This window comes from Oreochromis niloticus, linkage group LG1 (genome assembly GCF_001858045.2).
Source record: "Oreochromis niloticus isolate F11D_XX linkage group LG1, O_niloticus_UMD_NMBU, whole genome shotgun sequence".
NCBI lineage: Eukaryota > Metazoa > Chordata > Actinopteri > Cichliformes > Cichlidae > Oreochromis > Oreochromis niloticus.
In genome coordinates this window covers 24,962,502-25,089,621 of record NC_031965.2, presented here as the reverse complement: position 1 = coordinate 25,089,621, position 127,120 = coordinate 24,962,502, and the positions used below count along the sequence as shown (strand labels likewise).

At 38.8% G+C, this 127,120-nt stretch overlaps 8 protein-coding genes and 1 long non-coding RNA gene across 14 annotated transcripts in view; 7 read left to right on the top strand and 2 right to left on the bottom strand.

The window, feature by feature from the left end:
• kifbp (kinesin family binding protein) overlaps positions 1-73 on the top strand; it is an 8,540-nt gene extending 8,467 nt beyond the window's left edge. Inside the window, exon 13 of the mRNA XM_003442223.5 lies at positions 1-73. This exon is cut by the window's left edge and continues 1,331 nt beyond it. The gene's annotated coding sequence lies outside the window, so the exon portion shown is untranslated.
• A 5,518-nt stretch (positions 74-5,591) lies between these two features.
• Positions 5,592-11,849, top strand: srgn (serglycin). 2 transcript variants are annotated; one of them, XM_003442225.5, is made up of 4 exons: positions 5,592-5,750; positions 7,337-7,478; positions 10,782-10,978; positions 11,129-11,849. In XM_003442225.5, exons 1-4 carry the CDS (start codon positions 5,696-5,698, stop codon positions 11,221-11,223), a joined length of 489 nt encoding a protein of 162 aa, XP_003442273.1. In that variant the 5' UTR covers positions 5,592-5,695; the 3' UTR covers positions 11,224-11,849. The 2 variants fall into 2 exon arrangements, with proteins under 2 accessions (XP_003442273.1, XP_013125228.1); XM_013269774.3 differs by having other exon boundaries at positions 10,782-11,017.
• A 1,675-nt stretch (positions 11,850-13,524) lies between these two features.
• Positions 13,525-22,866, top strand: vps26a (VPS26, retromer complex component A). Its single transcript, XM_013269773.3, has 9 exons — positions 13,525-13,665; positions 14,725-14,874; positions 15,555-15,630; positions 15,901-16,057; positions 16,683-16,847; positions 16,955-17,061; positions 17,289-17,390; positions 17,582-17,691; positions 20,500-22,866. The coding sequence occupies exons 1-9, from the start codon at positions 13,582-13,584 to the stop codon at positions 20,614-20,616; spliced, it is 1,068 nt and encodes a 355-aa protein (XP_013125227.1). The 5' UTR covers positions 13,525-13,581; the 3' UTR covers positions 20,617-22,866.
• Positions 22,867-23,898: 1,032 nt separating this feature from the next.
• On the top strand, positions 23,899-26,887 carry LOC106098011 (transposable element Tc1 transposase). Of its 4 annotated transcripts, none has more exons than XR_002062238.2 (3): positions 23,899-24,123; positions 25,126-25,218; positions 25,442-26,887. It is a non-coding gene; the product is annotated as a transposable element Tc1 transposase (long non-coding RNA). The 4 variants fall into 4 exon arrangements; XR_001224092.3 differs by having other exon boundaries at positions 23,899-24,190; XR_002062237.2 differs by having other exon boundaries at positions 23,899-24,201.
• A 4,144-nt stretch (positions 26,888-31,031) lies between these two features.
• Positions 31,032-38,308, top strand: LOC102081219 (ATP-dependent RNA helicase SUPV3L1, mitochondrial). Its single transcript, XM_019359339.2, has 16 exons — positions 31,032-31,480; positions 31,702-31,779; positions 32,314-32,421; positions 32,514-32,628; positions 32,722-32,890; positions 33,041-33,152; positions 33,513-33,590; positions 33,682-33,773; positions 33,887-34,067; positions 34,823-34,916; positions 35,069-35,188; positions 35,287-35,386; positions 35,478-35,558; positions 36,352-36,528; positions 37,011-37,159; positions 37,319-38,308. The coding sequence occupies exons 1-16, from the start codon at positions 31,201-31,203 to the stop codon at positions 37,737-37,739; spliced, it is 2,355 nt and encodes a 784-aa protein (XP_019214884.1). The 5' UTR covers positions 31,032-31,200; the 3' UTR covers positions 37,740-38,308.
• A 199-nt stretch (positions 38,309-38,507) lies between these two features.
• Positions 38,508-44,903, top strand: LOC109202912 (putative hexokinase HKDC1). Its single transcript, XM_025906847.1, has 8 exons — positions 38,508-39,040; positions 40,294-40,456; positions 40,584-40,741; positions 40,840-40,962; positions 41,098-41,193; positions 41,371-41,470; positions 42,155-42,338; positions 44,711-44,903. Exons 1-8 carry the CDS (start codon positions 38,978-38,980, stop codon positions 44,868-44,870), a joined length of 1,047 nt encoding a protein of 348 aa, XP_025762632.1. The 5' UTR covers positions 38,508-38,977; the 3' UTR covers positions 44,871-44,903.
• A 7,493-nt stretch (positions 44,904-52,396) lies between these two features.
• mpc1 (mitochondrial pyruvate carrier 1) lies at positions 52,397-55,851 on the bottom strand. The gene is given in 5 exon segments (XM_019359337.2): positions 52,397-53,293; positions 53,649-53,781; positions 54,110-54,197; positions 54,199-54,207; positions 55,632-55,851. Coding segments are annotated over 5 exon segments (330 nt in total). The 5' UTR covers positions 55,707-55,851; the 3' UTR covers positions 52,397-53,268.
• Positions 55,852-63,798: 7,947 nt separating this feature from the next.
• On the top strand, positions 63,799-74,253 carry ddx21 (DEAD (Asp-Glu-Ala-Asp) box helicase 21). The gene is made up of 16 exons (XM_005467170.4): positions 63,799-64,023; positions 65,378-65,617; positions 65,766-65,894; positions 65,991-66,066; positions 66,418-66,596; positions 66,693-66,810; positions 67,317-67,502; positions 67,838-67,983; positions 68,334-68,483; positions 68,597-68,758; positions 70,679-70,798; positions 71,188-71,261; positions 71,524-71,683; positions 71,958-72,092; positions 72,618-72,662; positions 72,804-74,253. The coding sequence occupies exons 1-16, from the start codon at positions 63,814-63,816 to the stop codon at positions 73,071-73,073; spliced, it is 2,400 nt and encodes a 799-aa protein (XP_005467227.2). The 5' UTR covers positions 63,799-63,813; the 3' UTR covers positions 73,074-74,253.
• A 1,200-nt stretch (positions 74,254-75,453) lies between these two features.
• Positions 75,454-109,612, bottom strand: chs1 (chitin synthase 1). Of its 2 annotated transcripts, none has more exons than XM_025906831.1 (35): positions 109,489-109,612; positions 98,534-98,614; positions 93,139-93,274; positions 92,264-92,449; positions 91,581-91,782; positions 90,545-90,705; positions 90,342-90,417; positions 89,427-89,539; positions 88,711-88,891; positions 88,299-88,392; positions 87,953-88,049; positions 87,615-87,736; positions 87,030-87,125; positions 86,181-86,345; positions 85,938-86,085; positions 85,163-85,228; positions 84,898-85,073; positions 84,636-84,694; positions 84,120-84,320; positions 83,818-83,986; positions 83,499-83,614; positions 82,149-82,328; positions 81,950-82,054; positions 81,729-81,846; positions 81,126-81,207; positions 80,811-81,046; positions 80,408-80,514; positions 80,172-80,253; positions 79,852-80,005; positions 79,587-79,691; positions 79,156-79,266; positions 78,875-79,012; positions 78,658-78,737; positions 78,296-78,362; positions 75,454-76,674 (listed from the first exon to the last, which is right to left on the bottom strand). In XM_025906831.1, the coding sequence occupies exons 2-35, from the start codon at positions 98,578-98,580 to the stop codon at positions 76,597-76,599; spliced, it is 4,254 nt and encodes a 1,417-aa protein (XP_025762616.1). In that variant the 5' UTR covers positions 98,581-98,614; positions 109,489-109,612; the 3' UTR covers positions 75,454-76,596. The 2 variants fall into 2 exon arrangements, with proteins under 2 accessions (XP_025762616.1, XP_019214875.1); XM_019359330.1 differs by lacking the exon at positions 109,489-109,612 and adding an exon at positions 98,773-99,063.
• Positions 109,613-127,120: the final 17,508 nt, after the last annotated feature.

The following is a 127,120-nucleotide window of genomic DNA, read 5'->3' as shown; positions in this document are numbered from 1 at the left end:
GCTGTGTCTGTTAAAATGTCTTGACTTCACTGTGACTATGTGCTCGCCTATAAAAAAGAAAAGTGCATGTGCTCTTTGTGAAGTTTATATTTCTTCTTTCTTTGTTCTTCCGCCTGTCATTTGCACTCCAGTCAATTTATACCTCAATATTACCAATTTACCTCAAGAGGTTTTACAATCTATACATGTTACAGGGCTACATATTTGCCACTATGTGCAGCTAAACTAAAGTGTGTTAGGCGACACAGCTTCAGTCCTCGAAGCTATTTACAGTAAACATGATGGATTTGGGGTTAACTGAAGTTAGCTGAATGTGTTGCAACAGAGGTCAGATGTGTGGGCCGTCAAACCACTGATTGCCAACTAGATATGCAGTTATTTATCTTCCCTAGCAGTGAAGCGACATGGCAGTCACAGAACTGATGACTAACTATTTTGTTTAAACTATTAATCTGAGTTTAACTAAGTCATCAAATATCTTGTCATTACTCTACATAGTTTCAGACAAATGGAAAGAAACACAAAGAATAAGTTACCTCACAAAGTGATGTATCACAAATCCATGTCGTAATGTTTCCAAAGAACCAACATCTATTTACCACATTTATTTTAGAAAATAACAAACATCGTTACATCCTTTACCCTCTGCGTCAGCTCCTTATACACACCCACGTACACAAGCATGCAAATAAAAATACTTTGCCATAAGAGAGTATTTGTGTTTTTATCACATTATGTAAAAGCATACCACGGCCCGATTTCTGCTTTAATTCATGCTCGCCATTTAATACTTGTCAAAACATGTGCTGGCAAACCTGCTCGGCATCACACAATTACCACTAATAGACTGTGAGCAAGAACCTGTTCAAGAGCGCTTAGCGGAAAATGCTGCACACTTACGGAGAAATATTCAGGCTCATAGAAATTCCATGATCTTGTTTACATTCATGTGAAAAGAACGTTTTCACAAGGTTGTTTTCAGAGGAATCAAGAGGGTCAGGAGTAGCAAGGTGCTGCTAATCAAATGTAGACAAGAGTGACCACCTCTAAAAAGCAGAGATTTTATAATTCTAGACAGTAAAATGACAAAAAACATGGAGCAGGTATTATCATCCAGGTAAGTAAATAATCTGAGTCTAAGTCATCCACTCAGCCAAGTGTTTTCTTCAGTCTCAGCTGACTGCAGGTTTCCCCAACCTTAAAAACAGTACATTTGCACAATAACTGAAACTAGCCAACTGAATGAACAATGGACTGTGAGGTGATCAGTGATCATGATCAAGAAGCTGACCTCACAGTCCATTGTTCATTCAGTTGGCTAGTATCAGTTATTGTGCAAATGTACTGTTTTTAAGGTTGGGGAAACCTGCAGTCAGCTGAGACTGAAGAAGTGACTGGGATGAGTGACGAAACATTTTCCCCACTGAAAACGCTACATCCAGATGAACAGAATCAACCTTTTGGGAGCAGGAAGCCTCTTCTCTCTAAGCAGAATATGACTTTGGTGTGCAATGTTGACTCTAAACAAAGCAAAGGACTTCTGGAAAAATGTCCTTTAGACAGGTGAGCCCAAAGTGCGGATTTTTGTTTAGCTATAATGCCCAGTTAATGCTACATTTGGTGAGAACCAAACGGCACACATAGCAAAGGTCAAACACGATGCAGGGCAGATGATTTGAGCTTGTTTTGCAGCCGCGGGACCCGGTCGATTATGAACTCCTCTGTGTACCAAAGTATTCAGATGAAGCTTGGCTGAAACTGGAACAGCACGAAGATCACAGCAGCAAATCTAAAACAGAGTAGCTGGAAAAACAAAAGAATCAAAATGTTGCAAAGTCCAGACCTCAGACTGATTGAAATGCTGTGGTGGGACCTTAAGAGTGCTGTACATAAACAAATGCCCACAAACCTCAGTGACCTGAAGCAACAATGCGGGCTAAAACTTCTCCACAGCAATGTGAGAGGCTGATTAAGTCACATAGAAAACAGTTACTTGAAATTATTTGTGCTGCAGGTGGTTTTATAAGCTACTGAATCATGGGGTGTATTTAGTTTCCACAGGACTGCAAAGAGTGCTGTGGAAACATTTTTTTCACATGACTATATATTTATAGGATTGCCAAGCATTCGAATATAAATCAAGACACCTAAAGAGGTCTGAAAGATTTTTTTTCACTTTTTATGAAGTGGAAAGAATTCCTGTGTAAATAATTGTAGTTAATGTTAAACATTCATACAATTTAAAAAAATGTGATGCACAAAAATTAAGTAAGTTTAATGTATTTATAATTCAAATGTATCATCCCAGTGAGTGCCTTAAACCTCTATTTTTTTAACATTTGATTCATTCTGATGTTTTTCTCTGGTTCTATTGGTGCGATTGAAGCTTGAGCTTAAGACTGGCGAGACTGCAAAAAAAGCAAATAAAAGTCAATGAGTGTGTTTTAATATGTGTGTGAACTTGCAAAATCGATGAGGACTGTTTTTGTTTTCTTTCTTTTAAACTGTTAAGTTTCAGTTTGCATTCACAGACCTGACGTGTGCTCCTAGGATCAGACAAAGCAGGAGGAGACGAAGGCAATATGGCGCTGCAGTCTTGTCTTTGACTATCTACGACACAGAGATGGTTCATGAATCCACAAGCAGAAGCATTTCTATAAAGAAAATGGATTAATTGGTTCTTATGGTTATCAGTAACTGGTAAAATGATCCTGGTCGATTTGCGCATATGTTAATGGCTGTGTTTGCATTTGCTTTCTGTCTGTGTTTGAGAGTGTAAAAATAAGACAGTCTGTGTTAAACTCATAAACTCTTGTCACCCAGACAATAGACTCAAATCCCACACAGTGCAATAGTGGTGGGGATAGAAACCAAGCTGACTGTAAAATATGACTGTTTATAGATATAGTTCATACTGACTAGTGCAGGGGAACGCACTGCAACAAATGTTAGTGAATGTATAGACAATGCTTTGTTTCAAATAACTCGAATATTTAGTATTGCAGAGAAGGGCAAGATTGCGTATAAGCGGATATATGAGCCTCATAAATAAGTTCATGTCTGCCTGTGCGTATGTGTGTGTTTGAGGCAAGGCTGGGCAGGCTAGTGTGTCATTTCCTGAAGAAAATGATAGCAACTGATGTTACCACTTCCTACTGATGTGTCAGCTGAAACAGACAGAAAAAGAAGAGAGAGAAGAAGGAAAGAGTAAACTGCTGTAAAGCTGATGACTGTATACACTAAACTGAACTAAATTAAAATGATTGATCCCTTGTTTTTTGACAGGACAAAGTCAAAGAAAGCAATGCAGTCTTCGTCCCACTGAGTCACCTCTGCCTTTGTCTAGGAACTTAACAAATATTTGAGTGAGACTGCTGTCAGTAACATGAACGGATGCACCCACACATAGATGCGCATTGGGTCACTAGGTTAGGCTGTTCCACAAAACTCCCATCCAGACGTCACAAATTCAACCCAGTGTGAAGTTCCATATAACCCACACAAGGAAATCAAATCTTTAAGTCAGCATAGTCAAGGAAGATGAAGAAATACCCCCCCTTTTTTGTTAATGGCGGAAATCCAGTCTCTTCATTGTTTTCTTTTCTCAGATGGGGACGGTTTTTACTTTATGAGAAAACATGTATAGGATTAGAACACCATCTGATTCAGTAAGGCGGGGTAACATGCTGATGATGTGACACTAATGATACCACAATCATGTTATCAGTTTATTTAATCAAGAACAATTTGAAGCTACAATAAACTGCCATGAAACCATCAATAATTTCCCCAGAATCCAAGCACAGCATGAAAAAAAAGAAAGAATTTGCTTTCACATTTAGGTTAAGTACTCAAAACATGCAGTACATGTAGAGTATAGTATGACTTAAATAAAGCTTACATTTCTTCTTCGTGTTATGGTCAACCTTTGGAATGTGTTTGAATATTGCCCTCTAACTAAAACTGATATTTAATGATTTGTTACCAGTTTAAAGTGATTAAATAACTTTAAATGTTAACAATCCCTGGTTCATTTCACATTTAGAGTAGCCAGAACTAAACTCTCACTTCTTTTATTTTCTGACAAAGGTAAAGCTCATCCAACAAACGTGTATGGTCTGAGAGCTTTAATTCAGTTACTATTCCTGATTTTAATAACTGGATTTCCCTAAAATACCTGCATTAGAGCTACCGGACTTGCACATTTCTCACTAATGTTCTAATATTTTTTACTAATCTTGTGTTAACTAATCTGTGTTTCATTGTTCTGGTAACAGTGACAATAAAGATCTATCTTATCTTAACTTATCTTAGCTGCTCATCAGTCCTGAAATATGACATGATGTCCTGATCCAAAATTTGTTCAGTGATGTCAGCTTGTTCAAAAGGAACGATTCTTACTTAAAATCACGTGTGTTCTCCTCACAAGCTTGTGACACAAGTTGCATACTTTTTTATATATGTATTACCTGCAGCTCTGATCAGCTTCTGAGTCATCCTCTTATATGCTTGAGGCTAAGAAACGCACCAGGTGTCAACCAGTTTTGAGCAACCAAAACTGTCTCAACCTGTACAGTCTTCCGTAGTAAAGAGAAACACATAGAGTGGATCCTTAAAGTTCAAAAAGTAGCTCCATTCAGTGTTATAATGATAATCCACATGGCTACATCATTTAAAAATATATATTTTATTTGAATAAAACATGTATCCTCTGACATATAAAGGAGAAAATTCTCCTCCTCTGGAAAATAGTGCATCAAATTGCAGAAGAAAAAAAAAACAGGGAATGTATTCAGTTGCATTACTGACAAACATGAGCATCTGCCGGACATGTGGAGGCTCAGAAAAGGCACAGAATCAAAAGAATGGTTATCGCAGGCCACATTAACTCACACTGAAGGAGCCAAGCTAAACATATGAAGAGCAGACAGGTCAATACTGTTGGTATCTCGGGAGATGAGGCTGTTGCTGTGGCATTTGGAGTGTAAATAATTTAACACAGCAAAGGTTCTGTTAATGGTTTAAAGCTGCTGAATGATGCCTCTGTCTCCCTTTCCATTTCTCTGCTTCTGCGAAATTAGGTGAAGCTAAGTAAGGTGGGTGAAATAAAAAGTGAGAAAGTAAAGGGGTGATGCACTAACATCTCTCGCACACTTACACAAACACACACGCGCACATAGGCGCGCGAAGGTAGCGTAAAATTGCTTTTTTGGAGGTGAACTGAACTGAGAGAAGTAAAAAGAACAGAGTCAACTCGAGTGAAGTGAGTTCATCTGAAAGAAGAAGATCCCTGTGATGCTATCGTGTCCTTATCTCTACATGAAGTGAATCGGCCGTCAATTAGGGCAAATTGTCGCTTCCTTTCATATTATAAGAAATCGTACAGATCAGAATGTTTGCTGCTATCATTTGGCATTTCCTTCGTCCAAATTTTGCAGTTGCGCAAACTCAGACCTGATATCTGATGCTAATGCAAAAGTTTCCACGCAGGAAGATGTTTCAGCCACTTATTTTCTACACAAGAAGACTCAGGAAACCATGACGCACACGGAGGGCTGAGCCTCTTCAGGGGGAGTTTGGCTGTCTGAGGCAGTTTACAGTTATACTTCACAACGCAAAGAAGCTTGAGCTCAGAAAGCGACTGCCTTCAGGAGGACATTTTCCTGTTTTACTAAAGAGAGACAAATTGAACAAGATGAAACTGATTCTGGTCCTCCTCATCTCCTGCTTCGCCTTACATAGCACAAAGGGTAAGTCGACAATTAAATCTACTTTGTGGCTCCTTTTTTTTTTTTTTTTTCCTTTTCTATTTTTACCGGGATTGATGTCGCAGTATACTTTATCTGGTCAGGTTGTTTTGAAAACAACAAGTGGACATGTTTACCATCCTGACAGCTTAAGTGCGTTCCGGTAACATCCTCACATAGAAAGTCACTGGGAATCCCAGGGCCCTCGGGGGTTTCTGATTGACAAGCAAAAAAAATAGGAACTGTTCCACTTCACTGGTATACAACTCTGCGTCAGCATACTGTGATTACCGTAAGTCTCAATGACTCATTTAATCAATCCAGGGTTCTCAGAGTCAATCAGCATCCCCTCAAGTTGAACATTAGACTTCAACCCCCCCCCCCCCAAAAAATCGAATATATGTATATATAAAAGAAAATACATATACATAGATGCTGCGTGCTTTACAGTAACAGGCCATGATGTAATGGTAGGACTCCAGGTATCGGAAAAAACAAAGGCGTTTCATTTTCCGAGTTAAGTTTCGACGATACTTCTTGAACACTTTTTAAATATAAATGTAGAGACAGAGAGAGAAAGTAGTGAAACGGAATGGACAAACCCTTTTGCGTAAAATATATCTGATACTAAATAGCGACATTTTAACCCCCCCGAGGCCCCAATTAATCAGACACTATTAGATATTTTCCTGTGTACACGTGATTGTATTGTATTTATGATAGCAATAAGACTTTTCATGTTTTTATCCCCTGAGGGAAATACTTTAACAGTTTGATAAGCAATTTTAGAGTCATAGCAGGTTTTCACGTGTTGATCGTCTAAGAATTTGATTTCTTTCTTTCTTTCGTTCTTTCTTTCTTTTGGCTGCATGGTTATAAAAAAAACACTAGACTTTATTTTATTGTGGGTGTTCAATAGTAACACACCCAAAAGCACTATGGGCACATGACACCATCACTTATACTCATCAGATCATCATCAGTGGCTACTGAGTGTTCACATGTATATTTACTGTGACAGCCTTATGACAGGAAGCCTGTGGTGCAAAGAACCCAGCTGTCTAACTTCCACATCTTAATTGCCTGAATAACAGATAGTGATAGATAATCTTTGCCAGTAGTATAGATGTAATAAATACTTATCAGTACAGCTTCAGCAGCACAGGTACTTTTCTAATAAAAATGTACAAAAAGAGTTAGAGAGGGCAAACAAATTGTCAGACCAACCAAATACTTGTTACAGTTTCTCAAATACTTAATATTTGCTGGAATGACACAACTCTTAATGGTTTTAGCATCACGCAACCTCCATGATCAACATGCTGCAATGTGTGGAGAAAAAGTTGCAATACTCGTACTTCCTCATTTAACTAATTTCTTAAGAAAATAAACAGCTCTGAAGGCCTTTGAGAAAACCGTTACTTTACTCTGTCACAGACTAATGTTGTAATCTTAAAACCGTCCAAACGTGGAGATCACAAACCCTAAATATATCCAGAAATGTTCCCCAAGAGCTGTGTGAATAAAGGTAAAATGTACTGTTAACTGGGCAAAATAATAAAATGTTATCTACACTTGTCTGTCTCCAGGAGCACCAAGGACTGCTGTGTATAACTTTGTGAGATGTAACCCTGATGGTGACCAGGCCAACTGTGTGACTCAACAAAGCCCAGAGATGGAGTGGAGTCCAGATCTGCCAACAAAACTGCCTGCTTCTGCTGCAGAGTATCTGTAAGTATTCACGTGTCGTGGTCTGTTCACATCTGGTATGTGAAGATTTTTTTTTTTTTTATTTGTGAGCTGCTCAGAGGACGGAGGTGGCGGCGAGTTCACGTCAATGTTCAATTGGGTCTGAAAAAAACAAGAGAGTGCTGTTTTTAGACAAAAGCTGACTTTAAATATGAAAAATGCTGATGCTGCACTGGCTTTGTCACCTTGGTGAGCAGTGCAGACTCTCTTTGCATGCTTGCCTGTGTGTTTTCTTGTCTTGTGCGTTTGAGAGTATATAAGTGTGAGGTAGGTGGCCAAGAAAAGCCAAAATAGAAGACAACGTGGAGGGATAAAGAAAGAGAGTAACCAGAGAAAGGGCAGGGAGGTTACAGCTGGAGTAAAGAAATAAAACCCAGAATAGTTGATGATCTTTTTCTTCACAAGACACAGAAATATTTAGAACTTAAATCAGCTGATCAGTTTTGCTCCACCTTTACATCGTCGGAAATGAATGCAAGGAATGTTGGTTCCTTCTCTGCACAGGAAATAATTTAGATTATTTTAACTTTACCCAAAGTATACATATCTTGAAAATGTGCATACCCTGGAGAAGTCAGAGTTGCCAAGTGCACAAAACATTAACACACTTCCAAATATATTGTATTTTATGGTATAAAGAGATACATTTTAATAAAAATGCATTCTTCATTATATCAACATAGTAACTCACATATATTTGATCATAAAAGAGACTCCAAACATGAGGTAGACTTGAGCTCTGCTTACTGCAGACTTCAGCACAGAGGAAGTGCAGTCATCACTTGTTGCAACAGGGTATTAAGACAGATACAGACACTGTGGGTAGGTTTGGGAGAAAAATGGCTCATTTCATCATTTTTATGATGAATTTCATATTTCAGCAGGTTTTCAGCCCGCACTTTATAAAGTCTTTTTTATTAAAAATGAAAATCGCTAATGTCCTCGGTGACTTGTTCCTCTGACTGGTGGCATCAATGGTTTTACATGTGTTGTAGGATGATAGACTTAAAAATGTAAAATGGAAGAAAAGCATCAAAAATTGAAATTTAAGGTTGTCTGTGATTTACTTCTGTGTGGATTAGCTTCCCGTTCACTTGGTGTGTGATAGGATAGGTTTACTACTTTTTTTTTTTACCTTTAAAAAGTAAATAAATAAGTTTCAATATTTACAGTTACAGATATAATCGTATCAAATATTATTTGTTATGCTTTAAAAAAAAATACAAACATAAAAAGTCTCAGCTGTGCTCCTCTCACAAGGTTCACAATGGATTGTTACGTTAATGCACGAAGATTTTGTTTTACGATCGTCACAATTTTATATTGAGCTAAATAGTTTAGTATCAAATTAATTTTTAAACATTTTAACAGTTCAGTTGCTACATTGTTGCACTTTCTGTATAAATTATCTGGCAGGTACTATAATCTTTGCTGCTGCTTTATTAAAACTATTCATTTTTACTGTGTAATATGTGTGTATAGAGTGTATCCTAGGAGGACATATGCTTATGTACAAAGATTCTAAAACATACATTAAAAACCTACTTAGTGAAATTTTACTAAATTTAGAAATTAATTAATGAGCCGGTAAAAAAGCAGCATGTGTATGAATTTCTGCTTAGCATAAAACGTGTCTGTGAAAGAACTGATCTTTTAATATGCGTGACCTCTAAAAAAAAGTAAGAGTATCACAATCTTGGTCTTCGCCCTCAGTTTCCTCTTTTAAAGTTCCTCTTAATGTCCTTTCAGTTAACAAAATTATATTCAATCAAAAATAAAGGAAATCTTTCAAAAGTGAACAAACCAGATTACATTTTTTTCAGTAAGAGTCCTTCTACTGTGTTACTGAAACGTGTGTGACAACACAAACCTTCAGATAACTTAAAAAACAATGGGATGAATTTCACGTTCCGCGATTTCACCGGTGTGTATAGAAAACATAATATAAACTCATTACAGACACACAAAAACAAGAGTTAGAGGGTAGCAGGTAAAAAGGTTCAGCTGCTAACATTGTGATAAAATGTGAAAAACCTCTAAATATGAACAGCGTCTGGCTTGTTTGAGTCTTTTCGCTGAAGCTTGCTTATAATCACCGGAGCTTCCGCAGCAGCCGTCCTTTTTACAGCACGCCTTGAACAGGAAGTCAGGAGGAAGTGTACAGAGGAAGTGGGCTGTTGCTTCTGGTCTATTGTTTTGTATTTTTGTATGTGCCAAGCTCTTTGGATAATCCTATCTGAGAAGCACAGGATTATATATGTATTACTTATATCATTAGTTAATATGAAGTTATTTATTTCAACAACCCGGAAAAGAAATCCCACTGACGAAGCAGTTCAAGTCAGATTCTCAAACTGAATTATAGACTTTTTCTAGAAAAAATACACTTGTACTTTTTACTACTGTGAAGTCATCGTTAGTGTTTCATCCTAAAAATGGACACACAAAGGAGTTTTTACCTATTCTTGCTAGCATGGTGAAAAATGTGAGGTCTGTAAATTTCATTTGATAAAGATATACGCAAAGCAAATACACAAGCAAGCTCAAGCTCTACAAGACTGTAGATACTTTCTTAATGATGCAATCAGAATGAAATTCAAGTTGTTGGTAGGTGTGTAAAAGCAGAAGAGGACAGGAAATAACACGAGTGAAGTGGTGGAGATATAGTTAGCAAGTTAACAACAGCAGCTCAAAGTTGTAAAGTCGATAGTTTTGTTATCAGTCTTAGAGATCTCAAATGCTTTTCACACTCTCTGCTGCCAAACAGCTTCTCATGTTCTGTGCTGCTTGTAAGAAAAAAAATAAAGAATGGAGTAAAATCCCAAACTTTCAGCCAGGAAAAAAAAATCTGTATGTTTTTAGTACAGTTCAATCCCTATTCATGGAGTTGTTATCATGCACACAAATATTAAACAAATATTAAAGTCTCATATCAGAGCAAATTTTGGAGATGGAAAGACAGCCGCAAGAGCAAAAGAGAAGGCTTACCAAAAAGTAGAGAGACCTACTATTATATATGTTTTGGAGATGCTGGCACTAACAAAAAAAACAGGAGGAGGAGCTCAAGAGGTGAAGGTTTTCATTGGGCAGGATTAGAAAGGAGTACATCAGAGGGAAAGCTCAGGGAGAACAGTTGGGAGACAAAGTAAATGCAGGAAGGCTGAGATGGTTTAGACGTGTGGAGGCAGATGATCTGTTGCGGCGACCCGTAAAAGGAGCAGCAGAAAGAGAAAGATGAGACACTTATCAGCTAATCTCTCTATCTCACTTCTTATGTGTTTTCAGGGAAGCAGAGCCTGTGGAGGATGAGAATTCACCAATGGAGGAGAACGATGAGGACGAGCAGGAAGACGAGGAGGAGGTAGAGGAGGAGGAATCGAAACTGAGCGAGTCACCTGGGATATTCCTGGGCGAGGAAGGTTCTGGTGGTTACGAAGGCTCTGCAGCTGAAGGTCCATACATGGCGGACAAGAGCAACCTCGGTGAGACTGGTTCTGGCATGCTCTGGAAAGAAAGTGAAGGTATTTTTTGTAGGACAGGATTTGCATGGATTCAGTAGAAGCCATGTGTTTTCTGTTTTGTTTGCTCCATGTAATTTGATCTCTCTCTTTGTTTATCTTTCTCCTCTGAAGATATGAGTGACCTGAGGAGGCTGTTCGCCAGCAGGCGTATCAGCGATGAGGTAAAACCCGATGATTACAAAGAAGACCACCTTCTGCAGCTGTAGACTGGACCACCACCCACTCCGAAGCACATAAACAAGGCTGGCATCTAATTTAATTCCCTGTCTGGGCTGATAGTAAACTCCACCTGCTGGGAAAAAACAAATGCCATTTTTTTGTACTCTCTGTGTTATTGTTATTAATTATTTTCAGCAAGGCCAAAACAACGACTGTAAACAATGTGAAAATAATTGTGCCAGTATTGTGCTTTCCTATGGAAAAAAGCTTTCAAATGCTTTTTTAAATATAAATAAATATATTCTTTTAAATCATTGTAATACCAGTGCAATAAAAGCATGCCTTTGTCCATGCATTGCATTACTCCAGCCATTTTTTTTTTTGAGCTTTAAGGAACGTGTTCCTTAGAAACACTTATTTAAATTATTTGATCCCTTTATTCACAAATCCTGCAACATTTTATGCTTAACCTGAGAATATTGAAAAATATTCCGGCTCAAGATTTGAATGAGATCATCTTTAAGACGCAAACCCCTCAGAAATGGGTTCAGGAAGTCCTAACCAGAGTTGGAACATATTCGAAATATGTACTATAAACACAAACGCATTTTAACAGACTCTGTAATTTCGATTTGAAACAATTTCTATCAATAAAGTGTTTATTTTATCCCTACTACTGTGTTATCTGTTCTCATAACTCCTTTCATATGTGTCAAGTTCCTCAGTAATTTAAACTGAGGTACCTTCTATTATTCAAGCGTTTGATTTTTTTATATGGTACTTGCAAGTAACATCAGGAGCTATTTCCACTAAAAAAGTACATATTTGCCATCCATAATTAAAAATTAAGTTTACTATCTCAAAATTGCAGACTTGAGAGAAAATAATCAAAATGGAGAAATATCTTGAAACTCTAACTTTATTCCTTTTGAGAAAATAGCCTGAAATTTCTATTCACTTCTATTCTTTTCTTTCAGTGGCAGAAAGTAGCTACTGTTATTGGTTGTCTTCAGATTTTCCACTGATAAATTTGTGGCCAATATTAGAACACTGTCGAAATTATTTATTCCCCCACCAAGTGGCACTGAACTTAATTTACAGCTGTAAAATGTCTTGCTCATATTTTCCTATGTTTCATATGAATTCATATGTTTTTAGTCTCAATGCGGAAATCCATTTCCTTGCCATGCAGGCTACCTTTACTAATAATTGTGAAAGAATGGGTCGTTCTAAAAAGCTCACTGAATTCTAGCTTTGTACTGTACTAAAATGCCACCTTTGCACTAAGCCGTTTGTTTCTTCCCTTCTGGATATTCCACGATAAATTCTAAGTGGTATTATTGGAAAGTACAAGCATTTCTTCAGCCATGAAGTGGCAGACCATGCCAAGTTATGAATGCTGAGGTTTGTAGTGGACAAAAGTCACCAAAACTTTGCTGACTTCATTACTGCAAAGCTCCAAACCTCCTCTGGCGTTAACATCAGCATAAAAACCATGCACCAAGAGCTTCACACTATGGGTTTCCATGGCTTAACAGCTTGTATCGGGATCGAGACATAGATTTCATCATCAGACAAAGACGGCTAAGATACGTGTGGACAGGTGGGTACCACGACATCTCTGTTTTTTTGAGATGTCATGGAGTTGTCTGACAAGAAATTGCATTCCAACTAAACATGATGAGTATAAGTATAACAGGAATGGGTTGGTCATCCAGTCTCCAGTTCTCTGTGTCAGTGTCCACAACAGAGCTAACGAGCCAATGCTTTTGTCCATGTAGCACATTTAAATGTTGCCTTCCTGTAGACGTGCTACTGGCTGTGTCAGTGCTTCTGCCATGTCCACGCCACGTGGCCTGCTTGGTTTCTAAGGTTGCATTATCTTTTGGTTTGGTTTTGCCCTTACAAAACATGCCTCATATTTGCCAACAAATCCACGCCTCGCTTTACACCACTGATATTGACTTACACACTTCAGAGTTTTTTCCAATTAAGCATAGCTGAACTAGACGTTTTGCAAACACCTTGTACGACAAGAAGCTATAGTAAGTCAGGATAATCTTTAATTAATCAGGCGAACCTTTAAGAATAGTTTTTTATTTACAATGGGGGTTGGGCAATAAAGCTAAATGTATAAAGGAAACTGAGGTAACAAAAAAAATAAAAAAAAAATACTAGAATTATGCTGCCCCCTGGTGGTGAATGTTTTAGTTAAAATGTGCAGAAAGTAACTACAAAAACTACCTTTAAAGTCTGCACCAACAGCAAATACATGAACTCAACCAGCAGCCTTACCTATACAGGTAATGGCTAATTTTTTTCTAATTGTTAGGTGTTACCAAGAGTGCCTTCAACCCCCAATCCTCCATACCCGTGGCCGCCCACATACACATGATTCGGGTCACATGACGTTTAGCCCTAGTTCAGTGACAGACTGGGTACACGAAGCGAGGCTAGCTGTTAGCAAAACTGTCCAGACGGCCGAGATGGTAAGTGTAAAAACAAGCATTGACTGGTCAGGCTACAGTAAAAGGAGAGGCGGTGTTTGGTGTTTGTTATTCATAAAAACATAACATTAATACGAGTTTCCGTTTTTCTGCGGAAGCATTTATTTTAATACTCAACCCTGTAAAGAAAGCTAGCTGGGCTGGTCGAATTAGCATCGCTAGGAGGCCGTCTTTCTCAATGATCGTGATGTTTTGGTTAGCTAATGGCCCAGCAGCATGATGCCAGCAGTTAAACGTGTTGATTGATAAGGCAAGTATTTGAGATCGGTCAAAAAGTCGGGTAGATGAGTGGTTCAAACAAATGTCACTGTTAGCAGACGTTGCTGATCGTTAGCTCAGTGAAGTTGTGCCGTCACATGCATGTTGAAGTACTGCAATAACCGTAGAAATTAAGCTAATTAATTTTCTGATTAAGGGCAAAGGGTTGTTCGCTTATTGATTCGAGGGTCGGCTTTCAACTAGTGATTGGGTAGCTGATAATTTGTTTTATTTGGGGGTAGGGGGGTTTCTATGAAGAGTTTACTTCAATGTTGGTTCTCATCTTATATAAATACTTGATGACTGAGCTTATTCTTGGTGATTTGCTGCTTCTGCATGTTGAAACATTTGTTTGTGACTTTGTGCCAGCTCAGAGGAAAATAATGCGACTGTGCAGATACTGACTGGTGAATGGGTTGTTATGGCAATAACAGATGCCGTCTTCCTCGTGTAAATGAGTAGGAGGTGAGAGTGGTTTTTAACATGTGATATTCATGTCAGAGCTTCCATCACAGCTGAGGACACTAACCTGGCATCTCTCTATAACTGTCATTGTTATCGCTGCAACAGTTTGTTTGTCAGCAGATATCTTGGGGTTGTGTGTAAACAAAGTCATTTGTCTTTAGGGCAGATTCATGTTGGTGGAAGCTACAACACAGCTCAGGGCTTCTTATTACAGCTAGCTGCAATTTCTCTTCGGTTGTTTTAAAAGCAGCATATGTTTGATCACATAGCATGTTGATTGCTCTGAATTTCATCCTCTGAATGCGTTTGTGTTTCTAGAGTTTCCTGGGAGGATTGTTCGGGCCGGTTTGTGAAATAGATGTACTGCTGAATGATGCAGAGAACAGAAAGACGGCCGAGCTGAAAACAGAAGATGGGAAAGTGGAGAAACACTACCTGTTCTACGATGGAGAGTCGGTTTCTGGAAAGGTAAACTGTGTTTGCGTCATTTATCACATGTCACAATGGGGGTCCTGCACATATGAAGCATAGCTTAAATTTGTTGTCATTTTCTGCGCAGCAGATAGTTTCAGTCAGTCAGTGTATAATGGACTTCTCAGCCTATTTTCGGTTCATTGCTTTAAGTCCAGTGGGAAATTACGATTCTTTTGATGAGTGTGCAAGACTTGCTCTGGCTTCGGGAAGAACTGACTAACACATGTGTGTCTGCTGTTGCTGTGCATCAGCTCTATTGAGCAGTCTGATATTTGCCTTGTTCACTGTTGACTTCTTCTGTTATCCAGCACAACTCAAAATCAAGTAAAAGGTCAGTTAGTGTGGTAGCAGCAGAAAGATATTCAACATTGATGTTGATTGTAATAAACAGTTTTCACCATGATTACCTAACAGCTGTCAGGCAGAGAAATGTGAGGAAATTTATGTTTGGAGAAGAAATTATTACAGGTTTGTTGGAAGTCGGCAAGCAAATAGGAATATATGCTAGTTGTAAAGAAATATGCACAATAATCATAAAAGAAAAGCCCTTTAAAGGAACAATATCCTGGTAGCATGTCAGAATCTTATCTTTCTGTTCAATCCACTTTTATTCATATAGCACCAATTCATGCAAGCAAGAAAAAACTTGTTCTCAACAAATGTTTCCTCTTCAGGTGAATCTAAATGTGAAGCAGGGAGGAAAGCGGCTGGAGCACCAGGGGATCCGCATTGAGTTTGTTGGACAGATAGGTGAGCATGGTTGATGTCATTGTTGATGTGGCTTTATCACATGGCTGAAAGGTTTAACAGGGCATGTGGTTATCATGTGCAGGTCTGTCATAGTGCCGCTAACCCCCGCCTCCAACTCTATTTGCCTTGGGACAAGGATAATGAGTGCAGTGTGTTGAAAGAGAATGAAGTGCTCAAAGAAAAATAATAAATACAGATTTTTGGCTTTATAAAGTGAATTTAAACCAACCAGACATTCAGCCAGTCTGAATCCTCTCTGCTATATTTCAGAGCTTTTCTCTGATAAGAGCAACACCCACGAGTTTGTGGACCTGGTCAAAGAGCTGGCTTTACCGGGAGAGCTCACCCAGAACAGAAGCTACGACTTTGAGTTCATGCAGGTGGAGAAGCCCTATGAGTCCTATACTGGAGCCAACGTCAGGCTAAGGTGACCCAACCTTCTATTTAATGTTCACTTTCTGTCAGATTTCTCAATCCTCTTTACTACTGAGTGGGTGCAGGGCTTGTGAGCTTGCTGTGACACAGATTACTGCTTTTTGGAAGTTTTTTTTTTCCATTTACAGTAAAGTCATCAATTCAAATTCTGTTATTTTCAGTTTGCCTGTCTCTCCTCCACTGCACACTGTACTCTCCACATGCAAGTGTGACTCAAAGGCTATTTAATTAAAAGACACACATCGCGCAGAAGAGAGAAACTAATGACCCTGTATAAGATTTAATTAAAAATTATGCAGACAGAAACAACCTTTGTCTGTTTTCCCTGATATTGAGATAGAGTGTAGCCATGCCGCACATGAACACTTGTGTCAAGATGTTCAGGCACAAGTTTGTTTGTTTGAGGTGAAACTTTCATGGACAGTTGTTAACAGGATATAAAACATACTAAGTGATGCCTCAGCTGGCCATCACTCTTGTGCACTAATGGTATCCATCAAGCTTATTTTGTTCAGCTACTTCTTTTTTTTAAATGCATTTTATTTGTAATAGAGAAAAAAAAATCTGTAAGATTTCAGTCTGACTTTTATAGCTTGGCGTGTTGTCGTGTTCGACAGATACTTCCTCAGGGTGACAATAGTTCGGCGCCTGTCTGACTTGGTGAAGGAATACGAGTTAATTGTCCATCAGTTAGCCACCTACCCTGACGTCAACAATTCGATCAAAATGGAGGTCGGCATAGAAGACTGTCTCCACATCGAGTTTGAATACAATAAATCCAAGTAAGAGCGATGTGACTTTAACTTATCAAATGAACAATCTAATGCTCTGTCACTGCAGAACATTTAAATAAGAGCTGTCTTTACTTGCATTTATGGCTTTCTTATAGGTACCACCTCAAGGATGTGATTGTTGGGAAGATTTATTTCCTGCTGGTCAGAATCAAGATCCAACACATGGAGCTGCAGCTCATTAAGAAGGAGATAACAGGCATAGGTGAGAATCCAGGGCAGCCACATATAAAAATAAAGTAACCTAGATAGAGCACAAAAATGACAAGTCATTGTGGACTTGGATTAACTCTGTAGTTCATCTCCTCTCAGCTTCTAAACCTGGTTTCTTTTCTTCTCTGTAAACCAACTGTGTCCCACTAAGAGTGCTGGAAACTTTGCTCCACTTTAATGTTTCGTCTCAGGTAGTAAAGTCCTTGTCCTCCTTTTCAGGTCCCAGTACTACCACAGAGACGGAGACGGTTGCTAAGTACGAGATCATGGATGGAGCCCCAGTTAAAGGAGAATCAATTCCCATCAGACTGTTCTTGGCTGGTAAGAGCTCATCTCCTCTTTGGCAGCTATTATGTTGAGTGCTGATCCAGACTCCTATCATCAGGATATCACTTTTCCTGTTAACTTCCCTCGTCATAAAACATTCAAACAGGCCTGTTTTTGTTTTTTTGTTTTTGTTTTGTTTTGTTTTTTGTCAGTGACATCTAATCGTCTCTCGTGTTTCATTACAGGTTATGACTTGACACCCACCATGAGGGATGTTAACAAGAAGTTCTCTGTACGCTACTTCCTTAATCTGGTGCTGGTGGACGAAGAGGACAGGAGATACTTTAAACAACAGGTAAGTCACCACCAAGCCCAGTAAATGGGCTCTGTATCACTGAGCTGATATCTGTATCTTTCTTCTAGCTCGTAATTAGGAAAATTTCATATCAAATTCTACACAGATACTTGGACTTAGCGTAGCTGTTTGTGTTTTATTTACTGTAATATCTGGCATAGGCCAATATTGTTTATTTCATAGCATTATTTTTTTTATTTTTATGCATAGACATGGTGTTACTGTGTGTCCTGATGATGTGCTCATTAGCAAAACTCAGGAGATTTATCCTTGAAAAACATTTCCCCCCAAAAGTATTTATTATTTATATATGTGTGATTGTGAAATTATATATATATACACTAGACAGAGATGTAGTGTTTTTGTTTTTTGTTATTAGAATCTGTAGTTCCATCAGGAAACTGAGGGGATCCGGTACCAAAATAATGATGCACTTAATTCCTAATGCTGTAACGCTAATTGCTAAATGAGCGGTAACTTCAGACAGAACAGCAGGGCTGTGGATGTGCAGTGCACAAAGGAAAACAGACAAGTGGGCCAGAGAATAACACCAGGAAAGTTTTAAGTCCTGCTTTCATCACAAAAAGTGATTAATGTATTTACAGCCACTGGCCACTTTATTAGGTGCACCTTGGTAGTACCATATTTGGTGAGGCTCTCTGAATTGTAGCTGCAGTTTCTTGTTCTTAGCTGACAGGAGTGGCATCCAATGCGATCTTTCTGCTGTAGCCTATCTGCTTCAAGAGCCGATGTGTTGTGTGTTCACGGATGTCCCTCTGCATATATTGGTTGTGACAAATGGTTATTTAAGTTACTGCTGCCTTTTTATCAGTTCAAAGCAGTCAATCTGTTCTCCTCTAAACTCTGACTTCAACGAGCCATTTTCAGACCAGCTGTTGCTCACTAGATATTTTCTCTTTTTTGGGGCCAGCTGTAGCAATGACTGTGTGGGTATGGAGCTAAATCACGGTCAAAAGTTTCATTCATTTGAAAAAGTGATTAGAAACTAAAATTATTTTGATATTTAAAACAAAAATAAAAATGTGTTTAAAAAACCTAAATTACTTTATTTTTAATAAATTATTTGTTTTCGTGCAGGTTCAAAGTAATTTTTTTTTGTTTCAAACTCTTTCTTCAGTTTCAGGTTGTTTTTTGTTTGTTAGTTTGTTTTTTACTTTTGACCATGATTATGTGTTGTGGACGTGTATAAAGGCAGATGGGCGGGGCTTGGACTAACACTATACAGCTCCAGTGTCACATTTGTTACAAGTTAAAAATGGGCATTTTGGTTGAAGAGGGCCACCCATCCTTCACAGGTAAGAAATATGGTTTCTGATTATCTTATGATGGACTATATTGACGGATGAATGTTTGTAACATATTGATATACATTACGGTGGGAAAAAATGTAGCCCAGCCACAGGGAATACTATTATCTGATTGGCTGGCAGTTCGCTGAGCTAAAAGAGCTATGAATGGCGTAAAGAAATCTAAGACTCGCCTGTTCATTTCTGTATATTATTTATTTCTGTCCATCACAAGATGATCAAAAACCGTGTTTCTTACCTGTTGGGTGGTACCAGCGGCATCCTGTGAACGAGCAGTGGCCATTTTCAACCAAAATACCGCTTTTTAATTTGTAACAACCGTGACACAGTAGGTGTCAATCATTAGTCTATGCCCCATCCTTCCCCTTTGATACACACTCACAACACATTTTCGTTCATTTGTTTTGTGTTTTTAACACATTTTTTTAAAATGTTTTTAAATATCAAAACTTAGAATTTCAGTTTCAAATAACTTTTTGACCCTGATTTAGTTCCATATGTGTGAGAATCACAGTAGATCAGCAGTTTTTGAAATGCTCAGACACTCTGGCACCAACAGCCATGACACGTTCAAAGTCTTTTTAATTCGACCGATGCTCAGTTTGAACTTCAGCTGGAAATCTTGACCATGTTTACATGCTTCCATGTGATTGGCTGAACAGATACTTGCACTATACAGTTTAACAGGCATATCCAATGAATTGGCCAGTGGATACAACGTATACCAGCACTGAATCACAGTTGATCTCATTCACGTACACGTCCATAATTTAGCCCACCTTAGTTGGCATATAAACTTCACATTTGTAAATAAAATTTCCTGTTGCTAAGAGCGAGCCAGATGTTTTGCAGGCAGAGCAGCAAATTTATCATGTTTTCTTGAATAGTGTAATTCTCCAATTAAATCATGCATAAAAAGATGAACTGGATTTCAATTGTGCTTGATTACATCTAGATTTTGTTTCTGAAAGCAATACTTCTTTGAATAGTTTGTGTGTGTGTGTTTGGTAGCAGAGGAAAATAACAAAAAATTCCTTAAAAAAAAAAAAAAAGCCACACCGATGACGCTCTGAACTTGGCATGAACTGATGTAATGACTTCCAGCAGAATTACTCACGCAAGTGGAAGCAGGTTTATCAGACAAGGCAAAATATGATTCCTGCACAAATTAATGGGGGGAGGGATAAAGGATGCATAGTGTCTTAGGCACATTTATTAATTATCTCTTTGATGGATCATTTTGACATAATTAAAATTACATTAAGTTGAACTGCCTGCAGCCGTTATAATCTCAGCGACTGCTGTTTTTAGTTTAATGTAATTTAATTGTGGTGTGTGGCTCTGTGCCGATGTGCAATATGCAGCCCCACCCGGACCTCCAGCTTGCTTAACTTTTCCATATGATAAGTACATGAATAGCTCTATATTAAAAACATACATTACCGTATTTTTATTTTTGCTGCTCTGTCTCTGTGTTTAGGAGATTGTTTTGTGGAGAAAAGCTCCAGAGAAGCTGAGGAAAAGAAACTTCCACCAGCGCTACGAGTCTCCTGAGCCCAGAACCCAGCCGGTAACTGCAGAGCAGCCAGAGATGTGAGGGCCGGGCTAAGAACTGATAATACATGCAGACGCACCACAGCTCGTCACTGCTGAACAGCCAGAGATGCGAGGCCTGCCCCCACTCTCTTCCTGGACTGAGAAATGTCTGTATTCATAAATACACGTAACACACCTTCAGGCATCCCCCTTCCCCGCCCCCTGCACCACTTCACAGCTTCAGGTGTGAGCTGCCCATCATCACTCTCGTTCGCGCCCCGCCCCAGGACGTAGACACACTCGCATACAGATGCACACAGTCAGAGTCTGCTGAATGCTACATGTCAAGGCAAGCGTGCAAAACAAACCAACCCAAGTAACGAACAATGAGACAGCCTTTTTATCATCCTGACGTCTCGGACTGCAAACACACTCAAGCACACACAAGTGAAGCCATACAGTCGGGTTTAATGCGGAATAAAACAGGAGCAAAGACGGAAAAGAGGAGAGCGCTACAGACCGCCGCACCATTTTATCTTGTTCTTCTGCAGCAGGAGCTTCTTTTTGTTTGCTTAATGAACAGCACTGCTCTTGGACTTCTTCTAGCATCTCACCCAGATACTCTACAAAGTGTCACTTTCTAGAGTCTCGATGGACCCAGTAAGTGAAGGTATTCATGATGTGGGGTGGGATGAGCGCGAACAAAGAATGTGAGTCAACACCCAAGCTCTGTATTTATTCATGATATCAGTTGTTATTCATCCATGGAGCTGGGAAAAATAGGAATGTCTCAGTTAAACATTTTTGTTACTGTAACTGCTTCCAGCCCAACAGAAATGTTACCCCTTGTTTGATGTTTTAACCATTTCTAGCTCCAGTCCAAAACACATTTCATTAAGGAAAACGTAATTCACCGTGGACATGAGGTTCATAAAATCATCATTTTGAACCTCAGCTAGCAGTTATTTATTTCTAAGACTACAAAGTGCCAGGTGGTCAATATACAATCATACAACGGAGAAAAATGCAACAAATCCTCACACTGGAGAAGGAGAATTGATTATCTTTGCTTTTGATTCTCTCATTGATTAATCGACTAATGCAACAAGCATCATCAATACAACATTTCACACATTTCAGGTGTAACATATGCAGATTTCAATGAAGATGTCAGTTTTCAACAACTTGCATCAGGAATTCCTCCACAAATATCTGAAGGTGTAGTTTCTCTGTTCATGTCTTTGGCTGCTACGACACCTGTTCAGTTTGAATTTTTACTGCGCTTTCTATCACTAACCTGTAATCTTAGATAACTCAAAGTTTGGTTCACCCATGTTCCAAATAAGAAAAGCTTTGTCTTTTCTCTTTAGTACTTTAGCACTATAAGGAAATTCCTCTGACCTCCTTTATTAGAGGAAAAAAGCTCAAAAGTCAGACTTGTTCAATTTAAAGAAGATATGTCTATTTGAAATTTGGGTGAATTGAACTTTTAAGCAAGGATTGAAAAAAATGACTGAAAAAAACAGTTCTGTTACATCAAAAGACACTTTTTGTGTTTACATCTTGATTCATTAGAAACAAAGTGGTTAATGATGATCAGCAGCCTGTAGGCTCGCTGTTCTTCTTTTTTCATGCTGTTTTATTGAACCTGTTGGTTTAGTGTGCTTGAAATACTAATGTGATGAATGGCTCGCGTCAGCTGTTGTAAGCACTGGAAGAGTTGCAGTATGGTTATACTGTCAAATCCAACAATGTTCCACTGTGATGCTCAGACCTGTAGTCTAGGTCCTGCTTTAAAGACACTGTTCAGTCCCATATGTTGGGTGATTTTTGCCCTTCAGCTTTGATCCATTTGCACTTTTCCCCTGTCATGCTTACCTTTGTACTAAAGAGGCATGGATGCTGAAAGCAAACATCACTCAAGGACAACTTCACCTCAGAGATATCCTGAGTCTGTAACACAAACTATACACACATTTATACTTCACTACATTTTTTTTTGTTTGCTTTGTTTGACTTGATATGTAAAATACTTGTAGCTTTAGTTCCCCATTTTTCATATATGGATCATGAAACTGTGCTGCTTTTCACTTCAGAAAAGTCTGAATGCTGATCTGCACTCCAGTTCTTCGTTGTCCAGCCTTGGAGTCTGGTTCTCTCTTGTCTGAAAACTGTAATTTATTTGCAAAAAATGCTTTCTTCACATCTTTTTGCTTGGCAGAAATATTTTGTCTTTCTGAATACTGTATAAATAGGGTTTCATTGGTTTTCTTTAAAGACTGTCCAAGGTCACGAGGAGAAACGCTTAAAAGCCAAAACTCTCGGCCCCTGTCTTATCTACTGCATGTTTATCTTTACACAATGTCTGATCATGCCATTGTGTGTGTGTGTGTGCGTGTGCGTGTGTATGATAATGTGTGTATGTGTGTGTATGTATGTATATGTATATATATATATATGTGTGTGTGTGTGTGTGTGTGTGTATATATACATATATACATATGTATATATACATATATACATATATATATATATATATATGTGTATATATATGTATATATGTGTATATACACTAAACATATATATATGTGTGTGTATATATATATATATATATATATATATATACACTAAACATATATATATACATTAAACACAGATATATAGCTAAAAATGAATCATAAATAAAGCTGATTTATACTGAACTTTTTTTTTTTTTTTTTTAAGATGACAGAAAGTGCATTTAGACCAATAAATTCCAACCAAGGGTACAAATATACCAGGGGGTTATGTACAGGATCAATCAGTAGCTTTTACACTGATCAAAATACTAGGTTACTGTCAATGTAATTGCTCAGAAGTAGTCCCGGCACGGTTAAAACCGCTAAAAGTAATTCTGTTAAATACTATTAAACAAGTAATGGATTCAGTTTTAAATTACTTTAACCCAGTGCATTTCTGCAGAGAGATGATACCTGAGTTCATCTGACAGGCCTGTGGGGCCACATCTGATTGAAAAAAGGATGGGATGGTTGAGAACATAAGAAAATAAAGCTCCAAAAAAATCAAAGTCATGCTGTGGGCTGTCTTTGTGATCAGTTTAGTGTAATAATAAGTTCTTCAATTCTGTCTGCAGGTCGGTTGATAATGGATAAAAGTATACTTAATTCAGTTTTTTCCCCCGATTTGTAGAAGTGAAGATGTAGGAAATTGCTATTTTTTTCCCCAAATACCATAAAACAAAATGAATATTCTTTTAGGCTTCCGTCTTTGGAGAAATTGATGCATAAAACTCGTTGGAAAAACATTTTTCTTAATAAATTTAACTCTATGGATATGGAAGCAACAACAACAACCGTTGTTTACTCGGTTGAGAATAGGACATACAGGTTAAAACTATACCCTGCACTGAAGAGGGAAACACCCAACAGGTCCACCATCCACTCATATAGGTGGCGGTAATGCACTTGTAAGTGTGGTTTGCCAACCACCATTAACCTCCAACGAAGAAGAAGCTAGAGCAGGGATGCTTCAGCGTTTACTTACCATAACGACGGCAGTTCAAACGGAGGTGAGGTGGTCTGCCGTAAACTGGACTAACCGATAGAAGGACCTGAGGCGTCGTTGCACTTTTTTGGGTGAATTAAATGTGTGTGTGTACTCTAATCAGTAATAAACGCCTTTAGCTAGCTAAGAAGAGAAGTTGGGAGAAAGCTGTTGTTCGGTAGTTAATCTGTGCACATGAATGAATTTACCCTGACTACTGAAATCACTCTTGTGCCTGCTGTAGTCCAGACATTAGCTCTATTGCTTTGTTTGTTCAAACCGGCTGCAGGTAGATGAAGATGAGGCACTGAACCGGTTTATATGAGAAACACGGAAAAGTCTTTGGGCCTTTACTGGCGGATGGAGAAGGATCGATGCAAAATATCGATGGTATTGGTGCTAGTATTGGTATCGAATCGATACTAATGCAATGGATACTTTGTTTCTGTTAAGTTCAGTATGTAGCCCACAGAACAGTGTTTAAAGCAGAAATCTTTTTGGAAATGGAAAAATATACATCTGACATGCACTATGCAAATGTCTGAACTTTTTGTGTTGATTGTCTCTTTTATTTACAGCATATATCCCATTTTATCAACAGTCACGTTTATATTCCAAGTCTTCAAAAAACCCTGTTGTATTAAGTCATTATTGTGCAAAGTAAAAATTACAGCAATTTAGTGGTTTTAAAAAAGGGGTTCGGAATTTGAAAATCAATGATGATTTAGCTCATAAATCATTATACATTGTTCTCCCCTGCATAAGTTGCATTTATAGGCTAAAAACATATCTGTATTGGTATCAGCAATACTGACCCTGTATTACTTGGTATCAGATCAATACCAAAATTTCCAATACTGCACACCACTACTGCTCAGTCACAAACCAGTGTTACCCTTAGTTCTGCAGACTCCCTGCGGCCTTTGAGAGAAATAATATGAATCATTAATATATATTGTTCAATGCTAAAGCAACAGCTCAAACATAGTCATAAAACTGACCAACACCAACCATATGTTTCTTTCAGTTTTCCTGCAGATGACCCTGATGCAGCAACACAACTAAACCAGGATTGGAAACCTGTCCCATCATCTCATCTTTGTAAATCTCCAACTCGAAGGTGAAGTATTATACTTGATAATCTGTTCATATTTATAGAGATTTGTCTTTTTTGACAAACAGTTCACATGTTAGCTGTCAGCAAAACTGTAGACTGAAAAAAATGTAAGATCAGAACTTCTGAACCTGAAGTGTGCGAGGACTGGGAAGGATCAGACTTCATTTCAGCTTTGAGGAATAAACTTCACATTTGATTGATGATTCTTTTCTGTTTGTGATTACAGGCGCTGCCCTCAAATTCAGACTTCAGCACGATCCAGTGACAGCGGACAAATCTTCCCATATTTTAACCGTTAATGCTGAATACACTCATTTAATATTGTAGTGAATTTGCTGTAAATCCAAAATTAACTGATAAAAAAGGACAAAAGCTGTTTCAATGAGAAAGTTAAAGACCAAAAAAAAAAAAGAATCAAGCATCTAGGCTTGCAGACTGCTTCTACAAACATTTGTAAGGAATGGGTCGCTCTCAGGAGCTCAGTGAATTCCAGCGTGGTACCGTGATAGGATGCCATCTGTCCAGCAGGTCTAGTCGTGAAATTTCCTCGCTACTAAATATTCCACAGTCAACTGTTAGTAGTATTATAACAAAGTGGAAGCGATTGGGAACGACAGCAACTCAGCCACGAAGTGGGAGGCCACGTAAAATCACAAAACGAGGGAAGCGGATGCTGAAGCACATACTGCGCAGAGGTAGCCAACTTTCTGCAGAGTCAATTGCTACAGACCTCCAAACCGCATGTGGCCTTCAGATCAGCTCAAGAACAGTGCGTAGAGAGCTTCATGGAATGGGTTTCTATGGCCGTGCAGCTGCACCCAAGCCTTACATCACCAACCGTAATGCAAAGCGCCGGATGCAGTGGTGTAAAGCACACCGCCACTGGACTCTAGAGCAGTGGAAACGTATTCTCTGGAGTGGTGAATCATGCTTCTCTGTCTGGCAATCTGATGGACAAGTCTGGGTTTGGCGGTTGCCAGGAGAACAGTACTTGTCTGACTGTATTGTACCCAGTGTGAAGTTTGGTGGAGGGGGAGTTATGGTGTGGGGTTGTTTTTCAGGAGTTGGGCTTGGCCCCTTAGTTCCAGTGAAAGAAACTCTTAATGCTTCAGCATACCAAGACATTTTGGACAATTTTATGCTCCCAACTTTGTGGGAACAGTTTGGGGATAGCCCATTCCTGCTCCAACATGACTGCACCCCAGTGCACAAATCAAGGTCCATAAAGACATGGATGAATGAGTTTGGTGTAGAAGAACTTGACTGGCCTGCACAGAGCCCTGACCTCAACCCAATAGAACACCTGTGGGATGAGTTAGAGCGGAGACTGCGAGCCAGGCCGACATCAGTGTCTGACCTCACAAATGCACTTCTGGAAGAATGGTCAGAAATTCCCTTAAACACACTCCTAAACTTTGTGGAAAGCCTTCCCAGAAGAATTGAAGCTGTTATAGCTGCAAAGGGTGGGCCAACTTCATATTAAACCCAATGGATTAAGAATGGGATGGGACTCAAGTTCATATGTGTGTGAAGGCAAATAGCTTTGGCAATAATAGTGTACAGGGAGTGCAGAATTATTAGGCAAGTTGTATTTTTGAGGAATAATTTTATTATTGAACAACAACCATGTTCACAATGAACCCAAAAAACTCATTAATATCAAAGCTGAATGTTTTTGGAAGTAGTTTTTAGTTTTAGCTATTTTAGGGGGATATCTGTGTGTGCAGGTGACTATTACTGTGCATAATTATTAGGCAACTTAACAAAAACCAAATATATACCCATTTCAATTATTTATTTTTACCAGTGAAACCAATATAACATCTCCACATTCACAAATATACATTTCTGACATTCAAAAACAAAACAAAAACAAATCAGCAACCAATATAGCCACCTTTCTTTGCAAGGACACTCAAAAGCCTGCCATCCATGGATTCTGTCAGTGTTTTGATCTGTTCACCATCAACATTGCGTGCAGCAGCAACCACAGCCTCCCAGACACTGTTCAGAGAGGTGTACTGTTTTCCCTCCTTGTAAATCTCACATTTGATGATGGACCACAGGTTCTCAATGGGGTTCAGATCAGGTGAACAAGGAGGCCATGTCATTAGTTTTTCTTCTTTTATACCCTTTCTTGCCAGCCACGCTGTGGAGTACTTGGACGCGTGTGATGGAGCATTGTCCTGCATGAAAATCATGTTTTTCTTGAAGGATGCAGACTTCTTCCTGTACCACTGCTTGAAGAAGGTGTCTTCCAGAAACTGGCAGTAGGACTGGGAGTTGAGCTTGACTCCATCCTCAACCCGAAAAGGCCCCACAAGCTCATCTTTGATGATACCAGCCCAAACCAGTACTCCACCTCCACCTTGCTGGCGTCTGAGTCGGACTGGAGCTCTCTGCCCTTTACCAATCCAGCCACGGGCCCATCCATCTGGCCCATCAAGACTCACTCTCATTTCATCAGTCCATAAAACCTTAGAAAAATCAGTCTCGAGATATTTCTTGGCCCAGTCTTGACGTTTCAGCTTGTGTGTCTTGTTCAGTGGTGGTCGTCTTTCAGCCTTTCTTACCTTGGCCATGTCTCTGAGTATTGCACACCTTGTGCTTTTGGGCACTCCAGTGATGTTGCAGCTCTGAAATATGGCCAAACTGGTGGCAAGTGGCATCTTGGCAAGTGGCATCTTGGCAGCTGCACGCTTGACTTTTCTCAGTTCATGGGCAGTTATTTTGCGCCTTGGTTTTTCCACACGCTTCTTGCGACCCTGTTGACTATTTTGAATGAAACGCTTGATTGTTCGATGATCACGCTTCAGAAGCTTTGCAATTTTAAGACTGCTGCATCCCTCTGCAAGATATCTCACTATTTTTGACTTTTCTGAGCCTGTCAAGTCCTTCTTTTGACCCATTTTGCCAAAGGAAAGGAAGTTGCCTAATAATTATGCACACCTGATATAGGGTGTTGATGTCATTAGACCACACCCCTTCTCATTACAGAGATGCACATCACCTAATATGCTTAATTGGTAGTAGGCTTTCGAGCCTATACAGCTTGGAGTAAGACAACATGCATGAAGAGGATGATGTGGACAAAATACTCATTTGCCTAATAATTCTGCACTCCCTGTATATAGCCTTATCTTTGACCATTTACACGCTGCTGTTTACATTCAGGAGCATAAACCGTAACTGAATTTGGTGTATAAGAAAGCTGTTGATCACAGACAGCTTCTGCTTTTAACACTGAAATGTAGTCCCCTTCATGAAAACAAAATGATATTTTTCTCTGACAACATTAAATAAAATCTGATAGATGGTCTTCACTTGTATGTTAAACTAAAAACTTTAATGTGGAACAGTGATTTGTAATAGTGTGTTTTATTTGGCATAAGGTAATCAAGAGACAGTAATATACATTTTAATTATATAATTTTCTACAGGACTGAATATAGCATCATTATGTAGAAGTCCAGAGCTTCTGTGCTTTATCTGGGGATCATGTGAAGTGTTTGTAACATCAGGGAGGGGCAGCCAACTGCTGCAACCAGTTGGGGGTCATGGGGAAAGAGAGAGGACTGAAGAAACACTGTGAAAGTAGTATCAGAGATGAATAATTACTAATGATTAAATGCAGAGTGGTATATAAGCGCATCATGAGTGAAAAAGGTGAGTGAAGAAGAAAGACTCAATGCAAGCCCCAAGCAGCCTAGGCCTAATGCAGTGTGTGTGATTTCAAATCAGTTGTGTTTTTACAGTATGTCAATGAAAAAATAACTGCAAATTCAGACGCGTGAGGTTGTGCTGAAAAGAATGATACCAAGCAAGGCAAGGTAAAAAAGCAAAGAACAAAAATAAACAAAACAATCAAAAGTAGCCAATTATATTTTGGACCTCAGAATATTAATCCAACAAATCATGAAAAACTGGGTTAAAACTTTTTAAATTTTCTACTTATTGGGTACATATTTATTTATTATACAAGCTATACATTACATAATATTAAAATTCACATGTTTATGTAACTGAAATGTTTAGCTATGTGGGCTACATGAATTAATAAAAAAGTTATAGACAATATTTATATGAAACGTGTATACTTACTGCATTTTAATCTTTTTAACCATATGTAACACCTGCATATGTGTTTAAAAAAAAGGCTTTGATTTTGCCACCCATGTTTAGTAAATTATTTTCATAACTAGAAATGCAAATATAAATGATACATTTTTTAAACTTATACACAGATTTTGTAAACAATGAAGTTAAAAATACTACTTAACCAAAATGAGAGAACAATCAGGTGTCACAATAAGATGCCCCACAAATTATTTGTGCCAGTAAAAAAACAACAACAATTGTCCACCACAAGACAAAGAAGAACATCACAGGGAGAAACCCTGCAGGCCTGACAGCAGGAGGTGTATCACTCCTGTTTTTCACCTGGAGACAGTGTTCACATTGCATTCTGCCTATGTGACATTCATTAGTGCCCTCACTGACACACAAAACAAAACGACTACACAACACACTAACTACACATAAATGACTCCGCGATTCCTCACAATGTCACTGTAGGTCAAGACAATGCCATTCAGCGTAAGGATCTGGTTAGATACTAAGACAACTGGGTCAAGTGATGACTTTTTAACTAATGGTTTAATAACTGCCACCTTAAAGGCCTGTGGTAAAGGCTGAATGTAATGATACATCTGTGAGATGATTATGAATATTTTTTTCTCTAATGGTTAAATTTTGTTTGTGAAGAAACTCATGAAGTCAATACTAGTTAAGGTTAAAGGAATGCTTGTTTCAACAGAGCTCTGTGACTGTATTGGCACACTGTATTGAAGAAAGTAACAGTAGAGACAATATATTGTTGCATTTGGTTACAGCAAAAAGACATCTACTATAATAAAATGTCTTTCTGCTGTGTAATCCATTAATGTAAATTTAAATGATATTAAGAAATTATCAGACAAAATAGGGTTTTCAAGGAATTCTATTAAATATTCAGTTTCCATGTCATATGTCAGAACAAGCTCCAGACTCCAATAGGTGGGCTCTTATACATTTTGCGAGAATCCAAATAAATCTAATACTAGATTAAATGCTGTATTGAGTCTGTCATTTTTGGCATCTATATGGATAAATTCGTCCACTGTAATTATTTTACCTAAGTACTAAAGAGGGAGTGAGAAGCAGAAAATCTTAGTAAAGGCCAGGTGGGGAATAGATAACAACAAATAAAATTGGTTATCAGTGTTTCCAGTTAGAGAGGACAAGGCTAAGAGTAAGACATTCACAAGAATTAAAATCGTCTGGGTCTATGGTTGATTTAGAAAAAAAAAAAAAAGGCTGGAGTGAAAACTTGCTGCACTCCCCCCTCCCCCCCAGCCCGTGGTTCTAGGATTCTGCCAATTAATCTAACTCTAACCCTTGATTCATTAAAATTAGCATAATCATCCTGCTGTAACCAACTTTCTGTAAGGCAGAGCAAACCAATATGTCGATCAATAATTAAATCATGTACTAACAGGAACTTAGAAGAGAGAGTTTAACCATCCACATTTAACGGTTTTACTATTCTGGTGGGAGGGAGGGAGTTCGATGTAGCGACTTCACCCCAAACCACTACTGCGCAGGCTCTAACTCCAAATATGTAACATACTATTCCCCATAAACTGTTGATTTATTTGTTGGTTTTAGTACAGTATGAGGAAGTGACACCATGTCGTCCATCTATTATACAATCATTAATCTCGACACCAATTTATTTTATTTTTTTTTCTTTTTATTCAGGCACATATGTGGGGACCTATATACGGACTGGTCCTGCAGCACGTTGTGTTACCAGCAGGTCAGGAAGAGGAGTGTGTTGACCGTCCTCTGTTGCTGTGTGAGCCATTTATTCACACTTACCTGACCGTATGGAGTGAGCCTGGCAAGCTTTTTGTGTAGTCCTTGAGGATCTCACCCACAGCCGACATGTCGGTGAACCGCTGCGTTTGTTTCGTTTCTCGGCTTCAGCGTCACTTTAACTCCCGGACTGCTCGCATCACCACCAGCAGCTGTCATGTGTCCTCTGGGTCTAGTTTGTTACAGGGACAGCATCGACCCGGTACAGTGGTCTGGAGCAGGGATGTTTCGTCTAACAGCTCCTCTCCGAAACCTCCGGACACCTCGTTGTTTGTCCCCGTCTCCCTGAAGGCAGACGCCTCGGCAGACGGCGGTGTGGGAATAGAGCTCACCCAGCCGCTGGATAAAAGTGAGTAAACGAAAGCTAAGTAGGTCAGTTAAACTACTCTGGACGGAATAATGTAAAAGATAATACCGGGTGTTGTTTTTAGTTTTTTTTTTTTTTTTTTAATAAAATATAATGAAAGCGTATACTTGTTCTATTGCTTGCGAATGATTATAAAGGTGGAGGTGATTTTTCTCAGATGATGCAACATCTTCTTGTCTCTGCTGCTTGTGTCTGTGATTCAGATGAGCTGCTGAAGGTTCTGAATCGGTTTTACAAAAGGAAAGAGATGCAGAAGCTGGCAGCGGACTCGGGTTTGGATGGTGAGGAACGTGTTTGTCAATTTAGCCATGGAAGGCCACAAGCCAGTGATCATATGCCAGAAAGAGATTTCCTCTGTCTAATAACCTTGTTTATATGTTGACAAATAGGTTATAGGGGCTACATGAAGGGGTTATATACAGATGTGGTCAGAACTTTACATACACTCATCAAGGTTTGAATTTATTTAGGGCCCTCTCTAATCTGCACAGGGTCAAATGTATATAGACTCACTTAAATCTTTTAAGAAGTGGTGCTGAAGGTTCTCCAATGTCTTTTAACATAACATGGCCAAGGCCTGTTATCTTCTCATTAGTTATCATGATTGACTACAACTTTTTGACTGGAACTTCACTTTGTCAGCATAAAAGAATTGATTGACAACACTTAGTGGATTAACCAATACTCATAACAATGGGAAAGTAACGGAATGAATATCTAGGAAGAGAATTGTAAATTTACACAAGCAGGGAAATTTGCACAAATTCAACACTAGATATCATTGGCTTATCTGTTTTCTCTCCATGTGCATGCAGCTCGTCTGTTCCACCAGGCCTTCATCAGCTTCAGGAAGTATATCCTAGAGATGACGTCACTCCCCGCCGACCTGCACATCATCCTCAACGACATCTGCTGTGGAGCAGGTTTGTCACTTTATGGAGTAACTGTTACAGTTGAAACTGTTTGTTCAGTGACCGTTATATTTAGAAATATTTTTCTGTATGATTTTCTTCAGGTCATATAGATGACATCTATCCATACTTCATGCGTCACGCCAAGCAGATCTTTCCCATGTTGGACTGTATGGATGACCTGAGAAAGATCTCAGACCTCAGGGTCCCGGCCAACTGGTGTGTATTTTAAACCTGACCAAATGCCACACACTTCGCATTAAAGTTAGCTTTCTGGCTTCCACTACCAAACCATATTTATGTGTTCGCCAGGTACCCCGAGGCACGTGCCATCCAGAGGAAGGTGATTTTCCACGCTGGGCCAACTAACAGTGGTAAAACCTACCATGCCATCCAACGCTACCTGGCTGCTAAGTCTGGTGTGTACTGTGGCCCCTTGAAGCTGCTGGCCCACGAGATCTTTGAGAAGAGCAACGATGCTGTACGTAACTGTGCTCCTGTGTAAACATCAAAGTCTTTTCATGTGTCCTAGTGTGTTTGTGTGTGGAGAAAGGTCACATTGTGTATGTTTTCAAGGTGTCTTATTTTCTATTAATACTGACATTAATTGCACTTTCTCTGTGTGCTTCAGGGTGTACCATGTGACCTGGTTACTGGAGAGGAGAGGACCTTTGTAGACCCAGAGGGTCGAGCAGCTGGTCATGTGGCCTGCACCATTGAGATGTGCAGCGTCACTACACCGTGTAAGTGCACCTGTGATAATCATTCTTTAAATTTTTTTTTACATACTGTTTAATATTTTAGGTACTGTTCTGATATTCTTTCTTTGACCTGAGTTTCTGTGATGTTAATAAATAATCTGTCACGGGAAACAAAAATTCCCCTTATAACCATGTATGATTAAATTATAAAGGATGGCACTCAATGAAGTTTGAAACCTTGATCTAGAAATGGATACATTTGTCTTTTAATCTGAAAAAACTGAATATATTTTTAAAAAGGAAAATGTAGAGGTTATCAATTCATATTAGGTAGTTATTGAAATTTTGTGTATGTTAACTGATTAAAAGGTAGATATTGACCTCAGTTTTTTGTCTTTATAGATGAGGTTGCTGTAATCGACGAAATTCAAATGATCCGAGATCCTTCCAGAGGATGGGCATGGACCAGAGCTCTGCTGGGTTTGTACAACATACTCAGAAACGTATTCATTTATTTATTTATTTATTTTTTAAAACCTAAATTAATTTATTATTCTGTGCATTTGTGCAGGTCTCTGTGCAGAGGAGATCCACGTGTGTGGGGAACCTGCTGCCATAGACTTTATCAAAGAGCTGATGTTCACCACTGGAGAGGAGGTGGAGGTGAGACTGTGATAGACGTGACATCTGAAAGAAAAGATTTTGGCTGATGTTTCTAACCTCGTCTTTGGAGATCCCCTTTTTCTAGTCTCATCTCAGTCTTCTTCTCTCTGCAGGTTCACAATTACCAGCGTCTAACTCCTTTCTCAATACTGGATCATGCTGTGGAGTCATTAGACAACCTGAGACCAGGAGACTGCATCGTGTGCTTTAGTAAAAATGACATCTATTCAATCAGCAGGCAGATCGAGGCCAGAGGGCAAGAATGTGCTGTAATCTATGGGAGCTTACCTCCAGGTGAGTATCTGAGGGGTTTTATATTTGTCACATGAATGCTTACACTCAACAGTCACTTCTTAAGGTACACTTTTCTGGTTCTTGGTTGAAGCCCCGTTTGTCTTCAGAACTGTCTTAATTCTTCACAAAGAATTAACCTTTTCATCAAAAGTTTCTAAGGATTTATTGGCTAAACATCCAAGATGTTAATCTCCTGTTCTGCCATATCCCAAAGGTGCTCTGTTGGATTGTGGACTGTAGAGGTTATTTGAGTACAGTCAACTCACTATCAGGTTCTAGAAACAGTTTGAGATTATTTGAGCTTTATTTTATTCTGTTGGAAGCAGCTATCAGAAGATGGGTATCCTGTGATCATAAAAGGATGGACATGGTCAGCAGCAGTACTCAGACTTTGGCAATCAAACAATGCTCAGATGGTATTAAGGGCCTAATAAAATACCCCCCACACCATAACACAACCACCAGCCTGAACAATTGTTACAAGGCAGGATGCATCCATGGTTTTGTATTGCTTACGCAAAATTCTGACCCAACCATCCGATGAATGTCCAAGCAAAACTGGTTACTCAAAAGACCAGATGACACTTTTTTAAAATGCATAACATGGGTAAATGTAACCCATTAATGAGCAGCTGAAGAAGTCTGTCCAATGAAATGGCCAGTGAGTGTATGTCTTTGTGTAGAACTGAGCCAATAAGTAGGTTTGGTTAGTTTTTAGGAGAATAATGGTTTAATGTCAAAATTTTGATTTACAGGCACCAAGCTGTCCCAGGCAAAGAAGTTTAATGACCCTGATGACCCCTGCAAGATTCTGGTTGCTACAGATGCTATAGGCATGGGCCTTAACCTGTAAGTGCAAAGCATACTTTATGAAATATTTTTAGAGCCATATCAGTGGTTGCATGCTTTCTGCCATATAGGATATTGTTCATTATCAAGCTTACATCTGTGCATTTACCTTTCTGTTTTACTTCACCCCACCACCCCTTCTCTCTCTCCAGGAGTATAAAACGCATCATCTTCAACAGTCTGGTGAAGCCTAATGTTAATGAGAAAGGGGAGAAACAGATGGAGACCATCAGCACTTCTCAGGCTCTGCAGATCGCTGGCCGTGCTGGGAGGTCAGCCTCCTTTCTGTGTGACAACAACAATGCAGACAATCCCTTTGAGCTTCTGTTAGGCCACTGTATTAAACTCCATCTTCTGCCACCTGTTGCAGGTTCTCCTCCAAGTTTAAAGAGGGAGAAGTTACAACCATGCACAGAGACGATCTCCCCGTCCTCAAAGAAATACTCAGTCACTCTGTCGATCCTATAGAGGTGATCATTTTACACACAAACACAAAACCTACGTTCTGCTTTCTTGCAGTAACACATCGATCTCATTTTATTCTCCAATTGATTGCCTCAGACTGCAGGACTCCATCCGACTGCAGAGCAGATAGAGATGTTTGCTTACCATCTGCCCGATGCAACGCTGTCCAACCTTGTTGTGAGTAGAGCCGCTCATTTAGTGATCATTGCAAGAATTGAAATGTTCATTATAGCCCTTCAAACAGCAGAATTAAAAATAAATGCATAAAAACGGGGGGGAAAGATGTTTTCCAGCTACATGTCATGGTCTTCATCAGTGAGTAGTTTACTGAGATGGGTTAAATAGTTGATAATGTGGTAAAACAAAACCTGAGCAGTCTTTAGATTGAAACAGAAGGTGGTATTTCACTGTAGAGTGAGTTTCAAGTATTTTTCAGGAGCTGTGTTTTTATTTGAGACTGTTAGCTGCTTTTTTTTCTCAACAGTTTGTGAAACCGCCTGAAAAATTCTGTATTTGGTTAAGACTTAAGATCTGAAATGCCCAAATGTAAACAAATACAACTGATTGGTCCAGCACACTGTTGCATGTATCCTTTCTCTATGCAGTCATCAGTTATAAGTGCACATTACATGAAATTATTTGATAAAAGAACATTTTCATGACAAAACTATGTTGTAATTTTGTAGCAGCATAAAAGTATGTTTACAATTTCCTGTTGTAGCAGAAATGAAATTAAATATTGTTTTGTGTTTCTGCGAGGTGCAGCATGCGTACTGAAAGAGTGAATCAAAATGAACCCTATTAGAAATGTGTTTAGGCTGTGAATGGGTACATAAAGCAAAACACACAATTTTTTATATTTCAGTTTCTTTTTTGTGTGTGTGTTTTTAGTTTTTTTTACTGTTAGACATTTTAAAGCCACGTCTTATTCAAGATAGTAAATGCTCTCGTTCTCTCGCCCCCTTCTCAGGACATATTTGTCAGCCTCTCTCAGGTGGATGGTTTGTATTTTGTCTGCAACATTGACGACTTTAAGTTTCTGGCGGACATGATTCAGCACATACCGCTTAACCTGAGGTCACGCTATGTCTTCTGCACTGCTCCCATCAACAAAAAGCAGCCTTTTGTATGTACCTCCTTCCTTAAGGTGAGTGAGTGGATGTAAACATGAGAAGGCTGCAGAGATTTAAGGTTAATGGTGGAAGGACAGGAGTGAGCAGTAGAGGGTGCTGATGAGGAGAGTAAAAATGATGAAATAAGGGTAAGGAAATTGACCCAGTGAGGCAGTGGCGTAATAACCCTCCTGTCACACCTGACTCTTTTTATGGTCTTATCAAACTGATAAAACAAGAGTAGATAAAATTGGCATGAATGCACAATCTTTGAGATCGAGGGTTAAGTTCTGCATATTTCTATTGTTCGTGTGTGCTAAGGCTCAGAGTATTTAGTTTAGAGCAATAGCGATGCACCTATAGAAGGTAATTTGGTTGTGTAAATAAAACTGTGATTGGATAATAAATACTAAAACTGTGTTCAGCACAAAGTATACGTTTAACATTCACTTTATTATTTGAGTGTGTACAGCATGTCATCTGCACTGTTGATGGATCAATCTCGTTTCTTCTCCAGTTTGCCCGTCAATTCAGTCGAGACGAACCCCTGACGTTTGACTGGGTCTGTCGCCACATCAGCTGGCCTCTGGCTCCACCCAAAAACATTAAAGACCTGGTTCACCTGGAAGCTGTCCATGACGTGTTGGATCTCTACCTCTGGTTAAGGTAGCTTTATATTTCCACCTTTGGCAAGCTGCCTCACCTGTTTTATGTCTTTTTAATATGCGATCATGATGTGTTTGTTTGTATGAACTTTTCTTTGTTGTCGCAATTTCCAGTTTTGCCATATTAATCCTCTTTATTTGTGTCTACCTGCCTCCGCAGCTACCGTTTTATGGACATGTTTCCAGATACTGCCTCAATTAGAGAAATCCAGCGGGAACTTGATGATATCATCCAGCAGGGTGTGCGAAATATCACCCGGCTCATCAGAGCCTCTGACCCAACAGTCACTGACCCACTGCAGGCGCAGAGCAACAGGCATAGCCAGACAGGAAGGGGAACTGGTAGCACTAAGTTTTTGACTGGAAGCAGAGGTCAAAGGGGACAGAGAGCCTCAGGACAGATGATGGACAGCTCTCTGGCTAGTCGTTTGGTGAGAGACGGGCTGTTGACGCCCGATTTGCTCCAGCAGCTGCAGAGGGAATGGTCTAAAGATCAGAAGCAGGACAACAGCAGTCAGAGGGCACTCGATCTGGAGCATCAGAGTAATAACAAAGGGAAAAGGAAAAAGAAGAAGAAATGAAGAACCTGTTCATTTTGCTTCAGTGAAAAACTGACATCAGCCTTACAAATCATCTGGTGGTTTGTTGATGTTTTAAGCATTTAAGACGGATGTGAGAACTCCTTCTAGCACTAAAAGTATCCCAGTAAGCGTTGAACTCCAGCTCTAAAACTAAAAAAACACCTTGTTCCTGTGCTACAGATCTAACCAAATGTTTTCTTCTAATCAACAAATGTACAAACTCACTAAAGCTGGAAAATGTTTCTAGCTCCAGTTGCTGTGTCTATGAAGGATCAAGTGTCTGGTGAGAGAATGTCCTCTTTGTGACACCAATAACTGACAGACATCATTGTCAAATGTGCTGTTTCAGCAGCATTTGTGACACCAGAAGACACTGAAGTTCATTAAATGCTTGAAGTTTTCTCAGTCGTCAAACTCTAATACGTAATTTCTATGAACATTTCTTTAACTGAGGAAAAAAGTGAGAGCTCGAACTGGGAATAGGCCTGTTATACAGATAAAATGTCATATTTTTCTCTTTTTTTGTATGCTTGAAATGATATCATAGTAAACAGTATTTTAAATGTGTTGATGTTTGTAGTGTTTTTTTGTCAATGTGATGTGCAGCTGCAAGGGGATGGAAACAAAAAGAGCCTGAAGAAGCTTTTGTAAAATGGGAGTTTTACTGCAACATAATATGAGCTGTCTGTCTCCTTTTAAAAATATATATATTCCCAAAATATACAGTGCATACATGCAGTTTGATCCATAATATTATATTTATTATTTTTTGCATTATTAATTTGTCTTACAAATTTGTCTAATGAGGCCAAGGTACATCACTTACAGTGCATCGCAGGAAAATAAAAGGTCGTCGTTTTCAATAACTTTGATCAGTAACTTTGGATTTCAAATATTTTAGAGTTTCCTAAAATCTTCGGTCCAAAGTTTAGGAAAAGTCACTCGAGCCACTATGACGAAAACACTAAGCAAGACTGTATCTGACACATTAAAGGAAATGATTGTAGAAAGGGGGTTGTGCTTGCTGTTAATCATTGAATTAGTGCAGAGGCTGGTATCTGCTCAGTGGACTCAGTAAGAGACAATGAGAGCACAAATGTAAAAAAAAAATAACACCTAGCAGAGTGGAAAGGATCGGGGGAAAACACATTTTTCTTATTTCAGCGAAGCCTGTCACGCACGCTGACAGTATCAAAGAATAGCTGGAAGACTTTTCATGGTGTTTCTTATCAGTGAAGATGTTAGCTGTTCATCTCATTTCCTTCTTTTTCTCCAAACTCCAGGAGGACCCCACAAAGAAGGTGAGTGCTACACACACAAACACAACACTGTTTCAAACAGTGCATATAATTACATTACACCCCTTGTAATGAGGGGGTTTGAAGCTCTACATTTATTTAAGTCTTCTCAATTATGAATGTGTAAGCTGCTAATGCACTGGATTTATGCTCTTAATTGGAAATCATCTTTTATATGCAACTCTACTTGCCACATTTATCATCAAAGATATATTTGCCACCAATGATAAACTTACTGTTCTAATGTGTAGTTTCTTGATTTACTTCTTAGGCAGTTCTATCAGGATTTATCCAGATTGAGAAAGTGATTAAAAGAAGGACAAATCTCTGATGATTGCTTTGAGGATTTGCAGAAATGCACGTGACTAAAATTAAGTCAACGAAACATGGCAGAAGTCAGTACAGTAATATAAATGATCAAGGTGAAATGTGGGATCATTAGTCACTGCGTCACCATTTATCTTTATCTGAACAATCATTAACAATTTTCCCTGGCAGCGTCGCTGCTCCTCTTAGTCCACATTGGATCGCACATTCTCACCCGGGACAAAGTATGGACACTCCTGCAATCACACTGTACTCGCTCACGCTACACTCACACTCTGGCTCTTATATCATAAAACCTTAGGGTGTTGTCCTATGAGCACATGCTCCACGGCGACGGTTCAGCTGTGAATACAGCACACGGGGTGTGGCTGATGATCTTCAGCTTTTTTGTTTTATACTACTTCCTAACTCATTTACAGAGACAGTTTGGCATGTTGAGTTACTGTTACCACAAAATCACTTGAAATATTTTTGCTCAACCTATCACTTGCAGTTTTCTGGTTCAAGCAATCAGTGAGTTTCAAATTCACATTAATAAACCCAAAATTCAAAACATATGTGAAAAGACATCACAGATAAATGAAAAAATCCTTCATATCTGAAATACAAGAAAAAAGTTGTTTTTTTAAAAACTTTTTCTCTGTTGATCAGATGTTCAGATCAATTCTGGTGAATTTTGATATGTAATATTCTAAAACTGTGATGAGGCATGTAACAGTAACAGAGGACATAAAAAGAAAACTAACTGAATGAGAGAAGCAAAAGTAGTCTAACACCTAATAAGAAAGTCCACAAAATACAAATGAGAGAGAGAAATATAAATTTTTCTCTCTTTCATCCCTTCTCATTCAAGTCCTGTCGGTGAAAATACAGCGGTACATCTCACTTTGTTTTGCACTCTGTGTCTTCTGTGTCTCTTTCTTTTTCAGGTCGACAGGTTTCTGCATGCAATGCGCCTCCATGACGACCAGTTAATTGATATCTCAGCTCGTTTCCAGGCTGAAATGAAGAAGGGGCTCTCAGCTGAAAGTTCGGCCGCCGCAGCTGTAAAAATGCTGCCGACACATGTCCGCTCCACTCCTGATGGCTCAGGTTACTCATGTTAATGGTTAATTTTATTAGGGCTGCTGAGCAGATCTTTAAAAAAAGAAGACTGCCATTGTTTAGAAGTAAAAGCAAGAGATTAAAGATCTTCCTTCTCTTTCAATCACTCTTGCAGAGAAGGGACAGTTTCTGGCACTGGATCTTGGAGGCTCCAAGTTTAAGGTGCTCCAGGTTAAGGTGAGAGAGGGGATGGGGGTCAGGAAGGGAGGAGTGGAGATGGAGGAGAAGATCTACCCTATATCAAAGGAGCTGCTCAATGGGAGAGCACCAGAGGTAAGAATAAAAAGATCTGAAATTAGATTTGAGGAGAACTCAACAAGCAAGAAGAAGAGATTTGAACTTTTCCCTCGTCATTGTCTTTGTCTTTGTAGTTATTTGACCATGTGTCAGAATCTCTGAAGGACTTTCTTCGTGTAAAGAACATCAGTCTGGAGAAGAAACATCCTCTGGCATTCACTTTTTCTTTCCCCTGCGAACAGACCCGCTTGGATAAGGTATGACTCTCTACATCCAGACATCCGGTTTTCATGAGCTGTACCTGTAGTGTGTTATACTCCACGTGCTGACATCTGTCTGTCTTTTTAGATTTAGATCCCATAATCCTTCGAACCCCTTCTTTCCTCTTGCAGGGATTACTGTTGAGCTGGAGTAAGAACTGCCGGGCTCGAGGCCTTCAGGGGAAAGATGTGGTCCAGGCTCTCAGAGAGGCTATTGACAGAACTGGGGTGGGTTGCCAGTGTTTGCTTCCATAATTTACCCATAAACTATCTGCAGAAACCGAGACATGACGAGAAATATAACGTAAGATGAAGTGGAAAAATAAAGAGTTCAACCCATCTGATACCCACTATGTAAACTGAACAGTATAACCTGGTTTATCTCTTTAATAACTCCCTCTGCAGGGAATGGACATAGAAGTGTTAGCGATGGTTAATGATACTGTGGCGACAATGATGACCTGTGGTTTTGATGATCAGTACTGTGATGTAGGACTCATCATTGGTAAGTAGATTCACATAATTCAAACTAGTCTCTTGTGTCCTTTTACAGAAACTATTGTTTTGTATGAGTGTGACATGTACATGAGTAGCCATCACTCTAAACTACTTTTATAGTTCATTTGAATAAGCATAAAGTTATCCAGTGTTCAGTAAAACAAAGCAAATGTTCTGCATTAAAACTACAAAAAACGTGAAACTAAAATTCTGTACTATAAATTGGGGTTTATTCTGGTTTCTTTTTTATCTAGTGAGCCTTTGGGGCTCTTAAGATTGATGCATAATTATCTAAACATAGCTAATAGATATTATCTAATCATAGATAACTGCATATTAGTGACAGGAAATAGCGCTGACTGTAAATGTAGAAGGCATTAATAACTCTGATTCTGCAAATCTGCTCCAAACTTTGTATTTTAATTTTTGCAAAACACATGTTTAAATATTTTTAGATCAATTCTTATTCATGTTTTTTGTGCAAACAAGTGGAAACAATATTTTGCAAAAGAAGAGAAAGCACACTTACCCATAGTCATCTTGCTCCCTCTGCTGGTTTGCTGTGCATGTGTGGATATTGAATTAGATAGCAGTGTGAAGTGTAGACATATAGAGCCATTAACGTATCCCGTTTATTGTAATAATCTTAATGGAGTAAGTCTATGTATCCTGTGTGTTTGGGTGCTTACAGGCACAGGCACCAACGCGTGTTACATGGAGGAGCTGCGTCATGTTGACCTGGTGGAGGGAGACGAGGGCAGGATGTGTGTGAACACTGAGTGGGGAGGCTTTGGGGACAATGGGGCCCTGAATGATTACATAACAGAGTTTGACCAGGATGTTGATGCAACCTCTATCAATCCTGGAAAACAAATGTAAAGAAAGCAGCTTTGTCTTTTCTTTTTATATAAAATAGACTGTCCATTAAGACATCTTTCATTTATTTATGTTTTTCAAGGATAAATTTGAAATAGGTGCAATTTTCTTAGGGAAGTTTTCTTGTAATTTCTTAGAGTAAGGCAGAGGTTCCCAAAGTGTGGGGCCCGCCCCCTAGGGGGGGCGCAGAGCCATTGCAGGGGGAGCGCTGTATGAAAAGAAAAAGAAAAAAAAAGAGCGCTTGGACACTGTGGACAGGTTTTTGACGGAGCTCCCACATAAACGCAAAGCAGGAGATGAAGCATCGCCAAATATGTTTCCAAACCAACTTCCTTCCAAGCCAAAGACTAGAAAATATGGTGAAGCATATCTTCCCTTTGGCTTCACCTGCACAAGTTCCAAGGTAGGTCTCCCCTGCAAAATTAGTTTCCCTGCGTCGGGAGCACGCTGGGCTCTCCAAATCACGTACAAACAGTATCCCACATTCTTGATTTTTAGTTCACAAACACTTCTTGTAATAACTAACTACTCCTGACATTTTGGACATGTTAGCTCTTTATGCAGTAAAGTTACAGTGGGATACAAATAATATCAGGCTGATCCTGCCGTAATTTGTTCCCCGGTTCAAATCACGGACAAACAGCATCCCACAGCTGTTTATGTGTTTAAACCCATTTTGCACAGAGAGGCATTTTTTGAAAAATGTATTGACAGCAATATTGAATATTATTAGACAGAAAAAAAAACAACTACACGTAAAATAATTACACCATGACGCCTCTGCCTTTCTAAATGGAGGGACAGTAACTGCGTGTGTATATGTAAGCGTGTAAAACCTGCAGATAGTCAGATTAACAGCAACAGTATTTTGTCTCTATCTGCCATTCTGCAATTCATCTCATGTAAACAATAACGTGGCGCACAGCGTGAGGTGAAAAGAGGCACATACCTTTGACGTTGCGTTACGAACTCTGTAATCCTCGTCCACACGTAAACGCAAAAAAGGAGTTTTAAATAATCTCCGTTTTCGGTGAATCGCAACGCCGTTTACGTGTTGACGAAAGGCCCAAACGCATAGAAACAGCTGAGTTTTCAAAAATACCCGTGTAGGTGTGGACGCAGCGTAAAAGAGTTAGTAGTGTATTTTATTACTACCTGTAATTTATTGCCGTTTACTTGTATTTGCTTAATTGTTTACTAAATGTTTGAGGTGTGAAATAAACCGCAATGGAGTTTGTAAACAAAATATGGGTGTGTGTGTTTGGAGGATGTGTTTGTGCGGTGGGGGGGGGCGAACATTTTTCTTGTAAAAAAGGGGGGCCTGGCAAAAAAAGTTTGGGAACCACTGGAGTAAGGAATAGTTCTCCAGGCTTCTTGAAGGACTTTCAAAACTTTTCTTTGGATGTTGGCTGCCTTTTGTTCTGCCAAGAAGATCACACACTGCTTCAATAATGTTAAGGTCTAGGTTCTGAGGAGGCCAGTCCATGACTGATACTGTTCCAACTGGGAGTGTGTTTGGGATCATTATCATGCTGATAGTCAGACAGATGCCAATCAGAATTTTTCCAGATGGTATTGTGTGGTGTCAAAAATCTGATCTGATGATATTTTTCTGTATTCATAATCCTCAACGCCACTTGCTGAAATGCAATCCCAAACAATGACAGACACCACCGTGTTTTACAGATGGCTATAGACACACACTGTTGTACCTCTCTTCTGATCATCTCCGTACATCTTCACAATTAAACCAAAACTTTCAGATTTGGATTACTCACTCCATAAAACCTGTTGCCACTAAATTTCACTCCAGTTTTTGTGTATTTTGCCATATGTGACTCTTGGATAATGTTCTTCTGATGTAGATTTAGCACTGATGCTTTTTTTTGTCCTCCACTTGTCCAGTTTCCACAGTTTTCTTAAGGACACACTGCACATCATAGTGAGACATGCCAGCTTTTCAGTTCTAGCTGTTTGGGCCTCAGCTTCTTGGTTCAATATTACCATTTTATGCTTGTCAAACTGTGGTATTTTGGGGATTTTTCATAAATTCAACTAATGAAATGGGAACAAACGATGTGTTTTTTGTGACAGGCTAACAAACAGCTCAATATAAAATTGGTTACAAAGCGCTGGTTAGGTGTCTTTTTAATGCTTGAACAATTCATTGGCCAGTATTGGTTTACCAAACTGAAAAAAAAAAAACATTAATTGAAAAAGTGTCTGCTACAAGGACGGGACTAAAAAGTGAAAAAGCAACCAATGTCTAAAGAAAAACTCTGAAGAGCTTTCAGAAATAGGTGGCTTAAGATGTTTGCTCAGTACTGTAGAACTCTGTATAAACCTTTGATCCTTTTCTGGTCTATTGTAGCTTTGAGAAGATGGTCAGTGGGATGTATCTGGGTGAACTAGTGAGGCTGGTTGTATTAAAGATGACTAAACTGGGACAGCTGTTTGATGGACTCGTGTCTGATGCCCTGATGACCAAAGGGAAGATAACCACAGCACACGTGGCAGCCATGGAGGAGTAAGTTGTCTTTATCTCTCTGGGTCACATGGCGTCTGTCCAAAAACAGCATGATGCCATAGATATTCATTTGTCTCAGGTACAAAAATGGTCTGAAGAACACCAGAGATATTCTCGTGGAGCTTGGTTTGAACCCATCACAAGATGACTGCATTGCTGTTCAACACGTCAGCACCATCGTGTCCTTCAGGTCCTCCAATCTGGTGGCCGCAGGGCTGGCTGCCATCTTAACCCGAATCAAGCAAAACCGGCATTTGAGGGCATTGAGGATCACTGTGGGAGTGGACGGAACGGTGTACAAGACACATCCGCAGTAAGTCAGTGTGGAAATCACTCAAACCCATATTAATTTACAACTATTGAGATTAATAAATATGTAACATAAAACACAAAAAGATCCAGTACTATCAACAGTCCTCTTCCTTTCTAACTATGACTAATGGCTGCTGTAAAAAGTTTCTGATATTTTTTTAAAATCCAAAATAAATAAAAGTTTGAAGCAAAATCAATTAAACTTCACTGACAAAGAGCCTTGAGAAGAAACTAGGGTTAAGCAATGGATTAAATAAATGACCAGAGACATAAGCTATTAAATGTGTCACGGCGAGTGAGAGGAGCCGTGTGGAAAATAAAGGAGGATCCAAACGCAGGCACTTGTACAGGTGAGAGGGTGGTTTATTAAACACAAAAATGGACAAAACAGCAAACGGAGAACTGAACTATACTGGGTTAACTAAACTACGGAGCCTGAACAAGAGCACAAACCTGAACACGAATAACAGCGAGCAGAAGACGGAAAGAAGGTTGACGGCAGGGAAACACACAGAATGAAGCAGAGTGGATACACAGACGGACCAGCAACTACAAACACAGAAGACGCGACTTAAATACACACAGAAACACAAGGAGATTACACACAGGTGGGGAACACAGCTGGGAATAATCAACAAGACGAGACAGGGGTAAAACTGAACACACTCACATGAGACGCGGACCTTCACAATAAAACAGGAAATGAGAACACAACACCAAGACGCAGACCTGACACTGAGAGACAGACAGAAAATGACACATGGAACTAAACCCACACAAAACATATGTTGGAGGAAATCTCCCAAATAGAAGGCTGCCAAAGTAAAACAGAGACACAGTGAGACAATATAATCAATCACATGTACATGGGGTGAGCGTCTCAAGAGACAGTCACCCAGTACTCTTCTTTATTGCAGGTTATATAGGCATGTAGGTTACACAGCAGACGGAGGCAGTCTCCGCCTGTTCTCAGAATATAGATTGCTTAACTGACAAATGCATATCTTACTAAACATTCTGTCCGTACTATACTAAACGTCTGCTTAAGTGGCATTTTCCGTTCTTCTTTACACAGGAACTTGTCTTCACAGGCATTTGATAAGCATAGGCAAGGCTTCATGTTTATCAGGGTGAATCGTCATTCAGAGTTTACACAATCACAAGCAAAGCATATTTGAATAATAAACAAAATCTTTTCACAACACTCAAGCTCCCAGGCCTCTGGTAGAGGACCCAAGCTTGAAGAATTAAAAATAAATAAATAAATAAAAACACCACCCCACCCAGGGGCAAGAGGAGAAGTTTTTTATTTTTTAAATTAACAATGAAAATTATCCACAGAACTTTTCATTCCTATCAAGATTTTCTTTTGATTGTAGTTTCACTGTAACTCCCCCTCCCTTTAGAAATCTAGCCGCAGACATTTCTTACTCGCTGCATAACCAAATAGATTGTCTTTACCTTTTCAGTCGCACCGAGGGCTCTAAGTAGACTTGTCTGATGCAAGTACCTGTCAGATTTGTTAATCCAGTTGCTGTAAGTTGTCATCTGCAACAGGGCCGAGCAGAGACGTTTAAAGGGGCGGGTGCTCAAAGCTAAAAAGGGGCACATTGAACCAGGCTGAATAACAACAACACACATTCATCAAGAATCTAATATGGGATCGCATCATACTACATCACTGTTGTGATGTGGCAACAAGGCAAAGCAAACGTAGCTTATGTTTTACCTGATGGGTACAATGTTGCTGTTGAGGGGTTGCTGCTGCTCCTGCTGCTGATAGTGCTGGAGGGCAGGGCTGTGCTGATCTGAGGCTGTAGACATTAAAATGTTCATAGGAGAGATGGTAGCTGATTAAACAAATGTCATGAGATAATAACAAAATGCAAAGAACATAACAAAATGCGCTTGGAACCACAAGGCAACAAAAAACTGTGAGAAATAAACTAGGCTCTGCCTGTGAATCACGCTGCTTCTCTTCTTCTTTCCATCCCCTCATTTCATATATCACTCTCCACTTGCTGTCTATCTGAGAACAAGGCTGTTAGAGTGAATTGTTAAATGTTTGTCATTTTTATTCTTACCATTTGTACTTTAACTGTGTGTTGAAAGGAATTCTTTTGTTCTCCCCTCCTCAGATTCTCGAGGTTCTGGGTGAGGGGCTATAGTGTTTTATTGCAGATACATCCAATGTTCCCTCTAAGCTGCGCACGTGCGCAATTGCGCACTGCTGGCACGGTCTCTGCGCACAGAAAATCTGCGTTGCGCACAAAAAAAATCTAACCTGAATTGAAATTAAAATTAAAACTTTAACAATTCTGTTTTGCAGTGTTAGTCAGTGAGTGACTGGCTGCTCCTGTATGGGATTAGAACGATGCCACCTTATCCTATAGTCCAGCCAATAATGCGATTCACATTCGTATATACGCAGCCAATCAACGTCGTTGACAGGCTATGACAGCGTCCTTATGTGCCGACACCGGTGTTTTAGCTAGCAAAGCGGCGTGGCTGATGTGGAGTGAAGCCACATTAATGACAACGTGTACAACCATTGGAGATGTGAGCAGGACAGACGGAACAATTGACGGAAAAAGTGTGGACTTTATACCAGTTTTTAAATTGTGTTGATAGGCCACGTAAAACCAGAGTTATGATAAAAAATATATGCAATGTTTTGTTTTCTTCCTGAATACTGTCGTTGTTTATATTTACTGCGGGAAGAAACGGTAAAAACAGCGTTTTATAAGGAAAACGCTCGAAAGCGCTCTCCACCTGTGAGCAAAAACAAAACCAAACCCCCACCCTTTCCTATTGGTCGAAAAAAGTACCGTGTCGACCAATCAAAAAATGATATGGCAACGTGGCATCTAGTTGTTAAGAAACGGGGGGAAGTTTTAGGAGTGACGGCGGTGTTCTGAGATGTGAGAGATTTGAGACGTTTAGCGCAAATCTTGTGTAGTTAGTGTGTAGTGTAGTCAATAGTTTTGTTGTGTGTGTCAGAACAATGAGGCGGCTGCTGAATGTTACAGGTGTTACAGGAGTGATACATCTCCTGTTGTCAGGCCTGCAGGTATCAGGCTGTTGTTCTCCTTTATCTCATAGTGGACAGAAATTATTTTTTGGAGTGGCACAAATAATTTGTGTGGCATCAGATTTGATGCAGAACAGCTGATTGTTCTGTAAATAGTTTGAAATGTTTATTTAAAAAATGCCTTGGCTGCATTAAAAAAAAAATAGCTGCAAAAAACTTTGTTGTTTGCCAAACTGAGTTACTTTTTTGAAGTAGTAACTATATAATTAATTGCCCAGCATTGGTCATTATATACTGTATTTGGCAGACAGAGTTACAGACTCTCTCCCAGACCACAGACTCATAATACAAGTCAGAGCTTTATGAAAAAAAAAAAAGAAAGTTGTGTTTTCAGAATTGGAGTTCAAGTTACAAGTTTTTACTTCCAATAGTGTTAACATACTACACAGGTCATGAACAAGATTTTTTTTTAATTTTCATTGTAAGTTAATTTAAAGTAGTCTAACATAAATGTAAATGCTGTAATTTGATTATTTTAATAAACCATGTAACTTGGATGGATTGGATGCTGGCGTGACCACAGTGCACACGTCTGATGTCACTCACAGTGGTCCAAGGGATCGCTCAGGGAGTTTGTGTGTTCGCTCAGACACATGAAAAATTAGAGGGAACATTGGATACATCCTATCTGGAAGATCTGCTTCTTTTGATGTGGTAAAACTTCCTGCCCTTTGTATGGCTTCACTGTGTTATCTAGGGTGAACCATAGATTGGGTGTGGGGAGGTTACCCTCTTTATGACCTAGGATGTTGTTCCTGCTTTATGACCCTTTTGGTCAGCAACACACACACACACACACACACACACACACACACACACACACACACACACACGCACTTACAAAACCACAGGCAGGGTATTCCTTGTTCACATGTGTACCTATGTAAGCCGTTATATGTTAATGACCCTATGCATATTCAAGTAACCACAATAAAAGGAGTGCTATGGGGAACCTGGCTGAGAGTCTGATGGAGGTCAAGTAGGTGGAACGACACTTGGCTCCAGGCAGGCCTCCCTCATGCATGAGTAACCCAAAGGACTTTGCCTACTTCGTGTCTTGCTTGCTGTGTAACCACATTGCCTTTAACGTTCCAGCGAATAGGTTCAAGCTACAAACCTATCAAAGGCACAACTTGCTATTGCAATAAACTATTATTTAATTATCCACACCTAACAACTGCTGCATTTACTCTATAATAAAATGATGACAGAAAAATGTTATAGAAGCAAAACATTCCAGTTGTGCTTATTATTATTTTTATACAGGAATACCACTCCAACAACTGGTACATGTGTTAATGTTACCTGTGCTCTTTGTAATCCAGCTGCTGAGGGATCCACTGCCTTTAGTATCCTCACACAGCTCCTACTGTTTCCTCCTCATGTCCTTACCAGCCATGTCTGGACAATGTTATATCATGAGTAATAATTTAAAAAATCCATATACATAAAACACACATGCACGCACGCACACACAGGGACATTTTAGACCTTCTTCAGAATACTGTATATAATATGGGCATCATGGTGCTGATCCAGAATCCTTCCCTTATTATTTATTACTAGAGCTACAATAATAAAGCAATGAGGGGAAAAAAGTAATAAATATGAAATAATGTATTTATGATGATTCCATTTGTTTCACTATCCACTCTGTGCAGGCAGAAATCTTATTACATTTTTTAACTGTAGAGATACAATAATTTTACTGCTATAAAATCAGCATTATAAAATATATATCTACTATAATCTGTGTCTTAATGTATGTTCTTTAAAATACAGAGTATGTTTTTTAAATATTATAATTATAATAATCCATAGTTATGTGGACATGCATATTAGATCGTTTTTAGTGAAATATAATCCCCACAGAAAGGCAGGAAAAGCCCTGTAACTTGCTTTAAAACTAAATATGTTCCTTAAAACGGTGGACAGAGCTACAGACCCATGACAGCCTTACCCAGTTAGCCAGCAGCTATGACCAGCACTACTTGTGCAGTTAATAAAAGGACAGGTAATGTTTGTCGCGCTGTTACACACACAGCACGCTCGTTTGTTTCAGTTCGTCAGTTGCAACAAGACAACTTACCAACGTGTACGTAATAAGCTAATACTCCTGTGTGCTATACACTACAGTGTACGCTGTACAGCTACTTACTGGTTGTGTCGCATCAGTCTGTCTCTGAGTTAATTTGTGTTTCTCCTACAGCTCTGGACCGCTAAAAATGCGCGTGCTCTTTATGAGCTTGTTCCCGGCTCGTAACCAGCGCGTTCTGCCGTCAAGGGCGATCATTGGTTAATAGTGATCATGTGACCGATGCAAACCAGATTCTTTTATTTAGCAAAACTGTGATTAATAGTTAAATATTATTGTTGAGGGGCACAGACAGGACTCCACACGCACACACACATTAAAAAAATAAAATTTTTTTTTTTTTAAAAAAGTTGCCTCAAGAAAAGGGCACTTTGGGCACCCATCAGGAAAGGGGCGGGTGCTTAAGCCCCTCCAGCACCCCCCCCTCCTCTGCACGTGCCTGATCTTCACTGACCACACCATCTGTGACGGAGGACTCATCTCCTCTGTGAAGTGAACACAGATGGAGGAATCTGTTGCTCTTCACTCGCTCTCCTGTGACACCAGCAGTGCAGAGTGGGAGATGGACAGGATTGGTCTTCCAAAAGTCAACAGCTCTTTTGTTTTGTCAACACTGAGACATAGATTCTTGTCCTGCCACCAAAGTGCTGACCTCACAGTCTAACTTAAGTTTCACACTGTTTTTTGTTAGAAAAAAATCAAATTGTTACATGCTTAAATTTACACAGAATGTCAGAAATCTCCACTGTCACAAACAAAAATTTAAACCCAAATTTTCATGATTTGTTGGGTTAATATTCTGAGGTCCAAAATATAATTGGCCATTTTTGGCTACTTTTGATTGGGGTTTTTTTTTTTTTTTGGTTGTTTTGTTTTTTTGTTCTTTGTTTTTGTTACCTTGCCTTGCTTGGTATCATTCTTTTCAGCACAACCTCACATGTCTGAATTTGCAGTTATTTTCTCATTGACATACTGTATTAACACAACTGATCTGAAACCACACAAAAACATACACAATCCTAGTAGTAGTTATATTTTCTTTTTACTGTAAAAATCACAGACATGTTTAGTAAATTATTTTCATACCTTGAAATGTAAATATAAATTGTAAGTTTTTAAAACTTATGCACAAATTTTGTAAACAATAAAGTTATATACAACTATTAATCTAAAAATTCAGCCAATGCACCGCTAATGAAGACAAGAAGAAAAAAAAGCCGGTAGGCGCTATGGGCTGAACCATTTGTTAATGGTGGAGGGGGGTAACACTATGCAATATATTCAGTTTTAGAATTTATATTCAGTGTTTTTACTCATCTATTCATTCTAGGCTGGATTCTCTCCGTTTCTCTTTCATAGTGTGGGTTTTATCCAGTCTTCCTCCCCTCACCACCAACTGGTCACAGCAGATGGCTGCCCCTCCCTGAGCCTAGTTCTACAGGAGGTTTCTTAATGTTAAAAGGAAAGGTTTCCTTCCCATTGTCAACAAGTGCTTGCTCATAGTGGCTCATTTGATTGCTGAGGTTTTCTCTGCATTATTGTAGAGTCTTTATCATGTAATATAAACTGCCTTGAGGGGAATGTTTTAATTTGGTACCAATAAAAATGGAACTAAAAGATCAGAATGCCACTTCAACCACTGGTTATTATAGTGCAAACAAGCTATTTGTTCAGCATTAAATATGAACAAAATGCTACTGCTTAATATAGTGTATATATATCAACTATTTTCACTGAAAACCTTGGGTGTACATGTAAACATAAAAAGGCATAAAGAATTCACGTAGTTATTCTGATTTGTACTTTCCAACTTTGCTGGGAAAAAAAGTGTCTTCTGTTTATTCAACAGTGGTAATGCTGAGTGTAAACACAGAGAGGTGGCTTCTTGACTTTTCCATAGCAGAAATATCTGATGCAATTAAATGTCATTGGATCACCAAGAGTGACAGAGGAACATGACTGAGACAAACAAGAAGTTCAAAGTAAAAAAAAAAAAAAAAAAAAAAAAAAAAAAAAACCTTCAGAAAATAAATCAATTTTGTCATAGTCAGTTTATTTTAACAAACTTATAGAATCCAAATATTAATCAGGGAAAATAATGTGAATTATACAGTGACAATAAATTAATGGGAATGACACATGATAACACACAGTGCATGTTTGAAAAGCACCGGCAGAAGCAGCAGCTCCTCTTGTCTGGTCATGCCAGATGATAACCTAGCCAGTCTGAGTTTGTACCATGATTGTACTGCTTTATAACGTGGACAGTTTCACCACATGAAAAGATGCAACTATTGATTTTGTTTTAAACATTTATTTGAATGTTTTTTGACACTTGTGGGAGACTAGTTTGACAAGTTTCCCACAGATATACTCATATATACAATTTACAGAATAATTTCTAACTCAAAAGACAAACAGCTTAACCCCTGTGTGTTTTGAATTTAACACACACAAAAAAAAAAAAATATTGTGAGGACATATTTGAACAGCGTGACCTCAAGTTTGCCAAAATTAGACAAATAATGGTTCGTTTTATTTAAAAGTTAAAGAAAGCAGATCCTGGGTGCAAGACATCTTACTGTCAGGCTGCTTAGACTTGTGTACATTCTTCCAAATTATATTTTAGTGCATCATGTTGAATGTTGCCAAAAAAAGAACACAAATAATTCACACCAATTGACCTTAATTTATAGAGCAAAGCATCAGTTTTTATCCCTGTTTTTAGTAAAGTGGCTGAAACATAAGGTACAAATCATGATAATATCAAGTTTGTTTGCTATTTACTAAAAAGAACAGAAGTGCAGCAGTTTACTAATTAGATAAGTTCAGAGACAAGATTTCAAGGTTTAGGTGAGAGTTGAAGCAGCACAGTGCCACTCTGGAGTCCATCTGCATCAGGGACTAAGAGCCCATCTTCTTCTCCATGCTGAAATAACAGAAAGGTAAGGCATTGTTTCCATTATCATATCTAATGTTGTTGGGTTTCTTTGGTTTGTTTGTTTGTTTTTTAAAATCTAAAGCACTGCAGTTAAATGATGAAACACTGATCTGGGTTAAAAGTCACAGTGGGAAAATAGCCCAAGTAAACAAAGGCTGTACCCTCAGTCAGAATTTGAACCAGGGCTCTTGAAATAGAGCCCTGATATGTGACATCATGTGCACAGATTTTGCCAAAAACACAGTCCTCATATCTTGCAGAGTTATGATCTTCTATGAACAGGTGATTGGAAATTAGAATGTACTTTAAAAGAAACCAACCCCAGAACAGAAAAGTTTCTTACTTGTATTTGATGAGACGGCTACCCTGGATCAGTTGGGCTGACTCATTGGTCAAATGGCAAGCGAACAGTAGCCAGTTGCGGGGTTGCACTTTGTAGGCAAACCTCATGAACAGCAGCGAATAACAGCACAGAGCTGAGGAGAGAAAGCATACATTTAATAGAACCATATTTTCTTATATACCTACTACAGCTCTAACGTGTTTTATGTACACAAGTGTTGAGAAGTAGTGAAATCCTCAAAGTTTTTATAAAAGACTATTCAACATCTTAACAGGAAAGCATGGAGATCAAAGAAAATCTTAAAACAAATCAATAGACCAGTGCAGACATCACGGCTTCTCTCAAAGCCTTCTTAGTAGCCCTGAGATAAAAGAACCACTCACAGCCCAAAATGCATCAATGCTAACTAGAAAATTATTAGAATATTGCGTGTATGCTGGATGTATCTGTGACCATCTTACCAAAGGTCATTCTGCCACTGATAATTTCAGGGCTCTTCTTCATATCTGTGATGGCAGCGATAGGAAGACCCCAGTTTGCTACAGGACCCCCAGAAATGCTGCAAAAGTGACAACAGTCATATCAATATAGAAGATATAGTTACTAATACATTAAATCAAAAGGATAAAAGAAGAAAAAGGGAAAAGAAAAAAATAAGCCTAAATCTATTAAACAAGACTTTTCGAACGCCACAAGCAGGAGAAATAATCAAAACTAGCATAAAAAAATATTTTCAACCACTTTTTCTAAAGTGGGCTTTAACTCCAAGTACAAAATACATTTTAGTTTAATAAATGGACAGAAAATGCAAAAAAAACTTATGCATAAGGTAGTACAGACTCATTGCCTTAACTATATGTGAATCAGTCAAGCTTATGCACTTTAAGCCAGACATGACCCTAAGATAAGGATCTAAAAACTCAGTATCATATTTTTTAAGTTAACACTGTATGTGACATACAAGATCATTAAATAGTAAGGTACAGATAAAACTACAGCCTGTCACAGAAAAGGATATACTAACAGAAAAGAGGGTAACTTACTGTGCTGTTTGGAGTTTGTTTTATTTTTTTCAGTTCCACATAAAAAAAGAAAACAAATAAAGATAAGTCACAAGGATATGATGTCTTTCACACATCATTACAACTTCAAGTAGGTATCAAATGTCAATACAATTTTGCATTTCTTAGTAGGTAGGGATATAATGAATGAGGTAGCATTTTAACACCCGCATAATTAGGTGGCAGCTGCAAGTCCTTAACAAAAGTAAGCAGTAAAACTCGTTTGTGCAGACTGCCAACACACAGTAGTTTTGATTTAAAAGAACAGATATTGCACAAGTATACACCAGACGTCATAATGCTTGCCCATCAATGGTTTTAAAGTGTTAAAACAGGCAAAGCTCTTCAGATAACAGCGATAACAACTGTGTATATTTGTGACAAACGCAAACAATGCTGACCTATTGTATCAAGATGCCAAAATTTGGCCTTTACTCCAAATTTCAGACCTGTGGCTAATATGTGGCACGTAAACACTCTCTTACACATTAACCAATATCTTAACAAGTAGCAAACGCAGATTTCTCCGCCAGCTTTTGACACAGATTCAGACTTTTAAAGCAGTTCACTGCCATCTTAAGAAGCTAACGTTGTTTCTCCGTCAGGGTTCGACCACGTTTCTAGGTTTCCTGACTGTTTTGTAGGGGCTTCCTTCTAGTTTACAGTCAAGCTCATAATGTGGAGAAAACACAGGACACACGGTCGCCCTTGAAAACAAGCCAACTTAAAACGAAGTAGAAAACTATGCATGAAGAGAGATATAAAAAGAAAAACAAAGCGTTTTAAAATGTTCATGAAATTTTGCTAAAACTTTAGTTAGATAGTAAACTGCACCGACCAGTGAACGTTAGCTAACGCTGCATGACTAGCTGTAGCTAACTTAGCTTCCGTGCTAACAGAGAAATGCTTCGGCTTCTGACACAGACCTCATCAAGTACTCTCTGAACTCCTTGCTCTTCAAGTGGTCAATAGCTTTCCGTGCAATCGTCCCTGCCATGGTTTCACGTTAGGCTTGTGTCTGTCTTGGGCGAAAAGAGCGGTCTTTGTTTCTTTCTGTCGGCTGAAGGGCGTCTGGGAACTCCGCTCAGAGGACGGTCAAATTTCCAACCATAACATTATGTTTTACGACGCTGACGTAAATACGTGGCTCGACCTTAGACGGCTGGGTGCTGCCCAGCATAACAACCAATCACCGGAGAGCGGCACTCCTGTTAAAACCAACGCCCACTATGGCAAATAAATAAATAAATAAATAAATAAAAATTGTAAGATCAGGTCAGAACTGTTACTCCAGGTAAGGTGAAGTAACTAAAAAAGTGGTGAATGTGCCTATCTTCAGTCCCACGTAAAGATTGGCTGACGCTTTAGGAATTGCTGGAAGACGGTATGTTTGTGAGCTATCCTGACCTCTAGAACTTTAGACTACCAAAATATAGTTAGCAAAGATGCTGGTGCAAACATGAGTAAATCAGAGAGGATATCATAAACAGATATACTTTAGATACTTCAAATTTTTCAGTAAAAGAAAACATTGTGGCAGAAGTATAACTTCCATGGGGGGAAACATCTTTTTGGGGTACATCAGTTAGTTTATGAATGTTTTGAAAAAATACAATTTGGCTAATGATCCTGAAGATTAAGGTTAATTTAAATAAATCTCCAAAATAACTGCCCATTGCCAATGGTGTTTCAAGGTGGCTGCAAAGTTGTAAGGCTCACTTGCGTTTAGAAGCACTTTGCAGAGGTAAACATGGAGGTAACTGAGGTTAGCGTTTAAATTTTCATTTAGTACTGCTTCAAGGTGATGTGCAGTAGAAGCCAGCTATTTGTAATTAAAAAAGAAAAGAGAAAAATATCGACATCATCTTAGTTGGGAGTTTCATGATAAAACAGCTTCCTCTTCTCTGTGGAGATTTGGCTGAATGTAAAGTAACCAGAAGTAGTATAATGTGAAAGGCAGAATTCACAAACAGAATTCTTCTGAAATGGCTAAGGCTCACCTTTAACTGATTTTGAACTACATCTGTCAGTACCTCCGCGAGACTCTAGAACCAACGCACTCAGTTCAGACACACACCTCCTCTAGAGGGATTGGTTTATTTTGAATGATGTAGAAGTTCACACTGGAGTCACATTGAAGAAGATCTAAACTGTATCTGATTTAGATACATGTGAAAGTAACCCTAATCAGAATTAAAAAATACCACCACTTTTATTTACCCCATAAACCCCAGTCAAATATGTTAAAAAAAAAAAAAAGGAAAAAAAAAGAAAGAAATTGGACACCTACTTCATTGTGAATACAGCCTAAGTTTGGGACAAGCCTAAATGTGTATTATATCTCAGCTGTAGACATATGCTTGTGTCATGATCTTGAATTAAATAATTTTCTTTTATTAATTAAGTGCATACTCTGGACAACATTAAACCGAATACATATGGAACAAGATGTTGCACTTATCCACAAACCCCTGTTTTCATCTCCAGTTTAGTTTTAGTAATTTAGTTTTGAGCACAGAAAAATGAGCAGCTGCCATGATCAGGCTTTTTTTTAAAAAACAAAACAAACCTTCATAGCACATACTGCTGGTATGCAGAAATTGCACAGGTGTTATTTTTAAAATATCCAAATGGAAACGCATACGCTTATTTCCATTTGAATTTAAATAACAGTTTTTATCTTTACTTGAATTTACAACAAAAAAATCACAATTCACATTAAAATATTTTTCTTTCATTAAAATCTCAAATCTGCTCCATTTGTCAGGATTTATGAGTCTGAATCCAGACATAATCTAATCTTTTGCAGTATTTTTGTTACAGGTACATTAATGTAAAAAGCGCACATGCAAATATTGCACATGCTGCACACATACTCTGATACTTTCACTGCTTTTTAATGTAATCATAATTAATTTGTTATTCATTTTCAGGGGCACCTTTGTACATAAGCAAAACAGAAATGGCATCATCAATCACACATCAAACATAAGCTCCAGTTTGGTCAATGAACTCATTATTTAATGTGCACAGTGTATAGAATTAAAACAATTTGACTCATGGTATGTTAATGATGCCAGCATCCCACTGTGGGGGAGGTCCTGCTGTTGTACATGCTGGATCATTGTTGTGGCTTACTGAGAGACTGACTCGTGCTTTTCCTGCTGTGATGAGTCAGGGGACTCTGTTGGTTGTCAAGAATCCTGATTAGGTTGGTGCACTCAAACAACACCAGGGGGCAGTATGTGAACATCATGATTGTAAAGCAAGCAAGTAAAGGTTAGAGAGTTTGCCATGAAAATTCAGATTCTGTGTGTGCTTGTACCATGAAAAAATTCCCCCATAAATAAAAAAATTTAAAAAAAAATTAAAAAAAATCATTAACTCGGTAATGAATTCTGATTTCAGAATGTTTGAATTAAATTTGAAGTCACTTTTGTGAAACCATTTACCCACTGTTAAGAGCTGCCAACTGGTTTCAGTTCTTGAATATTTTTGACATCATGATCCACGGTTGAGCTACACCTCAGCATAGCTCTTGACCAACTGGAAGATCCCAATGACTTTAATGTCTGACCACAGGCCCTCTGGAGACAGCACCTCGGTTTGCTTTTGTATAAAAGCAGAAACAAAATGCACACACTATACCTGCTTAAGTATGAGTGGAGATATGGTGTAAGTTAAGAGAGTTAAGAAATTCCAAGGTAGACTCTCTTTTCACACATAAATTAGTATTAATATTGACATTGTACATGTTAAGGTGACTCTCTCTACCACACGAATTCTTGTCCTCCTCTGTAAGTTTCAACAGTTTTTTCACAGTTTCTGAGAAATTACAAGAGGAAGCAATAGATAAATTATTGCTGTAAATGTAATAGGAACTATGTTTAATTTTTATTTAAAAAAAACAGGCAGTGTTTTGAAGGCAAATCTTTTTTGTCCTTTAAAGGTCTAATTTAATGGGTTTTAGTACTTGAGAAGAATGTACATGCCCTCAAGTATTCACCCCAGACAGCTGCAATGCAATAACAGTTTCCTTCACCAAGAGAGATGTAGGCCTTGAACTGGGAAGTATGAAGTGTGCCTCAGGTTAAGTTGAGTTTACCAGACATACTGTAGTTTATAACTGTGTCAGACTCAAGACATTGGATATGAAATGTCATCACTTCATGATGCGTTGTTATTGGACGCTCGTGTAAACTTTTTTCATAATCAGTATGGTTATTCTTACAGTCAATGGTTGGACAGACAGACAGCCCAAAAGCATATTGTTTCTTTCCATGACTATCACTGGCACTGAAGCATAAAAATGTTTAGAGGCCTTTGCTATACTTTAAAGCATAACCTTGGATTATCTTTAGAACACTGGGGTAAACAATGATGTGTTAAATCATACATAGTATAAAAGGTGAAACCACAAACAAAACAACATAAATAACAACTTCCATAAACCTGAGGTAAATATGATGCAGGGAAAAAAATTCAAACCTTGTAGTGGCCACGATGAAGAACAGCAGACAGCCGACTGAGTGACTCAGCTTCAAAACAGTTATGGAAGAGACTGTCCATCATAAAACATAATCTGCCTCATTACAGATCTGAAAACATGCCAAATACAGTGTGAAATTACATAAATCACAGAAAAGCCTGTATAGAATGTCCAATAACTAATATTCAAACATTTAAAGTTTAAAGCATCGGGTCCTATAACTAGAAAACTAGAGAAAACATTGGCTTTCTTGCTATGTGTGGCTAAGCTGCTTGTCAGTACTGATGGTGGCACATTTCATCGTGCTAAGTACCACATTGTGCAAGCAGTTTGCACTCGGAAGAGGGACAACAGAGATCTCGCCTTTACCAAGTTGAAACTAAAGTGATTACAAAAAAATAAAAATAAAAAATTCGTAAACAAACAAATTAATTGTGCATCATCTAGCAACATTTACAATAATACCTTCAGTGGCTACTTTATTAGTTACAACTTGCTAGTTTGTGGTTGGATCTCCTTTTGCCTTCAGAACTGGCTTCATTCTTCATGCATAGATTCAACAAGGTGCTGGTAACATTCCTCGGGTCTTGTTGGTCCACATTAACACAATAGTGACATACAGATGCCACAATCCAAGCTAAGATGTACCTATACAGTGGCTGTTGAGTGTATACAGAACAAAATTGTAACTAAATAACCACCCTTCACTCTGCCAAATCAAGTAGAAAGTCTAAACCGACACTTTTGTATTTTTAATAATATATAAGCGTAATGCCATGGTGGCAAAGAAAAACAACTATTTAATTTAAATGTATTGTTCCATTGAAGTGTTTCATTCGGTCAGAGGCTTATACAAGATTTCATTAAAAAGTTATATGGCACCCTGGAAATAAAAAAAAAAAAAAAAAAAAAAAAAAAATTGGCTAAACTCTTGAAAACTTTAAAAGTCTGCCACTGTGTACTCAAAAGGCAGGAGTATGTTGGCCATATCCAGTGGAGGAGTTCTAGCATATACCTCAGATGCAGGATTCCCACAGAGCGATCTATAAACAACAGGAATAGATAAATACAAGGAAATAACACAACTGTAACTGCATTAGAGAAAACATTTCCATTATTATCTTGTGAGGCTGCTGTGTCAACAGAACTCTGCGCTCTGTTTTTAAAATTATCATGGCTTTAAAACTGTGCTGTCTGTTTATCACGTATGGATTGAAGTTTTTATCAGTCACTGCAGCTGTCAATTCCTGTGCAGGGATTTGGGAGTCCAAAGCCCTTCCCAGCAAGAATTAAGTTCCAGCCATGTACACATGCAGGGGTAGTGTGGTAGCAGGGCGTTTAACTGGCAAAGCTGAATCCAGCGTGTGCAGATGCATGAGAGCGTAGTTATGGTGTGAAGTGCAAAACTGTAATAAGGGTAAACCAGGAGCAGAGATGCACCAATTTTTTCGCCATATTATACATTTATGGCACATTTTACTGCCTGTTTTAACAGTGGTAAAGCACTTTATGTAGATTTTTTTTTTTTTTTTTTTTTTTTGTTACAGTATCACAATGGATGTGAAGTGTACGTCAACCAGCTATCAACACTCTGGATTCTCATCTACTTTGCATTATGAGGTCTCCAATCTTCCATCTGCCATTATCATTATATGAGCTGCAAAAGCTCAAAAAGGAAACAGTATTTTTTAATATATGACAAGATGTCAATGATAAAATATATAACAGCAAATTGTTAAACTGGTTCTAAAAATTGATAAAATTCATGGGATGATTCGGCAGTGACAGCAATAATGAATACATTTCAGTGTGCAGCTTCATTTTAAAATATTACATTGCCTGCTGGGTGTTTGTTTTATTAAATTATAGCTCTGTGCTGCACAATTCTCACTTCACTTACCTGAAGAATGAGATGGTATTTCCTGGGTAGATATAAAGGGTCCTATGAAGACATGCAGTGTTATTTCTGTAAGTGTGCTATAAATATGATAATATGATAATCTTTTTTTCTTTTTTTTTTTTACATGTTTGTGTTCATTAAATTCTTCTTTAGGAGCATTTGTCTTGCATTTAAGGAGTTGCCAAAGAGAACAATATGTTCTAGCGTGTGATGCAGTCCACTGAAGCCCTAGCTTTGGCATTATTGGACTCAAGAGACAGAAATTATATAGGTTTTTGTTTGTTTATGCTCATTCCCTTAATGAGTTCTAGTGAAGTAGAACAGCACAGTTGGAAATACTTAACTCCCCAAAATGAGAAGAAAACCGAACCCGATTAAACTGTTGGCTCTAGCTCTCCTAGGAAACATATCAAGTCTGTGGTTAATTTTTAGGGTATTGTCAGATCAAACTGTACCTCTTCTCATCTTTAAAAGCACAGGTTAACATAGACTAAACTAAGTGGGATGTCCATTTGTTGGTATTGTCATAAAGAAGCTGCATGAAATAGGACGGACAAAGCCATAGGAATAAAATGCACAGTAAAAACAGAGAAGAAAACTACTGCAGTTTTATTCTTTTTTTCAGAGTGCATCTCTTAAAACCGATGGTCCAGAAGTCAATTTAAATATTTAACTGAGCACACTGTGAGGCCAAGAGAAGATATATAAAGGCCTTCTGCATCTGATTTTCTAGAACATTAAAAACTGCCTCTTTAAAACTGGGTATCTCTGCCAGTGGATTCTTGAGTGGATCCTGTAGTTTCTGGCAACAGGATACTGGTGTAATGAAACTTTCTTTGATAAAGAATTGACAAACAAGCGCTTGTCTTTCAGTGTTTTATTCATCACACTTGTAAGAGGTCACAATTAATCTTCAAAAACTGCCTCTTCTCTCTATTGTAATTGTTCATACAAAGAAAAGTGACAAATGACTGGCAAGCGACGCAGATCAAAGTGTAAATTACTGCTGCTTTAGAACCACGGAAGGTCCTTCTGTTTATATAATCTCCTCATGATTACTCCAGTTTCTTCTTCCAGTGCAAGAACACACACTGGGTTAACCCTGCCCACCAGGACACAGGATATTCTCCCAGTAGAGATGGAAAAAAAAAAACCCTGTACAAAATATTAAAATATATCTTTTGAAAATGTAAACATTTGTTAGACAAACATGCAATCTGTGAACAGTATACTAGTTTCTTAAAATCTGCTTGCAATAAAGCGATTGCTCTGTGTGAAACAGTTTGTACCATAATGTTGATCAAAAAGATAACTGGCTATATTTAAATAAACTGAAAGTTGAAGACAAAAAATGACTTATATTTGCGTCACTGTTGTAATAACCAAGTTTTTGTCTTTTTTTTATGTCAGCCTCAGCAAAGAAGTTTTATTTTCCACTGAGTTATCCATATTTATTCAGCTCTTCAAAACAGTGAAGCTGAATAATGATCTTGAGGATATGATTTTTGTAGTTCCTCTTCAGGAAAGCGGTCTTTGAACACAGCAGGCCCATATAATGTGTGGGTAGTGTGCATTTCTGAGCACCACAGTTTTCTTTTCCTAAGGAGCCTAATTATGAATTCTCCTTCATATCTTTTTTTATAATTATTTTCATTTTCATTATTTTCTTTGCCTAGGAGTAGCAATCTCTCAATGACAAGGTTGTCATGTCCTAAAACACCTTTTATTGTCTGTTTTACCCTAAACAGGATCATAACTTGCACATGCTCCACTTAAGAAGACTTTAACTATAGTTAAACTGAAGTTATAACCTAAGTTAGAAGTTATTAGTTTATTACTTAAAAAAACTGTCTTGGCTTTTGCAACCAGGGCTGTCACCTCCTGCTTGCTGTTAAATAAATTCAGCATTTGCAAAAAAAAAAATAAGACTTCACGTTCCAAACCCAATTTTATAATAAATATTGTTTGTAGAGGGGACAACATGAGGGATTGGCTTTACAGAACATACATGAATGTTGTAGTAAAACAAAATGACCAACCTGAGCTGCAGCGGATCATTATGTGTCCTTTAACCTGTTCACTTGTTATCAGCGATTAACCCTTTCATGCATAGTGGTCACTACAGTGGACAGCTATTCAAAGGATGTTTTCTTGCATTTGTTTCAGTGTTGATGGTATACTTGCACATAAACCACTGCATTGGACACTGATGTGTAACTCCATACCCTGCCACCCACTGGTCATTTAATATTACTATAGATGTATGATGTGTTTCATTGTAATTATTGTTATTTAACCCTATCATACATGAATTATGACAACCTCAATCAGTATTTTTATTCATCTTTTCATGCCTAAAGACAAATAAAAATACTGATATGCTTAACAGACAGAGTGTACCATGTGAAACTACGACAGACTCTATATGAAGAGTATGTAGATGTGGTTGTGATGGTGCAGACGTGCATTCCTCAACCGCCATAAACAAAATAAACACTTTTAGGGCCGTTTGGCTGCTTTTTTCACCACCATTTCAGTTACTTGATTCTATGATTTGTTTTCCCTCTTGAGATCCAAAAACATTTTTTACCTAACATTTTAATTTTCAATTTTCAAAATTCGTTGTGATTATGCTGTAATTATTTCACGTTCTTAAGGAAGTGTTACTAATATTCTTTCTTGTGTTTGCCTATCCAGAGACTGCATTTAGTATCTATGAGGTCTATTTCTGTACCCGGATCACGAACACGCGTCGTCGCGCCGCCCTGCGCGTTCCTTTCCGTCCGCGTGCCCGTGGGTTTTACCTGTGTCTACGCTGAGGGTTTCCAACAGGGAAGAGAAATGCCATCAAAAATCATTTTTGAAACTGAGGATCAAGCAATGGACGAAGAAGTAGACACTGTCGCGGAGACTAAAACCCTAAAGGTGAGCAAAGCAGGTCGTCTCGGCCTGGAAAGAAAGAAAAATGGTTTTACTCGCGGCTCGGCTCCTCCGTGTTTTGGCAGCATGTGGCTGAACACGCTAACTAGCTAACCAGACAGCTAACTCTACTTAACTGTTAGGAAAACAGAGACAGATAAGATAACCGTGTGTAGCGAACTTAGCAGTGACGTATTTTTGCGCTCATATCTCGTGCTGTATTAAACTTAAATTTTGTAATGAGGAGGAAGAGCAGCAACGTGGTCCGATGGTGAGCTAAGGTAATGTTAGCGCATAATGCGAGTGTTAGCCATTTAACCTAGCTAAGAGAAGATCACGTGGCATGCCCATGTGTCTTAGAGTTGATCGTATGGTCTGACGAGACTGTTTACATTTGAGTACACATCCGCGATGTAAACACGAATTAAGTTTTGTTTACTTTATAGCCAGATGTTCTAAAAAAAAACAAAACAAATACTACTTAAAACAGTAAAGAACAATTTACTTATAACTATATAACTGCCGAATATTACTTTGATTTGCTAAATGCAAGAAATTCGCTAAAGTTTGTATGGCTGTCTAGAGTTAAGTTTAGTCAGACTTAAATGGTGGATGGCTGATTAGTGTTTGTTATTTTCAACCTCAGGTCAGGATTAATAAACCAACCGTTTATACTGGGAAACACAGTTTGGGTGGTTCTTTGGTCGAAATGATTTACTATAAGTTTGCTCGGCTAACGTTATCTGAGCGTAGCAGAGGGCTCATCTCTGGTTATTAAAGTAGTATTCCCATGATTTTTTTATTTCATTAAGTCATTAATTTATTCAATAAAATGTCAAAATTTGTGTCAGTCACCACGCAGATATCCATATGAAAGTGTTTTGTCTTTTGTTTAATGTGTTTTCGACGTCACTCATTTTTATAAGTGGCTTCAGAGTCCAGTGGTTTACATTAAGCAAAAATATTCCTGTTAGGATGCAGGGAGGAGACACTAGTTATTTTGCCCACTGAGGTGGCCCCTACTGAATAAGAGAGCAGATGGAAGTAGCTTCAGACCACTTTTTAATGCCAAAAACCACCCAAATAAATCTATATTATGAAAAATAACTGTAGATTTTTAAAGTCTTTGAATATTTTGCCAGCAGAAAGGTTGTGTGATACAGCAGATGCACATTACCCACTGCAATTTCTAAATGACGTTTTTGCTGATAATAGGACAAAAAGCACAACATCAGCCAACAATGTGTAGAGGAACTGAACTTTAAGAAAGGTTTTCACTTTTAAACTTTGAGTAGCTACAGAGTGCTTGGGTTTTCTGAATTTCTTACTGTTTTGTGTCTTAAAATGAAAAAAAAAATAGAACAAGACCAAAGAGGGCAAGAAGCTGAAGAAGCAGCAGCAACAGCAGCAGCTGGAGGAGCAGGAGGATCCAGACTGTGAGCCTCCTGCACCAAAAAAGAAAAAGAAAAAAGACAAGCTGGCGGCGGACCAAGTGAACGAAGACCTCGATGAGGCCACTGATATGAATGGCAACAGCAATGGTGTTGAAACGCCAAAGAAGAAGATTAAGAAGAACACCGAAGAACAGACAGACACAGAGGTCAGTGTTGATTGTCCTTAGCCAAAGGTCTAATTTTGGACAGCAAACAGTTTATGGGCATATTAATTTTGCCTATAAAGTGATCTCTCTGTGCTCTTTTCTGTTACCTTGTGTAATACATGATCCACTTTTTTTTCATGGGGATTAGAAAATCAAGAAGAAGCAAAAGAAGGCAACTGCAGAGGCAGCAACCAATGGACATTCCACCCCAAACACCCCGGTTCAGACACCATCCCAGTCAAGTGAAGACTCGGCCAGTGACAGCGAAAAAGAAACAGTAAGATCTGCATAGAGAATGTTTTTTGCTTTTCAGCACATCTTCTGGCTTCAGTTAGAGGTTTTTAAAACAAAACTGATCTGTTTTCTTGTTTAGGAAGAGACACCAGAGCAGAAAGAAGGGGCATTCTCCAACTTTAGGATCTCTAAAGTCACTATTGACAAACTGAAAGGTAAATGTCAGAGCTTTCTACCCTATTTTTATTTATTTTTAATTATATTTATTTTTATACAGTGCATCAGAATTAGAAGGTCACTGGCACATGTACAGTGTCTGACATGCTTGGTGCGTCATAGTTTTGGGTAATCATGTTGTTAAATCTGACTTCAGCTTTTTTTATGTAATGAAGAATTACAGAATTTATTTGAATATTTATAGACTTTTGCAAGCTTTCTAGGGGTAATCTAACATGGGCATAGGAGTTGTTGAAGTGCTTCGAGGTTTGCTAAATAATTAACTAATAACTAATTACCATTGATTCTCTTTCTTTCTCTGTGTCCACACTATTAATTTCCTTTTTTAGCTCGAGGAGTCTCTTATCTGTTTGACATTCAGGTAAAGACATTTAATCATGTCTATGATGGAGAGGACGTAATTGCCCAAGCCCGAACGGGAACAGGAAAGACTTTCTCCTTTGCTATCCCTTTGGTGGAGAAGCTCCAGAAGGATTCGGTGGAGATGGCCAGAGGCCGTCCTCCCAAGGTACACGCCCATACATGGCAGAGGTAGTGAATATTTATGGATGCTGTGATTCTGTGTGACTGAGTTTGTTTATTTTTTAATTTTTTTAAACTATAGGTTCTGGTGTTGACTCCAACCAGAGAGTTGGCTATCCAGGTTGCTAAAGACTTCAAAGACATCGCTAAGCGCGTATCTATCGCCTGTTTCTATGGAGGCAGCTCCTACAACCCACAGAGTATGTCACATACAGCAACACAGTTTTCTTTAAGTAAAATAGTCTTGGATGTTCCAGTTAGAAAAGAGGGATGTTTTACATGTATTACACATTTTAATTTAGCAAAAATTGTGGTTCCATGCACCTTATTTGCCTTATACTGAATGCCTCAAATGCACTACTTTTAACCCTTTGACTGCAGTAATTCAGGGCCGACACAAGGTGGCAGGACTGTATACTGGAACAGCCCATGGGCTTTTTTTTTTTTTTTGTAGTGTATGATTCATGGGACTTGCAAATTAACTTAATAACTGGGATTGCTTCAATCATGACTTCAGTTTCAGTGACTGTAAAATGTCGATGATAATCAGGGTAACTGAGACCATTCATTTGCTGCTGTTTTTTCTAGAAAGAGATTTTTAAGTAGATGTCAGAATATTTTTAAATGCCGTTTCTGTTTGCTGTTTTCAGTGAGCTATATATATTGTTATCATATAAAACTCCTTTTATTAACCTTTTCTTTCCAGTTGATGCTATCCGTAATGGTATTGATATATTAGTTGGAACCCCCGGCCGCATCAAGGACCACATCCAGAACAATAAACTCAACCTCACCAAAGTCAAACATGTTGTTCTGGATGAAGTGGACCAAATGTTGGACATGGGCTTTGCAGAACAGGTTGAAGAGATTTTGGGTTCATCATATAAGAAAGGTAAAGTAAATCTCTGGGTTTGTATGTTGAAATATGTATATAGGCCAAAATGGGCTGATAGGGTTTTAGTTTGTTTATCAAACTGCCAAAACGTCTGCCTTAGAGGTGCTCACGCTTCCTGATGATCAGTTAATCCAATCTGAATGTGATTAGCAGCACCTTGCTGCTATTTAGCCTCTTAACTGCTAGGCAAGCAGCAAGGGTGTGCTTAATTTTTCACAGGACTGCATAGAGTCCTTTCCTTTCCTTTTTACACGACTGTTTACTGAAATAGTAATTGTTTGAGTTTGGTTATATATGCAAATTTAAATTTTGTGCACATCTCTCCTGTTTAGACTCCGACACCAACCCACAGACTCTCTTGTTTTCGGCTACCTGCCCACCTTGGGTGTATGAAGTGGCAAAGAAATACATGAGACCCAACTGCAAACATATTGACCTGATTGGCAAGAAAACTCAGAAAGCTGCGACAACTGTGGAAGTAAGTGTGTTTGTGTGGGAGGGAGTGTGTAGAGGCTGAGACGGGTGCAATTTAACAAGCGTTACAGCAGTCTTGGGTCTTTGGTTTACATTGCTCAGAGATGCTTGCATGCAGGGCCAGTTAAAGTAACGGACTGTAAAATGAGCTCACATACATCTCCACCAGGAAAACCCAGCAAGTTCATTTGCAGTAAAAATTGCTGTATTTATCATCATCCACTTCAGTGAAGTTGTAATAAAGTACAAGTTTTTAGCCTGCCAGTTGGATTAATGAAAATCTCTCTCCTCTCACACCCTGCTTTCCCCCGCCCTGGTGAATCATTTGTCTCTGTGTGTCTTTTTCTGCTGTAGCATCTAGCCATAACATGTCACTGGTCACAGCGTGCGGCGGTGATAGGCGACGTGATTCAGGTGTACAGTGGCAGCCATGGGAGAACCATCGTCTTCTGTGAGACAAAGAAAGAGGCCAATGAGCTTTCCATGAATGCATCCATCAAACAGGTAGACGCACATACTTGCATGGTGCACTTGGCACATTTAACAGGCTGATGTGTTGTACGTGAAATTGGTAATATCCTCAATAATTTTATTTATTTTTTTCTTCTTTTTTTAAGAGCACCCAGTCTCTTCATGGTGATATCCCCCAGAAGCAGAGAGAGATGACGTTGAAGGGATTTAGGAACGGAGCCTTTGAGGTTCTGGTTGCCACTAATGTTGCAGCCCGTGGATTAGATATCCCTGAAGTTGACTTGGTGGTCCAGTGTTCTCCACCCAAGGTGAGAAGAGTTTCCAGTTATCTATAAGAATTCCTCAATTATGGCTTTATATTTATTTATTTATTTAATTATTGTAAGAGTGTTGATTTTATACTTGTGAAGATCAGTGGCTGTTGGATGAAACTGAGCAATTAAGTCTCGGTGCATGGATGTTACCTGCACACTTTCACACGATTATACATAACAAGATCACTCAGAGAGCGCATCTGCCCCAGAACGGCAAGGGTGCTGCTAACACTTTGATGTTTTTATGATGTTTCATTACAACTTGCCAAGGTCAGCCTGATTTTTATAACGACATGCTGATGTCTGACCTTTGACCAATGACCTTCAGGGCTCGCAAAATTTCAAAATCCCTGGTAGCCCTTTGGGCAGGCACTCTTCAGTTTTTGGTAGCCCAAAATAAATTTAACTAGCCTGAAAAAACATGAGAACAATTTTTTGATGGATGTTTTGTTTCCTTTACAAAACAAAACATCCATCAAAAAATTGTTAAAACACAAATTACAACAATTGTATAAAAATTACAATCATCAACTCAAATATTTGGAACTGTGTAGAACATGAATCAGTCTGTGTCAGATCCTGAATCTGAAATTTCCACTGAAGTCAAGGGTAAGAGGTGAGTGGAACCAAGATCGAGGCCATTTGCTTTTTGAAGTTTGCAAAGACTGCTAAATTTGGCCAATGGTAGTTCACTCTTTGCAACATAGTACGCTGTTCTAAACAGATTTTTCAGGACTTCTTCTTGTGCTTGGTTTATTTTTAGTATGTTTTTTCCAATTGCTGTTTGTTCTGGGAAAGATACTGCAGACTGAGCAATAATGCATTTCTTGCATTTCTCATGGGTTCTGATGGGGTCTTTCTTAAACTTACTGGTCCCAGTAACAAAGGCGCTGGTCGACTCAGATATCGAGGGAAACTCACAACACACCTGGCAGAACATGATGTTATTTAGCTCGTCATATTCCAGCCACAGAAATTCTTTTGTCCATGAAACCAAAAAAGCTGAGCTTTCTTTTTGCCTCATAGTCTGATTTGTCATAACTTTTCCGTTTTGTGGTAGGCTTTTCTTTGGCTGCCCCTTCTCACCCTGACCTGTCTTATTTGGCTCAGCAGAACTAAAATACCGGCGTAAATCCTGCTGCTTTTACACACGTACTTGCATAACGGTCAGCGATTCTCTGCGCAATCAACCTCTCACGTGTTTAAGCTTGCTGTGGGAGATTTCACTTGTCACGTTTGAATAGTAAGCTAATGAGTGATAAGACGATGTCAGAGGAATTGGTGCGCAATTAATCGTCACTCACCAATCAGTGCTGCCGCTCTCTACACACCGTTCGCGCGATCGCAAAGTGAAAGCAAAAAACAAGCGCAAATTCAAACTCGATTTCACATATTGACAGAGGCTCATCGATGCCAATGACATAATTACTCAGCTACATTTGCGAAAGAATGCAAAAGCATTGACATATATTTTCCCTTCCTATGATAGCCCGACGGGCAGGGCTGAGATAGATTTTGGTAGCCCGACTGGAAAAATCGCTAGCCCCGGGACGTCGGGCTAGCGATTTTGCGAGCCCTGACCTTGAAGCATTCCATACTAAAATGGTGTATTTTATTCTTCTCCATTTTTCATGTTCTTTATTCTGTATCTGTACACACATGGATCAGAATTGGCTAAAATCTTTGGGTCCTATAAGTTGTTCAAGATGTATATCATTGCAATATATATATGGAGTCTGATTTTTTTTTTTCCTTTTTTTTTGTTAAACTTTATTAACTAATTCAAATATTTTTTGTCAAGGTTGATCTAGGTACTTGTGTCCTCCAAACCCATTTCTTTTTGTATATATATAAATGTATGTGAAGCCTCAAACCTTCACTTTGTCTGAAGTTTTTTTTCATGTTTATTCTCAGGATGTGGAGTCATACATCCATCGTTCAGGACGTACAGGGCGTGCAGGCAGGACTGGAGTCTGCATCTGCTTCTACCAAAGAAAAGAGGAGGACCAGTTGCGCTACGTAGAAAACAAAGCAGTAAGTATCTTTTGAAATGCTCACTTGGGAGTAAAGACGGGCACACAGGAGGGACGGGCTTACCTTTTTGTTTTTGTTTTTTAAAAAAGAAGCTGTAAAAAAATCAGAAAAAAAGAACACAATCAGTCTTACTCAGTCATTTCTCTCTACATGTGAGAAGGAAATGGATAAGAAGATCCAAAGGGAAAAGAACAGAAAGGTAGAGGAGGGTGTTTAAGAGGCACCGGGTAAATAAAGGTGCTTAGAAAACCCAAGTGAATGTTGTCTTTTTCTTAGAGTTGGAAATGGATTCTGATATTGCTTTCCAATATTTTTACACAATCTGTGTGACAATGAGGCCTTCCTGTGTGACTGTTAAACTAACCACTTTTTATTTGCTATTATTTCAGGGCATCACATTCAGGCGAGTTGGCGTTCCCACCGCCAACGATATTATTAAGTCATCAAGCAAGGATGCTGTCAGGTAGGTAATTAAGGGGAGTGAGAGCCAAGGGCAAGCAATTATATTTTGTTACAGGAGTATGAAATGGTTTTAATTGTTTACTATTTGAAAGCTTGTATTCAGTCAGCCACAAGGTATGATTAATAATCAAGGGCGATGGTTTAGTACTTTGGCAGCTTAGTGGTTCCACAAAGCCTCTGCCTTAATCATGACACTGCTGAATGTGAAAAATCTTTCCTGACTGCGAGAGATTGATTGTTGACTTTTCCTATACTGTGTCCAGGTTTCTGGATTCTGTTCCAGTCGCGGCTATCGGGTACTTCAGAGCATCAGCTGAGAAGCTGATTGAGGAGAGAGGAGCAGTTGATGCACTGGCTGCTGCCCTGGCCCACATTTCTGGAGCCACAAGTCTAGAGCAGAGGTCACTGCTCAACTCTGATGCTGTAAGTTATTTATGCATGCGTACAGAACTCTCGCTATTATGTCATATTACGCACCGTTCACCCTCGCATACAGCTTTCCTACACGATAGATTTGTGTCTGCCCTTTGTTTTAAAGCCCGTGGGCGTTCTCATGCAGACCTAACATGTTGCCCCTGCCCACCCACTAAGTATAGTGCTTGTCCTCCATCTAGTTAGAAATGCGCTGTGCCTTTAGGTGATGTATAACTGTAATTCTGCCTAATGTGTTGTTTCTGTTTTGTTTGTTTTTTTGCAGGGTTTCAGCACAATGCAGTTGGTGTGTTCCCAGGAGATGCATAATCTGGGTTACGCCTGGAGAACCATCAAAGAGCAGCTAGGAGAGCAGATTGAGAACCACATTCACAGAATGACCTTCCTCAAAGGCAGAACAGTATGTATACACACTTAATATGTAGATATGTGAGCTGCGGCTGGTGTATACATAGATGCTAGACCTTTGTAAAATAATGGGTATCTGTGTGAGAGGGGGAGAGGTTGTATGTTGATGGATGTCTGCGTGTGTACAGTTACAAAGGACTGGGCTCAGTTTATAGACAGCAAGTGTTCTACTTTCTTATAAATTGTATATTCTTGCCAAATAGTAAAAAAAAATACACCCCTGCGTGCCACATGAATCATAGCAATTGATTTGACAATTAGAAATGTGAATTGGAAACCCACTGGTAAATGAAAATGCAAATTAAGAGAAGTAGTGAGTAAAATGTCTTTTTTTTAAATGTATTGTCCTGTTGTATGGGAATTGAGTCTCTCTGGTTGCACAATAAGCACAGAGCTAATTATCTACAGCATGTAAACAGAGGAGACATCTGTTAGTATAAGTGAACATATGTGACCATGTCCGTTTGACACAGACATTGAAAAACTCGCCATCTCACGCTTATTGTTTTTCTAACAGGGAGTTTGTTTTGACGTCCCAGCTGATAAAGTCAAGGAGATTCAGGTGGGAACAACAATAACCCCAACATCTGTTCAACATATGTAGTTGACTTCTTGTAAATGTGAAAAAATGCGAAAATATAAATTTCAACAGACTGGCAGTCCTGTTTGAAATCCTTTGTCTCCCCACTTGTTCCTCCATCAGGAAACATGGCAGGACGGTCGCCGTTGGCAGCTCACCGTGGCCACAGAGCTGCCAGAGCTGGAGGAGAAGCAGTTCAGTAACCGTGGTGACAGAGGCTTTGGCAGTGGTAACCGTGGTGACAGAGGAGGGTTCAGAGGCGGCAGGGGAAGGAGTTTCGGTGGAAGCGGTGGCCGTGGCAACGGGTTCCGGAACGGCGGCGGCAGCAGCGGCGGCTACGGCAACAACAGAGGGGGACACAAACGCACATTCAACCAAGCGTTTGATTACTAAAGTAATAATGTGTGGACTGATAGGACAGACTGTCACTCAGCTGGGCTGGCAGTGGTTCTTATTGGCTGGCTGGTCAACATTCTCCATCATGATGCAAGTTTAATTGTATAATTTGATATAGAATTCATTGAATCACAGAGTTTGAGGCATAATTTAAACAAAACGTGCTGTCGGAAGAGTAATACTAAAGGTGCAGTTTACCGTAAAGCTCAATATTTGTTTCCTCTGGTCTGTTGTGCATGTCATCCATCTAGATTTTTTTTTTGGCTCATCTGCACAGGTTTGGAGGTATGTGCAGCAGAAATGTCTGCCTTCTCTTTAATGTGACTAAATTTCACTTAATCTGGGCTGCTGTTTAATGTAGGTAGTGTTTTAGGGGGTGGGGTTTAGTTCAGATTTTTTAGGACAGCACGAGTGTCATTTAGTCCCGTTATATTCAAGAAAAGACGGACATCTTTACACCACACATCTCCAGAGCTGGGCAAAACCCACCAAAATATTCCAGATGGATACGTAGCACTGCAGGACAGAGGAGATTTTTTTTGGGGGTGAGCTGTTACTTTGATTTACAGATAGTTATCTAAAAATGGTTTAAAATGAAAATCTGTGTACCATATATACAAAACTAAGACTCACAGCCATTTTTGCGATGCCTGGTGTGTTTCTTGAAGGTGGCACATTAGCTGAAACTTTTGGAATGACATTGCAACTGAATAAACAAGCACCAAATTTAATTACTGGTTCAATATTGAAATGTTGGCAATATTCAATAACATGGCCTAAAGTTGGAACATGTCATCCATTGGGTTTTAGGTAAAGTGTTCATTTTTATGGGTGTTTGGGGAACATTGGCAGCAGTCACACTTGAGGCTTTTGTCCAAAATGGAAGATGCACAATCTTGTTCACGTCACATTTGATGTACAAGTGTGCTATCAAACCCGTTCAGTATGTTGCACTGTCACGTTTGAGATGCTGCTACTCTGCACCCGCAGAGAACAGCGATGGTGCTGACCTTTACAAATGTGCTCAGTGTCAGATTGCTGCCTTACCCTCAGCTGAAACCTCTCTCCCCAAAAATATGTTGGATGATTGCTTTGCAATTGCCTCTATTTAATAACTTTTGTCTACTGCTTCCATTCATTTGAATGAAATGACTTATTCATTAAAAAGGTCAAGTCATATTGTGTTTATTCCTTCCAAAGGGGGTAAAATAAGTACATAACATGCTAATTAAGTAGTTTAAGGCATTCGTCTTCTGTCAGAATCCGACTGTAATAAACTACACTCACTGAGCACTTCAATAGGTAAAGTATCTAATTAACTAGTGGTAAGAAGTCAACCCAGTGCATTTAGGCATATAGAAATTTTCAAGGTGAGCCGTTGAAGTTTAAACTGAGCATGAGAATGGAGATTCAAATAACTTTGAATGTGGCATGGTTTTTGATGCTAAACAAGCTGGTTTGAGTAGTTCAGAAACCGCTAATCTACTGGTGTCTTTTCCCCACAATCATCTCTATGATTTGCAGAGAACGATCTGAAAAAGAGGAAAATATCCAGTGAGTTGAGTGAAAATGCCTTGATGCTAGCTCAGAGAGAAATGGCCCCAAACTGTTGTAAGTTGATAGGAAGGCAGCAGTAACTGATATAACCACCCTGATAGCCACTCCTGTCACAATGGCCATAATTCGCACAGAATAACCAAAACTGGGCAACAAAAGCTTGAAAAACTGATGAGTCTTGATTTCTACTGCATCATTTAGCATAAACAGTATGAAGACATGGATCCATCTTAGTTTGTATCAACGGTTCAGGCTGTGGGTGGTGGTGTAATGGTCTGGGAGATATTTTTTTTTGGCATGCCTTGGACCGCCATAGTACCAAGTGAGCAACATTTAAATGCTACAACCTACCCCTGTTCCTTTGTGACCACAGCAGCAGGAAAATGCACCAAGCAAAGCTCAAATAATCTCAAGATGGCCTCCACAGTCATCAGATCTCAATCCAATAGAGCACCTTTGAATCTATAAAATAGCACATTCACATCATGGATGTGCAGCTATGTGGACCATAATCTTTGAGGAACATTTCCAGTAACTTGTTGAATCTATGCCGAGAGGTCCAGCCCGGTGCCAGCAAGGTCTGCCTAATGAAGCATGTGCTAAATAAATATAGTACTAAGTGCACGGGTGGATTACTAACAGTTTTGTTTCTGCTGTATTTTATGTGCAGTCAGACTTTCACAGCAGACTGAGAAGAAACAAGTACACAGAACTAAACGTTGCAGGGTTAGTCCACTGATTCGGTTCCTTTACCTAGCACACAAACCAGAGCAACACTATAAGTCTGCATTACACCAAAAAACAACAAAAACAGACAATCTGAAATCTGCATGATGTATGTTTAATTATTTAAATGAGCCACACATTGCTATTAGATAACAAAGTTGAGTCACAGTACATAAATATTCATTTTACTGTATTGCATAGTTAGATCAGAAGTTGTAAGGTTTATTGTTGACAGACAGCTTGACATTTTGTTCCGTCGTTATTTAATATTTTTCAATACAAGAACATTTTTGCCCACAATAATTTTTAAAATTTACCAATTTTGTCCACTTTGTCTAGTGCATTGCTGTACTTGGCAGACATAATCACAATATACTGACACAATATTGGAAGGGCAACACAGTTTAATTACACCACAATATAAAATAAACTAAAAGAATTTCTTAACAACCGTCTATGTGCAAATATTGCATTACTGGCACCGTTTCCTGCACATTCAAGTACCTGTCAATATTTTAATATTGACCAAGGATTTAGATACACACTTTTCATAAATACCCAGACAGATGAAAATATTATACTCCCCTCTACATCTAGCCCAGTACTGTAGTCCCTTTTATTGATTTGGATGCAAGAGTTGAAGATGAACAATAACCGGATTTACACAGATTTTTCAGTAAACTTAAAATGCATCTTATTTCAAAGAGCTTTTTTTTATTTGTTTTATAGTGAGGTGCAAAATCAGTAAACCTGATGGATTCAACTATAGTTCTGATAGCAAAAACAGCAATCTTACAAGCAGTTATATTAAAATGAAACAGCCGATCATTAAAATCACTCCATCCTTTGATATTATTGTGTTAGGTCCCATTCTCACATGTTAATAATTCATTGTGCAATGACAAACAAAGTTTATTGGATCTGTTCTGACTGATTTCCCCTGTGCCATTTGGCCTCCCCTGCTGGATTATACCGGGAGGCAAAACAGCTGCTACATAATAGATAAAAAGTAAATTATTTCCTGTGATGGAAAGCTAAAGACATGGGATGTCTACAAGGACTGTGTGACAGTGCGTGCTATGATCATGACCAGAATGTACCGTGTTTTAATGCAGAGTGAAACCTGAGGAAAATGAACCAGAGTGGAGGAAACGGCCCTGAGGTGGCAAAAAGCTTGCTAATGATGCCACTGTCGGCTTGTTGTTGCGTCTCTGCAGCTACATCTTCTTGTTTCTGACTACAGGTCTTCAGTTGTCAAGAAAATTTCATTGTGTGCAGGGTTCTCCATAATGAAGTGGCCATCACCAGTGTCTTCCTGGATGGCAGGGAAAAAGGTCAATCAGCATTTTCCAAAATACAGGAGTCTTTATGTTTTAAACTTTGAGAAGATGCAGCGTCTGGGTTAGCGTTATGGACAGTTGAAATATACTTCTTTACAAGGAGTTGTATGTTAACAGATTTCAGTGAGACCACACTGTTGGAATCTGGAATGGTTTGAGGCACTAAATTCATCGTCTGTGGCCTAACTGTTGTAAGTTGGCTTCACCTGACCTTAGTCTTGAACGTAACTGTGTCAGTAGCTGATAGGACTAATACTTGAGGAGAAGCATTTTTCCTTTCTTGTACTGCTACTTTTACTTAAGTTAAAGGTCTGATTGCTTCTACCACGTCTGCTGATGTTATTCTCCCCGCACGTTTCACTTCCGTCTCCAGTGAATGCTTTTAATGATGCACACTGTGTGCTGCAAATGCCCCCTCATGTTTACTGGTTTAGAAAAGTTTTGCGTCCCAAATTGGCTATTAACAGGTAACGGTTGTAAGGAGATCTTTATGCCAAAAGACAATTTAACACAAATGGGCACTCTTCAGAACTCATCATCATGTACGATCATCAGATTTTTAAGATTTCTTTAATATTAAAAAAAAAATCAGTAATAGTTGTGAATGTTAGACAAATTATACTTTTCTTATAAATTAATATTCTTATACTTCTTTCTTATATGTTTCTTCTACAAGTATTAATAACATTTTTCACAATGGTGCATTATTAAAAAAGTGCATTACAGTTACATCTAGTTTCTCTCATATAGTGATGATTATTACCCACTTTCACCTCTTTTAATAATTAATGAATCTGGTTTACATAAATACATTTTTTGTCACTTAATTAAGAAACAAAGTCATAAGAAAACAATTTTGTGTGTCTATGAATGCCATATGCTTCTATATGTGTGAACCATTTTATTAATGATTAATAACTATTTTAAATATTTTGCAGTCTATAAATAATTCATCATGGTTTAATAGCTTTTTTCCCCTGCAGGGACACAAAAGTAACTGAACTAACAAAAAGCAAGTAAAACCAAAAAGCTCTCAGTTTTTATGTTATGTTATTTTTAAATGTATCTATTTGTTTTAAATCATATGGAAACTAGTTAGTTTCATTCAAGTATTAATTAATTATTGTGGCCCTGGTAAGTTTTGAACTGTTCCCAGCAAGTTGAAAACGTTTCATTTCATCCTAAATCGATTGAAATGTACAGAACGATTAAAACAAATACTTAATTGCTATATTGTGATTAAACCGTACTGTATGTGAATCCTGTTTAAACGTCAGCTGTGTTGGTCTGCACTATGTGAAGCTCCAGGCTTACTTTGAATACTTTAGTTTGTATTTAAAAAATAAAAGAAAGACATTTTAATGTTTGTTGTCATGTCTGACAGCCTGATGTAGCTGCTATTATGTTTTTAGTGTTTGTGAAGTTTGGATTTGTGCAGTTATTCTTTAATTTATTTTGTTGTTTTAATCATGTTAAGTCGGCTGGCAGTTTGATTTTCTTGCTTTACTGCCGGTATGTGTGGGGCCAAAGTGAGGTAGTGGCCGAACATAATCAAGCCTCTTGATTATTTGCATGCTTTTGAGTGTAATTACGTACTTCCTCTTTCTCTTTGTAGTTTTTCTCCGAGCTGCGATAGGACACCACATGGATCAGGGTGTAGACTCTGAAAACAAAAAGGCACAAGGATGAAACACGAGGGGAAAATGAAAATGAAGAAATCGATGGATAACAGTGACAAGGACAAAGTCATTATAACTCTCCATAAAGACAGAACTGGAAGACTCCCTGCTCATGATTGGGGGGTTATTCAGTGCCAGATTAATAACTTTGATTAAATTTCTCTGCTTCTCAATCAAGCCTGCTGGATTGTCTTGCTTCGTTTTCAAGGTCACTAAATTTGTCAAAAAGTACAACCTGTGAGGAAAAAATAAAAGTTAAATGTGAAATGATGTGTTTACCTGTGATATAACATGGCCAGAAACTGCACAATGAGAAGAATAGCAAAAGACAACAGAAACATCAAAGTGAGAGGCTCCACCTGTCAGAAAAAAAGCAATAGAATGGATTACTCATTACATCAGATGTTACAGGAGTTCAAACAATTATTTAAAAAGAATCACAATCCTTCTTTAACAGCAGCACATGCATTTAGGAGTGTCTGTTGTGGGTCCCAACCTTGAGGAATTCATCACTTTTAGTTCCATTGGGATAATACTTTGGGATCTTGATGCTGATGACATCATTTCCAATGGCCTGCAAGAAGAAGGTAGCTACCACCCAGAGCACGTTTATGATGAAATACAGGAAGACCGCCTGTGGAGATGTAAGAGAATTTAATATTTGGTTTAATTTTGCCACATTTCAAGTGGATAAAGGTTTTACTTCCAACCTGCAACCTGACGCATCAGAGTATTTTTTCATAATGATTTGTGATCATTCATCATCAGATTGCTGACCTTGTTTCGCAGTGACTTTAGTTCTCTGTTGACTTCTTCCTGATGTTCTTTAGTGTGAGTGATTGGTTTCAGGTAGCGCTCGATTAGCTTGTTCCAGAAGTCGTTCTCATTCTAAACACACAGACACACACAAATGCACACAGTTCAATAAAAAAAAAAAAATTGATCACTTTTTTAACTGAAATAGCTCAATTTAGCAAATATAAATTTTATTTTCCTTAGAAGATCAGAAATCTGCTAATGAATAACATTTCAGGACGGTTGCTTTGTTCACTATACCTAAATTACTGAAAACGAACGGCAAAATTTAGAAACATTTACATCTACCATCCATTGTGAAGTAGTAATACTGTGTTTAAATACTCATTTTAAATACAACTTTTTGTATCTACCTCTATCTCACAGACCCGACGGCTTAATAAGTATCTTACCTCTTCTAGCTTTTGCACTTGTGGGGCAGCGAGTGTTTTCTCAATGGCTAGCTTTACTCTCTTTTCCAACTTCTCCATTCGATTGGTCTTAAGGGTTTGCCGTGCCTGAGACACAGAGAGAAATCCGGTCAGTTATTTGTTTTCTGCAGCAGCAGTTTTCAGAAGATTAGAAACTCTGGAAATCAGGTTTCCTCTCAAATTAATTTCATTTTGTTTTAAAAGCAACATGTCATTATTTTATTTACACCAAATCAGTTGTCATCACCTGTCTGTTTAGCGCAAGTTGTAACTCCTCCAGCTGATAGTCTGACAGAACGTCTTCAGGCCCCACTGAATTGAGCTCCACATTGAGTGTGTCTGTTAACATTAGCACCAAGTCTTCGCACACTTCATCATAATCTTTGTTACGGAGTGCATATCTGAGGAGAACAAAAGCAGTTTAACTACACAATTGCAGCTTTGCTATCGGGGTAATTGTAAAGCATCTTAAACGTAGTTTTAGTGTAAATGTAAATTATTCTTGTAGAAATGCCTGCAAGTGAACAACAAAAACATACAAATACTTGGATGATGTTTATTATTTACCGTATTTGTTCTTGTAGATTTCTCTTCATGTTGAAGTATGTCAGCTTTTTCAGAAATTCTTCTTTCACTGGGTGCACCCAGTCTGCATACACATGAAAACACACACAGAGATAGCATCATTACTCTGTTTTATATGCTACATAATGTATAGTATATAATGATCCACAGCTACATGTATAGCTGGAAATTACAGTGTGGTGCACTCAGGACCTAAATGCATTTAGAGTGCTTCTCACCAGCGGCAGGAATCTCTGCCTCACGAATCATATAGTCATCATCATGATCATGATCACTGTCTTCTTCATCAGATGAACTCATGCTCTTGTTTTCAGCACCGTCGTCACTGCACACAGCACATATGCACTTATTGTGAGTTTCTTAATTCCAGCGCATGTCTCATTTTGTCCTTATAAACAGCTGTGTTCAGTATGAGACTTGAATGGAACTGTGTTATTTTCAAGGCCAGTAGTATATTGGATTTTTGACCTGATGGCAGCAAAGATTTCTGGTAAAATAATTAATTAAATTCAATTTGATTTATATAGGGCCAGATCAGCCTGTGACGCAACAACATTAGAGAGAAATGACTGACCAAATAAAGGAGAAGAAACAACCACGACAACAACAACAAAACGCTACCTGCTACTGGAACCCAGGTCACTGCTCTTTGCTGCCTTCTTCCTCAAATCATCAACTAGAGGTCTTTCAACCTCTTCCTTGGCTTCTTCTTTCTTGGTGTCTTGTCTGGTGTGAGGCTCCAGCATTAAGGCTGGGTGTAGAGGTGTTTCGTTTTGGGTGATTGCATTGACTGGGATGTGCTGTGTAATCTGACCTGCGAGCTGCTGAAATATCAGACGCTCCGTTTCCTGGGTTATCTGTAAAGCAACAGAGTTCATTAATCCATTGATCCATCACCTGCTGTCAGGTATGTCGGGAGCTGTCTGGTGACCATACCTGTATCTTCATGTCCCAGCAGCAGCATCTACAGGTTTTGTCACAGAGAAGATTGTGTAGTTTCTTCTGCTCTACACCTCCCCTAATGGACAGACAGATATCAGGATGTATGGTCACAAAGAGTGATTGATATGACATGATTAGAAAAAAAAATCAATTCCCTGCTGTCTTATTTGTTTTTGTTTCATGGATGAGTGTCAAATATGCAACAGGAAGTGGATGAACTAATGGATTTGGTCAGCTAAAAGTTCTGCACGACTATATATATACACACTTTCAGGCTAAGACTTCTCTAAAGGCTCAGGCTTTTTTCTATTCTTTGATCCTTATGATGTCAAAGAGAGGCGATATTTTTGATATGGTCATTTTAGGTCCAGAGCTCTGGCTGTAAGCACAGCAGCTCCTCCACCGACTCTTCAGATCTTATGAACTTTACACAGTAATGTTGCATTTTGGGGAAATGCAACATTTCTGTTTGAGATTTTAATTTGTTAAAATTTTCCATTCTTATTTTGATCCCTATAATATTATTGCTATTTCATGATAATTAATTAAGCAAACAGTGGTCTAAAATAATGCTGCTCTTAATGATAACTGCATTACTTGTTGGTTTCCCTTGTGCCCCAGGACACATTGTTCATGTTAACCAGTGAGTAGATGGTCAAAAGGAGATATCCACTGGGGATGCAGATGAAATACATCAGACCATAGATAATCAAGACTGCAAGAAAGAAAAGGAAACAAAACCAAAAATGTCACATGACATGAAGCAACCTCAAACAAAAAATGTGAAATAATGTTTAGAACAATAATAATGAACATACAAAACTCCTCAGGGTGGAGTAAAGCTGTTATCAAGTACATGATTGCCATTGAAATCAAAAACAATCCAGTGGGGGTCAAGAAGGTTTGCTGAATCACCATGTCACCTAAAAGAGAAAATAGCATTTGCACATTTAATGCACATTTATTTGAAAGATATGTGACTGCAACAACATACAGTCAAAAAACGATTTTACCCACCAATGATGGAAAAGAAGGACGCAGTCATGAGGAATGCATACAGAACACTCATAATGCCAGCAATGGTTATTTGGGTATTAGACTTGGTTAAAAAGCAAATGAGGATGTAGAACACGGGGGGAACGCACGCGACGATGATGGAGAGTGTACCAGTGAGTCTGAAGACGAACTGGAAAGCACCTGGAAGGAAAAGATGGAGGGGGGGAGAAGGAGAAATAAATGACTGATGTAAAGTTATTAATGCACAAAAATTATTAATGCAAATGGGCTTGGCAAAGTGAATTTCCCTGTAGTTACCATTACAAGTTATTAGTCTGCCTTCAGTTAAGCCAAGTGTTTAATGAAAACTGGTGGTTCACACTGTAGTTACCTGCATTAATGACTGCATTAAAGTTCAGATTAGAAGTTTTGCTTGCAGGATACATGTTTACAAACCACGAGAACTCTAATTTTTAAAGTCACTTTACACAATTAATGTTTCATCCTTTTTTTCTTGTTCTTTTTACTGTTTTTGTGGATGCATAAAGGTATTAGCATTTGGAATAGTACAAATGTGGCAATTTTCTATAAAAAAAAATGTAGCACAAACATCTGCCCAGATTTGAATTTAGTATGCAATGGTCAGAGGTCATTAGGACCTCAAACAGTTCCACTAAGCCATAATTCAGAATAAATAAATACATAAGTTTATGGCAACATTTCCCAGACAAGTTTAAACAAATGATAGAATGATGATATTTCACGTACTAGACAGTGGATTGAAACAGTGAAATCAGTGCGGTCTACCATACTACACAATGTGAACCCTAATAAGGAACTTTGTAAACGCCAATTCTGGTAAGTGCGGTATAAAGAATTTGCATATAATGACATGCAACAAAGATTATACCATACAGTAAAGATGTTATTGTGTGACATGCAGTGAACTTGGATCAGAAGGATTTTAACAAGTCTTGTGTGTTTCTATTTGCCCGTGATAAAACAAAGTTTATTGACACCATAAGGAACAAGTAAGGCATCTGAATTTGGTTCAGTCAAATCTTTAAACAAGTTATTATACAGCTTACTTTATGGGAGCGGTCTTAAAATTAAACCACTACACCATATCTATTGTAGTTGTGTTTGCTCAGTTACTTTAGTTCTATTTCCTTGTTGCAGAGTAGCATGATTTAAAGACAGTCACGGGTTTCTGAGAGAATCTGTAGGATTTACTTCACTAACGGAACTTTTTATATATTTCAAAACATAAAAAAGTGTTTGAAAGCTGAAAGGATAGGAGATAAACTGCAACTTAATGGCATGAATAATGGTGATAAATGTGTTAGAGTCATTAACTAGACTTAAACCTACTTGCTATCATGAGAGTCACAGAGGCAGGTCCCAGGATAGAAGATCCAACAGTGAACATCTGGTAGAAGACGTAAATCCTTGAGATGGACTCGTTTCTCTTCACTGTCTCTGGACCACTAAGATTCACAACCACAAAAGAGTTAGTATGGCAGTAGAAGCGTTTGTAGGATTTATAGCCTATAAACATGACCAGGAAACCATCAAACTAAGAATCCAAATAAAGATGATTTTTTTTTTTTTTTTTTTTAAATGTTTTAAGTAAAAAGCAGGATGGCTATAGAATGAAACCCTGCTATTATTAATAACATGTAACACTAGCCTGTGGAGAAGGTCCAGTGTATTAGCCAATGTTGAAGGTCCCCATCGTCTCCTCTGGTTGTAAAACTCTTCAAATTCCTGTGGTGAGTTGGTGTATGCATCTGAAGCCGCATTATACTCGACACGCCAGCCTTGTTGCAATAGCAAAGTACACAGCCATCGATCCTCCCCTAGAAGAGCACACACGAAAACGGAACATTTTAAAAAAGAGATTGGACACCAAGAGTTTAAATGTCAAAACACTAAGAGTACTAACTAGGCAAGATAAAAAGTCTACTGATCCTTTTGGTTGCGTTTACCAACCTTGATCATACTGCACATATTCTTGAGCTCTTTGTGCAGTTGTTGAGTATCTTTTTAAAATATGGTCATCCATCAAGGCCGACCCTCTGAATAGACTGAAGCATCCCGGACTGCACAGCACAGAACCAAACACATGCTCTGCTGTCTTCTGGAGCCAGTGACCTACTGCATACTCAAATTTCTGGTACCACACCATGGGACCTGGGATGGCAGAGAGGCAGATGAGAGGAGAGATGAAGCAAAGGAGGTTGAAGAAATAATAGGCATTTGGAAAAAGGTACAGGCAGTACATTGTTTCTAAGTTAGTCCATCATATATAGAGAGCTTAAAAGAACACCGCAGAAGCAAAAATCCAACTAAATGCTGATATAGGGAATGTCGAGAACTAGAGTGGACCTATGAAATTATTATTGACCTATTTTTAAATTAAATACATTTAATGATACATCAGTGGCAATACATATGCATGTACAAACAGACATTTTTGATGCTTTTTCTTTTGAAATGCCCACTCACCCATGCCAGTAGGATGGATTCTACCACATGCTGCACCTACATTGTCATACATCCTCAACCTGTGAACACAAATATGTTTTATAAATTGACATGTTTGACAAGCAACAATAACTAAAATCGACACTTTCTAACTGGATGACTAAATAGCTGATAAAATGAGTTAGTATTTGTTGTTTACAAAAGCATCAGTGATTTATGGAGGAAAATGATCTAAATACCGAGCCATGACAGATTTTAAGAAGTTGACTGGTGTGCAGCTCACCTGTCTACAAGCAGAATCACAGCTTTAGGGTGGAAGTCAGTGTCTCCGTCAAGAGCAAGAATATACGTGTTGTCGTCTGAGATGAACTTGCGTTTGTTGTCGTTGTCATACTGAGGCAACACGAAAGTCTCACTATCCAGAGAGACCAAACTGGCTCTGGAAAAGTTATTCAATTGCTAAAAAAAGAAAAGAAAAAGAAACATAGGTGAGTGAAAAATTGTAATAAATTATACATGCAATTATAATAATAGCTGAAAAGTCTTACTGGGATCTTTGAAGGGTTCTTCACAATGTAGCCTTTCCAGCCAAGCAGGTAATACATGTACATTATCTGAGAAAAAAAGAAAAAAGCAGCAGTATTGAATGTTAAAATCCAAGAACAGCCTTTTGGAGACTCGCTGTATAATAGTCTAGATGACTTGACAGAGGTGATTTGTCAAATTAATTAAACTTTTATCACACATGTAGAAAATACAGAATGATTATACCTGCAATACTAATAAGCATGTTTTAAATTTTAACTAAGCATTTTCATACATTTACAATTAGAGATGAACACATATTTAATTAACAGCACTTCCAGTATCTCAGTATATTTACTACAGTCCAAATCATTATTAATAATTGCATGCAGCACAGTAGAGCAACACAGTTTCTTATTTTGAAATACTGAACAGCACTGAAAGGATTTCAGCCATTTATTTTCATGCCTATGATATATAAAAATATCTAGTTTTGGAGTTGTTGCTTTTCTATCCCATATTTAATAGTAAATAGTTTTTTGGGTAAAACATATATTTTTGACACATTTGAGTAATAATAATGAGTGTTGAAGAACCCGTCCCATTGTGTGAGGTTATAGAATAGTAGAATCAGACTGTACACATGATGGGTCCATTCAAGCTCATACAATTCCAATACATGAAAAATGAAAACAAGTCTGCATGTTTGACTGAGAGAACTTGGTTTTTAGTGTATTTCACAATCACATACACATAAATAGGGATATAGAGATAGAAAGTTTCACAGCTAATCTGTACCTGGGACCATCTTTTTTTGTTCCTGATGAGTAGTTTGTCTTTTAGGTGAACATAGAGCATGTTCCCTTCTGGCAGAACAAACATCAACCTGCCACCGTAGGGAGTCTCAATGATCGACACATCGTCAGGCTCTTTGTTGGTGAAGACCCTGAACGGAAGGATGTGTAGGTGATCAGTTTGAAAGATGGAGAAAGAGAGACATGTAGATGTATACACATATATTTAACAGCGGGGTTATCTCACCTGTAAACTTCAATGACAACATGGATCAAGTCATTAACATAAGTATTAACCAGCCTCTTGTTTGTGTCATCGTCAGTCATGAAGGCATCGTCCATTAAAATGTGACACTCAAAGTCAAAACAGTCCTTGTGTTCTTCCTTTGGATCCCCTCGATAACGGTCCAGCCTGAAACAATAACAGATGACTGTATAACACAGCAAAAGCCTTTTCATTTAGGTCTTATTTTTAAGTGTGAACAATCAGTGCACAGCAGGAAATAACAAGAATGACAGGAAAATGCATTTTTTAAATGTTAAGCAGCCCAAACACTTGGCATTTTAGGCCTTTGAATATATTAGGTCATAAGCTAATGAATTTGACCTTTTATTTACATTTTTAAGAACCACTTTACATCAGACTGAGAGGCTCTAAATGCCTCTCTGGTTAAAAATTTCACCTGTGTACTGACACCTGCCTGGTACGAAATTAAACAGGTGGAGGTAAATCAAACCCAGATTTTAATATGCTGTTATATTGCTCTTTAAAGACACGTAAAAGAGAAATTAAACCCACGCTGTGTATGTGATACTAGTACACCTGGGGCTAGATGCTTTAAACTCAAACTCGTTATTTTCATCAGAATTATAAAGCTGTGGTTAAGCATGCTTGTTGTTAAATCTCAGTCACTGTGGATTTGTATGCAGCCTGATCTACTTTATGCTGTATGTGCAGATAAAAATAATAATATAATGATAAGAAATGTGATAAGAAATTCTCATCATAGTGACTGGGGTATGCACATGCATGTTTTTGTGCCTACACTTATTTATTTGTCTGGCCCCTAAAGTCTTCAGAGGTACTGGCTCTAACCTGAACATGGAGGTGAGAATCTTCAGCATCTCGTCGTAGGTCTCATGCCACATGGTGGCGCACAGATAGATCACACACTTCTGCATTTCATCATGGCTGTTAAGGAGAGGAGAAGTTGTAGCAGAATTTTTAAACATTTCATGCTGTGAACACGCACATCTTAGAAACATCTGCTGTGGAGGCTCATTAATGTTACACACCCATTGTGGAAACGGTTTCATAAAATGTGCCACATGTGCAGCTGCAGTGAATTTGTGGATGCAAATAAGCGAGTTTCCAATTTTGTTGAGATCGTAGATCAACATCATTTTTTTTTGTTCATGTCTATGTGGATGTCTTTACACTGAGACGTGCTCTGCTAGCGACACACAGTTTGCATGAATTCAACTTCAAATGCATTTTTTTCTACCTATGCTTCAAATAAATTATTCACTGCATAACTGCATTTCCTGTTGAAGAAATGTCTGTGCCTCTACTGCATTTGAAAAGTTATCACCCATTATGATTGATTTCTTTTTTTTTAGTTAATTTATGACCACACTGAAATAATGTTCAACAGGGAAGCTATTCTCAGATCACACTGACCTTTCTTGGGTTTTGGCTTTTGGAACCTTCATCTTGGTGTTGAGTAGCAGAGACAGGTCAATGAAAGCAGATTCATACAGTCGACGAACAAAGAGCTGAGATGTTCTTTCTATACGCTGGACCTAATGGAAGGTGAAACACGAAGCTATTTAAGTGTATGTCATTTTTTTAAAATTAGATTTCAAAAATAATATGCTTTAATATGTTGTGGTGTGGCTTTTCTGGGAGTTTAACTAAAGCTTCCGAATAAAGAAATGACTGGATTCATTTAAAGCATATCTCTTCTCATAGCTGATTGAATGAAGGTGTGCGTATTTGTGCTGTGTTTTTCCTGATACCTTGATCTTCCATACGTAGTAGGTACATGTGACAAAGCCTGACCACATGCACACTCCCTCCAGTGCCAGCATGGAAAAAGGCCATTGAAAGTAGTGGCTGTCAATCAAATGGTAAATAAATATTTTGAGTGAAGTGTGCAAAGATAAGATGCTTAAATACAGAAGATGTCTGTACTTAATATATTGCTATAGGACATGGCAGATGACGTTGGACAATAAATACTTCCATTTTATTCGCATTAAAAAAAATTATAAATGACCAGGCTGCTTGAAGTGCAAGAAGAATTAGTGACTTGAACACTTCACATGGTACGTTTCATTCACATTTCTCAGCATAGAAACACACCTGTTTAGTGAAGTCCGACACATGCTCCTAGTAAGCTCGAGTAAGACCACAGAAGTGTTTTTGGTGTTCAGATAGAGCAACTTGTCACAAAATTCTGCAATGAAAACAAACATTTTTTTTTCTAGCTTTATTACGTGTAGTTTAAATAACTCATTTATTCATAATTATAACAATTTATACATATAAATGATACAGTGCATCAGAAGAGTCATGGTGTATTTTTTAAAAGTGGATTTTCGTGATGAAAATATTAAGCCACTTAAGTAGAAACAACGTTAAAATTCTTGGAAACTTCCCTGTGCTGAAGCTACTAATTAAACAATTAAAAACAAAACTTATTGCAAGTCACATTTTTATAAAGGTAGTTAAATTTCTCTTGACCTAAAAAAAAGAATAAAGAAAAAAAACTCACCTATGATGCTTTCTGATTTTGTCCCATTATCCAGTTTCCATCCCAGTGTAAAAAACAGCACTATTCCCAGCAGTAGCATTGCAGGTCCAGTGCAACATAGAGGAAGGGCAAAACTCATCCTGACAGAATGAATCTTACAGGCCACCACTCCAAACCAGTGGCAGGCTGCTGAGCAGAAGGCCTGAGACGGGAGATGAAGGCAATATTTATTAAGCCTAATTTACTGTCATAAGGACAAAATTAAGATTTTAATGTAATTAATTTAAATGTTAGACCATACTACCACCATTAAAATATGTTTCTGAACCAATTCTTTGTGGAAAAGAAAGAAAGAAGTGCAAAAAAGTGCTTTACACTTCAGAACTCAGATCATAATTGGAACATGTGATCATTATCATGCCTCGGGCAAGTAAGTAGTGGATACAGAGACCCCTGACTGATTAAACCTGCGGCAGCTAAAGAGTCTGTATGAATGAGATTTGATTGGTTTTAGTAAGTTTTGTCTTATTAAGTAATTAATCTAGACTAAACCTGCTGAGAGCCATAAAAAGAAAATTATCAAATGTAATAATGGGGAAAAAGTGCTTTTTGCTAAATCACCATCAGACACAGTTTTGTCTGCTACATGCAGTGATAAATCAGGCTCTACATTTATGGCATCTATTCTTCCTACAGTAATTTTAATACATATTGCATGTTCTCTTCCTTCTACTTACTTGTAAGAAAAACAACACTAGTCCTGTTTTCAGGAGTTCTCCGTCACGCAGGACGAAATTGTCCCATAAGATGGTCTTCGCAATTAGCTTGTGGTAGATCAGGTATACGGCCCCTAGAACAGACAAAAATTATTTTACATGCTTGCCACATTTAAAAATGCATCCCTCTTTCACTCAAATCATTTATTTCACAATGAAACTGTTTTTTATGACTGTTCTTTGTTTGTGGTCAAGTAAATATTGTTATGGTATAGAAATATATTGATTAAAGAAATACTGTAAATAATAAGAGTGGTAATGTTTTAAATTCCTGCAATGATAGAAGAAACAATTTAATCTGCAACGTGTACAGAGAAACGGTACAGATAACATAAACCTGTACTGTTCTGTAGACTGGGTCATCTACCAATCGGAAGCTTGCGTTTAAGTATCCGTAGGCAAGATACTGAACCCTGAACCCTGATTTGTGTGTAACTGGGTCAGTAGCTTGCAGTGCTTAGTTAGAGTAGAAAAACACTTTAGAAAAATCAGCCCATGTATCAGAAAATTTGCAATAATAATTTTATAAGTTAAGAAATACATTGGATTTTAAATAAATAAAAATAAAAGAGAACATATTAATAATGGTTTGTTGTGCAGAATAGAAAACCTAGATTTACTAATACTGAAAACAACAACTGAAGAATTCATCACAGCTGGAGAACATCCTCTGCAATCCATCTGCACCCCTGACATCACAGAAATCTGTTTGTTCTCCAGTGCGAATGTGGGAAATTAGATTTTTCATCGCGTGTCCAACGCAGTTATGTTAGATGATGACAACACAATGCAAGAGCGGGTGTAATTTTGCCAGCATGTTTTTTTTTCTCCTCTCCATTCATTGCGTCAATACAGACATTGATGGCGAATAATTACCTATCACTAATATCCTCAGAATACTGCTGATGACAAACACAAAGTCTCTGAAACCATCCAGTTGTGACAACGTATCCTGTGGGATAAGAGAGGAAAAAAGATCCTCAGTGATCGTGTCAAAAAAAAAAAGTTTCCTCATCATAAACATACAGACTTGAAAGAATCCAAGCTAGCTGAAGCTCCACTATAGAAAAACAGCGTACCTGCATGCGGTTGGTTGCTTGTAGTGAATTTTCCCACCAGCACAACGAGACAAGGAGGGAAGAGAAAATTCCAAGTGCCACGTAGATATAGCAGTCAGAACCCTGTCTGTCCACATATGACGTTACACGGACATAGTAGTCAATTCCCAGCATGCAGTAACCTGTTGGTCAAATTAGTCAGTTAATAAATGCGTATCTAAACTTTCTCTTATATCAGTAGATACAGTGTATATGGAATACACTGTATCCACTGTCTATCCAAATGTCCTAAAAAGACACCTATCATTCACATTTTCAGCTCCATAATATTATTCTTGGACTCTGCATTACAATATAATCCCTATTTATCTCATTCTAAGGTACCTTCTCTCTCTTTTTCCCGAATATTGAAACTTTGGCAATGTTTAATATAAGTTTGCCAATATTTATATATTTTTTATACACCATATTTTTTAAATCAATCATGGAACTTGGAGCTTGCAAGCTTGGTGTTAAGCATCAAAACTTGACAGAGTTGTTGTTTTGGCAGTTAAGACATTTTACATCATTTATCTGAGGCAGTTGTTGTAATGAGGGTGACAGAATTACTGTGTCAGAATTGGATAAACAAGACAACAATGGAAGGATAGTTTAAAAGAGCTGACAGACAATTAGTAGCAGATCAGTTCAGTCAAAACCTGAAAACACAAACCTTGAGAAGTGTTCAAACAATTGGGAGAAACAGAGAAAGATAAGTGACGTACAGAACTGGGAAAATCACTGTCGACTCTACTGCTTTCTGCTTCATTCACTCCCTACCCCTAATTTGTGAGCAGGTAAGGTTTGCCAACATGGCTGTTAAACCTCCTACTATACCTGGTGTGAGCTAATTATCATAAAATGTAATTAAGGATTATATTATATTTAATTTTTTGTGGAGCAGCTCTCGGTTTTTTGTTTTTTCACCACACTGAATCTATGAATGTTCAGTGGACAAAGCTAAAAAGAAAGCCAGGGAAACAAGCTTGCACATAGAAGGTAATTTAAAAGGAGTTACCAATAGAGGTGAGTATGAGGGAGCAGATTGGGAACACAATTTTCCAGTTATCTCGCTGTAGTCTGAATATTATCTGCATAATTGCAGACACAATGCAGACTCCTCCACTGATGAAGAGATTAGTCAGGACGTCAAACTGAGGCATAACCACCAGCACAAGGACTGAAGTACCGAGAGAGACCAGGACCTCAATGAGGCAAATCTGGAAAAGACACAAAACCAGAAAGATGTCCTCACTTATGCAGTGTTTCTATTGGTTTTGGACATGGAAATAGAAGCCATTCAAAAATACTTTATATTCACCATTAATTTGTATCATTACCATCAAACGTTCATTTTACTTTCTTTTTCTTTTCTGTCTTTTGACCTAAATAAACCTTTCTGTTATCGTTTGTATAATTCTTAAAGAAATGACAAAATATAAATACACAAACAGAACCACATAAATAAGAATAAGACAAAATTCTCTTTATAGCATTTTGTTGAAAATAATATTAGAAGATAAACTCATGATTAATTAACTGCACCCAATGGGACCTACTTTGTGCCAAAGATTAACAAAAAAACATTATTACTATTTAATTTTGTCGGTAACGATTTGAAATTTTACATTTTTCTGCTGTCTTGTTATAGCTACATGTAAAGCTGGTGACAATAAACTAAAAATATGTAGAAAAACATACAAATCCCATGATCTTCATTTTGGGTGGTACAAAGCTCTTGAAGGAACATCGCCACAGTGATTTCAAAAAGACCAGGAAGTTGGGGAAGACCAGGCAGAACATCAACATCAGCATGTAGAACTGTTTTTCCTTCGGGCTGCGCCGGGACGTTGGACTGGACAATGTTGACAACACCAGCAGGGAGCCCTGAAAGGATATATGATCATTGTGTGTTAAGAAAATTACTTCATTAAAGAACTTTATAAATTTTTTTAGGAAAGTGGTTAGCAGGTTAGTTTAATTGATATAATAAGGGTTTAATATTCCCAGGAATAGGAACTGGACGGGGAACAGTTCTGGGTACAAAGGCATTCAGTACTGTAAACTCATAAACAGCATGAATCTTCTTCGTGTTACTTTATGATCAGGCAGGCAGAGACAGATAAGCTTGTTTTCACATGATTTGTACTTTTCACATGATGAGTTCTTTGTTGAAATGCCTGAAAGAGTTTTTTTAGGCATACAAAACATAAATAGATTTGCAGAGTGCGCTCTGATGGATAAACTATGCAACATGAATTGGGAAATATCTAACATGATATATCAGTCAGACTCTAATACCGTATATGGTGGTCTTATTTTCCATATTTGGAACACAGTACAGACTCAGAGTTTAAGAAAGCAAAAATACTGTTCAGTGGTGATCAAATTAATGAAAATAATCCAAAGCACTTTCAAGAAAAAAACACAAACACAAAAACAACAACAAAGCCATAGATGTAGTATTGTTTTTGATGCAGTCAGCATTTTTTAGCCAGAGCTTGGACTTCAGCCCCAGTGGTAACCAGGTGAATAACTTCATAGAGAGAAAAAGATAAACTCATGAATGGTCCTACCTTTGCAACAACAGCAGCGGCCAAGACAGCTAACCCCACCAAAACAGCCACCAGATGCTGAGCCAGCTGGAAACATCTTCTCTTTTCTTCCTTCTCAGCTCCTGCGGGGTTCAGCTGGAATGGATCCCATGTATCCCTGGGAAATAGATATTGGTTGACTATAAAAACAGGAAACTAGAACGACTGTTTAATAATGTACTAAGAAAATGGCTGCCTAATAATCTATTAAAGTCAGTTGAAGGGTGACAGAGAATTAATAAAAGAGTAGATATATCTTTTAGTTTCATCTATGTGAAAGAGAAAGCACTAAGCTGTCCCAATTTACTGACATTAAACTACAGGTACACACGCAGTGCCCTTCCTGATTTTTTAGGTTTTTTTGCATATTCTTTTTATCCTTAAAAGTTTGAGATCATCAAAAAGACATACAAGACAAAGGCAACCCTAGTAAAGAAAAAAATGCCCTTTTTAAACGATGATTTCATTTATCAGTTATCATTTCATTTATTAAGGGAAAAAGTTCTCCAAACCAACCTCGCACTATCTGAGAAAAGTAATTGTCCACTAAACCTAACAACTGGTTACACCACAGTTGGCAACAAGAGCTGCAATCAAGCATTTGCAATAACTGGCACAGAGTCTTTCTGGTTGCTGTGGAGGTATTTTGTCCTATTTGTCTTTGCCAAATTTTATTCATTCAGCCTACAATTTCAAAACATTAATGGCCTTTTTAAATTCATGCCAAAGAATCTAAGTAGGATTTAGGTTCATACTTTGACTAGCGCACACCAAAACCTTCTTTGGGCTATTGAGTGATGGACTCTGTGGTGTGGTTTCCGATCATTGCCCTGTTGCATAACCCAAGTGAACTTGAGCTTCTTGGCACAAACTGAGGGCAGGACACTCTACGTCAGAAATTTCTGGCAAAGAGCAGGATTCATCCATTAGGGCTGGATCAGGTGACCCTGAATCCTCCCTTAGTTATGCTCCAATAGGTGTAGGCTGCTGGGGGATTCCCATAGTGAGTATTTCCTGTTCAGTCACCTTTCTCACTCAACATGTGTTAACAGACCTCTCTGCATTGAATCATACTTTTTATTAATCTCTGTCTCTCTTCCACAGCGTGTCTTTTATCCTGTCTTCCTTCTCTCACCCTAACCGGTTGCAGCAGATGGCCCCCCGCCCCTCCCTGAGCCTGGTTCTGCAGGAGGTTTCTTCCTGTTAAAAGGGAATTTTTCTTTCCCACTGTCGCCAAAGTGCTTGCTCATAGGAGGTCATTTGATTGTTGGGTTTTTTCTCTATATGTATTATTGTAGGGTCTACCTTACAATATAAAGTGCCTTGAGGACAGCAGTGGTTTTCTCCTTGTAACTCTCCCATGGACGCCATTTTTGCCAGGTCTCTTTCTCATTGTTGAATCATGAACTTTGAGCTCAACTGAGGCAAATGAAGCCTGCAGTTGTTTAAAATGTTGTACTGGATTCATGAGTCGCCCATGTGCTCTGGTGGGCCTGCCACTCTTGTTCCAAGTTTTCTCCTTTTGTGAATAATAACTGTTATTGTGGTTCATGGGAATCCATGGCTTTGTAACCCTTTCCACACCGATACATGTCAGAGACTCTGTCACACAGGTTCTGTTTATGTGACTTCTTGATTCCACAGGTCTGTCAGTAATCAAGGCCGCCTGGGAGGGCTAAAGAAACTGAACTCAGGTTTCCCAAAAATGTGGTTAACCACAGTTAATTACTTTAATTATCCTTCTGATATAAAAAAAAAACAGGAAGGGAGCCGACGTTTTCACAGCACTGTTTCTTATCATAATACTTTTACATTTGTATGGTCATGTTTACACAAATACAATAATTTATGACTACATTTATTAGGTGCAAATTGACTGCAGTGACGTTTTTAAACGAATATGTGATAAACCATGGGTGCATAGTCTATGGATGAGCCTGTAACAAGGAATAAAGTGAAGATTTTTACATTTTATACTTCAAACTATTGCTGATTGTGATCATGGTCTGTTGGGTGTTGGTTACACATAACTGGAGCTCAGTAAAAAATGAAGAATCCGCTGTTATCTACGAATCTGCCAAAGCCCTCAGTTCATCGCAAAGGTCAGAGTACAGTTTTTATTGAACAGTATTCTTTCAACTCTTCCAGAAACTCACAGTGTGCTGCATCTCTCTCTCTTTTTCCCCATTTTTTGGGGGTCTGTGTTTATTATTGTCAGTGATTGTCACTTGTCAGTGTGAAATATAGCGAAAGCTTTTAGCATGAAAGGCACAGTGTATGGTTTTGGTGCTTCCAGATTAGAATGTGACTGGCACGCAAACAGGCATCTAGGCTAATAAATTCTCAAGCAACCCTTTGGCCATAATTACACCTCTATATCTGTGTTTCCTGGCACATTAAACGTCACCCTCTCTGCCACCCCGCTGATTAATACAGAGTGCAGAATAATTATCAGGGTGTGGGTTTTTTACCTTGAGATTATGCTACTTAATAACACTGTGATCTCTGGCTTTGCCATAGCAACGGAAATACTGTTAATCCAAGGTGTGGTACAAAATTGCCAGATTGATGCTGGCAGAAGGTTGTTATATAAGGACTAGTGATATTACACTATTGCTGTTATTATTATTATTATTATGTGACGCTTGATAACTATTGGATTTTTAGGGTAAATGAGAGTGGCAGATTTTAGGAAGTAAAAAAATCTGATATCGATATACTGGATAATCTAACTTATTAAAAGTAGCTAGGAAACAAAAGTCTGCTGTCTTTAGCTTTTCCCCCAATGGCAAGTGACAAGCAGACAAGCCACTTATTTTTTAGTGTATTTATGAAACTAGTGAGTCTTCATTAGACACGACATTGATGGAAGAAATTTAACTTTTCAGATGTTTCTACCCAAAACTCACTAGGATACGTCATCATGGCCCCCTATGCTGAAAACAGTTCGAAAAAGACTTCCTGTTTTCTGGAGAAGTATTTAAAAAAATAGCTCTCAGCTCCTTTGCTCTGTGACGTCAGTAAATCATTTCCTTATGAGTTTATGGAGGAACTTGATTCAAGTTCTTTTTGTAAATTGTCCCTAACCCTATAAAAAAGGACCATAATCCAAAGCTTTATCGGTCACAGGGTATTAGTCAAAACCAAAAACACCCCCAAAAACACCAAGATGGTAACAGTGGAAAGACACAGCTTGAAGCCTTGGTAATCCAGTCAGTGAGGTAGATTTATATGTAGAGCAATTTGTGCTGAAAAGACCAGCAAAATCAGGAAAGGGCTTCAGTTCCCCAGACTCAAAAAGCTTTTACAAGAATGACTCACTATGACAACAAACTTCAGATTAGAATATTTACTTATCACACTATATGATTATCTGCAGACTGTAATCACCCAGACTCAAACAAACCAGATTCAACTTGGCTCCATCACATCATAATGTCATAACTGTCATAAAGCGTATCCCTGTTTAAGAATGCACTCGATTACATGGCCCATTAAAGCTCAAAAACCTTTTATTTCAGTAATGCTTTTTTTCCCCATAAAAAATTAAAACTGTCACACAGTTTGGCTGCCATATGTTGGGTGTTAAGAGTTTGGAAGCTGGTGTACTGGCTCACTTTGCTGTGACCTTCTAGTCAAGTTATATTACTCTCTAAAGTTGCGTAACATTTAATAAATCAGGATCAATTAACTGCAATGATTTATATAAAAGTAGTTAATATTTAAAAACTTTATAGACACCATTCCTAGCTTTACTTTAGTTTAGTGGAAGTTTAGAGGCTTTCAAATCAAAAGTTGCTGATAAAATATTGTTTTATTTTTCTTTATAACTTCATAATCACAACAAGGGTGGTGTAAAAAATCTAAACTCAGAAACAATGTCATAATTTTTGTGTCAGATATACCTACATGGAGAATATAATTACAACTTCAGCGTGTATTTAACATTTGAAATGGAGGCCCTAACAGCAGGCAGTAACAGTGGAGATGATATCAGCTACAGCAATAAAGCGAAGCACAGCAGTGCACAGAACAAATTAACTGTTTTCTTGGCTGTGAATTATATCAAATGGAAACCTGGTAACACAATACTTTATGGTGAAAAATAATATATATATGTAATATCCATTACCAACACATATCTCACCAACAATTAACCTCCTAACAATGATGAAGATGTTAATAAAACTGGATAGCGGACCCAGGGACAGGAAATTGAATAGCTGCCTGGTTCAAAGCAGCATGTGGTGTTGAATATATTTCTGTCTCATTTTCAGTGCAGCAAATAGGAAACAACTTTAAAGCTGCCGTGATGCTATGAAACATGTTCCTGCTGCAGCTTGGTCAGTCAAAGAATAACATGTGCTGTCCCTGAATCACGAAATAAATTCACTAACTGTCTGACTTCAGTAAGTTCCTGTGGTAGACAGAAATCAGAGGCAATGCTTTTACAGTGAACATAGACTAAAACCAAAAAGCTTACGTTACTCATGATTCCGAAATTTCGATAATAAGGGCAGAAAATGCAAAACGCTAAAGAGAAAGGCTAAAGAAATTTATTAGACCACAGACGCCACAGATGTCCTAAATTAACACTACTGCTAATTACTAAACACATTTTTAATGTTTCTGTAAAGGTTAATTCACCACTATCTACAAAGTTCTGTAATCAAAATGATATTTTTAAAGCACATTATTATTTTTTTGATTAAAAGGCCAAATTACAGTCATTTCCTTCCATTCCTGAATAGAAAATTAGTTTTAGTGGTTAAATGTTATACTCAATTAATTTCAGACTTCTCAGAGAAGTCCAGCGAGCTATTTGGTAACAAAAACATGAATTTCGTTTTTTATGGCCTAATAAATAACAATACAATTTTTCATTTTTAAACAACTTTTTGAGATGTTTCTAAAATATTTGTGTTCTTGTTTTTATGTCACCCTATCAATACAGATGTTACTTTTGATTTAATCAGGGGAAATTGTTCAGTTTCTTTTTTTATTCATATTTTCCTTCTTTTTTTCCTCCCATCGCAAGTTATCATGCTTCCACAGCACACAGCCAGTTTTATTAAACACCGCATGGGTCACAAAGCATAAAAGACCCAGAGGAGAAGATGGATTTCTACTGCCTAGAAAGAAAGTGTCTGCAAGATCGCTTTCTTCCTCCATTGTATGTATTTGATCAAGCAGGTTAATTAAGATCAAAGCATGGTTGGTGGACTCGTGGCCTGTCACTCATATAAATGTAATTTCCATATTTAAATTCCTCTCATGTCACATATTATGCTCAGTTTCACATCTGTGCCATTAGTTAAAGCAGAAATGAAACCACATAACCTTTATGATGCAACACACACTGTTGAAGAGTTTTTACCTGTGCCTTCCTTCTCTTTTCTTTCCTCTTTCTCTCAGATCCTCCATTCTTCTTGTTTACTCCACTGCATCAACCAGGAACCTAAAATAGATCGTTTAAAGATAGTTTAAAAAACTGGCTTTATAGCACGCATTTTAAATGAAACCACGTTCAGGACATAGACAAAAAAAAAACTTTAAACAATATTAGCATTGACTTAATCGACACATATTTAAATGTAAAAAATAGAGATACTCTACCTTGATAACTGCCCTATGATTAAATCTTTTTCTTAAGTGTCCAACTATCTGAAGCTGAAGCTCTTGAAAAAGTCTGCCTTCAGTGCCAACCCAAAATAAAAAATCTAAATCAAAAATCAAACACCAGCTACTGTTTTAAAATGAAGTAAAACATCAATAAAATAATGTGAAATGCCAAATCAAGACTCCACACCGGTGTAAAATTCAATTTAGAAACGCCTATACTAATAATTGGCCTGACCCAGCTACCTCGCTCCGTTGGTCTGTCAGGGAGTTTGTCCTTTGTACATCTGATTTATTTTGTGCCTTATCACAGTTTATGAAAGTGACACCCATATAGACAGTAAGGCACAACCCCCCCATGTATGCGTTCTGATGATCATAGTTTACAAAGCTATGGAAACCAGGAAGTGTGTGTGGATTTCGCAGGAGACGATATTTAACCACGACCAAAGGTTGCTGTAATCACTCATCATGAGTAAGCTAATCAAACTGGGAATATATTCCTGCTTGTGTGGGTGATGGAAAGGGCTCAAAGCTTGTCGCTGATCAGAAATTTCTGGTTATCTATCCACTTCTTTATGAGGGGCGGTAAAGTGGTACAAGGTTCATTTACGCTGACACACACGCACAAATGTGGACTCTAGCCTGCTTATACTTCTCGTACTGCTGCTTTTGGATCACTGTTTGTGTACACACCCTTTGTGCCTTAAGTAACGTTTATACTTACACTGACTAAAGTTAACCCTGGGCAATAATAATGCTTCACAGAGGGTCACTACTAATATGTTAGAGGGTCTCATCTACATGAGATGAACAATTAATTCCTCTCAGTACAGCCAAATGTCATCACTGGGATATGACTCCAAGATGTCGGCTATAGTATTTTTGGAATGAGTTTTGTGTACTTATTAGAGTTAAACCTGAATATTTGGTCTGCTGTCAATCCTTTCACTGAAAGCAGAGATCATGTACATAATTTATGTCAGTTCATCCCATCGTTGCGAATCTACTATTTTTTAAAGCAACTGACAGAAAATCTGCCAGTAAAAAAAAAAGTAAAGTCACATCTTGCTACCACCACAGCCTGTATATGAAAGATGTCTACAACTACCTTGAAACCTATTATTTTGTAAACTATGATTTTAAGTTTAATTACTTTGCTTTGGAGTGTGACATTTTCATACTTAGAACCTGCTAATGGGTCCTATGTAACTGCATGAAAATAAAAATAAAATATCAGAATTTCACTCAACAAATACAGACTTTTTGGACTGATTGTCTGTCAAAGCAGGCCGTATCATCAGTCAGGGCATGCTTTTTTGTCTCGCAATAAAAATGCCTCAAAAAGGCACCAATAGCAGAAATAGGTGTAGTTGTCCAGTTAAGTGACTACGTTTATTGAGGTAAGTGGATGAAAGTGATGGCTAAAACTTCAAAATCCAAAGAGCTGAGTTATCTAAAAAAAGTCACTACCTTACCCTACGGGAATTATGAAATAGGAATCAGCTATATAAATTTACTTATCAATTTACTTATCAGTATCCTGGGTTTAAAATGAGAGCATCCATGAACTGAGCTGGATGTGGACCAAGCTACAAGTGGCTGTTTGAGGAACTACAGCTGTAGGTGCCTCCGTGTTCCTGCTTATTACTATTTTTTATTATTTTAAGGTTAAATCCCCGTTGACTGTTACTGCAGCGAGAACTATTCTTCCTGAGGTGCACAGATGAAAACAGTACAGAACATTCCAACTCAAACTACGGACAAAGTGAATAAAAGAACACGACGAAACTGAAAAAGCGATTTCAACTTCAACAGCAAATAGTCAGATATACCACAAAGCAAGGAAAAAATATTACAGATATGGGCTTCAAGAATTAGGTGCTGCTCTCACTACTGAAGGTGTAGGAGAGCAGAAGGAAGGAATAGCAAGAGGATAGTGTGGAAATGCTACAGTTGCTACTGTAGAAAGTGGCGCCATAAACAAAACAGTGGGTAATGTCATGACTGTGGTTGTATCTAGCTTTTATATACACCTAACTCACATGTTGTCAGTATTTTTGTGAGAGCTGCTGTAATACTTCATAATTAATAAACTACTTTACTTGTAATTGACTCAGTGAATGCGAAAAATACTGATAATGCTTATGTTGTTTTCACCTAAAGCTCAGTAGGCATCACAGGAAGCAGAACACTTTCGAATGTTGTTGTGAACTGATGCTTCTATAAATTCGACTGAATTACACTGTTATTATTTTCTAACTTGATCTAAATCCAGATTTATGGTTTGGGGTTCAACATTAGTGGAAAGGTTTTAAATCTCTGGGCTGAACATGGTTTAAAGTCCACCATTTTTAGCAACACGTAACAACACAGAGCTTCTTTCTTCTTGCTGGGCTCATGTGAAACCCTGTTTGACTGTTACCACTGGGTGTCAGTACAGGGCTTTGAGTTTATCCTGTGCTTATGCTTGAATGATTTTCAGTTTCATGTGTGTGTGCAAAGAAATGGATTCTATCCATGAATGTTTGTGTGGGTCAATAGTTTCTCCATGCCACTTTCATCTTCGTGTGCTTTTTTTTCTGTATGTGTGCAGCTATGGAGCCATGTACTTGAATGTTAATGTGTCCGTCTATTTGTGTGTGTCCATGTGCATTTTGTCCATATGTACGTGCAGTGTGAGCTCAAAAGAATGTGTCTGTCAGTTTGTGGACTCTCATTAAGATGCTTTGCCAGTGCATAATAAGCTGGCCATATGGTCAACATGGCAGTGGCGTCTCCCCCCACCTTCAGGTGGTGGAGTTTGAGAGAAAAGCAGTCCCACAATAATAACAACACACAGCAACCACAGTGCAAGGCAGGAGAGAGAGAGCAGATTTAATGGGTTTAATTTGGAGAAGCAATGAAAAACCTTTATAAAACATCTCTAATTGTTCGTAAAAGGAGCAGGCGTGGCTAACAGACCACAAGAAGTTATATCAGGCATGAGTTTAGCCTTTCTCAGTAGCTGTGATCTCAGCTCAACAGTCCTGCTCCATGATCTGTAAAATGTGCTCGACATCACAGAGGTGATGTCACAGAGGGTATTGTTAGTGCTATTCACAGCTGATGCCTCTCAGATCTACAGAAAGGTCAGTGGCAAGGTATCCATGCCTGACTCCAATGTGGACTCGCTGAACTCTTTTGTGCCAAACTATAATTAGTAGCCATATGGGCTGTGTGTTGAGAATAAATACCTGCTGTAGACACACATGGACATGCTATGTTAACTCTGACTGTTTATCAGTGGCTCAGAGGTTATAGAAGTGGAAGAGTTGAGCATGCTAATTAATCAAAATTTAGAATTTAACCCCTTTAGCATCCTCTTCCAAAAGATAGTTACTTAATTGCTCATAAAATAGAATTTCAGCATTAACATTTCACTTTAGGTTAAAGGTCTGATGCCACTGCCCATTCTGCAGCTGTAGCTTCTAGCTTTCAGCTTATTGTTTCTGATGTGTATATTTAGATTCCCATATAAGAATGTGAGCAACCACTCCCAGCCAGCGTGCTCATTGTGCAGTATCTGTCCAGAATGAAATGGTGCTGCAGTAAATGAGGGTGTTGTGATAAAAGTCACAGCTCCTGCAAGCCCAGGGGACTTAGATAGTTTTCTCAGCACTCCCAGCAGTCAGTAGACCAAACTAGGGCTAAAATGCTTTTAAAGACTTGAAGTATATTTGAAAGTTAGACAGAAAGCGGACTCCTGTGGGATGTCCATGTTGCTCTGTTTCTGTTTGATGTAGCCAGTAAATATTATCAGACAGTAATTTGATGCATTTTCCACGAAAAAAAAAGTTCATAAAAGGAATCCCCAGCCCTCGTTGTATTTTCTTCCCTCTAGTAGTCAAAAATTATTGCTTTGAAACTACCATTTAATGTGTACTTGAGAAAAACATTTAGCTTCCAACTGTTTCAGCAGATATGTTCAAAAGCCAAAGAAGATTGTACTGCCACTGAGCTGGATGAATGGGAAAGCAAGTATTGCTGATCAGCACACTAAGGGAAAATAAATACAAGCAGAAAGAAAGTTATGAACAGCAAGGGTGTTTTGCTGGCTTGAGGGCAGCGATTTGGTCTGATTGTGCTAAAGAAAAAAAAAAAACAGCATTTAGGTCAGGATCAGTTAAGGTAAAGCACCCTCCAATCCATTCAACACACACAGCAAATATTTTTCTCTCCTGTGATCAACTTGAAAGGAAGTCCCATAAAACTAAAATGACAAAACAGTGTTTACTACAAGCCACGATATAAATTGTGCAAGATATCAATTTGCAGCTCTATCTCCTATAAGGATTTACTTCCTATTCAGCAAAAATGCAGGTTTTCTTAGGAAAGCATAAACAAATGGACTCAAGGAGTCCATTTGTTCATTGACAAACACATTTTTAATGAATTTACCTTTGCCGTTGCCCCCTTTCAGGCAACAGCTTGATGAGACAGAACTTATCACCCTCCTAACAAACAAATACATGAGCCAGGACCACTATAACCAATAAAACTGTTGGGGGTATATTTTAATTTGAGCCATTATACTTTAAAGCCCTATAGTTTTAAAAATAAAAGGTCATAAAAACAGGCAGCTCGGTGGAGCAGTGGTTAAGAGCATCAGAATAAGAAGGCTCTGGGTTTGATTGTTGAGTTTGCATTTTTCCTGCGTGTGTTCTCTCTGACACACACACACACACACACACAGGTGTTGCGGGAGTATGGGGTGTCTGGCCCACTGCTACGGGCCATTCGATCCCTATACAACCATTGTAAGAGTTTGGTTCGCATTGCCGGCAATAAGTCGGACTCGTTTCCGGTGGGTGATGGGCTCCGCCAGGGCTGCCCTTTATCACCGATTCTGTTCATAATTTTTATGGACAGGATTTCTAGGCGCAGCCAAGTGGCGGAGGGCTTTCACTTCGGTGGCCTCAGAATCTCATCTCTGCTTTTTGCGGATGATGTGGTTCTGATGGCTTCATCGGGTGGGGGCCTCCAGCTCGCACTGGAACGGTTCGCAGCCGAGTGTGAAGCAGCGGGAATGAGGATCAGCACCTCCAAATCTGAGGCCATGGTTCTCAGCCGGAAAAGGGTGGAATGCCCACTCCGGGTCGGGGATGAGTTCCTGCCCCAAGTGGAGGAGTTTAAGTATCTCGGGGTCTTGTTCGCGAGTGATGGGAGAAGGGAGCCGGAGATCGACAGACGGATTGGTGCTGCGGCTGCAGTGATGCGGACGCTGCACCGGTCCGTCGTGGTGAAGAGGGAGCTGAGTGTAAAAGCGAAGCTCTCAATTTACCGGTCGATCTACGTCCCGACCCTCACCTATGGCCACGAGCTGTGGGTAGTGACCGAAAGAACGAGATCGCGGATACAAGCGGCAGAAATGAGATTCCTCCGAAGGGTGGCTGGCCTCTCCCTTAGAGATAGGGTGAGAAGTTCGGCCATCCGGGAGCGGCTCAGAGTACAGCCGCTGCTCCTCCACATCGAAAGGAGCCAGTTGAGGTGGTTCGGGCATCTGACAAGGATGCCCCCTGGGCGCCTCCTGGGTGAGGTGTTCCGGGCATGTCCCACCGGGAGGAGGCCCGGGGCAGACCCAGGACGCGCTGGAGAGATTATATCTCTCGGCTGGCCTGGGAACGCCTTGGTGTTCCCCCGGATGAGCTGGAGGAGGTGGCTGGGGAGAGGGAGGTCTGGGCTTCTCTGCTTAGGCTGCTGCCCCCGCGACCCGACTTCGGATAAAGCGGATGAGGATGGATGGATGAAGGATGGTGTTCTCTCTGAATAGTCTGACTTCCCCCCACAGTCCAAAGACATCTACGTTAGGTTAGTGATTCTAAATCGGCCATAGATGTCAATATGAGCATGAATGTGTTAGGTTAGGGCTGTGTGCAGGCAGGAGTGGTAGCAGGAGGACCCACAGTGCAGACTCTCGGAGGCAAAAAGGTGAACTCAAAAACAGCTTTAATGCTGAACTCAAAATAACAATCTTCCAAAGTGCAAAATAAACTCAGGCAAGCAGACAGAAACACACAGCATAGTAAACGGTAGAACGCGACAGAGAGCACAGGAAAACACAGGGCTTAAATACGCAGAGGGGGTAATCAGGGAATGGGCAACAGGAGGGAAACACAGCTGGGGCAAATCAGGACTAACGAGACAAAGAAGCGTAAACTGAACACAATGAGAAAAGACAGAGACCTTCAAAGTAAAACAGGAAACACAACACAGACTGAACTTACAGACACAGACTGACTGGACACGGGGATATAGCAACTAAGGATACACAGAGACGCGAACTAGACAAGGGGATACAGCTGACAGGGGAGACAGAGCAACTAGAGACGACAGAGACAAACCATAAGACAGAACTCAAAGAAACCAAAGACTAGAAATGATAAATAATATAATAAACTCAAAAGCCCCGGGTCAACGACCCAGGCATCCTAACAGAATGGTTGTCTGGCTCTCTGTGTTAGTGACCTGTACCTGTTGTGACATGACTTTTGTCTCTTGTGACAGCTGAGATAGTCTTTAGCGCCCCCTGCCTGTTACCCCGAATGGAGACGCGATTAGGGACAAGTTTTTCCTCCTTCAAATATGGAGCTAAGAACCTATAGGCTTCAATCTGACACACCAACACAAATCTCTGTCCTAACGAGGACACACGTGATCTTTTTCTTAGGATTTAGGTATGAACACAAAGCCAAAAGCTATTGAAGAATTTCCACAAGATAAAGAAAATTTTAAAAGTTAAAAAAGTTGATAGAGCACATGCTGCATAATCCATCTGGCCAAAAATGCGGTGCTGTGCAGCAAATAAAAGGTAAGAGATTTAAATAAAGCTGAGTAGCATATGTGGTTTACTGTACTGGTATTGCAGTATGACATATTTGTTTTAATATTCCTTGGAACTGCTTATACTAGATTAAGGAAAAACAATGATAAAAATCAACTAACAGAAACAGAATATAAAATAGTGTGCAAAGGTATTAAGCCACCCCTCATTTGTTTATTTTGCCAAGAAAACAGAAAAGGTGATTTATTGAAACACGTGCAAACATACATGGAGTTTGTACAACTCAGTTCAGTTCAAATTGGCAACTTTTATTCTTCAACACAGCCTGAAATCTCTTAGGAAAGCTTTTTTGCAATTTCTTTAACTTGTCTTCAAGAACAAGTGCTTCCAACCCAAGCTCTTTTTTGGAAACTGGTTGCCTTTTGTTCAGCTGTCTGTCAGGATGATCCCACACTGCTTCAATATTGTTGAGGTCCAGGGTCTGGAGAGGCCATTGCATGTTTTTCTATCCAGGTATGCTTTTACTGCTTTGGCAGTGTGTTTGAGATCATATTCATGCTGAAAAATGAAGCTGTTGCCAATCAGTTGCTTTCCAGATGGTGGTTTAAAATCTGTCAGTACTTCTCTGTGTTCTTAATTCCAATTCTTAATACTTAATTCTTAATACTGTACTTATAGATGATTTAATCAATCTATCTATCTATCTATATCTATCTATCTATCTATCTATCTATCTATCTATCTATCTATCTATCTATCTATCTATCTATCTATCTATCTATCTATCTATCTATCTATCGGGGTTCCGCTTTTTTGTCCTTGTTGGTGAAAATTTTTTTTTTTATGCCTGTCAAACTGTATTATCTTTGGTATTTCTCATAGATTCAACTGGATATTTTTTTATATTTTTGTGAAAAGCTGCTGGTAACAAAGTACCGAAAGACGCAATTTTGATTCTTTGCTAAATTGTCTGTTATATATAGACAAATCTGGTTCATCCCTTGAGTTAAGAGTCATTCTTATTTTTCAGTCATTCATATGCTAGTGTTAGGTGTCTCAATAATAGATTAAAAACCCTCTAAGAATGGATAGATACTGGACTGGACTCAAAATTAGTAAAAAAGCAGCCATCATCCAAAGAAAAACCTAACTCTCCAAGCTTGGAGAGTTATGACAGTTATCGTTGATGACTGCAAACTGCAGTGACTGAATCAGGCTATAAATGCACCTCTACACGGTCACTGCCAGTACTGGTATACAGAGAAAATCCTAGGGTTGGATTTATTCTACTGATGGTGCAGTTTTTCTGTCCAAAAGATCTCATTCTGCTCTTTAATCAAACTCCACAACCGGAACCACAATTCTCCACTCGGATTTTGTTTTTCTCCCCTGCAGCCTTGATAAACTATGTGTAACAGCATGTGAACCAGTTCACCACCTGCTGCTGCAAGTTTTGGTTGGAGAAGCCCACCAGCTTGCTTTGGAAGTCCCAGATCTCGCTACGACTACCGCTGCCAGCTACATGGCAAGATGGTGGGGTTGGGAACTGTTTGCACGACACTGGAGAGAAGCGGCCCAATAGTGACCTGGCAAGCCTAAAGGTATGTTAACCCAAGCAGTTACTGATATTTCTAAATAAAATTCCCAACATTAAAATACTTTCTATAAAAATAAACTCAATTCTTACCCTTTAAAAGAGATTTTATGCCAAATTGTCAGTTCGGCCATGTCTATGTGTTGGAGTTTGGAAAACTATCTGTATTTGTGTGTGTGTGTGTTGGTAAATGTCCAGAGAGAATGCTGAATATATAAGTGAGACCATAAGGTAGATGTTTATCTTAAGATAGACTCTTCAGTGGAGCAAGAATCTGTCCATTAAGAGTAGCTAATGGCTCATATATACTGACTCTATTACTGTTCTACCAGTCAAACTGAATATTACTGCAGCTTCCATTCTGCTGTTTATTTGAGATGCATGGAAACTGACTCTGCTGGCTATTATATCATGAATTAATATGGTGGAAATATTGACAGTGAGATTGACTTCTCTCTGCTCACTTATTGAAAATTATTAATTGGATTTGTGAGGCTGACAATGCCATTGTCCTAATCTTTTAGTATTAAATTATACAGTCAGCAAAGTCCAGTGGTACAGTGAATCATCTGGCAATGGTGGTTCGATTCCTCGCTCCTGATTCCATGCCAAAGTGCCCTTGATCAGGACTCTGTACCCTTATGTGCTCTGGGTGAGCAGGTCAATGACATTACCTTCTTGTTAGAGTGAGATGCACTCTTAAGTTGGTGACCTACATCTACACTGCTTCACATTTAATGTGCTCATCATTATAGACTCCAGACTCGCCCGGGACATTACATTACTCAGCCTTGCAAGTAAATTATCAATGAGTGCAAAGATCTCCAGGTCACCTTCAGCAATAGATAGTGGAAAGTTGATGTTTTTAGACCAAGCCAAAAAAAAAAAATATAATGGTTAATTAAGCATGCTTTCTTGAGCTAGTTGGGGCGCTTCTTCTGCACGACGTGTGTACCTCACTTCAACAATTTTTTAAGTTAGCTTTTCTTGTGCAATGATGTTTATTTTCATGTTCAGTATACTTTTTGTCAGTAAAGACTGGTGTTCATTTGAAGTGGTTTTTAAAGATATATGGATAACTGTGTAGGTTTACAACAGCTACTAGATTTCTACCACAAAATGTTATCAGTACTAATAATACTGGTTTTTCAAATAACATTAGAAGTTTGCAGACTTAGTGAAACAAGTTTAATTAAGAAGGAATCTCATTCATTTCAGTTAAAATTCATATTTGGGTCTGTTTGTTCTGTATTTATTGGACTTTTTTGCCACCAAAGAGCTAAAATTATTGGCACTGTTTGCAGTCTTAGTGCTGGTAAATTAAAAAAAGTAGGTCAGAAGAGTTTAGATTTTTCCTTTCTGAACAAACCAAACAGCATATCAGAAATTTTTGGACAGAAATACAGGAATAAAGCTTAGGTTTGATTCATTTCACTTCTGTTTAGGACATTTAGTTTAAAAGGGAAAGTGAATTTTTTTTTCACATTCAACAAAAGACCTTCTGGGAAATAAAAAAGCAAGATAAATTTCTTTTTTGGATAAGATGATTGAAATAAGCGAAAACTCTGCTTGTCCTTAAAGAACAATTTGCAGGAGACAGTAATGAAGCATAACACTGAGAATTACTTTCTTTTTTCCTACCTCATGGCTTCTTATTGTAGATCAAGTTGTTGAATGTGTGTTATTAGGTTTTGTCTGTCTTTCTAGAAGAAAAGATTCTGAAGTAATTGAAGGCCGGCAGAAAAATGCTTCTCCTCTCTTTGAGGTTTGACAAACTTTACTTTAAACTGGCTCATTGTTACATATACAAAATGATGCGAATGTTTAATTATCTATGTTGCTAAAAAGGCAGCACTGCAGTTACTACGTCATCAAGGGTCAAGCAATTTGGATTAATAACTTTGTATCATTTTATATGATGTAGCTCTAGAGGTAACTTATATTGATTGTCTGAAAGCATAGCAATTAAGTTTGTATTTAAAGACATCAACCGCAGGGATGGAAATCGCACAATAACTCACAATGATGGTACAGCGATTATTGTTCTAACTTACACCTTGTAGTGCAACCTGGACACATTCTAAATGGTGCGCCTGCCACTCATTGGGTGTTTCATGTCTTAACGTCACCTGGGCAACACAGCTGGGGGTGATCAGGCCCTGACTTGTCTCCAGGTACACATCACAAGATATCACTCCTCTTGAGCCAAAGCTTTTCTGTAGTTTCCCAGATGTTTTTGAAGGCTTTACTCCTTTACAGATCCCCAAGAACTCTAGGTATGGGTGTAGACACTGACCTGCAAAGCCTCTACATCCCACCTCCACAGGCTCACAGAGTGCCATCCACTCCTGCCTCTGCTGATCAGCTACCAGTGCCACATATTTTGCCCTTTTTTTCTTCCTGCACCTCCTCCAATTGTTTTTTTTTTCTTCAAGGGATGGTCAGCTCCAGCAGTATGACTTGCTGGCCTGAGTGTGACATACAATACAATACAATACAATTTTATTTATATAGCACGTTTAAAAACCAGAGGTATGCCAAAGTGCTTCACAGAACCAATTAAGAGCAATAACAGATACAAATACAATTAAAGCTGCAAGCAGCGATATGAGGGCCCTCGCACCCCCGGCGCGTCGAGCCAAGCCCAACACCTAAAACCAGCGCTTCCGATCTGATGTCACATTGATGGAATTCATGCATTTAACCACCAGCTAAAATTTCATCTCATTCAACCATTATTATAGTCGTCCCACTAGGTGGCGCTCTAACCATTACTGACAAGTGGCATAACAAACATTTCCGAGCTCGAGTCTCATCACGCCTGTGACCTTTGGGAGAGATTGGACATTGTGTTTTTGAGCGACAGCAGGTTACTGCTTTTTGGCGAGTGATTGAAACTCCACGTGCCGCCATGACCACCCCGTTTCCCTGAACGTAAAAAGCTTCGCAATTTAACATCACAAAGGTCTTTAGATTCCACACACAGGAGATCGCGTAAATCTAATGAAATCCCTTGGAGGAGTTCGTCAAAGTATGAGGCCTGAAAAGAGGGGAAAATGTCGCCAAATTTACACATTAATTTTAAAATGGCTGACTTCCTGTTGGATTTGGGATATTGCTCCAAGAGACTTTTTTGTACATCTTGATATCTCCAATAAGCTTGCCAGGTTTCAGACTCATACATAAAACACAGAGCAGGGGCTGTTGTTTTGAAATTTTGTAGGGGGCGCTGTGGAGCCATTTTGCGCTGTTCAAGGAAAATGAACATATAAAAAGAAATCCCTCATCAAATTAGAGGTGTGCGCCAAATTTCAAGACTTTTTAAACTTTTCAAGCCCCTCAAAAGCCACTTCATCTTTCATGGTGAACTGCGTTGCCACCAGGGTGCGCCGTTCAGTTTATAGTCACAATTTTCTCACTGAAGCATCAAGAGGGACTGATGGTGATATTCACCGCTTTTGAGGTGGCCACGATGAACCTGTGAAAATCAGTACAACAAAATGAAAGACATGACATTTCCTGGTGCCACTAGGTGGCGCTCTACGTATTCCTGACAATGGGCATATCAATCTGTTCAGGGCGGGTCTGACATCATCCCTGTAAAATCTGGTACTGGTCAGATTGGATTTCATTGAGTTACACTAATTTGTTTCTTCATGGCGAGACCTCAATGTTCGCCATGCTGCTGGGGTCACACCCTTCAGCGAAAACTCACAGTTTTCTCTGTAACCCAAGACCAACTCCTTAAGGCTTTCCTGGAGAAATTTGAGGCTGCAGATGTCACCCATTACAATACTGTACCCCAAAGTGTAAAACATGACATTTCCTGTTCCCACTAGGTGGCGCTGTCCCTGATGTCAAATATGGCAGTTGAAATATGTTCAGGGGTGGAGCCTTATCATATGTGTCCACTTTGGTCAAGGTCGGACAATGTATGACAGAACGAGAGGCAATAAGATTTTCATGGCGAGTCATCGAAATTCGCCGTGGCGCCACGGCGTCACCGTATCCCGAAAACTCAAAAGCTCCACAATTTAACATGGCCCAGGTGTGTAGTTGACACTGACCAAATATGAAGCTTGTACGATGAAATTCCAATGAGGAGTTCGCAAAAGTTCGAGGCATGGAAATGGCAAAATTAGAGCCAAAATGTCACCTTCACTTCCAAATGGCGGACTTCCTGTTGGGTTTAGGACATGGCCATAATAGACTTTTATGTGCGTCTCCGAACGTTAGATATGTGTTCCGAGTTTTATACATGTAGGTCATACCCATCTCGGGGGCTCGCGTTTCTCATTTTTCTAGGTGGCGCTACTGAGCCAATTTTCCCTGGACATGTCTACGGACATTAAAATACGTAAATTTTCACCAGACCTGACGCGTGTGCAAAATTTCATGAGTTTTTGAGCATGTTTAGGCCCTCAAAAGGCCGATTCATTTGCCGAAATAATAATAATAATAATAATAATAATAATAATAATAAGAAACAGAGCAGATACAATAGGGCCTTCGCACTCTCGGTGCTCGGGCCCTAAATATACTGACAAGCGGGAGACATAACTAACCAATAATACACCAGGCACAGTAGGCACAAGCCAAAAGGCTGAAGGTTAAATTATTATAAACATTAATCAGAGCAAAATTAAATTAGAGTACACTTATAAATGCGGGCTCTAGGAAGCCGGGAAAGCTAGGCTAAATAAATAAGTTTTTAATCGAGATTTAAAAGATTGAATTGAATCAGACGCGCGAATAGCTTGAGGGAGACTATTCCAGAGGTAGGGTGCAACAGAGGCCACCTCTGGTCTATTCCCTGGACATATTCCCTGTTTACAATAATGTCCAGGAACCTCACGTGTCTCTAGGTCAACCAGGAGCCGCCAGTCTCTTGCTGTTGCCAGCAGCCCACGCTGTATACTCTGTCGGGGGTGCTGCTCCTCCCCTCTGTGGACCAAACTGATGATACAGTTTGTCGATTTTTGCTGTTTGTTGTGGTTTATCCCAGAACAGATGATGTCTGCTAATGCCGGTAAAAACTTGGTCATGGTGTTAGCATTACTAACATTACTCTTCCAAGCTCCTTGGCAGTAGTTGAAAATATGCTGCAGTGTCGCCTCCTGCTGGCAGAGATGGCCAGGAGGTGATCAGCCAGGCCTAAGCTGTAGGTTCGAGCCTCTCAAGGACATCTTATACCACCATAAGTTCTTGTGTTATTATTTGTTAGGATTTAGTTGAGTTTTATTCTAGTTTTTGTTTCATCTGGGTCAGCCGTCTCCAACCCCCAGTCCGTGAGTCGTTTGATACCGGGCCGCGAAAGTTGAGGCTCGGGTGTGAAATTTATGGTTTTCAGGCTTTTTATTGGTTTTTATTGTAAATTTTTAAAATTGTTTTTATTGTCAACTCAGTTTAAATGGATCCTTTCCTGTGTGTTATGAATAAATCTTCTTCTTCTACAGGTTTTATTTTGCTGTATTTATCCACGACACCTTAAAGGCCGGTCCGTGCTGCAAAAAGGTTGGGGAGCGCTGATCTAGGTCTCGTTGGTTATGTGTCATGTTTCCTGTCCAGTCTGTCATGTGTTTCATGTCAGTGTTGTGTCTATGTTGTCAAGCTCATGTGTCATGTCTACGTCTCTCCATGTTTCCTGTTTTATTTTGAAGGGTCTAGTGTTTCCATGTTCAGTGTGTTGTGTTTTACGTCCCCCTGTGACGTCATGTGCATTTATGTCAGCTGTGTCTCCCCAGGTGTTTTCAGGTGTGTTTAAGTCCTCTGTCTCCTTCTGTTCTTTGTTGGGTTGTCTGTTTGTGTTCATCTTAAGTCACAGAGTTTACGTGGCCCACTGTTTAGGTTCATGTTTGGATTATTTCCTTGTCGCATGTTCCTGTTCAGTTTCATGTTCTTGTCTCTCATCATTGTTTTCATAGTTTTTCCCAGTTTAGGTTTCAGTTTAGTTTCGCCCTTGTTTTTCAGCTTTTTTTGTATCAGCCGCAATAAAGGCTCACTTTTTGTTTAGACGCCAGTTAATTTCTCCCATGTCTGCATTTCGGGTTCATTTCATGAACACACCGGCGTACCCCACCGTGACAGAGCTTCCACCTTCCAGAACCTCCTTACTTGTCCATACCCACCAACCTAATATAACAAGCTTCCTCCTCTTTGGCACATCCTGTTGAATGAGTTGGTGGCACTGTGAGTGCTGCTGGAGAGAGAGGCTTAGTAACTTTCAAGCCTCGGTTAATTGTTTGCCCCTGTGCCTACCAACTGTATGTTAGTTAACATCAGTTTACTTTTCTTTTAATGAGCTTCACCTGTGAGGAATCATGATTTTGTGACTCTGGCAGGTAAGTGTGGCATTTAACCCTCTTCAGAGTGCTTAAATGTTCTTATAAATATATCAATATGTTTCACCATTCCTTAGCAAAGTCCCATTCTGTACCCTCTAGCTGAGTGTCTTCGTCACTATCTTAAATTTTGAAACCGTAATGAGAAACGTGTGGTTTTGACTAAGAAACTGACACTGTGCTTTAGGCTGGTAACTTATCAGTGAGATGGTAATGCACCCACTGCTTTATCCTCCTTTTTATTGGAACAAAGACCATAATTTACAAATGGAACATTATGTATTTAACAAGGATTGAAACCTTAAACTCATCAGAAAATGTTTACTGAGGGCATAAAGCAGTGGAGCACTGGTTCAGAGCATAAAATCTGCTTCAGTTACCTTGTCCTCCACCACTTTGGAACTGAAAGACTTTAAGTGTTGAATTTTCATACTTATTCCAATGTAAGGCCTTTAAATAGGTGTAATGTATTCACTCCTTCTGGTCCAGGTTAACACCTGGGAGTAGAATTCAGAATTAATTGTAGCTGATTAGGGCCAGACTGTTACAGTAGTCGAGCCTGCTCAGTGAGAAGCATTAGTTTCATAGGTGCTCATAGAGAGAAATGCTGGAGCAGGCTTTATTTACAAGATAACAGTGACATAGCCCGTGCACTTTATTCTCTGACAAACATGGTGCTGTATTTTCTTCACCAAGGTACCGTTAAACAGCGTCTTCAGCTAATATGAACACAGAACATGACATTTTCTAACAAAGGTCCTGCAAATGTCATATGACGCTGCGTGTACTGTCGGTGAACTCTACTGATCAAGGCATGAACAAACTCTGAGTGTGACCCCCGGTCTGTTTCTGTCTGCTCTCACTGCCATTTGCAATTCTATCAAGTCCCAAAGTGGCATATTCTACTTTCTGTTCATCTCAGGACAGAATTACATTAAAATACTGCTGGTGTCCTGCAGCGAGAGATGCTGGAGGTGGTGGTGTACTCAGAGGATGTGTTTGTGTGTGGGCGTGTGTACATATGTGCAACAGCTGTAATGAAGAACAACAAGACAGATGGCATCAGCTTCTTTGTTCTGCTTTGTTCTCTTGCTCACTCACCTCTGTTTTCTGCGTGCCTTTCCTGTTCTCGTTCTGTCTTTGAGTTCGGAATGAGGTTTTTGTTCCTGTCATACACGGAAATTGGGTTGTATATTCCTTTTGAAGCATTTGGATGAATGATATCATATTAGATGTGATCTACTCAAATAGGATATTCGTGTCACATCCTGAGTTTGTCGTTCTTTTGTTGTTTTTAACCGAGCCGCCTTTTCTCTTAATTTTTTTAGTCCTCTCATTTTTTTGACGCAAACAGATAACAACAGAGAAAGGTATTAAGACTGTAAACACTTCAATTCCATCGAATAAAAACATTTTCACTGCATTATCTGTGTGTCAGGTCAATAGAAAAATAAGGGCAGAGGTGGGAAGAGAAGCTTAGCTTGGTTATAATGTCACTTAACGCCAGTGTTCATAAAGAATAATACCACGCCACTACAAATGAATTATGGGACTGCAGAGAGCCAGCACCACCACTTTTGGAGGTCAATATATCTTGATTTTCAGTGTGAAGAAATGTCACTTTTACTAAACTGTAGGGCAGTTGGTTCTGCCTTCATATATTATATCTATCACTTGCAGTCTGATCGTTGCCCACTGGCACACACTCCGTCTTTCTTTGTCTTGCCACAAACTTTCCTTACTTTATTCAAAGTGGTAGGAAGCCCATTGTTTTAGCTGTTCTTTCCCATTACCTCCCACATCCTTAATTCAGTGCAGGCTTTTAATTTTTATGAGCAAACAGTCAAATTCATGAAAACCTAGTGAGAAATTATTCTCGGTTGTCATCTACTTGCTACCTTTCAATGCCCCTTTTCCCCCCCAGCTATTTTCACTGTTACTCATGAATTTATTTGAGCTAAATGACACTGTGGTATAAGGCAGAGATCACATCGACAGATCAAAGCAGTAAGTATAGCCTATAAAACCTGGTAGCATTCTTTGAGCTACTGTAAGTGCAGTCTGCAGCACTCTCAACATCTCAAAATTGCTGTGCCGCTCACACCACAAGACATTATTTGTGCCTGTCTGATGTTGACATGAAGATGAACGGATCACAAGATTATTCCACTTGGGAGAAATCCACAGCTGGATCAAATAACTGCAATATTCAAATGGCCAAGAAGTCACAGTGGGGCAGATATATGATGCATTCTGGCTCAGACTCTTGTATGCGTATATAAAAGAGCAGGTATAAAAAAACGGATAGGTGGTAGGTGCCGTGTCCATCCATACTGCGGCATTTACAGTTGCTAGACATCCTGTAGTGTCTCTGTTTTCAATGAAAACAAGCTCAACTGAGCTCTGTGTGAAGTCAGTTCTGCACCATCACTTTTGTGCTCTTTTGGTGAGTTTATCACTTGTTTGTGCTGCTGGGCAGTGAAGATGAGAAAATTCATAATCATTAAAGGTTTTATTTCACTTGATATCCATAATAGATCATTTAAAACGACCTCATTTCAATAAAAAAAAGGCGAGAAAATTGATATTTTGATTTTACCCACTGTATTTATCAGAGCACACAAGTAATAATTTGGATGTTGAAACAGCAATTCAGTGGTCATGCTCTTAAACTGCAAACCTCAACTGTGACCAGATGCCCTCGTGAGATGGCTTTTCTGGGAAAAAAAACATCCTCTAGTCTGAGTCTCGCTCCTGAACTGAGTCATGCATTTCTTGGTTGCTTGCTTCGAGATCCGACAGACATGATGCCGAGGTGCACGAGGGGATCGGGTGACACCTGGTCCTGTTGTGCTACTCAGAGCTCAGTCCAGTGTAGCAGCTTCATCCTAGCTGCTCTTCATGTGGCTTCAATGTTGAATGAAGTTCTTTTCAATACTTTATAGGGGGTTATAAAATTCTACAGTCTCTAGAGTAAAATTTTCATTTTTAAGTAGTCAAATACAAAAAGTCAATCTCTGTCACCTCAAAAGTCATATCTGCTACACGCTGTTGCTCATTTTCATTGGTTAAAGATAGGCTGAAGGCCTGTGTGTGACAGTGTTTAGGTGAAGAACTTTAATGTCCATGTGTTATTGTTGTCTACTGCCACCTGGGGGCACTGTCAAAAATATGTGCAACAACTGACATCATGGGTGACTTTTGTTCATGTTTCTGTTCTTGGCATAATAGAAAAATAATTTCCTTGTAGCTGGGCGGCATTTCCTGTTCAGGCTAGCTTATCAACCAATATTCATTCAGTTTACACATCCTGCTGTGGAGTCTTGTGCTATCAGGTTTTTGGAGGACTGGCTGCAATTGAGTCTGTGTAGCCTCTAAGTTGGTTGTATTCCTATAATTCTTCTCTTTTGTAACCAGAGAGCTATGCAAAGAGACAAAACATGAGATCTGGAATCTTGTTATGATGATGGTAAACTGGCGGAGGTGTGAAGGACTCTAGAATTAAAGAAGCACTAAAATATGCGTGGACTTTAATTACATCTTAGAGAAGTTGAAGTAACTATTTAGTGTTAAAATTCATCTTTGAGAGTTGAAATCTGAAATGTTTAACCCTAAAATTTCAACGTTCCAATATGTGTTTATCCATTTCTGGCTTTGCCTTTGGAGGAAACATTTTCATTTAGCTGCTGTCATGTGCAGCTAAATGAAAAATCAGTTAAATAACTGGCTTTTGCATATCACTTGTAGTTGCTTTGTTTTTTCTGGTGATATAATAGTCTTTCACCTCCACCTACCACTATAAACTACAAGACTGCTATCAGATACTGGTGTGGCTTCGCTTTCTTTGTAAAACCTAAATTATCCGTGTTATTATTTGTTATAAGGCTGTTGTGTTTTGGTGCACCAATGTTGTCCTACTTTATATTGAAGCTTTTTAATATGCTTGTAATAATGACTGTCCACCTGCATTTACATACTCGAGCATAGCAGGATATTTTAAATGTCTCTCATCACTCTTGTATAATAAAATCTATGCAAATAAGAGAAAATCTACATTTTTACTGGCTCTTACCTACTCGTACTGTGAAGGATCATTGAGGACAAAACTCACTCCAAACATGCTTTGGAAGTTGACGGAGGACAAGCAATGTCTGTCACACGCTAACCAAATTTGCACATTGTAAAGAGGACATGTATGTGCATATTTTCAGTCTTTCAAATATCTAAAGAATCTTTGTGATACATGGAAACCCAAAGAGAGAGGTTCCTGAATCCTTTTTTCATGAGGTGACATTAATGGCGGTTGATCCTCTGTGCTGGCTGGAAACAATATTAGATATTTTGAAATATAAAGAAAAAAATTTTTTTCTTTTTTTTTTTTTTCAATTCCTCGTGGGGTTTGCTTTGCTTTAAACACCAAAATTACTCAGGAGAGAATGGACAAAAGAAAGAATGAAGAAATGGATGGTTGGATGACAGTGCAATGATGTGCAAATAGTAAATCGAGACAGGTGGGTGGGCAGACGCAGAGAGGAATGAAAAACAGAACAAGGAAGGAAGGGAGGGAGATAGACTGACAGATGAGAAGAAGAGAAAGATAATGAGGCAAAGGGATGGAGATGAGAGAGAGGAGTTGTGCCAGCAAACACAGAAAATCAAATGGGGAAAATTAAAAAGGAACCTAGGATTGAAAGGATGAAGGCAGAGGAGGAGGAATTAAGGCCAGGTGATAAGAAACGGACAAGAGGACTAATTGAAAGCAAGTGAGGGAGAAAAGTATGGACTTGTGTTAGTAGAAAAAGTGTTTGGGAGACAAAGAGAGAATGTGTGAGGGGGAGATAGGGTAGCAAAACAAATTAAGAGAGGAGGGCAAAAAGGAAGGGAAGGCAGAAAGAGTGACAGAATGAAAGAGTGAAATCAGATGGAAAGGCCTCTTTTGTTCATGCAGGCTGAAAGTTGAATCACAGTTTACAAGCGTCTGCCTTCAGAAAGCCACGTTTGTGTGTTTTCATTAGGCGCTGATACAGGAACAGAAGCATCGTACCATATGCTCGTTGTTCTATCTTGTACTTCAGTGGAGTGCACCCAAATCAACATCTTTTCTTGGCCTAAGTTTGAAGCGATTGTGTATATATTATTGAACAAACCTGGCTAGTCTGTGGAGGAGAAACTTCAGTGATTATTGTAACAAAACAAACAAGTGTGTTCTGATGTGATACTTGCAGCACAAAATATCCTGTTAGTGTACTGTAGTAGTCACAATTCAAACTGCTTAAGGAACATACAGTAAGATGATGAAATGTTTGTGAAAGGCCTGAATGCAGGGAAGGCTTGTGCTCTGTTGCAACTTTAATTATTCCAGGACCTCTTTGTACCACATAATTCATTTCTGACCACTTGCAGTCACCTGATATGGCGCTTGCATTTGCAAACGATCTCATCTGTCATAATGATTCCCACAGAAAATTGCAATGAGCTGTCAAGGAATGATATATAGGATAGGGCACAGGTCCACTATTCAAAGGCTGGCATTCCTGCCAGACACAGCAACCACACAATGGGGGATTTTAGTGGATGCAGAGACGGGGAACCGTGCACCCTGCACAGGCCCAGATGTCCACTGTAGCTACTGTTCTTCAGCACAGTACACTATATGTAAGGGAAGACAAGTAATGACAGATTTCATACCTGTGGTCATTTTTTTTTAGGCAATAATAGCTGATAAAAAAAAGATGAAGAGCTGGAAAGCAGATTTAGATGTTTTGAGGTATAATGTTGTTCAGTTTGACCTTCTCAGGTGAACTCTAAGCTTGTGGGGAGCAGCCTTTAGAGACCTGCTGGACTTTGCAGTTTTGTCCATTCAAAGACCTGCAAATTGTTTGAAGAACACCAGATTTATTATCAGCCTTGATAACCTTTCTCTTTTCCACAGGCTGTTCTTGTTTTTCTTCTGCCATACGAGAGAGCAACTAAGCACAGAGTCTAAGGCCTGAAATCCGGTCAAAATACAGAAAATACCAGGTATCTACAAATCTAGACAGCTCAGAAAAGTTACATTTTCTTGCTGTTTCTCCTCTTACACTCAGTAGTTGCAGTAAGTGGAATTCTACATGACTGTAGGTGACCGGGTACTGTCAAGCGCTGGGCCTAACAATTTTTCTGGAGGAAACCCTGGACTTTATCCTTGTCTGTCTGTCTTTCATTCTTGCCATCTCCAAGATAAACGGTCAGTGTAAAGATAAATGATGTGACGAGGACATGACGAACGATGGAAAAAAAACCAGATGATGATAAAGATGACAGAAGGATGAAACATGGCTTCAGGGAAAGTTCATTCAAGGTCCTGTGTGCAGTTTTATTTTTGGGAAGCAAGGGCACAGGTGCAAAGTGCAGTCAGCTGTAGAGATCACACAGGGCATGGTGTCTATGTCTGGTATTTCTGAGGCCAGAGACATGTGGTTCACCTGCCTTGCAGTGAGAAACTAAGTGGGATTTTGAGGAATAACTTGGTGAGTGGGTGTGCTACTGTGGGAACTGGCATGGATCCATCTCCTCTCACCTCTTTAAAAGCAATCCACTCTCCATGAAGCAGTGAAGTAATGACTGTTTGGTAAAGTGGAAGAGTGTCTTTTTCGTAGGATCCACATTTCCTAAAGTATTTATGAATAAACATAAATCATACATAAAAGGGGGTTATTTTTTGGGGGAGGCAGGTGATAGTGGCTGCTTTTGCCACAAAGTAGTAAAAATAGCACAGTCTGGAGCTCTGCTTTTTGGGTTGTGAGACAGCAAGCACCTTCCTTTCAGGCACATGCTCTAGTGTACCTGTCCTCTTTCTTTGACAGTCTACATTCTAGCAAGAAATGAGCTGAGATGCAAATCCCCCAATGTCTGAATGTCCTGAAGCGAGTGCCTGAAAATGTGGCCCATTATCCCAACAATTAAAAAATATCACGTCTCAACTCTCTCTACGATGGCCAGCTTTACATTCGACCTTTGAGTGTGGCAATTAGGAAAAGCTATAAAGTTTTGAATTCCAGTCAGACAGTACACATATGAGTTGGTTCTTTCAAAGCATACCTCGGCTCCAAGGAGTCTAAAATCTCCTCCAAGGACAAAAACGCTTCCAGCTGTAGCTTTTCCTCTGATGTCGTCTCGCTCACATTGCTTTTCACCTTGTAGCTTTCAAAAAGAAAGGTACCCCCTCACAAAAAGCACTTTGTTAGTATTTTGTCAATTTTCTTTCAAATTGCTACCCAATTTTTTTTATTTGTGAAAATATATTTTGCCATATTTGCTATAGACACACACATACACACACTGAACCCTGTAATTGACAACCCTGACATCTTCATCCTGGATGTTTCTGTGACTCATCGGGCTGGCCTTCATTTTACAGCGTGCACCATTACCCGTGTCAGCACGCCATACACATACACACGCCTGATATGCTGAAAAAAAAATTACCACACACATGGGAAACTGCAAAAGAGGGTTTTGTGACGCTATTTTTTATTCTGTACATTTGTATGTTTGTGAGAAGAAAAAACGAAACCACATTTATTTGTATTAGTCTCCTAATTTATATAAACTTGTTAAATGTTTCCCATCAGTCTTACATGGATTCATATGATTGCTGCAGATGTTTAAGATTCTGGAAATTTTAAATATTTTATTTACTTTACTCTGTTTAATCTGCAATAATGCACCATAATGGATGAAATCCTATTTTTGTAGTGTCACACAATGCACTCAAAAAATAAGCCTACACCTTGATTTAACAAAGAATGATAGAATATATGTATATAACAAAAATAATCATAGCTGACCACTGTTAACTGGTGACCACTGACATGGTTAACTGTGAATATGTAAAAACTAAGGTAGTGTGTTAGTGAAACAGCTGGCTAAACTTCGCACATTCAATCAACCAAGAAATTTCTCACATTCTGGTGCAGCCTGCACATATTCAACTAGCTTATTTAAATAAATGTAAATAATCCATAATGGTAGAAGTTACTATCCCATCTTTATCATCTGTAAAATAGTTAATTGCTAATGTACTCAAGGGGTTTTTACAAGTTTTTTTCAAACTGGACTTTTCTACCTCACACATGGTGACCAAGCTGAATAGCAAGAGAGAACAGAATAAAAGTGAAGGCTAAGCTAAGGACACTATGACTAACATGCTGGGCTCCCATTAAAAGCCAGAAGCCAGAAGCACAATGTTTGTGTGCAAACGCGAAGGCCACTCACCTCTCAGTTTACTTCCAGGCTGTGTTAAGGGGACATCAAATCAATGCCACGTAATCAGGCTAGCTTCTGGAGACGATAGCTAATTGCAATAGCACGATGGAAGTAATTTACATTTAATACTCTCAATAGTCTCGAGCCACCCTTCATTTCCTCATATTTTGCCAGGAAATGATACAAGGAAAATTCTAATGCTCTTAAAAGTCAATATTTGATATGACCACCTTTATTCTTGAGCGCAGCCTGAACTTTGTTGGGAAAGCTTTTTTGTAATTTCTTTAAGTAGTCTTCAGGAACGGCACTTCTTGAAGGACATTCAAAGCTCTTCTTTGAATATTGGCTGCCATTTGCTCCAATCTCTCTCAAGACCAATAGCACACTGCTTCAATAATTTCGAACTTTCCAAGTATGCTTTTACTGCATTGGCAGTGTGTTTGCAATCATAGTCATGCAGGAACATGAAGCTGTTGCTAATCAAACGGTACTGCATGATGGTTCAGAATTTCTGACTCGTAATTCCAATTTTGATGAGACCCCCAAGCCTCAACTCAGATACAAGCAGCTGAAAACTAATAATGACTGATCAAATCATTGAGCTGTAGTTGGCTAACTGTATTTCCTAATTAAATTCAAGCTTAGTGCCGTCCAATTACGGTAATATCTAATCTGATTTTAGATTTGATAACACAAGATCTGATCACATTTTGGGAGTAATAAACCTGTTATTACTGTAATGCAACTCCTGGTGTGTTTGTTTGTTTCACAAAGAGAGAGAGGACAGGAGAGAGTGAGTGAGAGAGCTTACAATAGCAGAGTACACAAGACTTTAAAAAAAGTCAGAGAGACTTTATAGGAGCAAGAGAGAGGTATACACGGAGAGGTATGCAGGAGAGTTTTGTTCTTTTGAAAGAGAACTTGATTAATTTCATTGGGCCCGACCCCCTAAACAAATCCAATATAACTGTCTGCTAGCTGCTTATGCTGTGTGTGGGTTGGTGTGTGGGTTGTTTGTGTGTGAGTACACGCGCTTCTGTATTCTTCTTAGGGTGTCTATGTTTGTGCGTGAGCATGTCTTTATGTTTGTCATTGTGTTTTTCTTTGTATACTTGTCTGTGAGTGTCTATTCATTTAGTGGCGGATAGGTCACGGCTTGGGTCAAGGTGACTTGGTGAATCAAAACAAGCTAATTAGCTGCTAACCTAATTAGCTTGTCTAACAACACAGGTTCAAAAAAACAAAAAAACAAAAATGAAAAGGCAACATTCACCCCTCCCTAAGCCTCTCGCCACCCATTCCTTAATGAAATATGTGTCTCCTCTCTCTCCTTTCTTCTCCTTATCATAATCAGTCTCTTCTGGGCATAGACTCAGAGTTTAACCTCCTCAAAGTCAATTTACCTTCCTACCTCTCTCTCTTTGCCTCTCTGTTTTCCCTCCCTGTTCCTGTCCTCGTTGTACCCCCATTTTTCTCTGTCTGACTTTTTCTTTCCTGTCTCTTCTCTCCCCTGCAACTTCAGCTGCCCTCTGTCTCTCTCAGTGGGTGAGCTACACTCCTCCTGGGGGCCCAGGAGGAGGTAATACAGAACTAAATCTATTCCACTTTACCCCCGCGGGCTGGTTCTTGTGGAATTTTATTAATGACAAAAATACTGAGTGAACACCAAACAACACTCTGCACATTAAAACATTCCCACGGTGCTGAACAAGCTCTTTTTCAAACTCCATTGGCTTAGGAAGATCATGTGATATGATTATAACTTCCATAACAGCAACTAAATGAGTCTGGAGACAAGGTTATTTTGTCAGCTGCTGCTTTCAATGCTGAGAAAAAAAATCTTTGAAACTGAACTTCTAAATCTTGTTTTGCTCTTACTGATCTGCCTTTGCTCAATGTTAAATTACTTACAGCTCAGTTAGCGCCTAAATTAGTTTGTCTGTGTCCTTTTTACAGTACCAAAGTGGAAAGAAACTCACTATGAAGATAATGGTTAATGTAATGGGACGCTGATATGAAATGGAGAAAGCATATTCAAAATTAAAGGAGAGGAATCACTGATTTTACACATCAAAGGGTGTTTGCAGTTGTTAGCTATATATATAAATATATATGTACGTGGAAATGAATATAATGCCTCGTGACTTGAAATGAAGTGGGCGACGTTTGGAAAAGGCATTTGTTCACACATCCGTCTATCACAGCTATGAAAGAAGACAAAACGAAGAATGAACATTGATTCATTAATATGTCAAATTCTGTAAACCTTTTCTTTATATTGACTTTTTTTTTTCTTCAGTACTCTAATCAGATATGGGTGTGGTGGTAAAGCATAAATGCCTTTACTGTGTTTCAGGCTTAGAAAAGACGCTTTGATTCTTTGATTTTTTTTTTTCAATTTTTTTTTCTGTTGAACAAAAAATATATAAATATAAAAAGCAGTTTAATGTGTCAGCTTAGGTGTTTTTCTATGGATGATTTTCCAATTTGAATTTACAATTTAGCTGTAGTCAAGTAGTTATTATAGCACCGACTGAGATACATAAATTTAATTAAAAATAATAGGAGTAAAAAAAAAAAAGAGGAGCTATTATGCTTTCTTAGGTTTATTTTTTATTTTATTTTTTGATCATACCTCTTGTGATCAAAAAGTTTAGCAATAAGGACCTTGAACATGAGATCAGCCAAAATTAAATCCAGATTTTCTGCTCTTGGCTCTGTTTGATGTCAACAGAGCCTTAATATGGCCTCCTCAGACACACGGCTCCGGCTGTGAGTGCAGAAGCCAGAATAAAAAGAAATTTGGCTTAAAGGAAGGTAGGAGGGAGCTAAAATGGGCATCGAGGCCTAGTTTAAGATAAATAACAAGTTTTAAAGTTATTCTATTAAAGTCCAAGAACAAAGTTTTACTTGATTAAAATTTGATCTCACATTCAAGATCACCTTCCTGGGCTGTCCATTACGCCTGCTATTTTTACGTTCTGCGATTTCGCCACATCACATCAAACTTGCAAAAGGAGCAAACATCAGCTTCTGTTTCGTGTTGCCTCAGAGCACACGGAGTTTCTTGGCCACATAAACATAATCTTTGCCCAACACCTGGACCCCTCCCTGTAACTTTATCTTCCGAAAAATGACAGTCAAGATGAAGGATCGCCGTTTTGACACACTGGAGGAGATCCAGCACCCAGAGGCACAAGTGCACGTACAACTGAGAGGTGTGAAAATCGCAATCATGCTGTAAATGTAAGTGGTATATGAGATAAGAGCCTTGAATGTGAGATCAGAGATTCAGGTTTTCTGCTCTTAGCTGTGTTAGGTGTCAACAGAGCCTTATTACGGTCATCTCAGGCACAGCTCTGGCTGAGAGTCCAGAAGCCAGAAAAAAAAGAAGATTTGGGTTAAAGGAAAGGAGGAGGGAGCTAAAATGAGTTGTTTCAGGAGGTGGGACCTCTGAATTGAGCAGCTGCATCAAGACAAATAAGATAAATATTTTCAGCTGTGAGTCATGTAAATTTATTGTAGTTTAGTCCAAAAAATGAAAGTCTAAAGTAAAAAAATGAGCACATTTCAAAGACCCACAAGAACCAGAGAGGTGTAGTGTTGTCCTCGGTTTATCTCTTTCATTTAAGATACTTTTCATAAAAAAATTGCAACAATGAGTTTGACTGTAACAAGCTGGAGTTCTTGTTTGTTATCTGGGTGCACCCATGCAGCAGTTACTCGCTGCCCCATCCTGGCTCCATATTTGACCTTGGCTTCATCCTCTTCCATAAAATTCAAGTTGAAAGGTTGCCATTTTTCATACAGATTCAGCACGTCGCAGATATGTCTTGACGTTTGAACAGGAATTCTACGGTGCGTCCAAGTGGAGAAGGAGAGCTGCGAGTGATGTGTCACTGCACAAGGTGAATGCTTTGCTCTTTGCTTCACATAGGCTCAGATACTAAACTTTTTATTACTCTTAATCGAAATTAATATACAGAGAAAGTCTTCCCCATGTGCAAGACCGCATCTTACACCATCTCTCATCAGGAATACCAATCGTTACGACATTAAATCCAGGTCAAGCACCTAATATTGATAATTTTTCATGTGTGAAATCTTGGGCCCTTTTTTCTTTGGGTGTTTGACTATGATATTGTGTGTGACCACATAGCAATAATTACCCAGAAAAAGCCTCTAAACTCCACAGATGCTATTCAGATTGAGCATCCACAGAGTGTCCTAGAACAATCTACTGAGGCCCCACTGTGCAACCAACAGGACCCAAAGGACTTTCTGTCAACTTCCTGGTGCCAAACACCACAGGAGGTCCCATATGTTCAAGCCCTGAAAGTTCAGGCTTGTTTTGGCAGCATTAGGGGAACCTACACGATATCACACAGTCGGTTTTAATGTTGTGAATGCTTGGTGTGTGCAAGGGAGAATTAGAAGGCAGAGATAAAGAGCGGGAGCGAGGGAAGGTGTCAGCAAATTTTAATTTACGCCATTTGATTTTGTTGTTTGAGCTTCATCCAAGTTACGCAGCTTCAGCATGCAATCAAGCCTCAGTCAACATCCAAATGGAGGCTTCTTATTATCTTAGATTATATGTATTATTTTACTTATTTGTTTTGAAATATTATGTGCACATGTGAGATTAGGGGATGTAGAGAAAGAACGGAAGATGAAAGACGAGCGTGCAGAAAAGTAAAGACAGAATGTGGAGCCAAGAGAGCGAGTGAGGCAGTCTGGCTTGTACGGTTAAATGAACTCCAATCAGACATTTGAGATAACGGTTCATCATGGATTTGGCTGAGGATTAAATGGTATTGGAGATCCTGTAAAGATATGCTACATTACTTTTTATTAATACTGCCAACTAAACTTTGTTAGACATGTAAAACTGTGGGTATTGACCACAAACTCTGAGGCACAAATTTTAATTTAAGATTCATTTATTTAAAATTGACAAGTCAGATAAAATCAGCATTAAACCAACATTTTTACACTGAAAACCCTGATATGAGTCAAACATAACAGCAGTGAACACCATAGGCAAAAACATAACTAAAAAAAAAAAGGATTCATGTTCTATTCATGAAATGACTGCTAGTGTTTGTTCAGAGCAACTATGATTTGGTTAAAATTATGTCCATTACTTCTCAGCAATCGTACACAAATGTGGCACCTTTAACATTAAACAGTAATGAGTCTGGAGTCCATTTACCAGCACCAACGCCTCAAACTAAAAGGCTTGAAATCCAGTATAGAGCTGCATGTTCTCCCTGTGCCTCAATTAGATAAATGGAAGAAAATGGATGGATGGATGTCCCCACTCCACCCTCTCCTTTTTAA

What these genes read in the sequence shown, in the direction of transcription:
- srgn (XM_013269774.3), top strand. Translation starts at nt 5,696, where the DNA reads ATGAAACTGATTCTGGTCCTCCTCATCTCCTGCTTCGCCTTACATAGC. An exon ending in CGCCTTACATAGCACAAAGG is followed by an intron (nt 5,751 to 7,336) that starts GTAAGTCGACAA and finishes GTCTGTCTCCAG; the next exon opens with GAGCACCAAGGACTGCTGTG. An exon ending in GCTTCTGCTGCAGAGTATCT is followed by an intron (nt 7,479 to 10,781) that starts GTAAGTATTCAC and finishes ATGTGTTTTCAG; the next exon opens with GGAAGCAGAGCCTGTGGAGG.
- vps26a (XM_013269773.3), top strand. Translation starts at nt 13,582, where the DNA reads ATGACGTTTAGCCCTAGTTCAGTGACAGACTGGGTACACGAAGCGAGG. An exon ending in CATCAGACTGTTCTTGGCTG is followed by an intron (nt 17,391 to 17,581) that starts GTAAGAGCTCAT and finishes GTTTCATTACAG; the next exon opens with GTTATGACTTGACACCCACC. An exon ending in GGAGATACTTTAAACAACAG is followed by an intron (nt 17,692 to 20,499) that starts GTAAGTCACCAC and finishes CTCTGTGTTTAG; the next exon opens with GAGATTGTTTTGTGGAGAAA.
- LOC102081219 (XM_019359339.2), top strand. Translation starts at nt 31,201, where the DNA reads ATGTCGGTGAACCGCTGCGTTTGTTTCGTTTCTCGGCTTCAGCGTCAC. An exon ending in CTCAGGGTCCCGGCCAACTG is followed by an intron (nt 32,629 to 32,721) that starts GTGTGTATTTTA and finishes TGTGTTCGCCAG; the next exon opens with GTACCCCGAGGCACGTGCCA. An exon ending in ATGGACCAGAGCTCTGCTGG is followed by an intron (nt 33,591 to 33,681) that starts GTTTGTACAACA and finishes GCATTTGTGCAG; the next exon opens with GTCTCTGTGCAGAGGAGATC.
- LOC109202912 (XM_025906847.1), top strand. Translation starts at nt 38,978, where the DNA reads ATGTTAGCTGTTCATCTCATTTCCTTCTTTTTCTCCAAACTCCAGGAG. An exon ending in CTCCACTCCTGATGGCTCAG is followed by an intron (nt 40,457 to 40,583) that starts GTTACTCATGTT and finishes TCACTCTTGCAG; the next exon opens with AGAAGGGACAGTTTCTGGCA. An exon ending in AACAGACCCGCTTGGATAAG is followed by an intron (nt 40,963 to 41,097) that starts GTATGACTCTCT and finishes TTCCTCTTGCAG; the next exon opens with GGATTACTGTTGAGCTGGAG.
- ddx21 (XM_005467170.4), top strand. Translation starts at nt 63,814, where the DNA reads ATGAGGTCTATTTCTGTACCCGGATCACGAACACGCGTCGTCGCGCCG. An exon ending in CGGAGACTAAAACCCTAAAG is followed by an intron (nt 64,024 to 65,377) that starts GTGAGCAAAGCA and finishes AAAAAAAAATAG; the next exon opens with AACAAGACCAAAGAGGGCAA. An exon ending in GTGACAGCGAAAAAGAAACA is followed by an intron (nt 65,895 to 65,990) that starts GTAAGATCTGCA and finishes TTTCTTGTTTAG; the next exon opens with GAAGAGACACCAGAGCAGAA.
- chs1 (XM_025906831.1), bottom strand. Translation starts at nt 98,580, where the DNA reads ATGGAGGATCTGAGAGAAAGAGGAAAGAAAAGAGAAGGAAGGCACAG. An exon ending in AAAGCCAAAACCCAAGAAAG is followed by an intron (nt 87,126 to 87,614) that starts GTCAGTGTGATC and finishes TCTCCTTAACAG; the next exon opens with CCATGATGAAATGCAGAAGT. An exon ending in AAAGTGATGAATTCCTCAAG is followed by an intron (nt 78,738 to 78,874) that starts GTTGGGACCCAC and finishes TTTTTCTGACAG; the next exon opens with GTGGAGCCTCTCACTTTGAT.